General features: G+C 37.2%; 8 protein-coding genes and 1 long non-coding RNA gene across 15 annotated transcripts; 5 read left to right on the forward strand and 4 right to left on the reverse strand.

Moving 5' to 3' along the window:
- The first annotated feature begins 11,407 nt into the window (after positions 1–11,407).
- On the forward strand, positions 11,408–30,577 carry LOC119779590 (adhesion G protein-coupled receptor B1-like). Of its 3 annotated transcripts, none has more exons than XM_038279263.1 (32): positions 11,408–11,943; positions 14,394–15,271; positions 16,012–16,161; positions 16,258–16,356; positions 16,444–16,605; positions 16,783–16,947; positions 17,928–18,092; positions 18,190–18,354; positions 18,455–18,556; positions 18,644–18,750; positions 18,836–19,030; positions 19,131–19,199; positions 20,153–20,261; positions 20,559–20,702; positions 20,794–20,863; positions 20,978–21,080; positions 21,493–21,536; positions 22,804–22,930; positions 25,284–25,387; positions 25,485–25,587; positions 25,689–25,839; positions 25,948–26,017; positions 26,111–26,177; positions 26,289–26,374; positions 26,492–26,663; positions 26,794–26,889; positions 27,001–27,040; positions 27,160–27,776; positions 27,874–27,909; positions 28,040–28,144; positions 28,360–28,410; positions 28,622–30,577. In XM_038279263.1, exons 2-32 carry the CDS (start codon positions 14,572–14,574, stop codon positions 28,817–28,819), a joined length of 4,572 nt encoding a protein of 1,523 aa, XP_038135191.1. In that variant the 5' UTR covers positions 11,408–11,943; positions 14,394–14,571; the 3' UTR covers positions 28,820–30,577. The 3 variants fall into 3 exon arrangements, with proteins under 3 accessions (XP_038135191.1, XP_038135192.1, XP_038135193.1); XM_038279264.1 differs by having other exon boundaries at positions 27,004–27,040; XM_038279265.1 differs by lacking the exon at positions 28,360–28,410.
- A 19,023-nt stretch (positions 30,578–49,600) lies between these two features.
- Positions 49,601–52,421, forward strand: LOC119779671 (ATPase inhibitor A, mitochondrial-like). Its single transcript, XM_038279425.1, has 3 exons — positions 49,601–49,771; positions 51,941–52,053; positions 52,140–52,421. The coding sequence occupies exons 1-3, from the start codon at positions 49,700–49,702 to the stop codon at positions 52,279–52,281; spliced, it is 327 nt and encodes a 108-aa protein (XP_038135353.1). The 5' UTR covers positions 49,601–49,699; the 3' UTR covers positions 52,282–52,421.
- A 1,546-nt stretch (positions 52,422–53,967) lies between these two features.
- On the forward strand, positions 53,968–58,854 carry LOC119779591 (heterogeneous nuclear ribonucleoprotein R). Of its 2 annotated transcripts, none has more exons than XM_038279268.1 (11): positions 53,968–54,209; positions 55,019–55,179; positions 55,292–55,410; positions 55,493–55,600; positions 55,708–55,821; positions 56,086–56,262; positions 56,458–56,593; positions 56,694–56,899; positions 56,976–57,125; positions 57,207–57,328; positions 57,415–58,854. In XM_038279268.1, exons 2-11 carry the CDS (start codon positions 55,023–55,025, stop codon positions 58,019–58,021), a joined length of 1,896 nt encoding a protein of 631 aa, XP_038135196.1. In that variant the 5' UTR covers positions 53,968–54,209; positions 55,019–55,022; the 3' UTR covers positions 58,022–58,854. The 2 variants fall into 2 exon arrangements, with proteins under 2 accessions (XP_038135196.1, XP_038135194.1); XM_038279266.1 differs by having other exon boundaries at positions 53,968–54,139.
- Positions 58,855–60,809: 1,955 nt separating this feature from the next.
- Positions 60,810–62,861, forward strand: LOC119779592. The gene is made up of 3 exons (XR_005280255.1): positions 60,810–61,626; positions 61,793–61,910; positions 62,052–62,861. It is a non-coding gene; the product is annotated as an uncharacterized LOC119779592 (long non-coding RNA).
- A 1,513-nt stretch (positions 62,862–64,374) lies between these two features.
- dnajc8 (DnaJ (Hsp40) homolog, subfamily C, member 8) lies at positions 64,375–67,128 on the forward strand. Its single transcript, XM_038279271.1, has 9 exons — positions 64,375–64,509; positions 64,866–64,967; positions 65,157–65,213; positions 65,686–65,752; positions 65,899–65,993; positions 66,084–66,155; positions 66,257–66,348; positions 66,452–66,527; positions 66,605–67,128. Exons 1-9 carry the CDS (start codon positions 64,438–64,440, stop codon positions 66,722–66,724), a joined length of 753 nt encoding a protein of 250 aa, XP_038135199.1. The 5' UTR covers positions 64,375–64,437; the 3' UTR covers positions 66,725–67,128.
- A 2,600-nt stretch (positions 67,129–69,728) lies between these two features.
- Positions 69,729–72,566, reverse strand: si:ch211-81a5.8 (uncharacterized protein LOC560648 homolog). Of its 3 annotated transcripts, none has more exons than XM_038279274.1 (5): positions 72,481–72,566; positions 70,993–71,155; positions 70,590–70,894; positions 70,260–70,347; positions 69,729–70,180 (listed from the first exon to the last, which is right to left on the reverse strand). In XM_038279274.1, exons 3-5 carry the CDS (start codon positions 70,811–70,813, stop codon positions 70,037–70,039), a joined length of 456 nt encoding a protein of 151 aa, XP_038135202.1. In that variant the 5' UTR covers positions 70,814–70,894; positions 70,993–71,155; positions 72,481–72,566; the 3' UTR covers positions 69,729–70,036. The 3 variants fall into 3 exon arrangements, with proteins under 3 accessions (XP_038135202.1, XP_038135200.1, XP_038135201.1); XM_038279272.1 differs by having other exon boundaries at positions 72,477–72,566; XM_038279273.1 differs by lacking the exon at positions 72,481–72,566 and having other exon boundaries at positions 70,993–71,659.
- A 95-nt stretch (positions 72,567–72,661) lies between these two features.
- Positions 72,662–82,259, reverse strand: clk2a (CDC-like kinase 2a). 2 transcript variants are annotated; one of them, XM_038279269.1, is made up of 13 exons: positions 82,106–82,259; positions 80,295–80,482; positions 79,837–80,116; positions 78,658–78,748; positions 77,835–77,901; positions 76,715–76,831; positions 76,414–76,580; positions 75,850–75,944; positions 75,366–75,495; positions 74,679–74,761; positions 74,429–74,508; positions 74,263–74,353; positions 72,662–74,150 (listed from the first exon to the last, which is right to left on the reverse strand). In XM_038279269.1, the coding sequence occupies exons 2-13, from the start codon at positions 80,480–80,482 to the stop codon at positions 73,962–73,964; spliced, it is 1,578 nt and encodes a 525-aa protein (XP_038135197.1). In that variant the 5' UTR covers positions 82,106–82,259; the 3' UTR covers positions 72,662–73,961. The 2 variants fall into 2 exon arrangements, with proteins under 2 accessions (XP_038135197.1, XP_038135198.1); XM_038279270.1 differs by lacking the exons at positions 78,658–78,748; positions 80,295–80,482; positions 82,106–82,259 and having other exon boundaries at positions 79,837–79,971.
- Positions 82,260–85,214: 2,955 nt separating this feature from the next.
- LOC119779596 (histone-lysine N-methyltransferase SETDB1-A-like) lies at positions 85,215–96,021 on the reverse strand. Its single transcript, XM_038279276.1, has 9 exons — positions 95,850–96,021; positions 92,557–92,666; positions 91,621–92,373; positions 91,124–91,273; positions 89,821–90,016; positions 89,643–89,716; positions 87,395–87,585; positions 85,752–85,862; positions 85,215–85,674 (listed from the first exon to the last, which is right to left on the reverse strand). The coding sequence occupies exons 1-8, from the start codon at positions 96,017–96,019 to the stop codon at positions 85,767–85,769; spliced, it is 1,740 nt and encodes a 579-aa protein (XP_038135204.1). The 5' UTR covers positions 96,020–96,021; the 3' UTR covers positions 85,215–85,674; positions 85,752–85,766.
- A 6,529-nt stretch (positions 96,022–102,550) lies between these two features.
- Positions 102,551–111,458, reverse strand: LOC119779597 (histone-lysine N-methyltransferase SETDB1-B-like). The gene is made up of 8 exons (XM_038279277.1): positions 111,206–111,458; positions 109,713–109,814; positions 109,194–109,538; positions 108,950–109,084; positions 106,595–106,796; positions 106,410–106,483; positions 104,422–104,612; positions 102,551–103,744 (listed from the first exon to the last, which is right to left on the reverse strand). Exons 2-8 carry the CDS (start codon positions 109,807–109,809, stop codon positions 103,631–103,633), a joined length of 1,158 nt encoding a protein of 385 aa, XP_038135205.1. The 5' UTR covers positions 109,810–109,814; positions 111,206–111,458; the 3' UTR covers positions 102,551–103,630.
- Between the last annotated feature and the right edge of the window lie 8,894 nt (positions 111,459–120,352).

The following is a 120,352-nucleotide window of genomic DNA, read 5'->3' on the forward strand; positions in this document are numbered from 1 at the left end:
TGGGGCTCTCTGAAACCTGGTTATCAGACAACTCTCCAGATTCAGTGGTAACTATGCCAGAGTATAATGTTTATAGGAATGACAGGGCACATGGGAGGGGTGGAGGTGTTCTTCTCTATGTTAAAAGCGCTTTAAAATGTAGACGGATATACTGGCCAGAAGAAATCCAACTCGAGTATGTTGGTGTAGAAATTTCACTCTCACCTGCAATGTCTTTTATTGTAATTTGCTTGTATCGTAAACCATCTGCTAGATTGGATTTTTATGACAACTTAAAACTTCTTCTTAATCATTGTGATTTAAATAAAGAAATTATAATTATTGGAGATTTTAATGTAAACTGGAATGATAAGAAAGCTAGAAAGAACCTGAAACAAGTCACTGAACATTTTAATTTTAAACAGTTAATAGAACAACCTACTCGAATAACTTCACACTCCAAAACTTTGATAGACTTGCTTCTTGTAAATAAACCTGGAAGAATTATCAAAACCTTTAATTATGTAACTGGGTTGTCTGACCATAATGCCATCTTCTTCTCAAGAAAACTTACAAAAAAACGTTTTAATGATTCATATAGGCCAAATGCAAAAGTCTCACCCAAAACAATCATTCCCAAAAAATGACTACCAAATCTAGTGGAAGCTCTGCAAAGCTGTGATTGGAACGAAATCACTCAAAGTAAAGATGTTGAAAATAGCAGCTGTCTATTTCAAAAGAAAATTAACGAAGTAATGTTAAACTTTACCAAAAGGGGAAGCCACAACAAAAGAAAGAGAAATCTATTACCATGGATTAATGAAGAATGTAAGAAATGGATGAGAGACAGAGACGAGCAACTAAAAAAATATATGAAATCCCATCTCATCACAGACAGGCATAAATTTACCTCACTAAGAAATAAGGTTACTCAAATTATGCGAAAGGCTAAAGCAACATTTTTCATTAACATAATTTCTGAAGCAAATGGAAATTCCAAAAAGATCTGGCAAAGTTTAAATAAATTAACAGGGAAGGATAAAAAAGCAAAACAAGAAATTGAGTTGAAAATTAACAATATTGCTGTGACTGGTCCAGATCTATTGACAAATGAATTTAATAATAATTTTATAAATTCTGTGAGAGAAATAAGCAAATTATTTCCATCTCCTGATCTTAAACCAATGTCCATTGATCTCACACAGCCTGTTTTTAATTTACGCGAAATAACAGGGCCGGAAGTTTCCAAAATTATTAGTTCACTAAAAAATTCGAAAGCTAAAGACATTCATGGACTAGACACTCATCTCCTAAAATTATGCAAAGAGTCCCTTATTGCTCCAATAACTCACATGGTTAATTTATCACTTAAACAGAGAATTGTCCCATCATCCTGGAAACTGGCCACAGTCACCCCAATCTTTAAATCTGGTGACAGTTCAAATGTATCCAATTATCGACCAATCTGTATACATTTAAATAATGAACATTTAAATAATAGTCCCTTTAACCTACATGCAATGCAATTTGGCTTCAGAGCAAACCACTCCACTGAATCAGCAAACAGCTTTTTTATAGAAAAGGTGAAAAGTCAATTGGATATATACCCCTGTGTTGGTGCAGTGTTCCTTGACCTTAAAAAGGCTTTCGACACTGTCAACCATGAACTTCTTCTAACAAAATTGTCAGACTTCAATTTCTCACCAGAGGCAATTCAGTGGCTTAAATCATACCTATCCTCAAGAAAACAATGTGTAAAAATTGACAGTATAAAATCCTCTGTCTTGGATGTCTCTGTCGGTGTGCCGCAAGGATCAATACTAGGTCCCCTGTTATTCTCCCTGTACATAAATGATCTTCCCAAAACATGTAATAGTGTGAATTTTCAAATGTATGCAGATGACGCTGTAATTTATACTCATGCAAGAAGTGTTAAAGAGGCAGCTTCTATTCTGACCTCAGCCATGGAGCAAGTAAATGACTGGCTTTTTAAATCATGTTTGCTTCTCAATTTCAAAAAAACGGTCTGTTTGATGTTCTCAAAGCAATCAAAAGAAATAAAAAGCTCCGGAGTATTCTTGAGAGGAGAAGAATTACAACTTGTCACAGAATTCAAGTACCTTGGTGTGATACTTGATTCCACTTTGTCCTTTAAAAATCATATCAAAAAACTTGCCAATACTGTCAAATTTAACCTTAAAAATTTTAAACAAATCAGGTCTTTTTTAACACTTGGTGCTGCTAGAATTGTTCTCCACTCAATGATTTTATCTCACATTGAATACTGCATCACAAGTTGGTCTCTCACCACAGTTACCAATTTAAAATTAATTGAATCACTGTACAAAAAATCTCTAAAAGTGTTTGACCAAAAACCTAATTCTTTCCGTCTATGTAATATTTTAAACAAGTACAATCTTTTAAATTTTGAAAATTTTATAAATTTGAAGTATGTATGCTTCATTTATAAAGCTCTACATGGACTAGCCCCACCTCCTGTGTCTACTCTGTTCAAACACAAGACTTCGAGTGGCCTGAGAACCAGGGCCTCCTCCAGAGGAGACTGTGAGGTCCCTCACAGAAGAACAACTTTTGGTCAGAACACTCTCTCTGTGAGAGCCACTAACATCTGGAACAGTCTTCCTCTACACATACGGGAGAGCCCTACACTGATCAGCTTCAAAGCCCAACTCAAACTACAGATGAGAACAAACCAGTCATGTAACCACTAAACTCTTAACATTTCCTTGTGATGCTTGTATTGTATGTTATGTTCTTTCTTATGTATTTGCCTGCCTAGGGACTACGGATGGAAACTAGCTTTGTAGCTATAATCCGGCATATTTACATTTGTTTTTATACTGATGTTCATTAATGTGCATTGTCCCTATTCAAATAAATAAATAAATAAATAAAATTAAAAAAAAAGCCAATAATATGGGCCAAGATCGTCCGATAGGTAGTAGTTTGAAGACCTAACAGACCAACAACTTACCCAAATAATAATCACATAATAAAAAAACAGTCTTTGACAATCCTGGTCTTGTATTTTAGCAGTGATGAATGATCAGATGTGACCAAAGCTTTTATTCGAAACATGAACATTGTGGCAGCATTTAAGTAGACATATAAATTATTCAGTTCTGACCATAATGGTTGTGCTCAAGTTAAAAACCAAATTTCTCCCATCTGTTGCGATCAGAATTAAGAAGCATGCTATGGTTGTTTTAAAGCAGCAGTGACCGAAAGCCCTCAATGGTCTAACTTTTCTAAACATAATGGGCTCTTATTTTATCCGCGATGGTTGCCTGCAGTACATTATTGTAGCTCCCAAAAACATTATTAATAGCCCTCCCTTTGTCTCTCTCTGCTATATATGCTCTCCCTCTGCTCTCACTCTTTGTTGGTTCCTTGTCTTTGCTGTCCTCCCATGCTGTTGTCCACGTTCCTTGTCTCTCCCTGTCTCCTCGTGTTTGGTTTCCCCAGATGTCTCCATAGTTCTGGTTTGCTTTATATTTTTCATGTTTGATTTTGGATTTTTGGATTCCCGCCTCTGTTACCTCTGTTTATTTTCATTAAAGCTGCAAGAAATCTGCTCAGCCTCTGCCTCTGCATTTGGGTCCTCCAAACCACAACCAAACCCTGACATCAATATGCAGACTGTAATTCATTTGGTTTAAGCTCTGAGGAGAAATGCACAATACAGCTGCATTGAAATATTCTGGAAAAAGTACTGAAAAAAGAGGTTGGATTTTCAATGATTTAATCAACAGAAAACAAATTTGTCCTGATAATGAGAAAAATAAAAGAATGTGTAATAAATCATATCTGGTATGCAAGCAACCTACACTCATGACCAGGCTGCAGAGCCATATGGGTACAGAAAATAAACGAACAAAGCTCAAGCAACAATTCAGACAGGAAAACTCTTACCAGCCTCACCTGGACCACCTGCTGCCCCACATTGGGACCACACCCCCTCCAAAACCAATACTTTTTCAAGAGCTATTACATTTAGCTTCTAGACAGACTTCCTTCCTGCATGTCAGCTGTTCTTTCACCCTCCTCTGCCCCATATCATTTCTCACTCCCAGGCTTCCACTTATCCTCCGGCTTATTCCACCATAGTTGCCTTGGTCCCGAGGGAAAAGACTCCCCTAATCCTTTTTCTATTTTTTATTTTTTCAAGAGAAGAGAATGTCAATTCAATCAAAGTGTTCTGCCGGGGCCTGCGCGCCAAATAACTTATTTCATTTATGTCAATAAAACTTTTCAAATTGCAGCTTTTCTCTGTGTGAGTCTCTCCAAGTTCAAATGGCAGTTCCTCTCTGCCAATATTGATTTAGGGTTTTTATATCCATTAGAAACTTTCCTTTGAGGATAGTTTCTTTTCTTTTAATAGAATTTTAACATAATATTTCTCTGAACCTAATGCCCTATCATAATATGCACATGCATTCATTTGGCAAATATGGGCTTGTTTGCGTAATGTGTTTTCATGTACTGACTTCAGGGAACATCGAAGGTAACCGAGTCAAAATAATGCTTGCAAAATATTATGCAACTGAGCTGAAAACATAAACATAGACCTGAAGCATTTCCATTATTTCAACAGCAGCAAAATATTTGTCTGTCAGTGCAACAGTAAAAATGACTGGTATGTAAAGATAAGGGAGTGTGGCTGGGAGTTGTTCTTCTGTTAAAAAAAGGATTGAATATTATGGATGAGTTTAAGCAAAATGGGGAGAATTGTTCTGAAACGACTCAATTTACTGTCAGTGGGTTGTCTCCTTGTCTTAGAGGTATAAACAAGAAAAGAGCTGGGAGTAAAGACAACAGTCAAGGAGGAATGAAAAGCGAAAAAAAGAGGTTGGCAGGTCTAAGAGAAGCTCTTGTTTTTTTCTACTTTAAAATATTTCTTGATTTTTTTTTTTATGATTAAATACCTTGCTGCTATCATATTGTTCCCCTATTCTTCCTTGTTCAACATTATTATATTCATGTCAGAGCAGATGACCTGTCCTGATGCTCTGCTCTGTTCTCCATTTTCAGAAGGGCTCTTATCATGGAGTGGAGGGACAGGGCAGCCTGTACTCCCACCAAAGCTAAACCTATTACTGTGTCTTCAACCACACACGAAGAGTGGTGGCTTTTAGTCAACACACAGAGAGGAGACAGGAAGCACAAAAAGAGACTCTTTTTATCATAGAATAAGTTTTGCCTCAGTCTTCAGATGATTTTTGTTCTTTTTTAAATTTGAAGTTGTTTAGGAGCTTCAAACACACTGTTTGGCGTGCCTGGCAAGACAAATCTAAATATGCCAAAGTCATTCTGCCAGGAATTTTCTGCAAAAAGCACCATCATTGAAACTTTTCCTATTCTATTTTAAATTCATGCAATGCATTTGGAAGACTTAGGCATTACCCACAGTTGCAAACACCCACTATGGTTTCTGTTTCTGACTTTTCTTTCATGGCAGCTTGAATAACAGATAACATTTAAGTACATGGGATATCTTAATGCATCCAATCTGCAATAAACCAGCATATAAATATGTTCAGACAATAACATATATACATCACATTTTTATGCTGAAAATATATAAATTGACTTTCCCTTTACTCTGATACCCCTAAATAAAATGCATTACAACCAAATGTGATCAAAAATTAAATTGAGTAGTAAAGTTTATGTTTGCATTTTGATAGAAGTCATATGGAAAACACTGCAAATATTAAAGAAAGTGGTCCGGTCAGTGAAACCCAAAATGTTTGGGGTTTTTTAGGCTCCAATACAAAATGCTACCTGTGGCAACAAACTAACCCAGCACATGACCCAGAGAACAGTATCCTCCATTAAGAATAGCTCTGGCAGCAAAATGCTGAGTAGTCTAGTTGTAAAAAAATAAGATTAAAAAAAAGAAGGGGGATGCTGGAAATTTTTTTGGAAGCATATATGGCCTAATTAATATAGTATATTAACCTAAAGCAATATGCATGGTATGGTTGTTAAATGTCAGGTACGCCGGTCATTGACTTTGAACAAGGAACCTTAGAGAAGAACTGCAGTCAGTCCCTGAACTGGCATGGCTATCACTGCCCCTACATAGTTAGGGACAAATGCAAAGGACAAATTTCCCACTGGGATCAGCTTCATAGTCATGGTAGGCCACTTCTTTGATTTTATTTATTTTGCTCAGGCTACTCATAAGCCCACGGCCCGCCAAATGTTGAAAGGGCAATATTGCTGTCATTACTGTTAATTTATAGCAGAAATTTTACACACTCCGTAATTAAATGTAACAGGGGGTCATATGGGGTGATGGTTATTTAAGAAGGGGGATGATTTTTAAGATTTTTTTTAAGAAGGGTGATGCAATCCTCCCTCTTGCCCCCTCAACTCGAGAACTGGGGATACTTATCTTTGGGTAAGGCAGGAGAGGTGGTCACAGTTGATTGGAAGATGGAAGTTGTCCTCAGACTATGATACAGATCCTAAATGTTGGTCACAGCGGAATTTAAATTTATGTCAGGTTTATCAAACTCTGGTCTTCTTCTGCAATGTTATAAATTGTCTCTTCTTAATAACACAACCACATTTTAATGATCTACTTTATTGTATTCTATTTATCTATTACATTCAGTAGTGGCACCCTAGATTGAAAACCTGCACATTAGTGTTTTAGAGCAGTCCAGTCAAAGTCCAGACCAAAATCAAATTTAGAATATGGGACGAGACCTGATGTTATTTAAGTCTAATAAAGCTAAGGAGGATATTTTTGTTTCTGTATGTGTAAAGTTTATAAAGATACCCTGAAACACTTGGAGCTGTACATGCAACCAATGATGAGTCTACAAAATAGGCACTGAATTCAAAACTTTTTAAATTACAAACTAATTCAGCTTTATCATTTTTCAGTCATTTTAAGTTCTATAAAAGATAATGTAATACATTTTTTTGTCATGTTCCAGGAGAAAACACTAAAACTTCAAGGGGCATGAACATGTTTCCAAGGAGCTGTAGACCACGTGATCAAAGATTGATTTTTCTTAAAGAAAAACAAAATCCTGTTGAGAGGCTTTTTAATCTGGGGGTTATTGAACAATGGTTTTTTATTACAGCTAAAACTATCTGCCATCTGCAGCCATCCTTTTATCCCCACAAAGGTGTTCATTTCGATGGTTTCACAAACCACGTGTTGCCTGCTAAACTGCCCTACAGTTTGCTTCACTACAAGCCTTAAAAGCCCCAACTAGCACCATTTTATTTTCCACCTTTCAGCGTGGGGCTGCTGGTCTTTCTCTGAAAGAAAAAGAAACTGCTGCAGTTTATCTGTGCTGTGCAGTTAGAAGGACTCAGACCCTTTTCAGCTGAGTGACATATTGCTTCTTTTGTTAGAAGGGATTTACAGGCACGGGAGTTTGTAATTTGTTTTGGAGAAGGTTTGTCTTTCTTATTTTTTTCCCTCCATGTATCCATGTATGTTCTACTTCTGCCTCTTACTGTTGAACAAAGGAAAATAATCATTGTTGAAAAGATTGAATCTATGTTAAAAGTATTTATATATTTTTTTCTTCCTTAGCCTTTGTCAGTTCAATAAAAAATAAAAACAAATGACATTGCAACATACAGCAATATGAGCACCATTGAAAAATGCATTCTAACTGGATAAACTTCTGCATTTTTACATCTGTAACAATGAATGCAGGATAATTTTCTAAGTATTAAACATCATATTAATGCAAACATGATTGCAGAAGTAAACATACATGCTTTATAGATCAGAAATCAGACTCTTTCGCTCTGGTATGTGTATGTTAGGCATCAAAAGCCTGCAGCAAAACAAACTCCAAAAGGCTTAAATAAAAGCAGACATCAGAGTGAAAGTTTGTTGGATCAAAATCAAGCAATCAGCAGTCCCATTTCATTTATGTAAATTACAGCCACTATTTTCTGAAAGCACACACAAAAAGGAGATCAACAGTGAAGTAAAACTATCCCTTATTGTTAAACAATAAGGGAACTAAATATCTTTTCTTATTTTGGGAGGCATCTGCAGCTTAAAATCAAGATATAATTTTTCCCCCTGACATGACTTTCAAATGAATATGGTACCAGCACAGCCTCAGATAGCTCCATCTAAGAACAGCTCCATCTAGAGTTGAGATAACAACATAACTACTATCTAAAGTGTCAGGCAAAGTCTCTGACCATATCTAAAGATCTACATTTAGTGATATTTGTTTAATCTTATTGGGGTTTGATTTAAAGGGGTACCCATAAGTGAACACGTGCTAAATCACATCCCTCCTCCGTCCTTAAAGGTTGTCACAAGTTATTCATGTTGCAACTTTTAGAGCAACATCAAAGCAGTAGTAAAGAGAAAGCACACCCACTTTAGAGAGAAAACTCCATCCTGTGAGTAGGCCATACGTGGGGCTTTTCTGGCCTCTGAGTGTTTCACTGTGCCTCCGAAATACCTGTGCTTCAAGAGGGCTGTCCTAGAAAAAAGTGCGGAGGCATGAGGTCCTGCAGGTTCAGTAGTGATTCCTCGAACTGTTTCTTTTATCATACTGTTTTATATGGGCATTTGTTTATATAACTATGCCCACAGCGGCCCACGCCTCCTTTGCAAATAAGCACAGGCACAAACTATGAGGCCTTATAAGGTTTGTATACATATCAGCACCAGAACGACAGTGCATTTGTGTAATAATTACTCCCACATTAGCTGCATGCATGAGCACAAGTCAATACGGTTATATTCATTGGTGATTAGGAGCTCTTGTCTGCAGCTGGAGGTTAAACAACATTATGTAAGGTCAGTTTAGCAGTAAACAGTAAACAAGCACTCCTTCTGTGTGCTTTTGTAGTTACTCTGTGACAGCACAGTGTTTTTACACTGGAATTACCACTGTGTGTTTTCTGTCACTTTAGACCAACAGTCCATCATTACAGGTCATTATTTCTCCTGGTCTCTGTGTGGCTGCCGGAACCTGCAGAACATTTGGTCAAACTATTCACAGCTTCTAACATGCTGGTTGTTTAATTGATTACTGGGTTACACAGCAAGTAGTAATTGGTTAAAAAGTGCTGTATAAAACAGGGAAAGCACAAGGAGTGCTGTGCAGGGCAAGATTAACTTAAAATAGCTTTCCACAGGGGCTATTACAAACCTTTAAATGTCTCTAAAAATATCTATATTTAAAAGGTTGTTTATCATATTCTTGCATGCTGACTAAATTAGTGTAATGTGATGGAGTATTTTGTCAAATCCATGATAAAAAGTAAAAAGATGCTGGTAGTGAACATGTTAAATAATAGCTAAGAAAATTTGAAAAAATGTTGATGTCCCCGCACTACATGGTTTTCCATCAAATAAAGATTTTGTTGACTGTTTGGTTAAAAAAGCATTTAACAGGAATCTGGTATAAACCTTTGTTTTTAGAATTAAATCATGAGAAGTAAAAAGAGTCTCTTTAGAGTCTCTTTAGAGTTACTAAAGAGACTTTTTTGAGACTTTTTTTGACAATAAACTTTTTTGTAGGTTTTGATGGGTTACACACATCTACCAAATTTTATAATTCTCAGTCAAAGCATGGTATGGGGCGTACCTTTTGCTCAATGACAAAAAGTCTTGTTTTGGCACAATGCCTTGCCCACATGTTTTGATTAAAAAATGTAGTCTGATAACTTCTAACGACTGAATTACTACAAGACACTGGATCAAACTCTCCCACTGATTTATTGTGGATCAAAAAGGAAATTACATGTTTTTCATGTGTAGTTTTAAAGTAGCATATATGATGATTTCCCCATAAAAGTGACTCCTCACTCCTACATTTTTTGAGTAAACTGTTGACAAAAGGACAGGATTTATAATCACTGCTTTATTGCTGTCCATGTTTTACACTCCCTGACTCATGCATGCTTCTTGGCTTGGACTGACTTTTTTTTTTTTTTTTCTCATTATAATTTCAATTTCACACGTGGAGCTTGAGCTAGAGGAATGAAGCCAACATTACACAGGCAGACACCCACGTCAGGTTATCCCTTTCACACTTCGAGAACTACCCAGATCCGCCCACCATACCGGGGAGAGAGAGAGAGAGAGACCAGAAAGGCAACAAGGGAGGAGTGCTTGTTCCTGTGTGCACAAGCCTTGGTGTGTGTGTAAGTGTGTGTTTTAGGAAGGAAAAAACGAGTGTGGGCCAGACAGGCTTGCATCAAATCATGGTCTGCAAGGTTTTGACTGCCAATAATAAAATAAATTACATCATGTCATGTCTTGTCATGTAAATATACATATATATATATAATTATTTTAAAAACTGAAATAAAAATTGTATAAAAGTGCTAGTAATTAATAGATTAGTCCAAATGAAACTAATAAAGATGCAATTCTTGTGATGTTTGTAAATAATTGAAGCATTACTACAATATTTTGATTATTTTACATAATTAATTATTACATTTTATGTACTTATGTTTATTTAGATATTATTAAACTATATTTTCTATTTTTTTTTTTTTGCGTGACACTTCTACATATGCAAAGTATTTACAAAAATTATTAAGTTAGAATTATCAAATAAATTAGTAATACTTTTTTATCAATAGTTTGGCATTTATACAACAGTTACAGTGCATAAACAAACTGAGAATCCATCTTTTAATTGATAGATTTACACAAAAGTTTAATTTTGTATATATTTGATATCAAATGCATGCGTATTTATTGCATTTTTAATTGATTAATAAATATCTCTGTTTATTGGACTGTAGCACTTTCAACTGAAGCTCGCCTCAACTTTTAATTGGTTGACGTATCTCTCTAGGTATGTTCTGGATGAACAGAAACATGATGAGTGTGTATTGGCATTTCCACGTCTCTAATGAGGGTATACAACTTTAATGTCAAAAGATCATGAATGTATGTTTTTGAACTCTAAAACACAAACATATCATATATCTTCGCGCAAATGTTTATGATGACATTCAGATATGTCGCATTGCCTTTCATCTGTAAAACAATTGATCTCTCCTCATTGCGTCCCCTGCTGCCTGCACACCTATTCCGATGAACCTCTTTCCGGTACCTTTGGCTGTGCGTTCATATCTGCGTAGTTTGCTCTTCATTATCGTTTGTCTCCCTGCAGAGATCCCTCCTCCCTCCCTCTCTAGGTTCAGCTCCCTCCCTCCTCCTTGCGCTGACACACTCCCTCTCTCACACTTCCACGCGCACGCGTGCGCACGCGCTCGCACACATAGCCGCGTCTCCTCCGCATACTGGCCACACACTGCCCTCCCCCCTCCCCTCCCTCTGCTGTGATGCTGTCTCATTCAGCTCGCTACTCCATCCACGCACTGACTCCAATTTCAAGCCATGGGAGGGGCGGGGTGGGATATATAGCTCCGAGTGGAGGCCACAAGCTACACTGAGACTGGACCCACTTGCAGTGCAAAGACCACAAGCAAGAAGACTCCGAAGCCGGGAGTAGAAGTACCAACATTTTTTATTCTGGAGCTTAGAGAGAAACAAAGACAAACGAGAACGGACTTTCTGCTGGAGCTCCGACGAAAACCAATTTGTCCCTTCGCTATACGCCGTTTCCTTTCCTGTGAATAGGCTATAGCAACTAAACAAAGTTGGTAGTAAACTCTTTGGAGTTTGGTTAGAGTCGCTTTAAAATTTCTTTGCTTGTGAGAGTGGACTGCACTGAAACTTGGGATCGATCCCCGCTCTGGGGTTCGAGGGGTTTGTACCTGGCGCATCCTTTCGGCGGTCTTCAAACAACTGCGAAAGTTTTTGGCCAGGAACGCAGATCTGAAGTCTTTGAGGTCTAGTCAGACTTTTTTTTTCCCGAGAGACGAACTCAGCAGCTGCTACCAGATCCGATCCAAGACGCCTGGACCGGAGCGGTTAGAGAGCCGCTGAAAAGGCTTCAAAGAAGAGTTTTCGAGGTAAGAAACAAGTGGAAAATGGATGTGTCTGAATGTGATTTGTTCCTGGTGAAGTTCTGATGGGAGAATGTGTGATGACAATCTGCTGCAGATGAGTTTAAAACTTCTGTGTCGCTGTCCGTGGTCCTGAAACTGGGAAACTGTCTATTCCGCTTATGTTGAATGTGCAAGCTTTTGTATTCATCTATGTTACAAATAGTTTAAAATAGTTTAAAACTTATACCGAGACTATATGAGCATTGGGATTGTCTTTGTGTAGACAAGGGTGGATGGAGAAAGTTATACCGAGACAATAGGCTGCTTCATAGAACTTTCTAGTTTGCCTTTAATGCTTGAATTATTCTGAAAGATTTATGTGTGGCTGCAAAAGGCTGATACGGATTATTGATAATGCAACAATACTACTTCTGCAGCTTAAAGGAATAGCCTTATGAGTAATCTGGATTGTTAATTTATTTAGCTCCATTCATATCAATGCAACAAAGCAGTTTAGGTACAGAAGTCTGCTTCAAACATACAAGTCGATGTTCTGTCTGCTATACGCAATGATTTATTTGCCTTTGTTGAAAATGTTTTATGTCCTGTAAAGTCTGGTGCACATTTACCTGCAACTGCCAGAACAAAGAAGAAATTTAGTTTTTATAAGTTAGAACTTATTAAGGTGTGCAAGTCTGTAAATTTTCTATCTCCAAAAGAAGTTGAGCTTTATCCAGACATTGTTATTCTTTCTGCAATATTCTATCAAATCACATCAAATGAACAATCAATACAGAAAGTAAGACACATTGACACTTAAAGCAGAATTCTAGAAAATAACTTATATCGACTTTGAAGGTATATTGATAGTTTGACTAGGAGAAATCAGGCTGAAATGTTTCACCTGTTATTTCACTGCTTTCTGGCTCTCCAAGCTTACAGACTTCTGTTTACCAGTTTATCTCTGACAGCAAATATGACAGATCCAAGCAAGTGCCTGGACATTCTTTATTCTTATAAAGTCATTTATCCTTTTAGCTATCCATTCCAACTTCTAAAACATGCCCATGTCAGGATGAACAGAAAGAATTTCACAGATGGCAAATGTGGAGGTTTTTCACACTATCCTGCACAAAATAAGCTGTCTCCATAACAACAAACTCCCTGTTTTTTTTAAACAGCCAGTTATGCACAAAATTTGTTGTTGACGACAGCAAATGGACAAGCAATAGAAAGGGGCAGATAGGTTTAGGGAGGGTGAAAATAGTTGGGGAGGGGAGGGAGAGTTCTCCCGCCACAGCTGGACTTTTCTTTTCAAACTCGTTCTCATCAGATGCCCATTCATGGTGCTTCCGTTGTTCAAAAGGGCGGGGGGAGAGAAAGAGGCTGACACAAGACAGAGGTCTCTGCTGCATCGCTCACAGAAATTAGACAAACAGAGAAGGGGTGAGGAGGGAGAGAGGCATCGATGGTGGGAGAGATGTGATCGTTGTAATTATGAGTACTTCACTTGAGAAGTGCAGGTGCTTCTCACAGTCATTACATTTGCTTTTGTTGTGCTGATGTTACATTGCCTTCATCTATATGATGAGCCCCACATTTAAATACAGGTTTCTGCTACAGACTTAGAATTACATATTAATTTGTCATTAATAATACAATTTCTGATGCATGATATGCAGAAAATATATCATAATGAAAATGACGAACTAAATTATTAAGTCTTAACTGGTAAACATGATAAAGCACAAAACCAGCTCCAACTGCATGTAAAACGTGTTGCTGAGCAACAGCTTTTGTGAGCTATCTTTCTTTTATCCTGCTTTACTTTAGTAATGCTGCGATTTAGAAATTGACCCTGCAGAGCAACTGTGTGCACACATTCATTCTGCAAGATGACAGAAAATGCATGCATTAAACATGTTTTCTTTAAATGCATTCACCATTTTGTACATAACATATGTTAAATAACATCATTTCACTTAATGCTCTGCAAAGTAATGCTGGAAACATTGCTGGTGCACTTTGTGAGATGCCTGTGCAGGGTATTTTACCACCCCTCACCATGGCTGCAGAACATTTTTTTTGCCTGTTTACCACTTATCAAAGGGAGTGAATTTCACAAATAACGGCAGAACTAAGCGTCTGCAGTCGCCAGTGGCGAAGCGTGTATGGACGTCAGACTGACGCACACAGTTAGGTGTGTGGGAGGAAAGAGCAAGAGCTTGGAGATACCAGCTTGCTGTGAAGGACTGTAATTGCTCTGCCACAGCAATTCTTTTCCAAAGAACAGGGCATTTCAGATCATTCAGCGTAGCCTGAAACACTGCGATACAGATCAGACAACAACTCCTGCTGCATAAATATCAGCTTAACAATAGGTTTAATTAAAATGCATTGTATTCTGCAATGCATACTAATAGCTTTCAATCAGAAAGTACACTAACCAAGTTTTCTATGTTTTTTTTCAACAGATCCCTTTCTGAGATAACAAATAGTCTGATGCATTAAAACAAACTAATCTTCAGAGGGGTTTGCGAAGACAATCAAGAGATCTGTATCAAGTGCAGTAACTTGCAACAAAGAAATCCAAGAAACAACAAAGTTAAAACGCAGATTTCACCAACATCATCCTCAACTTAAGCCGACCCAATGGCGTGGTCAGCTCTTACCGGCCCTTGTCTGGCCCTTATCCTGCTTTTCGGTTTGACCTGCTGCACTCCCTCAGGACCGGCCTCTGCAACCTGTGCCACTTTGGAGCAGAGCCGCTTCTTTGGTGTGTTCTCCTCCACGACCACCCTGCCCTCCGCTCCATGTTCCTGGACCCTGCAGAACCCTGATCCACGTCGCTACAATGTCTATATGAAAATTACCAAACCCACCGAATCCTGTGTGCCCCGCCAGATCAGAACCTTCCAGTTTGACTCCTTCATCGAGACCTCTCGCACCTACCTGGGTATGGAGAGCTTCGACGAGGTAGTTCGGTTGTGCGACGCTTCCACTACAGTCACCTACCTGGAGTCAAGCAAGCAGTTCCTGCAGATCCGCAAGATGGCCCCAAGGAATGCCGTAGCAGTCGTTGGAGAAGAGCATGGTGTTAGCGAGTTTAAAGCTGAGTTTCTTGTCGTGGGGAAGAGGAACCCAAGCATGCCTGCCTGCCAGATGTTGTGCCAGTGGTTGGAGAAATGCCTGAACAGCAGTACCCACGATTATCCCTGTGGCATCATGAACACCCCCTGCCAATGCTGGGAGGCCCCAAAAAGGAAGCCAGGAAGTTGCTACAGGGGCGGTGTCTATGTTGAAAAATGCACCACTGTTCCCAAAGACAACGTACAGGATGCTGAGATTACAAGTAAGTGTGGTTTGTCTTATAAACGTAAAAAGAATAAAGAAAAAAAAAAACAAAAAAAAAACAATATGTCGCACAAACAAACTGATTTACCAAAGCAAAGGGCAAGTTCTTCAAAACTAAACAACTCCATAGGCTGTGATTACCCATCAATTGAGGAGTGCCTAAAGAGCTGCTGGGGTAATGATCCATGTCTGCTAAGTCAGAGTTCCTGCTCTGAAACCCTATAAAATAATGAGAATTAAATTAAAGCTGTTAGGTTTTTTGCCATTGCTTCTTTAGAGTTAAGTAACATCACCTCCTGCACCTCACACATTGCTCAGTTTTGCACCGAGACATGCACAGAGAGCCTGTTTGTCTGTCCGCCTGGAGAGGAACACAAAGACCTCACAGTCGGCTGGCAGCAGAAATCGAAGAGCTGCACTTGCTGTAACCATAGCAACATGCACTCTCACACCATCCCGACCAGGTTCCCGCCAAGTGGATAAAAGCAATCAGTTGCATTTTTAAATTAAATGTCTATCCAATAGAGTGCACAGTTCTGCACACAAAGAAAAGTCCTTGCTCATTTTCCACACATAAAGAAAATATTACTCACTTCCTGCTCTTAAACATAAAGTAAGAAAACTGAATGGTACTTTTACACAAAGGTAGTAACACGGTTTCATTGGCTGTATTTTTTCGCTCAACAATTCCCAACTCTTCTAAACATTTCTTTCCCTTTTTTCTATTCCTCCCTACAGCGAGCTGGGCAGGTTGGGGCCACTGGTCCGTCTGCAGCCAGGAGTGTGGCGGCGGAGTCCAGGTGCGCAGCCGAACCTGCCAGCCACAAGATGGAGTTTGTGAGGGAACAGTGGAGGAAGGCCGTGCCTGCAACATTAATTCGTGCATTAGTAAGCTATAATCTTGTCATTAAATCAGAAACACTGATGCAGGTGTTTGGGCTGTAAATCTATAATTCTTCTTTTTGTTTTTTTTTCCTCTCATAGGCAAAGAGAGGAACAGGAGCCAAGGACTTCGTGCCATTATTGGACTGAAAAGAGACAACATTGATGAGTCCCACCCAGGAGTTGTTGCAACTCAGACTGGTGAGTTGACAAAAAGGTCCTCCCACAAATAGATGACTAAAGTAGAGCAACACAACCCTCTAACCTTAGGTGTTAATCTCATAACAGATGCAAAGACAGATGAGTGGACCTCATGGAGTGCATGTTCAGTCACTTGCGGAGAGGGCTGGCAGAGCCGCTCCCGCCTCTGTGCCACTTCTTCCTTCACCACCCAGTGCACCGGATCCCTGCGTGAGAACCGACCATGCAACAGCACAGTTGCCTGTCCTGGTGAGTGTATGAATCCTAACATGAGCATGAGAGAAAGCTACCTTGACAAGGAAGAACATTTAAGCCTTAACTAACAAGTTCCCCAGTAAGCATTATAAAAAAGAGGAGCTCTCAGAAAGTTGTCAAGAGTCTCTTAGAGTCTAAACTATTTTCTGCATTTTCTTCACTTGTTTGCAGTGGATGGTACTTGGTATGAGTGGACCCCCTGGAGCCTGTGCTCCTCCACATGTGGCCGCGGTTACCGTGACCGTACTCGCACCTGCAAACAGCCCAAGAATGGAGGACAGACTTGCCGTGGCCCCACAAGACAAACCAAGTTCTGCAACATTGCTGTCTGCCCAGGTGAATAGCATATCTTTTACTATGACTTCGGGGGGGAAAAAAGTCTAAATATTTCCTTTAGAGCCCAGATCGTTTTGTTAAAATTCCAGGGTAACAAGCTCAGGATGTGATGATTAACCCTTCATCTGACTTATTCAGTTATGAGAGCCTAATTAAGTCACCTAATTGTAGCAGCATCACCAAAACTGCAGTGGCAGGTTGCAATTTCATCTGAGTCACCAGAATAAAAGCGTCTGTGGATGTTAGTCAGTGGCCTCATAACAGCTGCCTGTGACTCACTCCTCCATCATGGTCATTCGGCCCTTAGAAGTCACTATTCTATCGCAGCGCCTACTCATGTGCACAAAAGTTTTATCACTGAAGTTACTGCAGCACTGTTTTCTTTTAGACAAACATGCAAAATAGATTTTCATTGTAATTACACCTTATTACCAACAGGAGTCTCTGTTTAAGAAAACTGAGTCATTACTTCAAGATAATTTAGTTTTTTGTTTTTTTTACCTCACAGGAAATTTGGTTTAAGATTAGTGCCATTTGATTAGTGGATGTAATAGGAATGTTATTTACAAATTGATTTTTGCAGTAGAAACACATTTCATTTGCAATTATTATTTCTATGTGAGCCCTCTTTCAAGGCTTAAATTGCCAGTCTGCCAGTCTAAGTTTTCCAATTTCATCATTCAATTAGTATTCTTTTTATTATATGTCCCTGAATTGTATTACAAGCACAAAATCATAATTGCATCCATAAACTGGCTAGAATTATTAAGCTTTAAAATTGCAGGTCAGAGTTTGAACTTGACAGTTGAAATGCTGTTAACTTTGATCTGTCTTTCTGTTGAGATTAAGCTCAGAGTAATTAGGTCATGTTAGCTGTTAATATTGCCAGTGAGTTTGTCATGATGTCTGTTGAGCCCAGAGGGTCTGTCTTGTCCCTGCTATGCGCATAACTCTGTACACACTCCTCTGCTTCCCTCTAGTGGACGGATCCTGGAATGATTGGTCCGCCTGGACTACCTGCTCTGCCTCTTGCTCCAATGGCACAATGCAGAGAACCAGGGAGTGCAACGGACCATCTTATGGTGGCTCAGAATGCCATGGTGGCTGGAAAGAGACAGCAAACTGCTTCCTGAAAGAATGCCCTGGTTTGTTATTAAAATAAATCCTAGATCCAAGTTTTGCTTTTTATTTATCAGGGAAGAAAAAATGATACTTAAATGTGTAATATCTTAATGTCTGCAGTTAATGGAACCTGGCATCCATGGAGCTTATGGGGAAGCTGCAGCAAGACCTGTGGTGGAGGCATCCAGCAGAGACAAAGGGTCTGTGAGGGGCCTTTCTTCGGAGGAGAACCTTGCCCCGGTGAAACCAGAGAGCAGAAGCGCTGCAATGAGAAGAGATGCCCTGGTTAGTGTCTCCAGCTCAATCAATAAATAAAATCTTTTTTTTTCAATCCAAAAGCAAACAGAAAAGTTATCATGCAAACACCTTTGTTTTAATGTTTTAGAGCCCCATGAGATCTGTCCTGAGCAGAACACCGGAGACATTGTTTGGAAGAAAACCCCTGCTGGAGATGTTGCTGCTGTTTCCTGCCCTGTTGATGCCTCTGGTACTTTAAAAATCTGGTTGCATACTTTTCATATTTATTCCCTAGCTACATTAAAACTAAACCAAGGATTTTTCATTTTATTAACAGGTCTGATTCTGCGTCGCTGCACCCTCGACGCTGTGGGTCTTGCTTCTTGGGAGAACCCCACCTACATCCAATGTGTTTCCAAAAACTATGAAAATATTCAGATGCTGGTAGGCCTCCTCACGATTAAAGTGCTAAAGATTCATTGATTGGTGTGTAAAAAAAAAAGATATAAATCCTTATTACTCTCCACAGTCAAGGGACTACATCTCCAAAGCACAGATAGGACAAAGTGTCGATGGTGTCGCTGAGGTGATTTCCCGCTTGAGATTCTCGTCTGATGAAAAAGCCAAGTACAGCGGTGACCTTTTGGCTATCATGGAAATCCTGAAGAACACCACAGAGGTGTACAAAGGAACAAGGCTGAGGCTGAGCAATGCTGATGTTGAGGTACGAGATCCTTAAACTTAAAGTTAATAAAAAGAAAATAAATAATTTCTAATCAAGATGGACTTGTTGCCTTCTCACACCTCTACTTTTGTATTTGCAGAACTACGTCCAGACCATCAGCAACCTTTTGAAGGAGGAACATCGTGACAAATGGGAAGAGGCACAACTGGTGAGTGATAAGAAGGTGTGACTGTGTGTGGATTTATAAGAGCAAAGGGGGAAAAAAGATAAGTCTATTTTGCTAAGGTTACCTAAATGGGATGAGTGTGTGAAGAAGGGAACCAAGAAAATACTAGCAAGAGAGTACATGAAAATAAGGGAACATAGACTACATCTCTAATAAAATAATAATGTATTCACCCAAACCATTAAGTTTAAACAGAAGTTGCCAAAAAAAAAGCTCTAAATGAAATGTGCAGACATTTAGTCATCATATTTGTTAAACTCATATTAGCTCGAACAGAACTTTGTCACGTTTGACCAACTGTTGTCAAACCTCCTCCGCAGTTCCATGACGCTTGTAATGTTCCTGCAAGTTTCCCAAGAAAGACCCACCTCCCCCCAAAAAAGAAGTTGTAATAGACACACACTTTCATGGACAAACTGATCTGAGACCAGGAGGTCCAGTTACCGCGGCTACTGTCTCTCTCTCTGAATCAGGGAAAATCACTACTCCCACTCTGCAATCTGCGCATCTCCATGCCATCCCACATACTGACAGCTACTGCTGTATAGAAACAGAGACAGAACACGACATGCAAAAGCACACACCTCGCGCCCACGTCGCTGTTCTTCTGCGTCAGAGACACGCAAGTCAGGTGGCCCTCCCTTTTCACTGAGAGAAAAAGAGACAGGACAGAAAAAAAATACAGAGTATGAATCAACAGCCTCCCCATTTATGGCCATGCGGAAGTTCTGTGGTTGCATAGCAGCAAGAATTGTGCGTTTTTTCCTCTCTTTTCAGTCAGCTGCTGAGCGCTCTGAGAAAATATGTACTGGCTGGAACCTGTGCATCCATAAATAATCACTAAAGTGTGGCCATGCTTAACTAAGAAAATAAAAAAGATTCATATTCTGCTATTTCTGAATGTTCTTTTTTTTCCCATCTTCTCTCACTTGTAGATGGGTGCCAACATCAAGGGGTTCCTTCGCCTTGTCGAGGACTTTGTGAACATGATCGGCACACAAATGAGCGGCTTTCAGGACATTTATGAGGTCACAGAGAATTTAGGTGAGCCTCGTTTCGCAGTTTGAATAATTTGTCCTTCGTTATAAGGGAAAATCCTCACTCCAGATGCTTTTTATCAATTTGATAGACAATCAAGTCCTTCAGCTGCAATCTGCAAAATGTTAAATTTGGAAATAGGAGCAGATTTGACAAAAATTTACGAATCTGAGAGATTCTGTAAAACTAATTACAAATGCACAGAGCAGAGAAGATTACATTCTTTCGATTTAAGAACTTAAAATATTATGAGGGTACCTACTCATAATTAACCCTTTGAATTAAATTATTTTCTCCCTTTAGTGCTGAGTATCCACAAACGGCCAACATCCACAAGCTCTAACTTCACCTTCCCAGTAAAGGGCTGGAGAGGGATGCTGGATTGGGTTAGGAACTCTGAGGAGAAGATCTCTGTGGCCCGTGATGCTTTGTCACTCAAATCAACTGGTAAGAACATATAAATGAAATAAATTAGTGTTAAAAAAACTGCATGTTAGGTTCATATTTTAGACTGAATGGAATTTTGCTTCATTTTCAGACGGCAATGATGCCTTTGTGACTGGCATTGTCCTCTACAGAAACCTTGCTTCAATTATGTCCTTCCAGAGGTAACTTTACTGTTTTATAACTTATATTAACACTCCATCTCACTACATTTTTATTTCCCTGTCTTACACATCTGAGATCAAGCTTTGACAGTGAAATATGCTCTTCCCTTACAGTAACACCACCCTGCTCAACTCCAAGGTGGTAACTGTGATTGTTAAACCCGACCCGACTCTCCTGTCCACCCCTGTCGAGATCGAGTTCCCCCACCTGTACAATGTGAGTCCCTAATGATCAGCCTAATGGAAAAACATCAGCCTCCCTGTGGGTGTTTGTGCAGCAAAGTGCACAGAGAGACTGACATTTTCCTGACATTTGATGCAACACTTAGACTTTAGCATCAGCTTGTGGCAGCTGAAACCTGGAAAACATTTCAGAAGCAACCAAATGGTCACTTGATGATGAGAAATCATGCGCAATAATTAGAGTCTGCAGCTGATAGGCGGCTGTTTTTAGTTTAGTTAATGCATCAAAAGGATTGGGAGAGGGGAAAAAAAGAACATGTGAGCATGTTGCTGCCAGCAAGCTGTTGCATTTCACACATTTGTAGCAAGGTGTCCCCAGCCTACATGGTTCCCTCTTTACAGAGAGATTCCTCACACTAACCTTCTCCATCTGCCTCTTCTTGCAGGACACTGTGAATGAAACATGTCTGTCATGGGATGAGAGCGAAAGGTAAGTGTTAGCTGATGTTTTTGAACATGCATCCAATCATCTCTCTCATCTGTTTTCCTAAGTAAAAAAGATGGTTTTCTTTTTCGTTTTTGAGTTACAATTGCCCTGCTTGACTGGTTCCTTTCAGGCAAGAATCTGCCACCATTTGAAACCTATTTGAAAGACAGAAATTGTCATTCCACCTCTTACTCATGTTAGTCACTATTGACTAAGAGTACCAAGAAAAACAGCAACACATGCAAGCTGACCCTTAGACTTAATCGACTGTCTGGCACAGTTACAGGTAGTCAGACAATAAGAAATCAAAATAAAGGTTTTCAGAGCAGCTGGTTTGCAGCCAATTTCAATCTTTAAAGTTTTCTGAACTTAAAATCTAATTTCACTTTTCAGTTATAGACCCTTACAGTGTGGAAAGATTTTCAGCAGGAACAATGAGAAATTAAAATTCACAACTACCACACACCCAGAGCTGAGGTATGCAAGATTAGGAAAGAAAATGTAATTACCTCATAAACCTTTAGAGGGGGGCATATGCCTCTAGTCAAATTAGATTCAGTTTAAACAGCAAATGTGATTAATGCACCAACACAGGCAGGGTAGAGCCCTGGCTAACAACAGCTTTACTACAGCTCTACAGATTTTAATGATAATAAAGCAGGTACGCAGAATGCAGCTTTGCTCAGATGCCACTGTAGAAAAGCTTCTCAATGTTTCAACCATAGCCTGAACCTTCTGGCTATATGATACCAATCAAAAGCTGGGGGTTCTTCTTGTATTTGGACCTGCAACAAACAAATACATTCAGTGTTGCATAGTATAATCCCTCAAATAAAAATGCCAACAATGTATGCTGCATGTTATCCTCTTATAATGGGACACTTTGTTCCTGGTTCAACAAGAAGTGAATACTGTAGTTGATTATAATGAGAAAACATTGGATAATAGTCATGAATTGTGCCTCTATTAATCATTATGCAAATTTCAATTAATCACATGCACATGTATCCTAAAATGCATTTTTGTATCTCAAGTGACAAGAACACATCTTTTCTTTCTATTAGAAGTCAAATGTTGGCGGCATTTTAATTAAATGTTAATGGGCCACAAAAAAATCAGCTTGTTAAAATTTTGTTTATTCTTATCAATCCTTTTTTTTTCTATATTTCCCCATTTCATATTGATTTAAAAATACATTCTAAATAAAAAACGTTGAGATCAGAGATTTGTCAGATCTCTCCTAACTCCCCCTCTCCTCTCTCTTGTGCAGCTCCTCTCTCCTTGGCTCTTGGTCTGCTCGGAGCTGCAGAGCGGTGCCCGTTCATTCACACAGAACCAAATGCGTGTGTGACAGCCTCTCCACCTTCGCCATTTTAGCGCGCGTCAACTTCGACTCGGTAAGTCTCCTCTCTGTTCCCTAGAACAGCTTATTTTTTCTCCCTATTTCCCCTCTCCATCACACGATGTGCATGCTAAATGTCTCCCGCAGTGTGAATGTGGTGCAGAATGAATAGGGACTTGTTGTTTGCCAGTGAGGGGCTTTGCAGCAGCGCTCCTTTGTCTCCGTACAGGTGCCGCGGCTCAGACAACCTGCGCGTTTCTCCACTGAAAAAAGGGATAATTGAGCAACATGTTGCGGTTTTATTTTCTACTAGAAAAAAAAAACATTTATTTTTTATAGAAAAATATTTAAATTGCGATTACAGTAATCAGTCTGTAATCAGCACAGAAGCCAAAAGTCATCATATAAAAAGAAAACAAATATCCATTGCATGCGTACTTAAAGAGTAACCATTATGCATGGCTTTATTCCATGCGCAAAATCAATCTAGATTGTGCAGCTTCTATACAATTGTTATATTGGACGTTGAAACCTGTCAAGAAATGAGAAATTGTTATTGGAAAATCTAATTAATATACATATTTTTAATCCCACCGCTTTGTTTTTTGCATGGTTTGCAGATAACATGCAATCTAATACTGCATTTGTTGCATTATTTGTGTTCTTTTACTCTCCAACTTGTTTACATCTCAGATTTGACTTGAGTTGCTGCTAAACAGCACCCCCCCTCCTCTCAACATCCCCACCAGCGTAGAAATACAAATAATTAAAAGAAAGGCAGCACAGCCAATCAATCCCTAAGCCAATATCTATGAATTTTCAATCACATGCACCCCCACCCTCCTCCTGCTTAGACTTCTCCTTCTCCGTTGGTCTCAGCAGCAAGATTTAAAATGCCAGAGATGCAGACCAATGAGAGACAGACGTCTGGTCATGCATGGATGGCAATGCACTCCCCCCCCACCTCCCAGCATAACCTCCACCACATCATGCCTTTTCATCTTTTCTTCCTTTGATGTGAGCTGTGGACATATTTAATAACAGCTTCTTCCACGAAGAACACCAGAGAGATTTGAGGGGTAGAAAAGGGAAAAATGAGGGCGTGAGCTTTGAAAGAAAACAGCCAGATGTTGCAGGGTGTTAGTTAGCTCTTATTTCATTTTCTTGAAACGAAAATATCCACACAAAAGCACTCAATATATTACTTATTGCTGCAGATGCTCTTGACCGCTCCTGATATAAAGTTTTAAAGAGTGGTGGTCTTTTAGCACCTTTCTCAAAATGAGAGCACACGATCCAGTCAAGGACATGCTTCATATGTAGGTCCAACTGGCTGTCTGGAGCTCACTTAGCTGAGGGAGCAAGATTCGACCCAGATAGAGAGAGGAAAGGAAATAGGACACAGTGTCTTAACTGTATTACACCCCAGATTCCCTGCCAGTATAGGGAAAATCATCCAGTTTTAAATTCTTCCCAACTGGTACTAATGTTACCAAAGCTAAAGTTTATTTAATTTATGTCTTCTTTGTTGAAGGATATTCAGTTTCTTACCTCTTAAAAACATGTCAGAGGTTTCCCCTCTTTTTGCTCTCTTAGAACATTAATAGTACTATAATGACAACACTACAACAAGGAGGGAGCCTTAATAATTCTCATCCTGCTCACTCTTTGAGGTGATGACAACTGGATTAGAGGTGTGAGAGTAGCTGGAAGCCTCATCAAAAGCCTGGAGAGTAAGTGTGAGATAGATGAGCGGGGGGGACCAGCAATTATCAGCCAGGGGGGCTTTGTGAAGCTGAGATTTGTGCATCCAGGAGTGACCCGCTGACATGTGCCGCAAGTTAGACAGGCGGTAAAACAACCCCTACCTCTGTCTTATCTAACATAAGCTTGGCGCCAGCAGCCATGTTGCAGCACACAATGGTCAGCGCTGTTGGCAGCAACAATGGGTGCTAAGTTGCTTTTAGAGATCAGAAGGGGCTGGCGGTAGCACATTAACGTACATGTGATAATGGTCCACCTGTTCTCCTGCAGCCTCCCAGGTGTAAAAGAGAATCTGCAAATTGGCATCACAATATTGAGAACATGCCGAACAGGAACCACACAACAGCAACGTATTTGAACTTGCTCCCCCACTAAAGGCAAAGCGAACCATTTGTTAGTTCAGCCCTCCTTCTTTTACACACATTCACCTTGGGGTCACCTTGCCTGAGCCGCGGCCTGATTTTGCCATTCATCTGTTTGCCTTGAGGGAGCCGTCTGCTCTTCCAGATAGTGCTCAACCAGAGGCTTTCTCTTCTGTCCAGTGTGTGTGTGAGCAAAACTGGTTTGCCTGGTGCATGACTGCTTATGTGTGTTAGTAATCACTGCTAACAGGTATGTTTTTGCTCTTGTCTTCCCCTCTACAGATCATGGACAAGGCAAACCTCCCGTCTGTTACCCTCATCGTCGGCTGTGGGGTCTCTTCCCTTACCCTGCTGCTCCTCATCATCATTTATGTCTCTGTTTGGAAGTAAGTACGCATACTAGCAAACCAGCTTAAAATTTTAGAGGATATGTTGTGATATATCATCCAACCCCTAAACTTGTTTTATATCTTTTACCTTCAGGTACATTCGCTCAGAGCGTTCCGTTATCCTCATCAACTTCTGCCTCTCCATTATATGCTCAAACGCCCTCATTCTTGTTGGACAAACCCAGGCTCGCAACAAGGTAAGCTGTGCCCCAAATCGGATCCACGCCATCTTCATTATCTCTCAGACTCAGATTTCTCACTGTACCTCTCTCTCTCTGATTCACACTTGTCCCCACAGGTCGTATGCACTCTTGTAGCTGCCCTGCTCCACTTCTTTTTCCTCTCCTCTTTCTGCTGGGTCTTGACAGAAGCTTGGCAGTCCTACATGGCTGTCACTGGTCGTCTGCGCAACCGCATCATCCGCAAGCGCTTCCTGTGCTTGGGCTGGGGTACGAGGACATGTCTTTTTATGCATTGCATTTCTTGTCACTCCCGTAGAAGTTTTCCTTTATTCTTTATCCTGCTCTAATTGAAATGCATATTTTGTTTATTTGCAGGACTTCCTGCTCTGGTGGTAGCTGTGTCTGTGGGCTTCACTAAAGCTAAGGGATATGGCACTGTCAACTAGTAAGCTCATAGTCTATTCTTACTTCTTATTTTTATTCTTCCTTCTATTTGACAGAAACAATGATTAATAACGTTTTTCTTTCCCTTTTTTAGCTGCTGGCTGTCCCTTGAAGGTGGACTCCTTTACTCTTTCGTTGGACCCGCTGCTGCTGTTGTTTTGGTACGTGTTCTAAACTTTGATCCCCAAGTTCTAGAGATTTCACATGCTGTATCTTAAATCCTTTACCTATCAATGCATATACTTACTGATACATGCTTTTTTCCCTAACAGGTGAATATGGTCATCGGTATTCTAGTCTTCAACAAGCTCGTATCCAAGGATGGGATCACTGATGTGAAACTGAAGGAGAGAGCTGGGTAGGTCTCATCATGCTAATCATACAACAATTTTCATTAATCTACTGAAGCATGCAAATAAGTATGAGAGTCCAAAGCACTAATCCAATCATTTGTTCTCTTCTCTTCCCTCTGCAGGGCATCACTGTGGAGCTCCTGTGTGGTTCTCCCTCTCCTTGCCCTCACCTGGATGTCAGCCGTCTTGGCCATCACTGACCGGCGCTCCGCTCTTTTCCAGATCCTCTTTGCTGTTTTCGACTCTCTGGAGGGTTTCATCATTGTCATGGTGCACTGCATCCTGCGTAGAGAGGTAAGAAGGCAATAATACAAAACAACTTAAAAGGAATGAAGATAAAAAATGAAAGTCTGTATTTTTGCTTTTTTTATCAGGTATCATGAATGTTTTTAACAATTTCTTGAATATTCGGTGTCTCCATTAGGTTCAGGAGGCTGTAAAGTGCAGAGTAGTTGATCGCAAAGATGATGGGAATGGAGACTCTGGAAGTTCTCATCACAATGGCCACCCTCAGCACATGGTGAATAATTTGGCCGATTGCCTTTTTAATATCTTGAGTGCTTTTGAAATGTATTCCTAAATGAATATCTGCATGCATAAAGCACTAATAGTGTTTTTTTCCTTTTATCAGCAGTCTGATAATGAAAAAGATGGAGACTCAAACAGACAAGGTAAGGCCAGCACTTAAAACACCCTTGCTTGAATCTAAAGTTCGAAAATATATTGATTTAATTTTCATTTAAGGCATTGTTTCCTATCAATAAATCTTCTATTCTTTTTTTCCTTAAAGGAATGAAGAGCTCTTCTGAAGAAAAGATGCCCCCTCCTCAGATGCCACTCCCAATGGGCTCCAACTTCCACACCCTACCATCCAAGGGCAGCCACATGCAGGCTGTTCCCGAGTACGCCAGTCACACTCTCACCCTGAAGAGAGAGAAAAGCCGCCTGGCCGGAGGAGTGGACCCCTCCTGCGGTAACCCCGTCTATGTCTGCGAGGGGGAGCTCTTTAAGCAACTGGATGCGGACCTTGTTCTTGCTCAGGCCGAGGGTAGCATCTCTGATGTCAGCGGATATGTCCTCATGCCCAACACCACATCCACTCTGAGGGCCAAACCCAAAGACGACCCCACAAAGTATAACATCAGCGTAGACCAGCTGCCACAGGCCAGGCTTATGCACCTTGGTGGACCCTTTGCAGAGCCCCAGGCTGCCTTCGGGATCGGCTCAATCCCAGCTGACCAGGTCAGCGTGTCATACTCAGAGAGGGACTCGCCAATCCAGAACATCCACAACATGTCCAGCGAGTCACACATCACCCACAGCAGCTTGGAGAACACCTTTGAGTCCATGAACTCAATGATGTCAAAGAGCGAGACCATCTCCACTCTGTCAATGAGCTCCTTGGAGGTAGGAGGAAATGAGGTTACCGCTTTATTCATTTTCTAAAAATGTTTAACATGTTTCGAAGTCTAAACTCCAATCTTTCTCTACTGTTACTTTGTAGCGACAGAAATCCCGTTATGCAGAGCTGGACTTTGAGGTAAATATATTTATTTTTTTAATTGTCAATAAAAGTACTAATTATAAGTTTAAAAACCTTTTCCCAAAATGTGCAGACATACATGTTGTATACACTGCTAATATTGTAAACGTTTTTTCTGCCTCTCTAGAAAATCATGCACACCAAGAAGCGCCATCAGAACATGTTCCAGGACCTGAACAGGAAAATGCATCACACTGAGAAAGACAGGGAGTCTCCTGCATCTGATAGCAAGGTAAGACTTCGTCCTATTATGCTCATCATCTACTTCCACAGTCATTTTCAAGAAATAATGGACACATAGTTAAAACAAGAGGCAATAATACCTAAAAACAAAGATAATTGAAAGAAAAATGACCTTTAAATTGAGGTGCAACATGGTGTCTTGAACTAATGTTGTTGTTACCTGGAGGTCATTTGAATAAGGATGTATTTTCTTCCTTCTTACAGTCTGTGAGATGGAGTGTGTCTTCTGGAGGAAGTGACAAAACAAACCACAGCGTGAGTGTTTATATACAACCTCACACTCTCTAAATGTCTTCCCCGTACATGAGACACAACTTCCTATAGTTCAAAGCCTCAAAGAAGGAGTTATTTCTCTGACTTTCCATCATTAGAAGCTCATTTCACTTTTTCAAATGATATAACTGAATTGCTATTCTATAGTGAAGTGACACCAGTTCTAAACGCTCCTCCTTTTCTGCCTTAACAGGACAAACAGCAGGCTCAGATGGACAGGTCGTGGGAAGCGGTCCGGGGGATACCTCAGTCGCCCCCTGCATGGGTACGCAAAGACATGGAGCCTCTCGCCGCCTCACCTCTGGAGATTCACTCTGTAGAGTGGGAGAAGACAAGCACCACCATCCCTCTGGTGGGGCAGGACATTATTGACCTGCAAACAGAGGTCTGAGATGGAGTAGGGGGGCCTAGCGAAGCCGCCTTGTTTCACCTCAGTCACCTTTTTTGGTTTTGGGATGGAATCCTTTCATGGATGAAGGTAGAGCAACCAAAAAAAGGGAAGAAGTAGCTTGCAGAATCATTGTCTTCAAACCCTCAGCCAGAGCTGGAAGGAAGAAGGGATGGAGTGTTGGGGTGGCGGAAACGGGAATGTTTAATGTAGCTTCTCAGTGTGGACTCTCACCAGAGCTCAAAGAAGGGGTAAGCGGAGCGATCAGTGGCGTCCACGGACTGGGACTGTCTGTGGCTCCATAGACGCTTCCCTCCGGAGTTTTCCTGGACCCCCACTATCCGGGGTTTTAGAAGATATGCTTGACATGTCTGTGCTTCTCTTTTTTTTCCTTCAAATCAACTTTGGAGTGAAAAATCAATTAACATTGAAATAAAAAAAAAACGGTGCGTGTCCTCCCTGCTTCTCGGGAGACACAGCCAGAACTCTCTTCCAAAATGAGACAAAGGCAAAAGAAGAAAAAAAAGGGATTTCATACTCCAATATGTTGGACTTTGGTAAATGGGCACACAATTTATTTTGTTTTGGTGCAGTGTTTCTTTTTTCCTCATTATGAGCTTGTTAGCACCAGAATCCAACAATATCAAGCAGAAAATGAGACTCTTTGCTGAGACTGAAACATTTCTGTGAAACTAGAAGGCAAGTTTAATCATCTTGTTAGTGCTTCTTGCAGTGTTTGTCATTACTATTTTGCATTATTTCCAGTGTGATTTCCCTCTTTTACTTTATTCCCCCTTTAAGTCATTACTATTGATTAATAGTATCTAAAGTAGAAAAGAAACCAGAATTGAATGCATCCATAATGTGTTGTGAGCCCAGACGGACTGCATTGGGACAAACATATTGAGTGGTGATGGAAGCCCTGGTTGGTTGAATTTCCTGGTTTCTAAAGTATTCTGCTTCGGAACCAAAACACCAGCACCAGGACGAACACAGACTCTCACGTGGAAAGAGCAGTGCACTCTTGGGAATTGCTGGATGGATAACTGGCACAAAGATGCAGGCTCTTCCATGTCGTACATGCGGAACTTGAAGGCCCTTTCATCATCGCCCGCTTTTGTTTCTCAGCCTTGCAGGACTCTTGGACTGAGCAGAGACTTTAACACATTTTGTGTTTTCAGCCATCAGTGTGTAACAGTGCAATATGATGGGCGCTTGATGCTCAAGCAATGACTGATATTATGATCTAGGCAGAGTTTTTTCCTACCGATATTTCAAAATTTTTATACCATCTTCCATATATATTTACAGAGCAAATAGATGCTTTATGAAAATATTGTATTAGGAATTTATTCACTAGAGATTTGTTTGCACAATACTCCATATTTGGAGTTCTCTGTGTGAAAGTTAATCATTGCTCTATATTTTAAAAAATGATAATATAGATTGAATGAGCCTCTGATTATCTCCTAACTGTTCTTCAGGATAATTGTTATTGCTCTCAGCTGTAAAGCAGTGGGTAATATAACCTCATGTCTTCTGTAACAGTGTGTTACTATAACTCGACTGTATGTTCTACCAGCCAATCCCTAATGTCTGTTTCTTTTTTTACAGTTTTTCTTGTCCTGCCTAAAACCCAACTTTAGTTATGTTGAGTATTTTTTTGTCAAGATTTCTGTTTTAACCAGTGTAAATGTACAGTTTTCACAGCACAAAAATGAATGTGAATTATTTCTAATAAAAAAAATCTATAACAAATAATCTGAATCTTTTGCTCTCTTTTATTATTGATTCATCACATCTGATTAAGGCCTTAATCCAGAGTTCAAATGCCAATTTAGACTGACTTAAAAGTAGTTTATGTAATTTAAAATCAGAAGTTACACATATGTATTTTGGACAGATAGGATGACACATTTAAGCTATTTAAGTGTTTAAATACTTACGATGAAAGCAGCTACTGACTACTTTTTTTAGCTAACCTTTTAAAATAGAAATGTTATTAAAGGATTACAAAATTAATTGAGATCAACAGTGATTTATCTCTTTAGGATACAGCTATTGACAACCTCCATGAGAAGAGTAAGGCCTTTGTTAAATTCTGGTACAGCGCTGTATCCAGTATCATATCAAATATCATCCATATCAAAGTTTAGTTGAGTGTAATGAAAAAAGGTAGCACAAAAGGGCGCAATAACCATTTTGAAGGATGGTAAATGTATTCAGATCCACTTGTGTTTAATTTTTACAGCCAGCAAAAACCATCGAAATGCGCCTTTTGAATAATTGTGACGTTTTTATTTCATAGAATTTAAAGCTATTCTTAAGAAGACAAAGAAAAAAAGTATAACACATAATTTGTTTAAAAAATAAGATATGAAGAACAAAAGCATACAATTCAGTCAGTATGATTTTGTACTGTTATAGAGGATAATTTAATGTAAATCTTAAAATTTTAATTCATAGCATGAAAATACATAATTTCTTATTGTTGCTCTTCTTTGACAAGCATTAAAGAAAAGAGAAAATGATAGGCTGACATCAACTGCATGACTGATTGATGACTATTTGCGTGTTAATGTGAGAAATAGGAATATCCTTATGGAATGCATTCATTCCAATAGTCCAGTTCAAAACCGAAAATTAATTAATCATATGTTATTAGATAAGTTACAAGGAATTATATATTCCAAGCATTTATTTATTTTTTTATTGCTTAGATTATGGTCAAGTTTCTAAAAAAAAAAAAAAAAAAAAAAACATAAAAAAAATCACAATCATTTGACAATCCGATTTTTAACTCAGGATGTTATGAACATGTTAAGATTAATACAAAACATGAGGTGGACAGCTGACTTGATATTGTCCTGCAAACAGCTACTGATATGCAGTTTTAAGCCATAAAATTGTATTGCTAAGAATTCTGGGTCTCAACAGAGTTATCCATCCAAAGTAAAAGCATAGTTTAGTAAAGGTCATTGGAAGGAAAAAGTCCAATAGAAGGAGATGCCCAAGCAACAGCGATAAGAGTCTTAAGAGGATTGAGAAGCGCGAAATAAAATTTCCTATCATTCCCATTTCCCCGTTTGGGAAATGGTACATTCCTTCACTAAGGGTAGTTCTGATGTATTTTAACTTGGTACTAACCAAAGGTTAAAGGAGTTAGTCTTAAAGACTAACTCCTTTAACCTTTGGTTTTTTTAAACACGCACCCTACTAACTTCCGTTCAAAATATGAGTTTATTATCAAAAATCGTTCAGCTCCAAGTCAAACATATTTGAACTCTTGACAAAAAGCTAGTGAAACTCAACCATGTCTGTTCCGGAAAGTTTGAGTTTCCTCCTGCAGTCAGCAGCTAAGCATGGTAGGCTCACAGCAAAGGGAGGGTTCCTTTGCCCCACCTGGCTCGCACCAAAGGAAAGGCTCCCTTAGGAGGCTTTCCCCTTCAGTCCAGCTCTGCAATTTCTAAAAATCAGAAATAAATGTTGCAAACAGTCTGTTTTGCAGCAAGTTGGTCTGGAGATGTCAACTATCACAACTTACTGTAGGCTTTGTCCTTCTAGATATAATGATGTGGCCCTTCTTCCAATGTCAACCTTTCAAGCTTCACAGAAAGATAAAAAAAAATCCTGTGTGTTGTGGTGTTTTACTGTTCTCAAACTCCGGGGTTTCCTGTGGCATTAGCTTGGCTGAGAAAGGGTTGCAGAGCAGTGAAGAGCCTGTGGGGACAAACTGCACCCTCTGCGAGAGTTAATCATTGGTCCTCTATGCCCACAATTATTATCAAGGTTTATGGTCCAAGACAGCAAAAAGAAGACAACAGATAACCAAAGTAAACATTAAAAAGAGCTTCAAGAGCACCGTATCCTTTAGATATCTATGTTTATTGGAGTCAAAAGTTATGGTGATTATGCAATACTATTCAGGGTGCTATATATCTATAGCTGCACCTTGGTATTTAGTATTTGTGTATCCGCGAACACCTGGAACCAAACTCCCGTAGTGTATATATATTATATATATATATATATATATATATATATATATATATATATATATATATATATATATATATATATATATATATATATATATATATTTATGTACATGCTCGTGTATGAAGGATTTACAAAGCTTAAAAATAAGCAAAAGGATAACTGAACAGGACACAGATCATGAATCATCACAGACATAGAAGTTAAAAAAAAAATTCAAGAACAAAATCAGATCTGATAGAGGGAAACAATGCAACCAGGTGAGTGAAAAAGGAGAACAGATGAGGAGCAGCTAAGACCAAGGATTGGAAGAGATCTATGAAGCTGAGAGAATAATTAGAAGCAGACAAAGAGAAACATAGGGAAAAAACATGTTACAAATAATTGTAATATGTAAGACACAACGTACTCTTCCCAAAATGAACTCAAAATTAATATCCATAAACAAACTAATTACAATGACAGCAGCCAGATAAACAAAAACAGGAAAGAAACAGAGACATAAAAATAAACCAAAAAACTCAAACATCTAAGGAGCATGACTGGTGTACCAGCAGATAGTCCATGCATATGCAATATTCACATAGAGAAGACAAATACATAAAAAAAACACACACAAACTAGTGCCTAAAAACACAACTTCATCCGTGAGTACAACAAGGAAATGCAAAATGCAGCAGTAAGATGTTGAACTCCTGCAGCATTAAAGCCTCAGGCGAACATCTCGCTCTCTAAATATAGGCGTGATTTTCAGGAACATAAAACAGCAATCATTCAAGATGATAAAAGTGTAATTCCCTTCTGTTCTATTTCCATCCTTCGAAGGGCGGCACATCATTACCAAGAGAAAAATGACTTGTGATGTTGAGTGATGGGGGAAAAAAGAAGAATTAGCAGGAGCCAGAGTTGTTTCTAAAATTAGTGATAGGCAAATTTAGATTTTTTCTGCTTCATCTTCAATAATGCCTTTCCTACTCTCGCTCCTCTGTTTAATCACTTCTTGCCCTTTCTTTTAATTCATCCATAATATTGCTTCAAGGCATAAGTCAAAAAGTGATTTACATGATGCATTTGTGCAGCCCTGCTTTATTTCGCGAGGTCAACCAGAGAGCAGAGCAGCCGTATTACAAATGGTGCTTCACCAAATATACAGTAAAGTATGTGTCATTTTCACAGCTACCATATCATTGCATAAAATCCACCATTTTCCTCTGGCTTCATTTGCTTACATTTTTAGCTCCTTAGATTATTTTGTTCTAATTTATTTTCCCACCACAAGTCGTCCCTGTGAGTGTCTGCACAGAGTGCGAATGATGATGATAATTAGCAGAGACCTAATGCTGGAGAGAATTTTACAGCTTCTCTGCATTTTCGCTCCTCTTATTTCTATCTTTTCTTTTTTAATGCGGTGCTTACAGTCTAATGTTTGGTCATTTTTTAATTCAGTGTTCTTATCCTTGGAAATAATAAGAACATGCATGTGGTATATAAAACTTAAGAGCCCCACAAATACAAAGATCTTGCTTGTCAACCCGTTCCAAAAAAGGTTAAAAAACAAACCACAGGACTTTTTTTTCCAAATTTAAAGACATTTCCCTTCCCATCCAGAAAGCTTTCTCAATTCAAAATGTCTGGATTAGCATTAAGTTCCAGACTTTATAGAGTAGCCCAACAAAAGCCTTGTTATGGCTTATAGAACATGCAAATTGCACCGGGAAAAAAAGGTCCACCCTTTATTAATGGGTGAGGTCGTTGTTGGCCTGTAATACTCGATACTGGCCAATACCTCTGAAAAGGGAGTCCTTACGGTCATTGTTGGCCTGGCTGACCAGGCGAAATGTTTTGGTACCCTGCAAATTGATGGGATGATAGCTAAAGGAAACAACTCTATGGCTGTGTTGTCGGTTTTTGAGAGCTGGAACCTGAGACTACCCCTTGTGTTTAAGGTAAGATTTTTTCTCTTAACATAAACGACTCCCTTCACACCCCTTTTAAACCACCTTTTTTTTTTGTCCAAAATGTAAACATTCTGGTCCAGAGTCTTTTACGGAGGAGGTAGCCTGTCTGTGTTGAGCCATGCGTCTGTGGAGAGGTTGCTTGGTTTCTCCAATATAAAGATCAGAGCATTTCTCACTGCATTAAACGGCATACACCACGCCGCTCATCTTATGTCTGTGGGTTTTTTACTTTAGGACGCACTAGCCTTTGTCTAAAGGGCGGATTATACTTCTGCAACCGCACACATCAAATGTCGCTTGCGTCTGGTCGTGAACCAGTTTTGCTGGTATGTTTCTGCAATGTCGGTCTAGAATTTCTAGGGACACACTGCGGTTTCCCGCAAAAGCGCTAGGGGGAGCCTATTCGAGAACTTGCAAGAACTTTGGCGGATGGTTACAAGAACTTCTTCGGCGGCGCCGGCAGGATTGTTTATTTTCCAAAACAACATTTCTGAGGCATCGTACAAGTGGTCGTACTTCCGAAACTCCTTGATCAACCTTTCATCGTGGTTATCCATTGTTGTTATTACTCCTGGGTTTTTAAAAAGCACCGAATCGAGAAGGACAACCACACAGACAGCGGGAAAGGCATACCAAAGACCAATCACAGCTGCTCTTTGTTTGCACACTTCCGTTTGAGGCCTGCGCGGGTTTGCGACCGTCCGACGTGTAGACAGGATTTTTTTGAGGTGAGCGACGATGGTTGCAGAGTCTATGTGCGGGGGTTGTGTTCACGCACAGAGACAGATTTGACAATTGCAGAGGCTATACGTCAGAAGTATAAATTGGCCTTAAAGGGCGGATTATACTTCTGCAACTGCACACATCAAATGTCGCTTGCGTCTGGTCATGAACCAGTGTTAATGGTATGCTTCTGCAACGTCAGTCTGGAATTTATAGGGACGCACAGCAGTTTCCCTCGAAAGCACTAGGGGAGCCTATTCGAGAACTCGCAAGAACTTCGGCGGATGGTCGCAAGAACTTCGGCGGATGGTCACGAGAACTTCTTCGTCGGTGCCGGCAGTGTTTATTTTCCAAAACAATATGTCTGAGACATCGTACAAGTGGTTGTACTTCTGAACCTCTTCGATCAACCTTTCGTTGTGGTTATCCATTGCTGTTAATAATCCTTGGTTTTTAAAAATGGCGCTCCCCGGCACCGAATCGAGAAGGGCGACCACCCTGCTAGCTGGAAAGGCATATCAAGGACCAATCACAGCTGCTTTTTGTCTGCGCACTTCCACTTGAGGTGTGCGCGGGTTTGCGGCCAACTGACGTGTAGTCAGACACATTTTTTTAAGCACAGAGACAGATTTGACAGTTGTAGAGGCTATGCGTCAGAAGTCTAAATTGGCCTTAAGGGTCTTGCTTGGTTTGAAATGTACTGGAATTTTGTGTTCAGAGAAAATCTTCTCGAGTTTTTCAGAGATTAGCAACATATGGGATGGCAATGTTTTTGCGTTTTATCTTGTCACTGTTATGTTCTGCTTCATGTCTTTTGGATTTCCTTGCTGATTTGAAAAAACACCCAGTTTTGGTATCCACAGGTTTGGATAGCATCTATGATGTGTCTCTGTTCTTTGTGTTTCCCTTCTGTTTTAGTAGGGACATGCTCGGCCAAGTGTTATATGGTTCTGATGACAGAAGGTTTGTTTCCAGTGGGTGGTGTGAGTCAAAAAGAAGATATTGGTCTGTGTAGTGGTTTGTTTTAATTTTAATAATTTTGGAATAAATATGACCTGGATGACTGAGAATCTTAACCAGCACTTGTCACCCTGTAAAATAAATTTTTAGAATAAATGTATCAAAATATAATCTGTCATTACAAATTTTAGGATAATTCAATTTCTTTATATTTATTGAGCTAAAAAATAATAATCCCAAGAATTGGTACCCAGACAAATTTTAAACTGCCTCTCTTTGTTCTTTCAAGTTCTTTAAAGTCAGCAGGTCAGCGAATCTTTGTGATGAAATTTCTAAAGCACTCCCTCTAAACTGTGAATTATTAAGGATTCAACTTACTATGTTTCACTCTTTTTCTACTCTCTGGTTGCATTGCTATATGTTGTGGTTAAATGTATTACTATTTCATTAATATTGATGTAGAACCCAACCAGTCAACTTTGTTTTGTCAAGGATCTATAAAGACAACATTTATTTGGGAGTTTATCTTGCATGCAGCTCTCACAGTGAACAGGATAGTAGGAAAGGGAAACATAATCTCCTGAGATCACTGAGCAGGATCTTAGGGTCACCATGCCTCCATGTAAACCTTTAAATGCTATATGTATGCTAACTGGTTGTTTGGAAGCAATGTAAAAAAAAAAAATGTCATATTGCACTTCTCAATACAAACATTTCATGAATTCTTAATAGGGTAGGAATGAATAGAGTAACAAAACACGTGAACCTGGTTAGATAGTATAAAATAATATAAATCAGGATATTTCAAATAAAAGTGTCAGGTTTGGTGGAAGTTAGTTGAGGTCCCAAATACAGAGTTGAGGAGGTAGAGATTATTTCTTGCAGGTTTAATTTAGATGTAGATGGTAACAGAAGAACAAATCCAGGAGTAACAAACAGGTAACCCAAAACTAGGAGATGCTAGGGAAAAACATACAAGAGGAATGAAGTAAAGAAGAGAATCCAGCCATGAGGAACTGCACAGGTGGTATATATAGGAGACAGAACAAAGAATGGGCTAATCAGCTGATAGGGAGCAGGTGTGGATAGAAGTAACTGGAAGGGAGCTGGAGGAAAGGAGACTGGCACCAGGGACTGAGAATAACTCAAAATTACAATACTGCTTAATTATAACTAAAAAACAACTAGAATGACACAAAATGGCACAAGGGGTCAACAGAGAGTAAGTCAAAAAATACAACTCTGCTTAAATATAACACAAAATGGAAAAGAAACCAATGACCAACAAAACACAGAATGACATAAATCAAAGTGTATCTGAAAACATATGACCACAAAGGGCAGAACCATGACAAAAAGTATGGTAAGTTTTACCCAAAAATGGAAAAACAATATTGGTTGTTATAGTTTTTAGGTCAATCTTCAGAATTCCTCTTCAGAAATCCTATACAAAGCTTACAAGAAAATCCGGGGTGGGGGGGAGGGGGAGCCTACAGAGAAGAAGAGAGAAGAAAGCAAGACAAAACAATCCAGATTGTCCAAAAAGTCAAAAATTCCTCACTGTATACTTTAACCTTGTAGAATGAAATTAAAATGTATGTTATTCTCTTTTTTAACAGATTTTTATTGAGAGATTATTTAGGAGAAGGAACTGAGGATGGAGAGTAACATGAAAGGATTTAAAAAGACACAGATAAATTAATCTAAATGTATTAGATCACAGAAGGGTTTACAAAGACTAAAAACCAAACATTAATGCAAAATGTACTCAGATTATAGGTTGACTTTAAAAGCGTAATGAAGATCAGTGCCAGAGAGAGCAAGAAGCATGGGAGTTGCAGTACAAAGTATCACATTTTCAACTTTTTCTAAGTTAACCAAATTAATTCAGGCATAATAACATTAATTCTTAGCTGGTGCCTGCAGTCCGCATCTTTGTATTTATGTTTGTTTCTATTAAAATCTAAATCCCAAAGATCCCATTTCTCAAACACAGGCACACAATTCCCAACTCAGCTCCCCAACAACATGGATTTCAATTTTAATTAGTACCTTGGTGGAAAACAGGGAGGCTGAAGCTGCCTGCTAATTGGATGGTTTAGCCCTGCAACATCAGATCCTAAAGAACATGAAACTGGGAAGAAAAAAAAAACAATCTTGTAATCGTGATCTTCTGCTGTAACTCTGCAGGCATAAAGGGAAAATTACTATCATAACAACTACAAAAGCAGTGCATGATGAAAAATTATGCGTTTTATGTTCAGAACATACAGAGTAGATAAAGGAAAAAAGAGAAGGAAGACAAGCGTGGTAAAAATAATCCAAATATCCACAGATGCTTCACGATTGCCAAGCTGTCAGTCTCGTGACATAAAGAGGTGACACCGAATCTACTTTTGTAAGTATTCCTTTAAAAAAAATATATGCAAAATTAGAGCTTAACATTTTGCAAATTGCGACTTATAAGCTTGCGTTGTTGAAACACACTTTGTAAGGACCACATTTTTCATATTAACATTACACCTAAAAATTGCATGCTCTGTGATTTTTTTCAGATGCAGGGGATGAAGACAGTAGCATAGAATAGTTTTATTGTTTTTAAAAGGTTAGAAGACATCAAAAAATGTATTAAATAATCATGTTTGACTAGTATTGTCATGTAGTTTGTTCAGCATAAATAAATAAACTAGAATGGCTTTATTAATAAATATAGAAACTTGGAAAAAGACAACAACACTCAACATCAATCCTCAAACCATGAGTATTATACGGCTGTGAAGAAGAGAGTCACATCTTAAAAAGGTATTTGCAACCTTATAGATTTCTGCCTTTTTTTGTCTCACTTAGAATTCGCTACAGATCATCAAACAATTGTCAATTTCAGCAGATATAATAAAATAAAGAAACAGTTTCCAAAATATGATTTAATTCTGGGGGGGGGGGGAAGTTTCCCAAAACTGACCTGGCCCTTAAATCATTACTGAATATGGAAGCGTTACACAAAGGACAAGACACAACTGTGATTCTGTGCCTATTAAGGCCTGAACACACCGGCTGTGTACGACTTTTTAATCTCTGATCAGATTATTTTCCATGTCACACTGACTGCACAAAGAGAGACTCCTACTAATAAGCAGGGTGGGCAGATCTGCACAGATTTCCCATATTTGACTTGTACAAATTATGAAAAGTTATTAAAAATAAATAAATAGATTAAAACTGGCGCATTACATAAAAGTCCCACTTAACGACTCTGTACAGCATCTCAAACCAGAACAGATAATGTTCATATGCCAATATTAAGAACATAATGCGATCTATGAGTTTATCTAAGCTTTTCTTTTTTCATAAAGAGGTGAGAGATATGCCACACTCACCTGCTCTGTCTGCGCCTCATCATTTAGTTTTTTTCTGAGGCTCAAAGATGATCACTATTTTACTGTATCAGGTTTTTTCCTCCTGAAGTAATTTTCTTCTCGAGGAGATTGATAAACACTTTTCTCAAAGAGGATCACTACTTTATCCGTTTTCTGTCTTCCTAAATTCCTATCATGGTTAAAGAATTATATTTTTTAATCTTTTATTTATTGTTTTTGCACTTGTCTGTCCCTCTTGCTATATACACGATGTGTGACTCCAAAACTGACTTCTTCCCCATGCGATAAACAGATTTTTTTTGTAATTTCCCCCCAAAGCGGAAGTGTTTCACTTTGTAACTGCATTTCTCTTCCTGTCAGACCCTTGGAATTGCCGCTGGATTGCTGCGTAGTCTAACTAAAATAGACTTGGGGTCTATCACAGTTGGACCTACGCAAGCCTCCTTACGTAAAATCTTGTCGGGTGTGATCATCCTCATTGACTTTCAATAAGCGACACCAAGACCTCATCCATCAAGCTTTTCTGTCAGTTCAGACACAAAATCAGATTCGATGTGTTTTGGCCTTTATCCAGACCTTTAACCCTTGATTTCCAGATAAAATAAAAACTTAACCTATATTTTTAACAGTATTTTTGACTGGAGAGCATCAACCAGTCCTTTTGCTGATTTGGTAAGATGTTTCTGATGTTGTCTCTTTCATGGAATTGGGCTTTGCTTCAATAACCAGTAGTCTGCTTCTTGCCTGTCCACATCTTTTCTTCTACAAAATCTTCCCATTATATGGTTACCTGAAGAATTTGGTGATTTATTTACCGACAGTGAATAGTGACACTGACAGTACATTACCTATTACATTTTCTTAACTCTCTTATCATAATATTCAAGTTTTCTAAGAAATAAAATGTTTGGTTTTCAACAAGTGAGCAAAATAAATTTGTTCAGTGTGCAGTTAAAGAATTAGCCTCTTAATAATCAACCTTGACTTAAACCTACTGCCTTCTTAAGCGTTCAGTGCTTACCAGTGACAAATGATTAATGCTATGTTCAGACCGTAAGTGATAGAAGCAGCAAAAAATCTTCTGCTGCTTCATTTTTGATGCTTGTACACATTAAGGTCCGACACGCCTCAAGTGCATCTTTGATTCTCCTGTGGCACATCCAGTAAAGTGTGAACAGATCCATCTGATGCTTCTGCTTCTCCTGTGTTCAGTGGCAGAGAGCGGCTTTGCTATATTTGCTGTTATAAGTGGTTTAAAAATAGTTTGAATCTGTTTTTAAGTCCACCACAGAACTTCATCTCTGCAGTCAGTTCATCAAGATTATGATTCTGTCTTCAAATATTATATTTGCCGTCAGACCAGCACGAAAACCTCATACACCGGCGATGCTCTGTCACTGGAAATCCTCCTCAACAGCAGCGGCGGCTGGAAGGTGTTTTTCATGTACTAATCCAAACTGCAGGCACCATAATAATAAAAGTGAACATATTTTGCCAACAGGTTTGGACATTTTAAGTTAAATTTGGTTTTAATAAACTATTTCAGAGAAGTGACCGTAGCGACCATAGCACCCCCCTGCCAGCTCCCAGATCAATTTTTTTGATTGGTTGATGTTGTGAATCGAGCAGCAAGAGTTACATTTCTCTAACTGTCCCGCGTGTCCCGTGCCTCAGATACTCAGGAGGCGCTGCTTCAGCTGCTTGGACACGTCAAGCGTTACTCCTGCTACTCAAAATGCTTTGATGCACCTTGATGCTCATCAACCATTGACTTTGCATGTAAGCAAGCTGAATTTTAACTTTTTTTTTTTTACAACATTTGAGTTGATAAAACACTGTCATGATTCTGCCCTTTGTGGACATTTTGGTTTCTTTTTGAGTTTTTAGTTTGCTTTGATTTACGGTATGTCATTCTGTGTTTTCTTGGTCATAGGTTTCTTTTCCATTTTTGCCTCATTCTAGTTTTATCTAGTTATAATTAAACAGTGTTGACATTTTCAGCTATTCTCAGTTTCCCCCTGGTGCCGGTCTCCTTTCCTCCAGCTCCCTTCCAGTTACTTCTATCCACACCTGCTCCCTATCAGCTGATTAGCCCATTCTTTGTTCTGTCTCCTATATATGTCTCCTGTGCAGTTCCTCATGACTGGATTCTCTTCTTTACTTCACTCCTCATGTATGTTTCTCCTTAGCATCTCCTAGTTCTTGGTTACCTTGGTTCCTGGATTTGTCCTTCTGTTACTTCTACGTCTGAATTAAATCTGCAAAAAATCAGCTCTACCTCCTCATTGCTGGATACTCTTCAATCTTTAGGTTTACTCCTGCATTTGGGTCCATTACAACATGCACCAACCCTGACAAACACTCCTCTGGAAGTATTAAATGCTGCACATTAAACAGTTACTTGTGTGGTATCATCGGGTAATCAATATAAATCAGCCAGCAACTCATAAAGGCAATTGCAGACCCCTGGTTTACCCTTGTAAAAAAAATTCTTATTCCTAAAGGTGCCATTTTGAACAAGTTTGAACACTTACAAAAAACTGCGAAGATACAGGCTAAAGCTGGTAAGAGTTTACCATTATCCACAGTTACATGAGTCCTGCACTAATGTGGGCTGAAAGCACTTTAAAGCTTGAAACCAAATGGGTCTTCCAAATTTCTCTAGACTCAATGCATACTATTACATTCTGTTTGCCTAATTATTTCTAGTTGCCATCATAAAGATAAAACTCCCTGAAAAGTATCCCTCAATCAAAAATATTAGTTACTTAACTGTTGTATTTTAGTGACAGCTCTGTAATGTTCAAGCAAACTCTCACTGTTGTTGTAAATGTGTAACTGCCTAAAAAAAAAAAAAAAATTAGCGATCGTTGAATATTGTACATCCTTTCTGAAAATTTCATTGAGTGCTTTAAACTGTTCTTCAAAACTTGATCATAGTCGTTGTAGTTTTATTAAATAATTATCAGCTCTAGCTCAGCTTGTTTTGGATGAAGCTGAACTGTCACAGTGTAACGACTCAAAAAGCAAGACTCTATAATGCTTAAACTGCTGTCACTCGATTTCTAATTCAGGACTTCTTTGTGTTTGACTACTTAAATAATCTTCAAGGAACACTCAAGTACAAACTTGATAACAGGAGATGCAGAGGATAAGAAGTGGTCTCACGTGCACTTTAAAAAGCAACGTATACATAAACCCACATAAAGACTTTCCCTTTTGCCCACACATCCTCTGATTTCCTTGCACTTACTTTCCTGATTGGAAGAAATAAAGCATTTTTGTGTATTGAGAAAATGGACCTCCTTTTAAATGTGGGTCTTTCTGTGAATGGTAAGAAGTCAGCTGTGGAGGTTTACAGCTGTGCTTGTGCGTCACATCGAAATGCCGACATGCTCTTGAGAGCGGAATCCTGGGGTGTAGTACTTCGTTCCCATGGTACACTTGCCCCATGAGTCGACTGCACTGAGGGAAGCCAATGACTGTCTTCATTTTTATTAGCCATGCAAAGGAAAGTGGCATTTTGTACCATAAAATCACCTGGACACCTATAGTTAGGCCATGAAAGTTGAAAATAAAGAAAATCATTCAAGTAATTTAGATGGTGTGAGTTAGTTATACCCACAAGGTTTTTATTATTAGAGGATGTAAGCTTTGTTGTCCCTTTTTTTCATCAAAAACTGAATTGCTTTTCATATAAAAAAAAAGTATTTCATAAAGACTTTGTGCCCTACTGCAGTGAGGTGAAAAAGCATTTAGTCAGCCAATGATTGTGGACGTTCCCAGACTTTGAAAGATGAGAGATTTGTAATTTCCATCATAGATGAGAGACATGAAAAAAAAAAAAAAAAAAAAGATTTTGACGGTTTCTTTTTTATAAAACCACCCTGACTTATACAACAACAAACTGTTTGGGTTGTAGATATAAGAGCATGTTTTTATTAATCTCTATTGCAGCTAAGAGTTCACTATTCTATCTTTCCTTTGCTCCTTTTCTGACCTTTTCTAGCCATTTTTTTTAGCTTGAAAACATGCAGGGAAGCCATGTATCAAGGGGTGTGGTAACAACTAAAATCTTAAAACTCCTACATATCGTTCAAGCATATTAACTTCTTTTTGTCATACCAAATGCTCACTAAACTAATCATTTACTTGAATGCTTACCAAAGGGCAAAAATAAACTGTAAGTAGACCACCAAAGGAGCCTCTGCTTTAACAGCAATGATTCATATAAGTTTCAAACTCCTGCTTTTCTTCCTTCCTACCACAGCTTCTATACAAATAACAGAATACTGAGTTTTAGCTGTTATTCTTAGATTAAAGTTCCACTTGCAAAGGACCTATAATTACTGCTATTAAAGTTAATCTTTACTTGCCTAATCCTTATGTCATCACAAGGTATGATTTAGCATTTTATAACATCTTTTATTATTATTTTTCTTTTAAAATATGTATTTAATTAAAATGCATTTAAAAATGTATGAAATCCTTACAGAAAGGGAGCCCAAAGAAGAAGAATCGTATGTTATGTTAAAGCAATAGATTTACAAAGAACTGCAGTTACAAAGGATAATCAACAAAAACAAAATGCACATCAAAATATACATAACAAAAATAAAAGATAATGAAATTGAGAATATGTCCTCCAACACTGGAGTATTTCTTTTCGGTTTATTTTCTATATATTCTTAAAACATAACATTTGATATAATTCTTCACAATCCATATAAATGATATTTTCACTTAGCATATCAACTTTTATTTTCCTTTTAGATAAAATATTGATTATTTTTTTGCTCATATTGTTCCGTAAGCTGATTCCTTTGACAGAAACACAGCGCTCCATCACTTTTGTTCCAAATACTTTTTTTTTAAGATCTCAGCACCAAATTATAATTGCTTTCACTTTTTCAAAGATTTCTTTGAATGTTCATTGGTAACATGTGTTAATAAGCTTTAAATATTAAACAATTTTAATAGAAGAAGCGTATTTGTTGCCCATCTTGTCAAGATTTGGTTCTGAGGTTTTTGTTTGGACCCAAAAGCAGAAGCTGAGAGGCAGAGGTGAGTTCTTGGAGGGTTTAATGAGAGATCAGGCAACAAAAACAGGTATCCAAAAATCCAACTTAAAAATGTTAAACAAAAACAGGAATCCAAAAAATCCGACATAAAAATCAAACACAAACCAGAACCATGGAGACATCAGGGGGAAAACCATCAAGGAGCCAGGGTGAGAAAAGGTAAGACGAGGAACCAGCAAAGAGGGACTGCAGAGGGAGTGTATTTATGGCTGACTGAACAAAGGTAGAGCTAATGAGCTGATAGGGAACAGGTGTGATTAGAGCTGACGAGGAAGCCAAGGGAAAAGAACACAAGGAGGCAGCAGAAGACAGACAGAAAAACCTAAGCAACTTAAATGAATCCAGACACACCAACAAAGCTAGAAAACAATGAAAAACCTGGCTAAACTTGAAACAGAAAACTTAAAGAAAAACAACAGAACCCAGATCGTTACACGTCTATAGTGTTTTTGGGTCATTAATGTTATGGCTCGTTTTTTTAAACTGAAAACTATTGAATTTGTGTTTTACATTCTACACAATAATTTAGACATGGAACAATCATAGCGATATATGAAGTGTATAATACTTTGCTATCCTTTAAATAATTTACTTTGTGTAATATTGCATTTGTCTTTAAAAGCTTTACCTTGATATAATCTATACGTAATTTCCAACTTCAATTTTCATTAAGCAAGACACCCAATAACGTCCTTTACTCTATTAATTTCAGTACCATCAATATTACTTAGCTACTTCACACTTTATATCGTATAATTCTGATTTTAAATCATTAAGCTGCAATTATTATTTTCAATTTTCTAAATAGTTTGAAACCCAATGATGTGCTACCCCTCTAATACAATACTTCCTGGGTTTGTGTAGAACATTAGTGTTATCTCTAGTTTCAAAAGCCTTGTTATGGTCCACGAATATACCTAAAAAAAACATTTCTATTGTTGATTCCATTGCAAATTTCTTCATTACTTCCATAAGTGCCATTGATGTAGAATGATTGGATCTTAAATAAATTACTATGCAAAATACTAATTAGGCTTCCCTAATACCGCTATTATATTTCATTAAATGTATTTTATGTATAAAATGAGCGATATAAAAGAAGTTTGGTACCTGTAGTATGGCTGCAAGACTCAGTTGTTTTTCAAATAATCTTGACCTGCAGTCCAATCTGATTAGATGCAAGTATTTATTTTTGAAATGATCTTGCTGTTTCAAATGTAATAATATGTATATTACCAATTTTTACAAAATGTGTCTTTTGAAACCTGCTAACAAAGCAAGTGGGATTGATATGTAATATTTGAGCTGCAACTGCATTGAAAGGACCTTGTATGCAGAGAACACAAAGGATCTGGACCCCCTTTATCAGCTCTGGTAGTCACCATGGCAACAGAGGCAGCAAACAGGCAGCTCATGATGGCTATTAACACCAATGTATCTCAGCTCCAGCAGACCCTGAGAAAAGCACAGCTCATAAAACAAACTGTGATGAGAACTGAACAGGGTTTATTCTACGCAACTAAACTCTCACCGAATTATTCAGATTGGTGCAATCATTTGTATTTGATTGAATCGAATAAATGTATTTATGCAAAATAAAAAGTTTTGCAGAAGGTTTAGCTTAAGAGATCTAAAAAAAACCACCATGCTTTGAATCTGACTATTTAAAATAATCAGATTTCTGCATTTGAAATTTTCATTCACATCAATACAACACAACCATCCTTTTATCTTATGTTAAAATCCTTTACAGAAGAGCTCAGTCATAGAAATTGTATGGACTTGTTTTTCCCTGCAGATATGACTACATTTCTGACTGTTGAGGTGTTCCGTGAAATTATTGATGCTGTAGCACAAGGAAGCAGACTACAGGCCTTATCCATGGAAAAACATGTGTACTTGTAGAGCCTATAGCATATAAAATGGACAAGCTTTGTTGGTGGAGTCAATTAAATAAAATGCATAAATCTTAGAATTATTTTTTAAATTATTTAAATGATCATACTGGCGGGCAGAAATTATGAAACACGGCCATTGCATCAAATCCCTCTATTTCATCCGTATGACCTTACTCTGTCTTTGATCAAGTTAGTGCTGCTGACAGCATGCAATTTCCTTTTGCAACACTGAGGTGCGCAGCTCAGACAGCATTTAGGTAACTGGCTACTGCGCACCGGAAGTCCATGTATGGCCATAGATGAAAAAAGATAGCAAAGAAATGCCTGTTAAAAAAGCTGCGAAAAAGCAGAGATGACAGAGATTATTGCAAATTAAAAACTAGTTCACTCACATTCAGTGTGCAATCATAGATTAAATTTTGCATAGATCCTACCTTAACTGACTCTTATTTGTATTATATTCATAATAAAGCCTCATTTTCATGCATATATCAAGCATATATTAGGAGAAATGTATCCTTTTCATCATGACTGCATGAGTAAAATTGGTAAACACTGATTTGCATGTGTGTTTGTGCTATTCTGCTCTCTGATATCCTTTGCAAAACATATCTTGGCTGCAGGATTTAGAGATAATTCAAAGGGTGACTAAACATATTGACAAACAGTCAATATTTAAGTTAATTTTATATGCATTTCCTAGTATAAATTCTCCTTTTGTGTAAGCGCACACTGCCACCAATTGTTGCAGAGCTGCTACTGCCTCTTTCTGGCCATTTCCTGTTACTTCTGAGGAAAAGATGTCATCCAACAGTCAGAAATAAAACCTAGAAGAGCAAATAACAGCTCAAATACTTCTCCAATTCTTGTTTCTTTTTCCCCTTGTGCCTTCAGCCTATTTTCCTTTGTGTTTCTCCTGTTTTTATCAAGAGACCAAGGATGCCACAAAAAACAGTGGGGCAGCAAGGTGCTTCCACATCAATAGGGTCATTGCTGTGTTTAATAGATTGACACAATGAAGCACGTCATCAAAAAAAAAAACACACCAACACTGGCTTGTCGACCTTCACCCCTTGTGGATTCAGATGATAAAATGGGCTCGTCAGGGATGGTGAGCTCATGCAGCTCTGTGCTGGGGTAAGCTTTGTCAGGCATTGGGGTACTCTTCATCAATGGAACTCCAACATGACTCATCTGTACTGAACACCCACCTCCAATGCTTGCATTGCAAAGCCTGCCTTTGTGTTACTGAGAGTGTCTCATCTAGTGCTTGAGAGACAAGCACCCTCCGTATATAATTTCTATTGCTTCAAACGTCAGTGTAATGACATCAGACATAGGTACAAATATGTGAAAAGAAACAGAAGGCTATTTTCCATCTTATCTACGATACATCTCAAGTAATTCTTAATGTTTAAACAGAAAAAAAAAGAATCAACCACATCTTAAAAGATCCGGAAACTAGAATTATTGCTTGAACAGGGGAAAAAAAGACAACATAATTGCAATTCCTATTTTAGATGGTAAAAATTAAACGTCAATAAAGCTTAATTCTAGGTATAAAGAGTGACATGCGATTCTTTAAGCTTTTTGCAAATAGTCAGTTGGTTTTAGATTTGTGCTTAGAATGGGTCTTTCTAAACACATTAAAAAAGCTAAATTATTAGATTAGCTTTGGTTGTATGTTTAGAGTGAAAATTAAATCTCTGCCCCAGTCTAAATCTTTTGCAAGCTGCAACAGGCTTTTCTTTCTCGAACTTTCTTTTATTTAGTCCATCTGTCTTACCCCTAACAATAACCTTCTTCCCCATCCTTGATGGAGAACAAGTTTTCTTTTGGAGAACCTGCAGAAATGCATCTAAGGCAATACACCTTGCTTGGGAGAATCTGACTGCAAAAAAAAGTTGAGCTAAAACTCAAAGTAATATGGACTTCACAAATTAAGTCATTATCAATAAGTGCAGGAGGAAAGCTATAATAAAGCTTTTTTCTTTTCTTTTTTGCAGTTTGCAATCTAACCATGTATACATATGGAGAGGGTTCAGTAGTGTAGTGGAAAAACAGTTTTTACATTCCACTAAAGAATAAGATGAAATTAGAGATTCTCCTAAATGCTTTGAGTTAAACACAGGACAACTCTAGAGGTAAATCTGGTAAAGGCTTCAAAAGACCTGAGACCGAGCAGAGGTTTGTCTTCCAGTGGAGACTGATGCTAAGGCTACAATACAGTTGCCCCAGTTCAAGTCTGGAAATCTAAAAAAAAATCTCTGACATGTCTTAAGAAAGATTTTCCACACTGGCTATCCATCCAACCTGACACAGCTTGGTCTATTTCCAATTATGATTGGCCAAAAAAGCTGCAAAATGCTGCTTTGGACATGCTGCAAAAGAGCTGCGGCTGTCATTAAAGCAAAGGGGTTTCAGACAGCTGACTTCCTTGCCCAACATATATATTCGTAAAAATATATATTTATAGAAAATCAATGAATCTTAGTGGTTCCATTTTACATAGAATACCAATTGTTGTATATACCACATTAAGAAAACAAGTAAAATGAAAATATTTTCTTGCCAAATAATGTACATTTTCTAAATATGTTTACTTAAGAGAACAATTTCTTTTTTTGTTTTTTGGTATCATGTATTTTCTTCCATACATATTAAGTTACATTCAAATATTTGCTATAACATTTTATATTCTGTTGTAGTTCTCCCCCCTGACCATGCGATGGCAGTGTCGAGCACGCACGTTCTCCTCAGTTTGTTTTTCCACGCCCAGTTCGAGACGTTTACTTCAAATTTCCGCTTTTTTGACCAGAAGTTGGTGTTTTCTGAGGGGACGAGGCTTCAGCGTCTTTCTAAGCAGTACTTAAATCGTATCTGACAGGTTATGGCGCGACTGTTTCTGAGGGGAAACTTGCAGAGGTGCATAGCCACCCAGATCAGGCTGTCGTCTGACCAGGTAAACGTGCGGATTGGTGACTTTTTCATGATATTAGCATTAGCTTCCTTAGTTTATCTGCCATTCACACAACAAAGACAGTCACTATGCTGATTGGACATTTATTTTACGCTCCTCTTGTTGCGTTCGGTTTATTAAGTTTGAAATACAAATTTAGTTTTGACTGAGAGATTCAACTTTTGGTTAAAATTAGTTTTTTTTATTAAACTATCGGAGCCTGACGTTTTAATTTAACGTTTTATGCCGTCGTTTAAATATGGGCTAACTGTAGACAAGTTTGACCTTTTAACAAATCTCTTTATAACTTTATAAAAATTCTTTATAACCTGGCACTTTGGTCGTTAAATTTAAACAATATATTTTGTGTATTACCACTAAACACAGTAAAACCTACAACCTTAGAGTAGCTTGCATAGCTTTGGTTTAGCTCCCCACCTCTGACACACATTTCTGCGGCCCCTCCCCCAAACAGTCTGATTCAATTCCAGGCAGGATTGCACGATCAGGTCTTTTGCAGCTAAATCTCCCTTTTTAATATTAAGAATGCATCTTTAAAGGCAAAAGCAAAATGCTAACTAAAATATGCAGCTTTATTTAAAAATAAAAAAACAAATTCCTGTGCAGACAGGACCCCTGCTTAAATGTAGGGGGGGGTCAAAGCATGACCATTGATCAAGGCTGCCATTTTTTTTTTTTCCATCCAGTAGATGTTTCTTTTCTGGCAAAGATATGAGGAACTGGAAATAAGAAGCATGTGGTATTGATCTCCAGAATAAGGTATACATGACTTGAAATTCAAGTTGGACTTTGATCAACAAGTCACTAACACGTGTGCAGATAATATAAGAGGCGTCCACCCAGACATGGAAAAGGTCTGACTGGACTGGGGCACGTTTGAATAAGCATGCACAGAGCAGCTCTCCTGCTGTCTGCATGCTTTCAGCTTGATCGGCTGTAAAAAGGTCCACCTGTCTCGCCTTGACCTCCGTGACTTTGACCCTCGGGAAGGGCAGCATATGTTGCACTCAGTCTGAAAAGCCCTGACTGCTTTGTCCACGATTCATGCATGAATCGGCATGAATTTTAACTTTAAAAATGAAAGATTTTAAAACAAGATTTTTAATTTTTTAGTTCTTAAGATAAGATTTTTCTTCAATGTCTTAACTTTTTATCATGGATCACCAAACTATAATAACACTGCACATACAAAGTGGATCAATTAATTGTTTTATCTGATGTGGGCACAGCAGAATTCCAATTTTTGTAAAGTGCAAAGCAATACTGTTGATCATACATACCCTGCTGCTTATCCTAAGTTTAATCTGCGGGATTATAGGAAAAATCTCTATAAATCCCATCGCACCCACATAAAGTGAAGGCCCCTTTTTAAAACTGCGTGAAAGGCATTAATTGCTTTTGTGGGGGAAAAAAATTATTTTGTTTAGATTTTTTGTCTTTATCAGGACAACTTTTAGTTCCAATTCATAAAAGTATTGTTGCGATTTTTGCATTTTGCTGCTCTCCTGTTGAGAGTATGAGAACCCGCATGAGAATGTTGATCGATATCGATCAATCTGATAATTTGTAGTTTGGAGATTAAAAACTTACCCTTCTATGCATTTGGTGACTAAAAAATTACATGTTTTAGAGTCGTATTTGTTTTTTTGACTCCTTCAAGCTCATACAGTTTTCTAAAAAGGGTTATCTTTATCACAGAAAGCATCAATTAATATTGTGAAAAAGTCCTTGTGAGCCATCCCTACTTGGAGCATGATAGGTTGTTAAGAATCCGTTTTTCAGTTTGTTTGTTTTGAATATTGGCAACAATGAAAGTGTCAGGTTTTTATTTTTGCTTTGATTGGATAGTATTTTAATGGCCATTTTAACATGCAGTTCGACACAAGTTGAAGAAGACAGTTTTAATATCATCTTGCTCGATGGAAATTTTTTAAATGAAGTCAATTGTAATCTAGCATGCTTAAAAAGTTACTGCAAGGTCTGAAAAACTTAACTGTTCACATTTCAACACAATAAAGATCATTACTGTGCTTTAAAAGGCAAAATTGAAAGAGACATCCCTAAAGGAATGGGGACCCTACATATTGTATGATGAGAAATAATTAAGTATGGCATGAAATTATAAATTTTTTTTTTTTCTCTATCTTTCAGCTTGGTGAGCTGGGCAAAGGAGCGGGGAGAGGTGGAGGAGGCGGAGGATATGTGAGGTCAGCAGGGGGTGCGTTTGGAAAGCGGGAAGCAGCAGAAGAGGAGCGATACTTTAGGTGGAACCCTGGAGACTTCAGTAGTAACCTCACAGGCTTCTGTGTCGGATGAGTTTCTGAACCCTCTGCACTTTGTTTGCTTGCAGGGAGAGGGAAAGAGAGCAGTTGGAGGCCCTGAGGAAGCATCATGCAGAGGAGATTGAACATCACAAGAAGGAGATTGAACGCCTACAAAAAGAAATTGACCGCCACAAGGGCAAAATCAGAAAGCTGTCACATGATGATTGAGTCAGAGGGGCCTGCTGTCATTTATTACCTGAATATCACTAGTTTCCTCTGCTGTTGGAGGCAGATCATGTGGTCGTGATGTTATATTGACCTCTTTGTAAGGGCTGAAACAATAAAGTGATTCATCTTCCTGAAATGTACAATTGTCAGCTTTTTTTTTTTTTTTTTTAGAATTAGAAAATAGTTTTATATGTACAAAAATATAAACAAAATAGTCTGCTTTCATCCATGTCTCATCAGCTGGATAACAGATGTTCTTGCGGTTTAAAATAAATTCTTATTTTTACATCCTAATAAAAATGATAATAGAACTTTATTGATCTCATTTTAGAGCAAATTTACCTCTGCATTTAACCCATCCCCTTTAGGGAGCAGTGGGCTGCCATCAGAGTTATCGGGGGGTCTGCTCAGAGACCCAGAGTGGCAGGTCTTCGAGGGGGTTTTGAACTCACAACCTCAGGATTCCAAGATCTATGCTCTAACCACTATGCCACCACTCCACTTAATGGGTTAGAGCAGTGCGCTTTTTCTCTGAGAAGGTTGCAAGTAGCTGGTTTGATCCCCACAGCCTCCACTCTGGGTTCCTGAGCAAAACCCTTAACCCCACACTGCCCCCCTGTGCACTGTACAATGGCAGCCCATTGCTACCCAAGGAGATGGGTTAAATACAGACAGGGAATTTCCCCATTGTGGGACAATAAAGGGATTTACAATAAATTGCCCCAGTATAAGTTGATCCATTCCTTAATATGTTCCCTTTTTATGCTGTAATTTCAAATTGAAAGCACACCCATGTGGGCACACAGATGGAACAGCGGTTAGTGTGCACGACCCATATATGGAGGCCTTAGTCCTCGATGTGGCTGACCCAGGTTTTAATCAGGCCTGTGGTCCTTTGCTGCATATTCTCCCCCTCTCTCATACCTCCTTTCCTGTCAGAAAAACGAGCCACTAGTGCTGTAAAAACTCAACAACAAAAAGCCCACCCTTTCTTTTCCATATAACTGCACAGCTTTGTATAAATAAACACAAGAAGGGAGTCTAAATGTTTACCAGTCTGACAAGATTTTTAATTCATTAACAAACCATGGTACAAATGTGGTATACTTTACAATACATTATAAAAAAATATTTATGTTGGTAATGTTAGAGCTTAGTTATGCAATCCATATTTAAATATCACTTTGATTTTAGCTAAACAATGTTTTTATCAGTCTGTAAAATGTTTGCATACTTGCAAACATCAGTATACAAAACAATATTCAGGCTTTGCAGAAAAGTTTAATTCCTTAAATGAAGACTCTTATAAACGGTTTATAAAAGGCTTTCCTAGAATAGAAATGTCAAACACTCAGATCTGACAAGTAAACACTGTCAGTTTTTTCAAATATTAAAATACATTTGAGCAGACACACTTTATTTGTTATAAAATCTACATTCCCATGTATATAATGTAGAGTTCTTCCACCCTAAAGTATGTACTGAAGAGGTTTTAAGCTTTAAACCCGTGTATTATTGTTAGTTTTTACGTGTAGGCTTTTTGACAGCTGCCTGGTTTGATGGTTACACTGTAATATATTTTACTGACCACATGAGGGCGCCTGTATTGTTCCAAAAAAAAAAAAAAAATCAATCCCCACCCCACCCGTTGCCCTTCATGAATTCTCGTTCCAAATCTCGCGATAGTAGTGATCGGTTGCGTTGTTCGGGCGAGCCGACGACGAGACCGTTGGTGTCTGGAAAATTGTCTCGTGGGTTCGGAACAAACGCTAGTCCTTCTGTTGATTTGGTTCGTACGAAATATATTAAAAAAATTACGTCCCGAACTACGTTGCGGTTGACTGTCCGAAATTAGCCGGTGAGTTCTGTTAACTAGCTGTTTTTGCGCCCTTTGTGTGTCTGGCGTGTGGAGGGAGTCTTTCGGCACGGTGAGGCCTGTTAGCTTCCATAGCTAGCCAAAGAGCAAGCTACTGATTCTGTTTTCAGAAGAAGGAGAAATAGACGTAAATGTTACTTATGTTTTGAAAAAGGGTTGGAAAATGTTTTGCAGGTGATAATTATGCACTGTAGCTAGCAAATCCCTATAATGGGTTGTTATAAGGTAGCTCTTCATTTAGCTTTGGCGCTGACTGCATGTGAAGGGGGCGGGACTGTAGTTGCCGGAGATTTGTGTGAGCCCGGGCTATTTTAACCCGAAACAGAAACCATACCACGTTGTTTAACCTTCTTAAACCCTTTTTGGTACAATTTCCCGAAAATCCCAGACTTGTTGAGTAATATAAAAACGAAATACTATTGGACACTGCTTATGGTGTTTAACTATAAAGGCATAGTATTTTTTATTTTATTTTTTACCCTAATTTTTTTCTAAGAATCTGAACCATAAATATTTAAAATACTGTAGGTGTGTTAAGATCCTATATTGTTTTGGATTTCTTTTTGTTAAACTCAGATCTATTTCAAGTTCAGTGACGGATATTTTACTTTTTTCAGTAGTTTTGTGGGATATTAATAAGGTTAATTGTTTGAGTTTGTGAGCAGCATGCAACCATTTGATGAGATATGAATTCTAAGTATTAAATGTATATATCAAGCTAGATATAATTAGACCACAATTTTAAACTGAAACATTGCTGTCTTAGTTGTATCTGCATGAATTTCTGATAATATCCCATTATAATATATATTATATTATAATGGGAGCCAACCTCTCAGTTTTTTTCTTTGTTTTTTACAGAAGAATGGCCGCCGCTGAGGTGAATGGCAGCTCTGCTGTTACAAAGGAGGAAGAAGAACCCATGGATGTGACGACAACACATACGGAAAACTACCAAACTCTCCTTGATGCTGGGCTCCCCCAGAAAGTGGCTGAAAGTTTAGATAATATCTTCCAGACAGGTGGATGATTTCAGCCATGGCATATAAATCTCAAACAAAAATAGCTGCCCTTCAAGTGTATGTTTTTATATGCTCCACTGATTATGGTAGCTAATATGCAGTTTCATTACAGGGTTGGTGGCATATGCTGACCTGGATGAAAGGGCTATTGATGCGCTACGAGAATTCAACGAAGAGGGAGCACTTACTGTGCTGCAGCAGTTTAAAGAAAGCGACTTATCCCATGTTCAGGTACCTGTTTGGTTGGTGCAGCAATTATTTTGCTTTTGTGAGTGCTGTCAATACTAATCAGTCTTTTTTTATTCCTCTGTAGAATAAAAGTGCTTTCCTTTGTGGAGTCATGAAGACATATAGGCAGCGTGAAAAACAAGGAAGCAAGGTCCAAGAGTCAACTAAGGGTCCAGATGAATCTAAAATCAAGGTAATTGGCAGTTTTGTTGGATTTCTAATGTAGAAGCCCAAGAGTATATTGAATATACATTTCTTGAAGATATGGTTTATTGTTTATAATTTTTTGCGTGTTTTAAGGCTTTGTTGGAGCGGACAGGCTACACCCTGGATGTTACTACGGGACAGAGGAAGTACGGAGGTCCTCCCCCTGAGAGTGTGTTCACAGGATCGCAACCGGGGATTGGAACTGAGGTAAGTAGCATGAATAAAAAAAAAAGATTTAATACAATAGTCAGTCTTGTTGTATTTGTCTAGTGCAAGTACTGCTCAGCATCAGATCGAAAAAGGATAAACTGAGCAATCAAAATTTAGATGTATTTATTTTTTTTATATATATATATATATATATATATATATGTATATATATATAAAATGCTTTCAGTGTCGTATTACGCATTATAAACAAAGCTTTAAATCTGTCTCTCTTTTTCTTTTCTGTTTTTTTTCCTGTTTCAGGTGTTTGTTGGAAAAATCCCCAGGGATTTATATGAAGATGAGCTTGTGCCACTCTTTGAGTCTGCTGGTCCCATCTGGGACCTGAGGTTAATGATGGACCCTCTGTCTGGTCAGAACAGGGGTTATGCTTTCATAACTTACTGCAACAAGGATGATGCACAAAAGGCTGTGAAGCTTGTAAGTATTCACAATCAAAGCAAGTAATATTGTCATCTAAAAATGCAAATTTTTCTCATATCAATAACCTTACTAATAATTACACCACATTCTGCGTGGTTCTGTTCTGGTACTTTGGTCTTTTATTAAAAATGTACTTTAGGTAGGATTTTCTACCAACGTTGAAGACATGTGTTTTCTTGGATTCTTTAACAGTGCGATAATCATGAAATCCGCCCTGGAAAGTACTTGGGAGTGTGTATATCTGTTGCAAACAATCGCCTGTTTGTTGGATCGATTCCAAAGAATAAGACCAGAGACAGTATATTAGAAGACTTTGGCAAAGTTACAGGTTTGTTTCACTTGTAAAGAAAGCTCTTTTATTGCTATCTAATTAGGAGCTATAAAATGTATTTTTTCTTAACAAGAGATTTTGTAAAATTATCTTGCAGAGGGACTGCAGGATGTGATCTTGTATCACCAGCCAGATGACAAGAAGAAAAACCGTGGCTTCTGTTTCCTTGAGTATGAGGATCACAAGTCTGCAGCTCAGGCCCGCCGCCGCCTAATGAGTGGCAAGGTCAAAGTTTGGGGAAACCCAGTTACAGTGGAGTGGGCTGACCCCGTCGCAGAGCCTGACCCAGAGGTCATGGCAAAGGTGAGCAGTCCACATTTTAATCTCCATTCCCAGCCTTTTGTTCATCATGATCTGACAAGCTGTACCTTATTCACAGGTTAAAGTGCTCTTTGTGAGAAAGTTGGCCACGTCTGTGACTGAGGAGCTGCTTGAGAAAACGTTTTCTCAGTTTGGGAAATTAGAACGAGTGAAAAAGCTGAAAGATTACGCATTTGTCCATTTTGAAGATAGGGATGCTGCTGTAAAGGTGGGTGGTTTTATTTTTAAGTATAAATGATGCAAATATAATGATTCTCAGTTATTTATAGTTAACTTTTCTCAACATCAGGCTATGGAAGAGATGAACGGTAAGGAACTTGGAGGAGAGGAAATCGAGATAGTCTTGGCAAAGCCACCAGATAAGAAGAGAAAAGAACGTCAGGCAGCTCGCCAGACTCCCAGGGGTGGCGGGTGAGTAAGAAGGTCACATAATTGGTCAGCTGTGTTACCGTTTGTGTGACTAATCAAATATATATATTTATTTATTTTTTCTACAGGTATGATGATTACTACTACTACCCACCTCCTCGCATGCCACCACCTGGCCGAGGAAGGGGTCGTGGTGGCAGGGGGGGCTATGCTTATCCTCCTGATTACTATGGCTATGAGGACTACTATGATGACTACTATGGCTATGACTATCATGACTATCGTGGTGGCTATGAGGACCCTTACTATGGCTACGAAGATATGTACAGCATGAGAAGCCGTGGTACCCGCCCCAGTAGGGGTGGGCCTCCACCACCAAGGGCTCGTGGGGCTCCTCCAACACGAGGTCGTGGAGGTTTCGCTCAAAGAGGGCCACCTATCGGTGGTCCTCGTGGGGCACGAGGAGGACGGGGAGTACCTTTCCAGCCTCAGAGGGGCCGTGGTCCTCGCGGTGCCAGAGGTAATCGCGGGGGCAACGTTGGCGGAAAGAGGAAGGCCGACGTATTTAACCAGCCTGACTCCAAGCGCCGCCAGACCAACAACCAACAGAACTGGGGGTCCCAGCCCATCGCCCAGCAGCCCCTGCAGCAAGGGGCCGACTATTCCGGTAACTATGGTTACAGTAATGACACCCTGGAGTTTTCACAGGATTCTTATGGGCAACAGTGGAAGTAGATGCACCTAAAGGTATTTGGCAACAACACAAAAAAAAGAGGAAAACAACAAAAGAAAAAAAAAAGGAGATTGGCCACGATTTTTGATTGACTTTTTATTCTTCTTATTCTTCATCCCTCATGAAAAATATCTGTATATACATATATCACAGAAAAATGGACAGACTGCAGAATTGGCTCAAGACGATTGGCTGGAAATCCTTTTGGCTGAAGAAATGAACGTAACCGTTGTGGTCATTTCTCACTCCTGCGGTTACATTGGGACACATCTTTAAAAAAATCAGTACAATTTTATTGTAAATTTTTGTTCCTGGTTGTTTTAAAGCCAACAATGAACACTGACAAAAAAAAAAGGACATTCATTCTCCAAATTTTGGGTGGACATTAATACAACATATGATCTTGCAGGAAGTTTCTTGTCCATGCTCCCATTTTCCCTTCCCCTTCTTGTACTCCTTTTTAATTTGTGGTTTATTATAGTAGTTTAGGATCATGCTTGTAAATAAATGCATATGGTTAGAGCTTCGTATTCTTTTTTTTTTTTTTTTTTTGCAATGGTGGAGAAAAGAATCTGCCCGAAGGAGAAAAGAATAAAAGTTTTGTAACGTCCGAAGTGTACGCCTAGCATTTCTAGAAATAGTTAAATTGTGTTTTCTTTTTTAAAACTGATAACATAACTTCCATGTTTTCTTTCAACTTGCCCAGTAGAAATTGGTTTGGCTTACCTTAAGAGCCATAGCAGTTTGTTCTGATGTTATTTGTATTTATAACTTTTACGTTTGTTCCGTTTCAATAAAACTCAGATGAGCATCAGTCCATTGTCAGAAACTCAAACTCAGTGTTGTGATTTGATCTATAACCTTTGATTTATAAGATTTTATTTCAAAGTCAATTTTTCCCCCTCCAGGGAGAACTGTAAATTAATATAAATCGCAGAGTTTAACAAGGCAAAACCACAGCATTTCCTGCATACACAGATGAAGTTAACACATTTTTCCCATTTCTTAGTGATCCCCAAAGCTTTTTCTACCATCTCTTTGTTTCCTTCTGCAATTCATATGTCAGCAAAAGCAGTATACATCACTCTGGAAAAACTGCATTTCAGTTTTTATTTTTTATTTTTTTTTTACCTTGGGCATTTTGCAGCTGCAATGATAAAACTATTTGGTGAATAATGACTTTTCCAGAACGTTTATATTTCTTTGAACGCCCTTATTTTGTTTCAAAGATGAAGTTAGTTGTAGAGTCTTTATTCCTTGCATCTTAAAATAGATTGAAAGGTGAGAACAAGTTTGACTAATGAAGAACCATATAATACCTAAATTTAAAAATGTTATGCACACTAAAAGTCACACCTTTGATTTGAATCTTCTTTTTTGAGTTGATTAAACTGGATCTTGCTTCCAGAATCATCCCCTTTCCCTTACAATCTATTTTTTTCCCTCTTAAAGACGTCAAGGATCTTGGTTTTTTAAGGGTTAACATTCTTTAAACATACTCTCACCCAGAGAAAGAGGCTGAGAGAATGTGCTTACCAGGACAAATGACGTACCTCTAGTCTATACCTGTTGGTGTCATTGTTTTGTATTTTGTTTCATGTGTCTGTCCTCTTATTCCAACCTGCCTAGGTGGAGAAGCAAAGTGAGCGGCACCACTAGAATGAGGAACTCACCTGAACAGTACTTGAGGGTGAGCCAGCCTTGCACAGAGTACTGCCTCCTCTCCTGTAGTTAACTTGAGAAGCTTAAGCTTGATTTTTGTAATTATAAGAAAGAGTCTTGATGCCAATTATAGATATTAATTTCTTTCAACTTGTAATGGGCCAAACGTTCTTGCAGCCTAAGTTGTATTGATCAACAGTTCTCCAGATCTTCTTAAGGATCCTGAATATGCTCCTCACACCCGCACTCATTTTTTGGCTAGTAATTTTATAACCAGAGTAAATGGAATAAAAATGAAAAGAACAGTATAATTGTTAGGTATTCTAGCAGATCTTCAGCAAATAAACGGCATCTGAAAATCTGTTATGGACAATCTGAAAGACAAAGACCAAAAGGATCAAGCAGGCATGTAATCTTAATATTTTATTTTGTAACATTCAGCTTTATGTACAGTACATCTAGAGATAATTGAAGAAAAAAATGGTTTGGAGACTTATAACAAAGTGTATGGTTCTCTTTTTAAATTGGATTTTTGAAAAATGCTTGTAGAAGAGATTTCTTTTCAGTTTAGGCACCTTTTCTGTGAGGGATTGAGAAGTCATTGCTCAAAAATTAGCTCAGTTACCCTTAAACCTTAACCAGTAAATTGTCTTCTTTTCTTTTTTATTTGAATTGCTTCATTTTCAGTCTAATTTAAGACTGGTAAACTTGCTTTTGTTGAAAAATGCTTATGAAGTTGGCCTCCAACAGAAAATCTGAATGAAATGGAAAAACGTGGGTGTCGGCCAGGTATGATGTGCTCTAATGTCCAAATGATTTACATACATGTTGAATCGGTCTCCGCCAAGTGACGTCAATTGTTTACCTCGGGCGCGGTACACTATGCCTTTTACGCCTAAAATGGCGTCTTAGCAACAAATGTCACGTGACTGGCGGAGACCGATTTTCCTAAATCCGCCCCTGTTTTCAGGCTTATGTTAACTGTAATGACTTATCTTGGACAGGCTGCTATGTAAACAGGCCTTTAGTCCTTCGTTTAGCTATGCTGCGGTTGTTTACACTACACCTTTTACACCTAAAATGGCGTCTTAGCAACAAAAGTCACGTGACTGGCGGAGACCGATTAGGTCTGAGATCAAACAAAATAAACATCACACGATTGAAGAACCATCTAAAGACCAGTTCAAATAAAATCCAGCTTTTTGGAAATCAAACAAAAATGATGGATTAAGACTTCTGTCCAGTAAAATTCTAGGGATCAAAACATTTTTTATTTTTTTTTTTATCTCTGGTATTGGGTGGAATATTTAGGCTGTTTAGAACATGGCTCTCTGAAGGAACTTTAATAAAAAGCAAGAGTGCAGAAAGATTTTGTAGACATAGTGCGAGTGAATCCGTGCTCGTATTTGTTGCAAATCTTGGCTCACTGCACCAAAACCACTGCAGCTGTCTGCAGAGGCATTCTGCAAGTAGGAGGAGCTGGGCATTTACCCTCCTAGGCCACTAGAGGTAGCGGCTTAAATGCAAAGTGAGCAGTGATTATTTGCTTTATCCGACGCTGAATTACAAAAGACTAAATTAGAAATGTATTTGGTATATAAGAAGCTAAGAACCTCCTCACCAAGTTGTTCTGCATATCAGAGGAGAGCATGCTTTGAAAACATCAGAGACTGGCTGGTTATGGAACAATGGCTGGACACAAAAAAATAGGTGTCTTTAGCTTTGACCACCACCAGATGGCAGTATGGAGGCTGCATTCATTCCCTGGTAAAAGTAGGGTGCGGGAAGTGTGGGCAGATGCAACAAAAGGGTAGTTGTTAATGCCTGAGTGTCCTTTAAGCACATTTTCATATCAGATCTGTGTGTTTATGTTGCCTCTTGTCACTAGGCAGTAAAGGAGCTGCCCACATCCGTGTGAGTTCACAGATTTGGAAATAAATAATTGGTAAGGCACTGTTATGAACTAAAAAATTGTTTGGAATTAAAATGTTTTTATTATGCTCCTGTTATTTTGCTGGGTATATCTTGGGGAGATTTTTTTTTCTTTTTTGATGGTCAAGTTGTTTGTAATGATTCATCAGCATCTTTTTGTCTATTTGAACATGTTTTAGTTTCTGGACAGAGTGCTGATTTCCACCTGGTCATTGACTGATCCATTGCAGGTGTTCACTCGCTTGGGGTTGGATCTAACGGCTCCATAGCTTTCCAACAGAAGAGAGGGGGGGAAAGGTGAAGACCCTTGTTTCAGCTATTGAGTGCAAGATATATATATTTAGCTTATTTAAATAGAGCATTTTTTAAGCTTCAGTTTTAAAGGTAATTGTAGAACAGATTGGAGTAACTTCAATGCTCTTCTCTCTTTGTATTTAGGGGAGACGAGACATCTGGCAGCCTGCTTCTCCACATCGTTATCCAGTTTCAAGATTTGTTTTAAAAGGAAAACGATCCATGCTAGTATTTGTACAGATATGATTCAAAATGTGTTTAAACATTTTAATCAAGATTTTTATTTCTTCTAGCATGACATGTACATTGTTTGTTTTAAAGAAATAATTTTCACCACATAAATAAAATGTGTTGAATCTGCATTGTTTATTTTATTGACAAACATGATATATTGGATATAAGAGCTAGTGTCTCAAGAAGGATCTTGATTAACTGATCCGTGTGTTTATATATAATCAGTTGATTACTGCAGCAGTGTCTAAATAAGTTTGTCTAAAAAGTCTGACCACTTTTGACCTGGATTGCTGCTACCCCTGCCCTCATTTAAGTTAGAAATACAGAGCAATACCCACATTCTAAAGTTTGTTAAACGAGTTACACGTATCATGGGGAATAGACTTAAACTACTGAGTGGCTTTGCATTAAATACAATACAGATGTATTATTTCTAAACCACCAGGCTACCTATGACCTCTGGTTTAAGTCTACTTTACATCCACACAATCAGGACCAATTATGGAGATGCAGAAAAGCTTGTAAATTAAAGTTAAAAAAAAAAAAATCAAGATGCATTTTACTGTTCTATTTAAACTAAATTGAAATGACTAGATTTGGTCTGCAGACGTTTAATTAAGCAGTGAAATGTACTTGTTTTCATCATGTAAAGTACTTTGATTTGTATTAAAGTTTGACTGTTTTGTTACAACTCAAATCTGAATAAAATCTATTTTCTTACTTCTGCCTTACTTATTTTCTTATTTATTCTCTTAAAATGATGTGTCTGGCTTTTCTCGATAGAAATTGACTAATTTGATTTGTTCAGATGTTTGGATAAATTGGTGACATTGTGAGGATTTGACGTGTGTAATTTTTTTTTTATATATATATAATTCAAGCTATAAATATTAATCAAAATATTAATTTCGAACCACCACAGTAAAATTACAGGTTTATTCAAATTCATATCTCGCGTTGCTTGTTGATACGTACGGTAAATGTTTATGGACCGTTTTCAGGCATTAAACTTACGCATTTTTTCCTCTTCTGTAAAAATATATAAATAACGCTTGACGTTTTTTCCCCCTCAAACTAATTGAATCCAATACAAGACTCGTCCTCTAGATCGGATGAAAAAGACAAATCACGCCTCCATCCTCCGTTTAATCTAACGTCATCGGACAATAGGGCTTGGTCGTCGTGACGTAGGCACTTCGCGTCGCCGCCATGTTGAATGCGTCTTTTACCGCGGCTCAGACTACTGCCTATGACTACCGGGTACTGTACTCCCTCTCAGCCGTGTTTTAATTTGATTAATTTCACCTTAACTTGATTTCAACCATGGTAAACCGTTGCTGTATTGTGGGCTGTAACAGCTCAACGCATGATCGCCATGGAAACATAGAAAATGGGTTAACTTTCCACCGCTTTCCTGACTGGACGCGTAACCATGGAGACCAAGCGTCAGAGATATAGAGTCGTCGGCTTGCTTGGATCGCGGCTGTAAGACGACCGAACATAACTTTCCACAGTATTCCAATGTCATTGAGAGTGTGTTCCCTGCATTTTCATTCTGGTAAATTAAAGATGCACAGTTTTATTTTATAGCCTGCTTTGTTTCTTTCCTTCAAAGTTGGGATATTTTACGGGAAAATAATAAAAACGGCAGCGGGAAAAGGCTCAAATACGTGAGAAACCCGGAGGGTTGGCAGTTAACGTTACTAACTACACCTTTGAAACACATAGCAGCTAGTTAAAAGTACATTACATGCGTGAGTGGTTGTTAGCATTAGCGGTTAGCAGTTGCTAAACTAGCAGGTTCCAGAGCCCGTCTGATCACAGCTTACCTTCGTACGAATTACTCTGTTCCCACTGCCTGCTGGCTTTATGATCTGCAGCTCCTGAACCCATCCATTCATGAACTGCATATGAGACTCCAAGGACTTGTAGCTTCGGAACTGTTTTGAAGTATAGGCGCTCGCTCATCGGTGCTCCACTCATTGTTTGGAACTTTATATGGATCCAAATGATTAATAATGCTGATTTTGTCACCATACCGGTCCCTGGCTTCTCTATTTAATGTGTCCTGGTAAATTCCAGATCCTTTTCGGGATTTTAACATCTTTTTTCTCTCTACTTCTGTCTCTTCTTTCAACAACAACGTTGTGTCAGAGCTATGTTTACGTTTGCGTAGCCGTCAATATGACCGCGACGTCCCACAATGCAACGTGGATCCCGAGCCCTGTTGACGCCTTACGTCTGGAATCCTCTGGATGACACGTGACCCAAAACGTCACATGTAAACCTGAGCAAAATGGCGGCCGCTGGAGGAGAATCTTCCTCTCAGACTGTTTCGGATGAATTATTCCAAAGCTTTTACACCGAGGTAATGAAATACTGCTATAAATGTGAGAATTTCCTAATATCTACAGTATTAAATGATTTCTATTAAAGTCTGCATGTCGGTGGCTCAATGGTTCAGGTCAGACCAGGCCTGGTGTATGGAAGCATTGGCTAACGACTAAAGCTAGCATCTGCTGATGGGGGGGATTTATGTCTAAGTTAGTTATTATTAGATGCATTCATATTCATTTAAATATTTTAAATGGGGCGTTTAATGCGTCTCTTGAGTTGAGCTTTACATAAATAATTTCCTTCTTTGATAAGCATATTGATCATTAATTCACACGGACAAAAGACAAAAATGAAACCTTTTTAATAAACCATGATCTGTTTTTGCAGGTGAAGCAGATTGAGAAGAGGGATTCTGTGTTAACATCCAAGCAGCAGATTGACAGGTTGCTTAGACCTGGCTCGTCGTACTTTAATCTCAACCCTTTTGAGGTAAATTATTATTATATCTATTCAATGTTTGTTTTTTTTTTAACCACTTTACACCATTTCTCTCAAGTCAGAACCTCTAAAGAGTTTGGATATTTTGGAAACATCACATCCTTATTAGCTCACATTCAGAATGTCTGAGATTTGCTGTTGTTTTGCATTAAATGTGATTAGATATTTACTTTATTTCAGGTGTTGCAGATTGATCCAGAAGCAACAGATGAGGAGCTGAAGAAAAGATTTAGAGCTGTAAGGACACATAATTCTTTTTCATTTGTTTACAGTTTTTGGTTGTTTACTTGTTGCTGTTATTTCAAAGCTTCACCATTTCACATTTTCTTCTGTACATGATATTTTGGCTGCAAAGCATTTCAAAACAAACTTCCATTTCATACAACTCCATTTAAATGATCTACTTTAGGCATTTGTGGTTGTGTGACTCCTTTAAATAATCGCTCATAGATCAACTGGCCCAAACTGATTATATTTGCGTTTAGTAATTAGTGTCATTGTAAATATTGAGAAACTATGTATAGTTTCGATGAACATTTATTTAAAAAATACATTGATAATTATGGCTTAGCTAGATAAGGAGAACGATATGAAATGGTGAAATGGTTAATATATGGATATGAAACTGATGTACAAATTGGGTAAGGTGCAAATTAGCTTCAATGTAATTTTTTCCCACCCTAATCTTTTTTTTTTTTTTTTTGCCTAGTTATCGATTTTGGTCCATCCAGACAAAAACCAGGATGATCCTGACAGAGCACAGAGAGCCTTTGAAGGTATGATTATTTCTGTCCAGATATCTCGCGTGTATTTTAAAATTATTGTAATATACTTTTAAGGTAATTGTTAGAGCTAAATTGGTAACTATGTGTACAAATGTATACATTTTGGCTAGCTGCTATTTGTTGTGATCTGTTTTCAGTTGTTGACAAGGCCTACAAACTCTTACTGGAGCCCGAGCAGAAGAAGAGGGCAGTAGATGTGATCCAAGCTGGAAAGGAATATGTGGAACACATGGTGAGTGGCATCTGTCTCGGCTGAACTGCAGACAGATTTCATGAGTTTGTGGTTTCCATCCGTTTGCACGATATTATCCGTCCTGAGCAGGTAAAGCAGAAAAAGAAGCAACTAAAAAAAGATGGAAAACCTCAGGATGTGGAGGAGGATGACCCTGATATGGTAAGTCGGATTTTGAGAGGGACTATTTGGTCAACTGATCTTTTTTTTTTTTCCTGTAATAAATGTAATGGTTAATTTGGTTGTGTCCTTTTTGCTTTTAGTTCAGACAAGCAGTATACAAACAAACTATGAAGCTTTTTGCAGAGCTTGAAATCAAAAGGAAGGAAAGAGAAGCAAAGGAAATGCATGAAAGGTAAGAGAAACATTTTCTTACAACTTGGATGTCGTAGTCAGACTGCCCAAAGTTTGTGTTCTCACAGTGATTTTTTTATACCCCTGATAAATTGTCTGACCAGGAAAAGAGCAAGAGAAGAAGAAATTGAGGCAGCAGAGAAGGCAAAACGGGAAAGAGAATGGCAGAAGAACTTCGAGGTGAGTCTTGGTGCAATTTTCACTAGCCACATTTGAATGGCTTTTTTATTTTTAATCCTTATTGTAAACTTATGCAGGAATCAAGAGATGGACGGGTGGACAGTTGGCGGACCTTCCAAACAAAAGGAAAAAAAAAAGAGAAAAAGAACAGGTCCTTCCTTAAACCACCAAAAGTTAAGATGGAACAGAGGGAGTGATGCTGTCAGACTGTCATCTTCTGTGAATGCCCTACCTTGTCTGCAGTCAGCACAGTCATAACCTGATTTGTCAAATGACAAGTTCCTTACCCTTACAAATGTTAGTTTTGTACTTCATTTTCTATTGTACATACTTGTGATCTAGATCTAGACGATACATCTTCCCCTAATGTAACTCAAGCATAATGTCTTTTGTTTTTCACACACCAATAAAGCTTGATCTCCAGTGTCTTTACTGTGATCTAAAGGGTTAGAACTTTGTGCCATTAGCTAGGTGCCCATTTTATGGAGAGAAGTGGCGATTTTTTTCATTGAATACTTGGGAGGCTAAACCTCCCCTGTAAATTCCATAAAATATGCATTGTCAAACGTCAAATGTACTCATTAAACTATATCGAATATGAGCTAAAATGCGCTTGATTTCATGAGTATTATGCGCATCATTCAGCTGTTGAGCCCGCTCTCAGACACCATCTCCTCTCTGGAGCAGCAGGATGCTGCCTGTCAACCTCTATTAGAACCCCCTATTGAGGTATTGGCCTCGGTCTATTGAGCAAAGCAGCAAGAAAGGAGACTCGAGATTGGATAATACGCTAAAATACATCACTGCCAGTGAAGCTCAGCCTATAAGTGGGTCTGTGAAGCTGGCTGCTTGAAGCTGGTTGGAAAACATATTTGAGGGTTTTTGACCTGCAGTAGCCAGATAGCGAAGAGGTTTTCCCTATGATTAGGAGAGAAAAAAATTGATCAGTCAGAAGTCATTGTGTGCTGAACGCTTGCCGTGGTTTCTGGAGTTTATTTCAGAGAGATTCACAACAGCTGTTTTCACCCATTTTAGTGATGTTTCATGTGTTTCAACATTTTCTAATGAAATATTCGACATTTGAATTTAACACCATCGAACCGCCCCTGTTTTAGAGAGCAACAGCCGCTGCTGGTGGAGAGTGCATGTCTGAAATATGACACCAATCCAACCTTTAAATTATTTACAATAAGATCTAAACAGCACTGTAAAATGCTGCATTTACTGTTAAAGAACTCATGCCCAGGGGTCTGTTTCAATAAAGCAGGTTTAACAAACTCAAATCCTCAGCTCTGAAATAATGTAGCCTAAGGTTGGAAACGGTATTTTTCAGTTTCACAAAGACTGCGGTGATTTAGTTTAACTCTTAATTAGGTCCCCTCAGGGATGAACACATGCTGGATTCGACGAGTTACCATGAAGACAGGAAGTGCCTATTTTTCTCATCACTGGAACTAAAAAAATTTATGCAGAAATGAAAGAAATAATTGGAGAATGTTTAAACAGCGCTATGGCAACAAAGAAATAGCGCTGTTCAAGTTAATTCATAGGTTTATATAAATTTTGGCAGCAAAAACTGAATCTAAGAAAGTAAAAACAAAATATTAGTAAAAATTATACTTATATTTACATATTTTAAGTGGCTGTTTGGACATTTATCAGTTTGACTGAATACGTATTTATGTTCATAGTCAAAATAATACAAATACCGGTACTGACCAGTAATAATAGGAATATGGAGTTCTTTAATTAATTTCTAGATACCCACAATGTTTATTCTAGATGTAAAGAATGTCATTTTGTTTGAAATGGTCATTTTGACAAGGAAAAAATGCTTTTTCTGATATGTGAAATAAATATTCAGTTAAACTAATATATATTAAAAACGACCAGCTATAGGCTGTTGTGACCACCATCACATTACAGGGAAAATTTATTGCTTGAACGGTATTGGATCTATGTGGTTATTTAGGAGCCATCACTTGTCAGCAGGGGAAGTTGAAGAATAAAACCTGTTCCAACAGGTGTGACCTGTGCATCTTCTCACGGGGTTCCTCGTCATTTTGATTCTATCTTCCATTAGTGTCTGTTTGCAGCCACTTCAGACGTTATCATCACAATACATGGCCATTATTAAAGGTTATCAGTCCCACAGAATGGTGTGTGGAATGGTATTTTTCTTTAACCTGTTTGTCAGTGATGTTAAAGTCTGTTTTTTCTCTTTTCCTCAATAAAAATGATTACTTAGAAGCCTTGCTGAGATGAAAGGAAAGGAAGGACTTTTGAAAGGAAGTTTCCCCCTACTGTAGGTTAGATAAGGGGGGAACAAGTCAAGATTCTCACATCCTGGTGTGAACAGAAAACAATTGTCATCTCTGTCCTTTGATGAGCTAAAGTGTTTTCTCTTGGGAAATGTTAATGTGTGGGTAGTCCCCTTTTTATGCAGGGGTTGGCATGCTGCAGCCTCAGAACATCACTGAGCTGCATTTAGGCTGGTTGTATGTTCTCCTTTGCAAAGTGAAATTAAAGCCTTTTCTTCCTATAATATCAACTCTCAGCGCTCATATTTTTTTTAACTCGACAGGTGTCAGATTGTCCCATTGGGCTCAGTAGGTTGCTATCCCTGAATTAATCCTAACCCTGGAGTAGTTAATTTTTCCCCATAGAATTAATTTATGTGTAATCCAAAAATAATTTCAGTAGTTCTTCATGTACTATAAAAAAATAAATGATCCACATATGTTGCAGAATCCTCTCCCTATTAATAAATAAATTGTGGAAAAAATGCTGATCATTCTTTGATAAGATCCTCATCAACAGGACATGCAATATTTGCTTTTAAAACCTAATGTGTCTAACGGACAAAGGTAAAGATTTTTTTGTTATTTTTTGCACAAAACTATGACAAAAATCTGACTAAATCAAGAAATAATACATGATTAGCTCTAAGGAGAGCAGAGACAGAGGACACCGAGTTGCTGACTGAGTGCTCCTGACCACGTTAACCAGAGGAAAATGTTACCACGGTAACAGAAAAAGAGGTTGAGTAAACTTGTGAAATGGAAAACTATTTCCCTGATTTCAGGTTTAGAAAACCTACTAGTTTTCAGTAAACCTGCTTTAAAACTGACCTGAGATCATCAGAATATTAAACCTGAAGATGTGTTGTTCAAATAAAGATACCAAACATTTTTGAAGGTGTATTGTTTACAATTTATGTAGCATGAGAAATACAAAACATATTCATTCCTTTGGATTTCAAGCTGTAAATCTAAGTTAATTAAAAAAAAAGATTTTTGCTAAAATGATTACAAAGATGTGCTGGATTGGCAAATGCATGAATACAGTCCACAGACTTTTCAAGTGTACAAACATGGCATAAGCTGAATGCTACACAAATAAAGCATTCCTGCTTTTATCACAAAACAGAAATCGGTCACTTTAAACGGATATATCCGCAGCAGTTCTCCTGTTGTAGATCCTTCCCCCGAACCTTCAACTGTCGCACCTCACATAACCTTGCACTGATCTCCTCCACCTCCTGTAGGAGGTCCAGCAGCGCCTCCTGTCAGACCGTCCAGACTGAGGCCCTGGAAGGCTCCAAAGATGGAGTCTTCCTTTCTGGGTGGAGGTTTTCTGGCAGCAGTGGTTTGCTATAAACAGAAGACACCATCAGAAACAAAACGTAACAAAATCAACAGCAAAATAAATTCCTCTTGGAACTCTGTTTACCCTTGGAAGGCAGTGGTGACTCCTGAAGTGAGTTTTCCGCACATTTCTTTCAGCGTTTTTCTTAGCCAGCATGGCCTGCTGACGTTTCCTTTGGCAAACAGCACAGAGCAGCATTAGCAGTGGCACATGGGCAAGTAGCTTATTCATGTAACACACAGCCTTATCCCTACTAAGCTCAGTCTGCCTGGCCAAGAGTCTTAACAGGAAAGTAATGTGTGGATAAATCTTACTGGCTTATTCATACTGATTTTTTAACATAAAAAATTGCCTCTCTTGGAGTTAATGAAACTAGTTCATCCTCTTCACATAGATCAGACTTTTTTTCTATACCTCTCCTTCTTCAGTTCTTCTTGGTACACCCTGAGCCAGGAGTCTGGGACCTTCTGGCTGTTGCATGGAAGGCTTCTCCTCCTGCTGACGCTCTTCCTGCGAGTGATGCTCAACCTTCGGACGGACTGACTCCCCTTGCCCCCTCTCTTTTTGGTGTTTTTTGTGCCAGACACATAGCTGGTAAACTGCTTCAGAGGAGCACCAAGCGACATGAGGGAATCCATTTCTAGAGTATGTGTGTTGGACGTTAGAGGGTGTGTAGATTTTTACAGGAGTTCTCTGTCTGGCTTTAAGGCAAAGTCAGCCTGGAGGGGGGGGAAATACAAATTGTAAAACATCGAGAAAGTATTTCAATATAATCTATTATTATTATTCGGTTATTTATATAAGAAGCTTTACTGACCTGTGATAAGTTTTGACCTGTTCAGTTCCGATGTTGGTTATATCTGTAGATGCACCATGTCCAGCTGACGAATCGCTGTCTGCTCTCTTTGTCTACACTCCTCCTCTGTCTGGACTTAGTGACGGTTCAACTGGTGACTTTGCTGGTCTTGAAATAGGATTACCTGCAAATGCATAAGACGTTTATCTCATTAACAAGAGTTGAAGACAAATCTGGGCCGGAAAAAGACCTGTCTGTTTACAGTTGGCTGGTAAGAAAAAAAAACGCCGTAAATCAATATGAAGCATTAAAAGGGCTTTTCAAAACCACATAGCATTTTATTTAATAATCATAGTTTGGTTGTGAAAACGTCATAGAACAATTGATGAAACTGTGTCATTTGAGGCCAGACAGAGCTTTGAGAAACTCAAGGATGGAAGGCAACCTTTGGATGACGTCTTTTTCTCCGGATGTGTCTTTTCATTGACGTGAAGCATTAGGCTCCCACATAGCAACGTTGAATGACTCATTTCATTCACTAGTTCGTTGACTGAAGGAACTCTGTTGAATCATAGGTCCAGGAAGAAATTACTTGATCCTCACTTCAAAAAATAATCCTGCGCAAAGGCCTTACTATTCTTATGGAGAGAAATCTAACTAAATACATGTATCTTTCAAACTGCCAAAAAAAAAAAAAGGAAAACATTTTTTGTATCTGTAGATTTTAATCTAATAAGATTTCTGCAAAAGTATAACAACCTGTGATCATTTGACTTTATATTTTTATAACATTTATGCAGCAAACCACACATTTCCCAATGATAGAAACAAGTAGAGCATAAGTGTGACATGTTTTGTGCTTAGACCCCGCTCCACTAATATAAGCTAAATAAAAATGTCTGCAGATAGCACTCTGCTCAGATGACTGAAAAAACATGCTTTTACCAAACGCCCCACACACTATCTGAAGTAAGATTACAATGGATGTTATATATTATGACAGTGTGGTAAATAGTTTTAGCAATGATAGAATTAGTCGAGTGATAGGTAGATGGAGCCAAATAGGCCAAAACACTGTTGAGACCTTCAGCAGATGATGACGCTTAGCTTGAGCCAGTTACTATAAATGGTTTGGATCAAAGGATGGTCATCTGTTAAAACACAAAGCATAGACCTAAATCCAAACAGGAATCTGGATAAAGACTCAACATCCTCAGATCCTCATTCCTATCTGATTGATCCTGAAATATTTAGCAAAAACTGTATAAATGTTTAAAGCTGGTATGCATACCACCTAAGACTGGAAGGTGGGATCCTAGATGGTTCTACAACTTTTAAGGGCATGAATACTTTAAAATGCAGTGTATCTTTAATGCAAAGGTGATTTCATAGTAGATATAACATCAATTTTATTATAAAGGTCCCTAAACCTGAGCTACACATTGCTTAAATATTGAGACATGAATCATGAGAATGTGAGCTTAATCGAGCAACATAAAGATTACCAACAGATGGACATGGTGCGCTGCGTCCTCCACTTCTCTCGGTGCAGATCGTCCGCGTTTCTTAGTCCCTGGATCATGACAAGGCTGCTGAGTTTATTTAGGGGAAGGAATAAAGTCAAAATTATTTTCTGAAATAATTAAATAGACACCACCACTTAAATAAGCCTCTCGTTTGCCAAAATATCTACTAGCTTAAACATATTTATTATGAGTGTTATTGAATCAAATGTTAAGTTCAAAATAACTATTTATTGTTTTTTTAAGAGAATTAGAAGTAATTAAAATGAGATTGTTTTCCCACCACATTTAAGATCAGCCAGCTGTGAATGCAGGAACAGATGGACTTTAACACAGTAAGGATTGAACACCCCCATGTCTGCTATCACACGGCTGAACTCGTTAGTAACCTTTGGCAAAGAAGACTTTAATTCTACACAATAATACATATATACAGCATTATACGCTTTCATTTCATACAAAAAACAAAAAAAAGTCACATTCAGGAGGATAATGTGGACTACGACCTACAGAAACTGGAAAATAAATACCATCAACAGGATCTCTGTGCTTAACTGTAACATAACTTCTTCTGTGAAACGTGGAAAAGGCAGTTTTGTTTAAAACGAGAATGATCCCATTAATAATGAGCAACTAAACTACAGAGCAGAGAGAGAACTCATCACCCATCCCATTCACAGCCGTATGGCCACGCGCACACACACAGAAACACACTCACACTTAGAAAACAATGAAAAACAAAACAAACGGGCGTCATATATATCAGGCCAGAGAGGCTAATGGAAGGGGAGTGTCCAACATCATTGTCTCACTGTATGGAGGGGACAACTCTTTTAGATATAAAACACTAAAGTAAGCAAAAGCAATGGCTCATTAACAATATTAACAAAAACATGACATACATGCCTATGCTGTGGACTGAAGTGTAGATGAAGTTTAAGGTATTTGCTCTTCTTAGAGAACAAAGTTTATGGGGCAAAACTTTTACTGGATATACAGCTCTATCTCCTCTTTACCCTTTTCCTGGACTTGAGATCTGGGAGAGATCTCTGCTTTCAAACTGATTCCTATTTTATTCACTGCATGTGGAAAAGGTTCATTTCCATCATTTTTCTTCTGATGGTAGTGAGGAAGGTGTCCCCAAGTCGTTAGGAAGACAGAAGCTGCATAGAGGGCTACTTTGGATTAAAATCTGTAATCACTGGAAATGATTAAACTCTCTTCCAGTCTTATTTCTAAGTCTGATCTCTCTGCTTAAAAAAAACACAGAAGAAAAAGACATGCCATTTGTGCCGGCAGAGATGAACAAGAGGGGTTGAGCTGGAGATGCAGGAAGTTCAGGGGTCCATGCTTTAGAACTTCCAACAAAAAAACAAAATAAACCTCCAGTCCAGGTTTAGGAGTTCAGCTGCTCCAAATAGAGAGGAACTGGACCTCCCCTCTGGATCAGTCTCTGAAGTGCAGGGGTCACCGGCTGATGTCCCTGTTCCCCTCCCAGTTCTTGCTGCCTGATGCGTCGCTGGTGCCACTGTTCTCGAAGAATGGGTGTTTGAGAGAATCTGACAGCGTCAACCTCTTGGAGGGCTCATACTCCAGCATGCTTTCAATGAGGTCAAACAACTGGTGGTGCTCCTCTGCTTCCGACAGCAGATACCGCTGATTAAAACAAAACAAAAAGCAGTAAGTAAAAGCAGTACAATTCAACAAAACCATCCCCGTTTCTTGAGAACCGTTACTGTACCTATTTCTTCTAACTAGGCAGACTTACCCTTAATGGTTTGCAGTTTTCTCTGACATACTTTCCAGCTGACGAGGCCTCATCCCAATCTAGACGTCCACGATAGAAATACTTCTGTTTCCTAATGATTAGATAGAAGAGAAACATTCAACATTTGAAAATATTAGTGTCTCAAACTGACTTTCCATTTTCTTACCTGGTCTTACGAATCATCCTAGAGGGAACTGGACCCAGGATTCTTTCCATCATGGCCAAATGCTCTCTGTTGTCATGAGTCTAAAAGAAAGAAGAATGACAATTTATAAAATAAAATACATTTTTTTAGATAGTTCTTTTCCCCAGCTGTCCATACAACATCCAAGCCATTGAAATATATCATACACATTCAAATGAATACTTAGTTTAAAAATTTGATTAAATTCTGGCCGAAGAGCCGTTTTGTTTACCTGAAATAAGGTGAAACCCAAGTAGTACTCAAACAGGATGCAGCCAATACTCCAGACGTCACAGGGATGACTCCAACCAAGTTCTAAAAGTAGACAAAAAAATTACACAGAACGCATTTAATAAATAAATAAAAAATTAAACAAAATAAAATAGAACATGAGCCATACTGTCCCACCATTTTTCAAGTATATATCAAATGATATTCATTTTAAGCTCTGAAATACAATGCTTTATGCAGAAATCAACTGTTATAGTTCTGTTGTCTGTTTGAGAAATAAAACTCTTAAAGGCAGCATTGTGTGTCTTGTTGCTGTATAATTTTTACCGTATTAAATAGAAGGAGATGTGCTTTAATGAATGCTTATACTGGTCAAATTATGTCTTTCAAGGAAGTTGCATTAAATATTAGGAGTTTCAGAAAAAGGTAAATTTTGCCTTTCAACCAATCTGAAGGTTGAATAACCTAAATAATTGATAAAAATAAATAAATTTATGTTTTCTTGTGCTCCTATTTATTTATTCTACAAAATAGGAGCAAAAGGAATTCTGCATTGAAAAGGCTGTTTATTTATTCAACACTTTTCAATTAAAATATGATTAATACAATTAAATCATTACAGATGCTTAGCATTTTAATCTAATTCCATCACTAATAGATATATTGATCACATCTTAAATGGACTCACCTAATATAACTTCAGGAGCACGGTAATGCCTTGTTGATACAATGGTGCTGTGGTGCTCGTGATCAAAAGTTGCACTGCCAAAGTCCACCACTCGTACTGCTGTGCTTTTCACAGTTCGCTCTTCTCGCTTCTGCAATACAGAAAAAATAAACATTTAATAAATAAACAAGATCACTGAATAATGCAAAGGCCTGGAAAGTATATCCTTAAATGAATCCAACAAAAACTTGTGTAGTTTTACTTTTTATTGCAGTTGTATATACAAAAAGCCAACTTCGAGACATAATCTTATTACTTTTTAAATTACAGAACACAAAACAAAAAGTCCCAGAATATGACCTATATATATATATATATATATATATATATATATATATATATATATATATATATATATATATATGGAACTATAAATTAGTGAAAGATATAGTATTAGCAGGACTGAGAGATCTTAGAGTGCTCTATCGAGTTGGTGCTCACTTACCTTCTCTACATTATAGGTCATTGTAAAATCGGAGTTGACAAACAGGATGTTTTCTGGCTTCAGATCTGTATGGGTGAGCTTATTGTCATGAAGAACTAGAGAAAAGAGAAAAAAGAAAGCTGATTTAGTCACAAAAATATAAAGGAATCACGACATTTAAGCTTGTAATACAAACGCTTTTCTCATGAGTAATTCGATTGGTACACTTTAATTCAGTAACTTTTACAAAGTAAAAGTAAAAACATATGGTAAAAAGAATGCTTAAATAGAATAAAAACAAAGAATAAAATATGATAGTAAAACATACATGTTAAAAAAAATAGTCCTGTTATCTGATACAAAATCAGATAATTAAAAAATCCAACATATAACCCAGGGATGCCATTTTCTTCCACCAAAAATGACCAATTTATTCTTGTTTAACCACTTTAAATGTGAAAAACAGACATTTCTGAACGTTTTTATAATCATTTACTGCAACAATAAATTAAGATGCATGATAAAGGCACTGGTTTAATCATAATTAAGTGCTGATCTTTCTCAAACAAAAGTTAGAACACTTACATTTCACAGCAAGGCAGAGCTGGTAGGCCATGTGCCTGACTTGACCAATTGAATAGGGTAGATAGTTGTTTTCCTTCAGAAAGTCAAAAGTACTCAGAGCTAGCAGCTCAAAAGAGATGCACATATGACCGTGGTAGTCGAACCAGTCATACATCTGTACACACAAGCTGGAAGACAAAACAAAGCAAAGGAAATATGGGCTAGTTAATCCAACACACACCAAATAAAAGCCACAAGCCAAATAAAACAAGCGTTAAAAATGGGAGAAATAGACACCACTAAGGTAGGTACCAAAACTTACTATCTGTTATCAGGATCTTTTTCATTGATCTTTTCTAGAACATTTATCTCTAGTCGAGCTGCTTCCTTGTATTTCTCTACATTCTTGATAATTTTTAAAGCAATATGGGCTCCTCCCCTGTAGAAAAGAAGACAGTAAATCACATTAGTTGATAATATACCTTATCAAATTATTCTTAGGCTTCAAGCGTTTTTCAATGTTTTATGATTTTTTTTTTTTTTTTTACAGTAAATCATTTTAATAGAGCTTAATTGAACAGGTGTAAAAAGAATAAGATTTATCTTTTTAACAAATGGAAATTAGAGAAAGAAAAAAAAACTTGACCAAAGTAAAAGCAATATTTCATTCAACCTGAATGAAAAGTACTTTAATTTGGGTTCAGGTAAATATTAATGAATAATTGAAATTATTTCATTCAGTTCATTTTTTGTTTGAAAGCATCTTTAGGGTGTTATTAATCCCTTTCTGTCTTGACAATTTTGATATTCCGCTCTTCTTCAATGATATCGAACTTTATTCATGATAGTGTTCTAGCCTTTAATTGTCTTTATAAAGTTCTTTAAAATTGTGCTTTTATTGTTCTGTTTATATATGATGTTATAAGTGCTTTTTTTTTTATGTTTAAAACAAATAACTATTCATTATGACTCTTTATAACCTTTTGGCTGATTTAAAAAAAAGTATCTTTAGGAGTATTACTATCCATAGATCCTTTAGGACATCCATTACTATGGCATAGGGAGTTCAAACTAAAGGGGCTGAACAAAAATGCATGCCATACTATTCAGGTTGGATATAAAATGACATATAAAGAAAATTCCTAATTTTTTTAATCGTAGTTTATAATTATGTCAGTGAATCCAATCATACACTGGTTGCAGCATTAAAATGTGAAAACAAAAATTCAATGGGTGTAATTCACTTAATTAATCAGAGTACAAATATTGAGACTGAATAATAAGAGATCCTTAATTGTACTCAAAACAAGCATCAAAACAGTATTTTTTTTTTCCATAAATAACAAATCAAAGAAAGGAGAGTTAGAAATGATGCCCAGCTGGGTTAACTGTAAACTAAACCCCAAATAGGCTAAGAGCTGCTGTTCCTCCTAAAAACTCACCTTCGATGGTCGATGCATCGCATCACCCTCCCAAAAGTACCTTCCCCCAAAGTGCTGACAACCTCATCTGCAACACAATACAGACAGAAAAGGAGAAGACACAGGGAAGTGGAAAAAGAGAGAGCGGCAGTGTTAAAGATGTGGACACTGGGAGAAAAACATTTTAAAATGCAGAAAGGCGAATCTGTGCTAACGCCCATCCCCTTCTTAAAAAAGCTGCTTGTTTATTTTAGTAAAAATACGCAACAGGTACTGAAAAAAACTATTTGCAGCTACTTAAAGTTAACAGAAAACATTTTATCTTCAGCAACAAGCAAAAAAAAGGTTCATTTTTTTTCCAAACATGTAAATTAAGTTTTAAATACTAAAGTCAGCTGAAAGCATTTCTAAAACATTACTGCTACAAAAGCTTATTTTTTTTAAAGATAATTCTGTCCAAAAAGGCTAAATGGGTGAGGTGCGTTTAGTTTTTCTAATATGAAAAATAACTGAAACCTTGGCAGTGAGAAAAGGCTGGCTGAAGTTACAGATGTAAACCCTGTAACCAAGTTAAAAGCTACAGCAGAACAGAAACCAACAGCTACTAATTGGATTCTATATTTAGGGAAATCAACCTGTGAAACACAAAAAAATGCTCCACAGTTTAAAATCTTGAATAATCCCCCTAAAAACTCATCAACAATTTGCAATCCACCCTGCTACTTCAGCTAGAGCAAAGAGCATTCTAGCAAGGCATCATCATCAGGCACTTCCATGTCATGTAAATGCTCTATGATAATACTCATATGCAGAAGGGTTACGATAGAGTAGTGGCAGTGAGTACATCTCTCTTGCAGGACGTCCCCATTCCGACAGATCAGGTGCCCTTCCTCGTCGTCTCTCACACTCAGAGCCCGTGTCCGACTGGCGCTCCGCTGTTTTCACACCCGAGCCGCCATCAACGGGTCGTAGCACGACCGATGGGGGATTTCAGAGGCAGCCGTGGCATCAGGCGGCACAGGTGGATGAGGAAGGAGAAGGAGGGTGGTAGATGATGTAGTTGTGGTTGTAGGTGGGTTTCGTGGTCATTGGGCGATTCACGTATGACACCACGTGTAGGAATAATATAAAACGATAGGGATATAGTGCAAGGGAACAAGTCAAAGATCACATGTTGTCCTCTGCTCCTCCTCCCCCCTCTAATTTTAAACCAGAGCTGCTTACAAACAAGGAAGCAACCTTCAAATCCATTCATCAACTCAAAACACCAATATATGACAGTGATAAAGACCAATGCATTAACATTTTGGGAAATTTCATACTAAACAACATGAAAATACAGAAGAAATTTGAATGAACCATAATTTTACAAAACCAAATTCTGACAGTAACTCAAACTATCATTCCTATCAGCTGTGATTTAACACACAAAGCAAAAAAATATTGAAAAAACTATAGTCAAATGAGTTATAAAATGTCTTTAAAATCTAAATAAATTGGCAGAACATTTTCATTTTTTAAGTTAACTACAGTAAACTGTATAAAAAAAAAAAAAAAAAAAAAGGTAAAAAAATGTTATTCTGGTATTTCCAGGAAGCAATTAGAATCAAAAAAGACAAAAAAAAGGCTTAATGAAGTTTTTTAAAAGAAAAATAAACCATGGAAGTAGTAAGGGATTTAAATCTGGGGAATTTCCAAGAGTATGCATGTGAAGGAGGGGAAATAGAACAGCTACTTTTCTTGAGGGTTTAAAAAAAAAAAAAAAAAAAAATGAAAATGCTCTTCCAAAAAACAAACAAGAAAAACAAATAGGGTAAACTGTTTTAGCAAAAAAAAGAAGTAAACAAAAGGAGCGAAATGCTGACAGATCAAAACAAATCATAAGGAACGTAATACTTACCCAGTCCATGTGCTGAAAAGGAAAAATGGTTAAAGAAAGACAGAAAGAGACCGCTAAAAGAAGAAAGAGACGAGAGGAAAGGATGAGGGGTTAAAGAACAATCTCGGACGTAGTTGTACTCACCGAAGAGGAAGCGCTATAGGACCTGGTTCTACGCCGCCTTCGTTTGTGCTTACGCCTGCTGCCTTTTCGCCGGTACGAGCCATCCCTTTCGCGCTCTCTCTCGCGGCCGTGTCGGTAGTCGTACATGTTTGGGGAGAAATCTCTAGGGTAATAGCTTTCCGCTGCTCCGTGCGGCTCCCTGTCCCTGTCTCGTTCACGGCTTTGATCCAGTCGTCTGTATCCCTCATAGTATCTTCTGTCAAACGGCCGGTGTTCTGTTGAGCGATTGTCATAGCTGCGGCTACACAAAGAAACACCAATATCAATATCTTTTGATATATATATGACAAATGTTTCTCGAGTTTTATCAGCAGGAAATGATACTCCCTGGTTGGAAACAATTTGAGGTGTATATTCACGATCATATATGTCTGAATATGCAACACTTATGAACAGATTTCCCACTATGCACTGCATACCTCCTTGAGCGTAGATAACTTGCTTCTTGTCGGTGCCCCCGTCCCCTTCTGTCACGCTCTCTTTCAGTACTGGAGGAGTGCGTCGGTGATCTTCTGTGGCGGTATCTTCGTCCTCGGTCTCTGTATCTGTCTTGATAGCTTGTGCGGCTATCTCTATCTGAAGAGCCGTATCTTCTATTGTGAGGCATCTAGTGAGTGGATAGAAAGGGAAAAAAATTGTAAAAAAGTCCAACAAAATAATTAACTGTATCAAACAAATGTTTCCATTTAATATACTCATTAACGTGTTGTATAATAGATTAAATCCTGAGCATATAACCTGACCTCTGACCAGACTCAAATCACACAGAATCAAAAGTGAGAAATTTCCAACTTTTTACAACTCATACTTTTGCATTTTTGGTCTTTTCATACTTGAAATTTCATAAAATAGGAGGTGATGTATAAAACAGGACATTATGTACTAAAAAAAGAGATGATTTGCATTTGTCCAGGGCAACATTATCCCACCTTTTGGAAAACTTTGAAAGTTGGTTTGAAATGTGAAATATAATCAAAATTCTTAACAGTCATCTGTTTAGTCAATAACTATGTATTCCTTTAAAATGCTTTAATTCGTTTCCCTAAAATAATAGTGAGCTACTCCTTTCCACCCTTATCACCTATTTATGGTGACAGTTAATGTGCATGACATGTTCAGCTGCAAACTGTCACTGCAATATCAAAACAATATTAAAATCGCAAAGAAAATATTAGATTCCAATAATTAGCATAGAGAAATATTTCAAATGCAATGCAATAAAACTCTCCCTGCCAATGATATGATTGGCCGTTTAGAACAACTTTCAAAGTGCTTGATTCCAAAAAATTATGTAAAGCTCTAGAAAAGTTAAAGACATTGAGGGGAAAAAGGATTTTGATTTGGATAAAGGCTGATTTAATTATCACAATGTGCAATAATGATAAAAATAAGGAAATACCACACTTTCCTAAAATTTTGAAACTTTCGATGACTGATCACTTATTTCAGAACTTTCAGTATGAGCCTCAAGAGGTTATTAGGCATCCTACTACATAAAAATAATAATAAATCACTAACCAAATAGAAACTGTAATTTCTATCTATGCTAGATGGGGGTGTTCATTTTAGAGAAATGTTATTCTACAAGCTGAGCGTGTAGTACGTATATTAAAAAGGATAGCTAAGGTATAGCTAAAAAAAAACTCATTAAACTGGATCTAACTGCAACCTGTAGAAAGTTGAACCAGAGCCTTGAGGCAAAAATAGCTGCTGCAGGAGAGGCATGTTGGAACTAGACTCCCGCAAATATGTGGACACGGGAAAAGGTGTCCGTGTTTTTAAACACTTATTGAAGAGTCTTCTTAGAGTATACATTTTATTACATTAGATAATTGTACAGAAGGAACATGTATCCGACTAAGCCTGGGGATATGTGAAAGCTTCATATTCTGATTCCAAGCTCATGAAATAACGTTAGCCACCAGCTGAATTTACAATATCAAAACCGGACATTAAACTATCGTTTGCTTTCATAAAATGTCAAATAATACTAATATTTTCAACCAGCACCATAACTTAAATCAATAACACAAAACATTAGGAGGACCATCGAGAGAATAACCAGCGCATATTTCCTATGCTAACCACTAGCTATTAGCTAATGTAAATAATTTCACCGCCATCTTAGCTGCACAGCAAGTAATGCTAGCGGTTGAGCTAGCGGCTGAGCTAACGGTGGTTTAACTTTGTTAAAATGTAGAGAATATAAATAAACAATTCAGTTATTAACCGTTTTCGCAGCGAGGCCTGTGCGTTTGTCCCATAAAAAATCCGTGGTGGCGTTTGTGTTTCTCTATGATGTCGTAGCTAAGCCGATATTAATCGCTTCGTTGCTATCACGTAGCCGACGTTTTTTTTTTTTTTTCTCGGTCAGTCCAGCAAAGCGAGTTCTGGTTCAAACTGGTAACGCTGTAACGCCTCCCCGCGGTCACACGCAGTACTGTTACTGTGCTGGGTTTGCTGAAAATTAAATACTCAAAAAACATGAGTAAAACTTCCTTCATAATATATATTTATAGTTAATTCTATAGCAAGCAAGAATATTAAATCAGACCGTTAATACTTTTTAGTACATAACTGTTAATGGCTGTGTGTTATTATTGAATGCTCATTAATTACCCTAAAACCCCTTGCAAAAAAAGGTCAGTGTTAAAAAAGCAAGAGGCCTTAGTACGGAAGAGGATTAGGGCCACTGAAAAAATGTAACTTATTTTTAAATTTCATTTCAGTATAATATGAGGAAAAAGTTAGAATTCTGACTTTAATCTCAGAATTCTGTTTTTAACCTCATTCTGACTTTAATCTCAGAATTTTGTCTTTAATCTCAGAATTCTGGCTTTTTTTCTCAGAATTCTGACTTTAACCTCATTCTAACTTTAATCTCAGAATTCTGATTTTAACCTCATTCTGACTTTAATCTCAGAATTTTGTCTTTAATCTCAGAATTCTGACTTTTTTTCTCAGAATTCTGACTTTAACCTCATTTTGACTTTAATCTCAGAATTATGACTTTAATCCCAGAATTATGACTTAAACCTCAGAATTCTGACTTTACCTCATTCTGACTTTAATCTCAGAATTATGTCTTAAACCTCATTCTGAATTTAACCTCAGAATTCTGACTTTAATCTCAAAATTCTGACTTTACCTCATTCTGACTTTAATCTCAGAATTCTGGAACTTAATGTAGATGGGCACCATGAAGGAAGAGATGTGGGAGCACTCAGCTTCACTGACAAAGATGTGAGTTGTTTGGGAGGGTCAGTAACACATTGGTGGAAAATGATGGAATTTGGTGACTTTTTACGTGCCCGAGGGGTCCCTCGTGATGCTATTTCATTAATGGAGGAACAGAAGGTGATTAAAATAAGAGATCTAGTTTAGTCTTTAAAACAGACATGGCTATGGCTTGATGCTAACATGTTTCTTAGCTGTCAGAATTCAGTCAGACTTCTGAGAATAAAGTCAGAATTCTGAGGTTGAAGTCAGAATGAGGTTAAAGTCAGAATTCTGAGATTTTTCTCATATTATACTGAAATAAAATGTAAAAATCAGTTAAATTTCGTAAAAAAAATTCAGTGGCCTTAATCGTCTTCCGTAGTAGTGTTTTGGTTAAAAAGCTGTGGGTGGAAGCGTTAGCTGCATTCATTTGATTAGGAATCAATGTGCATTCAAGGGTTTAAATAAATTCACGGGCTGCAGCCATGCTTTGTCTTTTTTCAAATTAAGTATATTTTCCATTTAATCAATAATCTGAAACAGTGGATTTCATTTGCTTAAAACCAAGAGTGAGATTTCCATTTCACCTGCTGCTGTTAGTAACTTGTTACGGAGGCTATTGGTGAACTCAGCCATCTACCAGCAAATATTAGGCCCATTTGGCTTGTTTGATTTTCTAGCAGGAATGAGCTCCTGGCCATCTGTACAAAACTTCCATGGATTAATGATCATGGTATTATGATGCTTAATTACCCAGATAAGATGTGACCGACTAGAATAAAAATGCATTTGAGTAAACTACAGAACTTAGTGATCACTGCACATTTTTGCAGAGTTCAGGAACATTATTAACATGAATTTGAATTAGCAAAAAGCAAATGATGCAAATAATTGATACAGTATTTATATATCTGAAACCCTAAGCATTTTATACAGAAATGTCCATTTAGGTTGGCGTTTTATTAACACTAGAATATGACCAAAACTTTTGCACCTCCTTTACCTTTTTTACCCAGCCATGTAAACTATCTTACTTCCCATAACGAAGACATTGGTAGATAACTAAAAAAAAAAAAATTAAAACAACCAATGTTTGTGCTCTTGGAGGGGGGGGGGGGCTTTAGGATGTGTCTTTAATTTTCCACAATAAAACTACTGATCAAGGTTGTTTTGCATCATAACTAGCATAGTAAACCAGCCCCACCCGCCAGCTGCCAAAATCATTTTTGCATGCGAGTTTTTAAATTAGGCCTACACATTAAATCTCACATTTAGTCTGGTTTATCTGGCTACCTCATAACATCTGTTCCTTAGAATCACAGCACACAGCATCAACAAAAAGACATTTCATGGAAAAAAAAAAAATCAATCAAAATACAAATTTATAATAAAATCAATGTAATCTTTTTTCCTAATTTTTTTAAATGAAAGCCATTATTAACTTAATACCTCATCATATATAACCAAATAACATACAAATTCTACCAAATGTTAAACCATTTACGTCAAAATGGACATAATAATTTACCACTTAAAATATAACAGGTTTTAAAATACAATATGGAAAACTGGGGCCTATTTAAAGACAAACTGATTTAAAAGTTGTTTTGGACCTGGAAGAAAGACTGTTATCCCTAAACGTTTATATAAACTTGAGCCGCTCTTCTTCCCCATGAGATCAATATAATATATATATACCAGTATACATGAGATGTGGTAGATATGTTATTAATCACTCTGTTATAATAACAATCATCTGTATATTATGCTATTGTACATATCTGTAAAAACCCTATTTATAGTAATATCCACCTATATATTATATTCGGTACATATCCAGCTGTAAATTTAGTTCATAACACTAGTTATCTATATACTATATTCATAGGACAAATCTATTACGGTAGTAAAATTCTGTTTATAATGGTATTCATCTCTATATTTATTCAGTAGAAACCCATGTCCTGTACTTATGGAACCATTATTTATCCTGCACTTGCTGCTATGGCACTTCTGGTTAGACCTAAACTGCATTTCGTTGCCTTGAACCTGTAACTGTGTAATGACAAAATAAAGTTGAATCAAATCTAATCTAATTTAATCTAATGTGTTCTTAATTACAGTAACTAATGCATACATGATGAAGATGTGATAAATTTTATTTTAAATACAGAGTATTTGGAAAGTAATACTCCCAAAAAAACATATTTTAAACATACTATAAAAACGTAGCAACAATTCAACATATTTGGAAAATTAAGAGTTCTCAGGAACTTCATTGAGGTATAACCTTAAGTGGCTCAAAAATCATTGGCTCTTTCCCAGCATGCAGGCACCGTTTTGTCTTTTTTTTTTTGGAGACAGGCCCGTCACTTCTAGAACTCAATATTAACATGGGCTTTTGGACAACCCGCAGAAAGCTTTCAACTTAGATACCGCTGCAGGCCGAGCATTGCAGTGTGACTTAAGAAAAGCTGTACATGAGTTCCTAATGGCAGAGGAATTTGGAAAACCTCTGGAATATGTGCACCAGGAGATGGTCATCTTCCTCCTTTACGCAATACGTTGGCTTCAATGATCCTAGTGAGCAAAAAAAAAAACAGTCAAAATTAATATTATGATGACAAATCGGTCAAATTATTTCATTTAACACGTACCTCTTTCCAATTAAGCTACTTTGTTGAATTCTGCTGCGACTTTTGATTCATATGGAGCATATGCTCCAGACGTAACGAGCCTCGGTAGAGCCACTCCTTATGTTGATCACTCTAAAGTCAAAAATAAACAGAAATTTATTTTTCATTCAAAGTTATATAAATTACATTATTTAATGTACTCAAGGGCGTAGGTTTGATTTGAACTTTGGTAGGGACACTATTGGTCGGGTGTCATTGGTGCTATGCAATATTCATGCCCTTTTTTATGCTCGATGTGAGCATCCGTACTGATAAGAGGAATTCATTGTTAAAAGAGAAAAGCATAATTTTGCTACATTAATAACATTTTTAAAAGCACTACACTCATTAGATGCTGTTTATCAATGTTTGAAGTATCACCAGCTCTGATGAATGTGGAATTAGGACTGTTTTCCACTTTGAAAATCTTTTCATTTGAACGACTAAGAGAGAAAGTAAATACAGGATTTTCCTTTGAAGATATAGAATTGTGCAGAGTTAAACCCCACTCTTATATTTTACCTACTATGCTCTCTCTGTATCAAGCAAAAATAATACATTCATTAAAATATTAACTTCACTATAAAAGTTGAACATCTGGGCTGTAGTTACTCTGTGTAGCCCATTTCATGTATTTTATCCTGGGCTGAAAAAAATTAAATATATTAATTGATTATTTCAATAATCGTCAACTAATTTAGTATGTAATTTATTTCATTAACTGGAGTATAGAGACTTTAAAACATACAGTAATATAAATGTAAAATGTGCCTTTCCCCGACAGAATAACCCACTTAGATCAGTAATTATACCAAAATTGTAAAAATACAATATATATATATGTATGTATATATATATACACACATATATATACATATATATGTATATATGTGTATGTATATGATTTAAAGCCGTAGAATGAGTGTATTCAAATATAAAATCACGTTTAACAATTATAAAAGACAATATAACACTATCTTATCTGTAATTTAATAATATACAAAATAAACAGCCAGATTCAAGCATTTTTACCAGACATTAATGTTTGTACTAATTTACTTATAGAATGTGTGGAAATCTATGTAAGATGAAATCCATATTAATATTCTTCCTCAAGTTTGTTCTTGTCTTTACTCCTGGCTGACTCAGAATATTTCGCTTTATAACAGGAAAAAAAAAGGTTTTTGTTTTTTAGTGTACATGATATTCATTTTTTTTTAATTGGGACTAGTTTTGTAGCCTAATATTAATTGTAGTAACCGCAGCATTCTAGTGTGAATACATTTTCAATGTTGTGCTCCAAGCACACGCAGACTAGAAAACAGCCAATCAGAGAGAGGGAAGGCGGAACTTAAGGCAGAACAACCAATGAGAGTTGAGTTAAACAGCACAGCACAGTTCCATGCGCTGCTGCGTGAAAGGGACAGGAGAGACCAGGCAGAGGAGCTGCGAGAGGAAAAGAAGCCACTGCTGCAACAACTACTGCTGTAAATTATAAACATGTTGCTCCAATTATTGGTAGGGACAATTAGGTCGGTTCAAAATTTTGGTAGGGACATGTCCCTATGGTCCCTATGCAAACCTACGCCCATGAATGTACTAAATACACATTCATAGACACATACCTCAAAAATGACCTCAATTAAGCTGCAATCAGCTGTGATGATCTTACATGTCTGCATCACGCCTTTATATTCAGCCTTTAAAGTCTCTCCAACTTTTATCTGGAGCTGATGCGGGTAAGGCCAGAGTTTTAAATAATTTTGCATGAATACTCTGTGGTTGTCATCAGGAATTTCTTCTAAAGGATCTGCCACTGTCAAAAAGAAAAAGATTTTCCTTTGTGATGGCAGAACAGATCTGTGCTCTGTACAATTGATTTAAAAATTCAATTCTACCTTAGGAACAGTACACATTTGTAAGACAAACTGATATTTCACATTAACGTAATGGGTTGGTTTTTGGTATTTCTCTCTAAAAGTTTTATTCCTCATTTTATCACCTTACAAACACATCTCCAAATGAATGTTGTGTGTGTGAAAATGTCATCAGTTTATTCATGTTCTTTTATTTAGCAGATCACATTGAGTGCTCCTTGTTCCTAATTATGCAGTTATATCACAAACAATCATGTGAGGCCTGTTCAGGACAGCTGGATTTATATTTAATCAGGTCACTCGTTGAAAACATCTTTATATGGGGGTACAAACACATTTTCCCCTGTTGTTTTCCTTCCAATAAATAACTATGAAAAGCAAAGCTGCACAGGAAAATAAGGTTTGTGACTGCAACATTACAAAATGTTTCAAAATTAAAGACTTCTGAAAGTCAATAAGTTTTGACAAGATGTGGAGTCATTGCTTAAATTTCACCTCCACACTTTCTGAATTGGCTTTTTGGTGTTTACTTGCAAGAAATTCCAAAACGCATCAAAAATGCCTCAAACATTCTGCCTCCTTGTGCAACATCATTAGGGCTGCAACTAATGATTATTTCGCAAATCGATTAATCTGTTAATTATTTTTTCAATTAATCGATTAATAATCGGATCACCAAAGGTTCCTTAGAGAAGACTTTTTGCAAAATTAAACCAGGTGCAACTTAGACTTTTCCACTTGAAGAGTTCTGGATAGAGCATATTGACAGAGGAAAAAGTTGTTGTTTTTTTATCTTAAATGCAAAAGTTTTTTTTTTTTTTTTTTTTACAATTTTGGTATAATTAATGCTCTAAGTGGGTTGCTCTGTTGTGTTTTATAGTCTTTATATTCCAGTCAGTTAACGATTAATCGGTTACTAAATTAGTTGACTGCTACTTCAATAATCGATTAATAAAGATAAATCGTTTCAGCCCTTAGATACGTTTTCAGATGTCTCAAATACGGCTGAAACAATTAATAGTGATTAATCGATTATTGAAATAATTGTCAACCAATTTAGTAATCGATTGTTAACTGGAGTAGAGACTCTAAAACATGCCTTAAGCTGACAGAGTGAATCACGTAGAAAAGTTTAAGTTTAAGTTTCACCTGGTTTAATTTTATTTTAAAAATCTTCTTTAAGAAACCTTTGGCTATCCGATTATTAATTGATTAATAGAAAAAACGCTGGATAGATTAATCAATTTGCAAAAATAATCCTTAGTTTCAGCACTAGTCTCAAAATGTTCCCTTAGATACACAAGTACATACAGTTCTATGTGAGAATGAAGCCTCTACTCTAAAAGCTACCAGAAAGAAAAAAAAAATCCCATAGGGGCCAAAATCCAATCGTTACAATAAAGTTTAAGTGTTCAAACAAAATGACCTTAAGGAGTTTAAGCAGTATTTCAGAGACATAAACTACTAAGTTTAATCGTGGGCAGAAGTAGGACTTAGAAGGACTTAGTTATAGCGATTCTGTCTGGAGAAATATGTCAAAACGCCTGCAAACTAAATTCAAAACATTGTAGCCAAGGAATACAGTTTAACAGGCACGGCTACCAACTACTGAAACATTTGATTTAAAGAAAGTAAAATGTTCTTTTGGCCATTAGCAAAAATAAATTATCTAGGCAAACATGGACAGTAAAAATTTAGTCTGGTTATGTTCTTTTTCTTATGTCGGTAAACTGCTGTAGATCTCCAATTGCATGGTTTCTACTGATTTTACATCATAACACTAACTGCTATTTTTTCCCCAAATCTGGACATAATTAGGAATTTTCATTATTTAAAAGATTTACATAACAATTGTGAAATATTTTATTCAAACTGAGTTGTATAAGGAGCGTTCATACAATATTTCTGCCGGACTATTAACACCACCATTTCAAATCAATCAGTAATTAATCTATTACCATAAACAATATGATCAACTGATGGAATCTGGACTTACATGGTCTGCACACCAGAAAAAGTTCTCGTAAGCTAACATAAATGGGCGTGTGGTCATCAATATACACCAGGAATCTAGAAACCAAGACACATTTTCATTCAACTGTACAGTTTAAGTTCATTTGAATCAATTTAAATGTAAATTAATGGGTTTTCTGTATTCAGTAACACATCCAGACCTCATGCGGTTTTTTCGGCTGGGAAGCTCGCACAGTATACCGGGCTGGAAGGTCTCATTCGGACACTTGACCACCACACGACAACCTAAAGACAGATCCTCCAACCTTGGCAACCCATCAAAGGCAATGTGGTGACCGGAAACAAGGACTTTTCCCTTTTCCGCAAAAGTGATCTTGTATTTCACCTTACCACTTTCTGCAATGAGGAGAAAAATACCATTAGTGAGCTACATTTCTTAAAAGAGGAATTATTGTCTTAAATTCTTCATTTAGGGCTGATAACCAGGGTTATAGGAACAATTCCACCTTAAACATTTCTCCATTTACAGACTGTTTTTTATAGAATGGCTGCAAACTTCCAGAAAGTTAAAGTCTTAAAAAAGGTTTACAGAGTGGTTCTCTAGCTGTTTAGGACAACTCGTGTTTTTGTCTAAGAAATAAGACAACAAAAGAATAGAACATAATCAGTCAACACTGAAGTGGTCAGTCAAATGTAGCAGATCCTACAGAGTTGTTGGCCAGAAGAGAAATAGTCCATAATGTATTTGTCAAAAGCAAACAAACATTAAACAAATAATTAAAGGTTTAAGAGCTTTAGTCACTGGATTTGATTTTGCTTTCCCCAAATTATAGCCTCCAACTTTGATTTATGTTAATGCGATTTTGATACTTAACCAACAGAAAGGACAAATAAATTATCTAAGAATAAGTAAACATTTCTAAAAATAACTTAAATTTGAGCAGGTTAATTAAATAATATGTCAATGGAATGAATATCATTCCCTTGAAATGTGATACTAAGATATCATGCACTTAATATAAGATAATGTTTTTGTAATGTTTTTTCTTATTTTAATTATAGATCATCTTATTCCACTGACAATTTGTCCTATTATCTTAAATCAAAGAAAAAACACACATTTAAAAAGAATTATTTGTATATATATATTTTTTTCTGGCAATCATTGGTTATCTTTATTTTGTAATTAAAAATCTAATTAAAAAATTACTTTTATTCAAATTGATGGAACTACGTGAAGCAGAAATATCAACTTCAATACACCATGTGCAAGCTGAAACAAAGTGGTGTAACCATCATGCTGGGGGATGATTTTAATCAGCAGGAACAGGAATCCTGGTTAAAGGTGAGGAGTTAGCTAAGAACAGAGAAGTCCTAAAAGAACATCTATCACACCAGAGCAACAGGGATGTGATTAAACAGATGTTTTTGTTTTTCATTTTACAGTTTCAAATTACTTTGTGATGTTTGAAAGGGACATAAATGAAAACTATGAAGCCTTACCTCTTGTAATTATTTCTGAAACTTTCCCTCGCTCCCAGCACATAGATTTCTTTCTCGCCAAGACATTCATGTTCACCTTAATTTCTCCTTTTGGCACAATTCGAGTTATTTTGACCGTTTTAGACGTCCCTTCGCTCGCAGGGGTCCCTACTGTCAAAACAAAAAGCATACAATAATTATTGTATGTTGAATTATAAAAAAGAAACCTTTATATGTCTTCAAGGATAAGCATTCTACATTCTATTAACACTGGATGTTAGGATGCTATAGCCCATAACTTTATAAAACTTAAAGAGTTCTACTATATATTGGTTAGTGCACTAAAAATTAAACTCTAATGTACCTTTCTGTGCAGCTGATTCCTCTGCATTTTCACAATAAATACCCATGTAATTTTCATTAGAGACAAAATTTATTGTAAATATCATTAGAAACCAAAAACGACCGTTTTTGTACCGAAAACATTCCAGAACTTGTGTTTTTTTTTTTTTTTTTACCTTTAGTCGTGAATGTTTTAATCACTTTGCCTGCAGAGCCGTCTGTAAGGGACTGCGGTGTTTTGGTAGCTTGGGCTGTCGTGTTTGCTGTGTTGGATTTGGTCGTCGTTTTTAAAACCACAGCTTTGGGTGCTGATTGGTCTTGAGTTTTTGTTGCTGGTTTTGCATGGTTTTGGGATGTCTCTGTTTTCTTAGTGGAGAGACGCGCTGCGGTTTTCGTAGAGTTGGACCGCCATGCTGTTGCTTCTTGTTGGCAGACTTCATGATCTGTATCTGAGGTTTCTGGTGAGCTTGACGATTTGTTATCACTAACAATGTAAGAAACTGTATTGGATGTAGACACTGGAGTGTTTTCCTTCCTTGCCTTAGGAGCAGACTGCCGCCTTCTTTTGGAAGATGGGTTTACCTTCTTATCTTTTCTTCTTTTTGCTTTAATTTTCCTCTTTTTTTTCATAACAAAGTCTGGGTCAGAAGACTCAGATTCACTCCTCTCTCCATCTGGTTTCCATTCGACTAACGACTCATCAGAGATAATCTCAACATCTTCCTCGTTGTGGGCATCGGGTGAAGCCGGGCAATTAGTAGCAGCAACCGCTGAACTTTCAAGGCGTCTCAAAACCACCTTCACGTTTTTGTTTAAAATGTCAGGGGAGCTTGTCTGAGGATTCATTTTCTCTTGATTTTCTTCATTTTCGGGAGATGATGCCTGAGGAGTTGTAACTGAGGAGGATGGAGGTCTGGAGATGCTACCTCCTGAAGAAAAAGAAGAAAGAAGATTTTAAACCGGTTTTAGTGAAACATAAAGGTGTAATCAGGAGAAGTAAAAAAAAAAAATTTGTTTGCAGATTTGTTTTCAGACCACTGCAGATTGAGAAAGCCAAAGTTAAAGAGAAGTTCGGTTGAACAATAATTCATGAGGGGGATTTCCTCACTTACTGAAGCGTGTGGTTCTAGTGCCGTGGTTACTGTCTGAATCCAGTTCGGTGTACTCCCATTCCAAATGAGAGTACAGCTCTTTCACCGTGTTCTCAAATACCAACGCAGACCTACAACACATTAAATTAAAAAAAGCCAGTAAATCTGACTAACTCCTATATAGAGTTTTCAGACGGTGAGAAATGACTAAAAACACTACTGTTAAAGTTTAAATTTTCTTGCATTTAAAGTCCATAATCTCAAATCTTCCAGCAGCAGAGGAGAGGAACGCAGTGTGGGCGTGGCCAACGACATGAATCTGTTTTTCAACAGATTCGACCATGACCCCTGCTCACCTGCAGCCAGCCCCCACTCCATGCTCTCACTCTCTCCCTCCCTCATCACACAGCCCTTCATCTTCCTGCAATGGCCCCCCTTCACACCTCCTCCCCCAGCTCCCAGGCTGAATGCACTCTCAGACCTACAGACATAAGGTCGGCCTGACGGACACTTAGATTCAACTATATTTATCACTTGGGATTACTCCTTCAGGAAAATTCTTATTCCAGTAGCTAATATAGAGTGCAAAGGGTTAAAGCAAGGTGCCATTAAAGTTAGAAATACAACATACAATATAAAAAGAGTGTATATAGTACAAAGAGCTTAAAAAAGTTGTAATGTCCTGGAATGTTTCCCTTAGATATAAAAATATCTGCACAGTAGAGAGCTCAGGAAAGACTACATAGTAGTTGACTTGGATTGTTGAACTTGCACTGCAGAAATGCGCTGACCTAATAAAAAATTACACAGGCTACACAGTAGTTGACATGTGCTTATTGCACAGTGAGAGTAGGGCTGCAACTAACGATTATTTTAAAAATCGATGAATCAGCCGATTATTTTTTCGATTAATCGATCAAAAAATATTTTTTTATATTAACCTCTTTATTCCAAAATAAACATTTTAGACAGAGCAAACAAGCACACAAGTACAGGTTGCTCATTAACTGTACTGGTGCAATATGAAAAATAAATGTTTGTGTTAAAACTACGCAAACTTACATGAGAAATGTAGCTGTACATCCACAAAATACAGGGTACTTTGTTTCATAAAGTGCAAAAAAAAGAAATTTTTGTTTTTAAAAGCCCCTAAGGGGTTCAAACAATAGGTCCCCCCATTTCAACAAATGAGTTTTTTTAGACTAGAAGAGTTCTGCCTTTTAAGACAGGAAAGTATAGCAGTTAAAGTTGCTACTTGAGAAAATACTGAACCACAGAGATAAAAATGGCCCTGTGATTCAAATTATAAATTGTATTTGGAATAAAAATGAGAGAACTAGGGGTGCTAAAAAACACATCCTCCAAAGACAGATATTTACATGGGAATGTGGCATATAATTAATTGACATATTACTGATCTTGCTGGATTTTATTCTGCTTTACTTCCATAAATTGCAGGATCTTCTTTACTTTATCTTTGCCAGAAGATTTAAACTTTAAAAGCCTTGCCCTCATAATGTGCAAGTTAATTTATTTATAAAGAAAATATAAACGCTGCTTAAGCTAATTCAAATGAAATTAAAAGTAAAATAAGTAGCCAACCTTATCACTGTCTGTAACCTACTAACACGGTAAGGAAAGCATCAGATGAGCTACCCGAGAAACTAACGTTACGTTTCCCCACTTTAAAACGAAACAAACATGGTGGTTCCGTGCCATGTTAATTTGTTTTGACAAAAGTTGCATGTTACGAATTTTTTCACTTTACAAAGCGCAGGCTATTTTAATTATTGTGATCAATTTGCGCCGTCAATCCCGGCGCATGCGCGCTTCATTTGCAGTCTGGACGCTGAGGGTAAACATCCTGCGGCTCTGATTGCAGTGCTGAGAGGGACTCCTGCGATAGCGGGAGAACGGGGTTGGGATGGGGGAGGCGCCCCACTGCAGAGTAGGAACGATACATGCTTTCACGTAGGAGTCTCCAAAAGCCGCCAGTGACACCGTAAAAAGTCGCCAGATTTGTCGCTAGTCGCTTTTTCGAAAAATAGTCGTTGGAGGGGTCTGAAAAGCCGCTGAGTTGGCAACATTGCACCTGCGGCGCTAACTCGCTCTGCCGTATTTTTTTTTCTTCCTACATTTCAGTCAAGTTGATGTGATGACGGCGACGGCGGATGACGCATTAATCGCCCGACACAACTAATCGCCAACGCTTTTAAAAGTCGATTTTTATCGATTCGTTGTTGCAGCCCTAAGTGAGAGAGAAGAATATTGCAAGATGTCAAAGGAGGGGGGTGCTGACCCTAGTCCCTCTTCTCATCCGCATTTATTCCTATATCTTATATTACACTGTTTATATGGGAAGGGTGTCGTTTTACTGTGTGCGTTGTAATTTTACTTATATTACTTACTAATTTTATTCTGTCTTATTATATTTTGTTTTAGTTTATTGTACTTGCAAGGGATTAATAAAGTGATTCTGATTCTGAAATCAGATTACATTTTCCATCATCAGGCTTTTTTTCCCCCTAAAGTTAAACAAATACTCCATATTTGATTCCTGTAGATACAATTCCAGGACACAGCAACTTATAGGAGAAGTTATGGTACTCAGATGAGACTAAAACTGTAAAAAAAAAATAGCATTTCCTGAAGAAAAAATGTATAGCCTGAACACAACAAAGTGCAGAGTGAGCTATGTCAGATCTGCATTATGGCTTAATGCTTACGCTTTTATTTGCTAATGACATTTTTATTATTTTAAAAAGTGTAATAGAAATATTCTAGCTGATCTAACATCACAGGGTGGCCTGTTAGTCAAAGCTGTTTAGAAACATTTTGCCTTTTTTCAGTCAAATGGAGAGGAGGAGAGGAGAATGGAGAGGAGAGAGTCATAACTTCAGCATCAGTTTTATTCTCCAAGTTTTTTGCCTAAAAAAATAACTGGACTTTATCTCCCTTTTCCTCTTGATGTAAACACTAAATACAAATATTTAAACAGAGATAAAAATGCAGGCCATGTTCATAAATCTGAGCATATATAGTGTTAACTAGGGAAAAAGACCACAGAGGTCTGTTGCAACAGAAGCTACACTATATGACAAGTTAGTAAACGCAGTAGATGATGCTGCGTCCCTTTGAAACATTCTTACAACCAAAGAGTTCTTTATATTTTTTTCATAAATAATGAGTTTGTTTAAGTCAAACAGTGATCACAGCTGGTTTTAAAAATATTAAGAGTTTAATTTCATCAAAATGCCAATGTCAGGTTAAAAAACAGTAGAGATGCAAGTAACAGAAACAGTGACAATACTTACTCGCAAAGCTCCAAAAATCTGGTAGCCTGTCTCTGCCTCCTTTCAAGTAGAGCCTTCAGCAGACTGTATTTCTTCAGTATACCTGGAGAAGTCAGAATGGCCTTATGAACTCCATCTGCGATCAAGCTTTGGAGCTGTTCACTGCTTTTCTCCACCTCTTTCTCTTCCATCATCACTGCAACAAACAAGAGGGTAAGATAATAGAGGCAAGTTCATCAGGTGTTGTTAAGCTTGCACATATGAGACTCAATCCTAAATTCACTGAGAATCTGAGCTACCAATTTGTCCCCTAAATGTCTGCAAAAGCAATTTGCTTTGAGCAATATTGGACTCTTTGGAAAGATGCCATGTTTCAAGAGCAATGCCTTCATGTTCTGCATACCTGTGATCAGAGGAGGATATAGAACCAGAAGGTAAAAACTCTGCATAGTTTTCCATCACTTTTTTTCATTTAACCAGGTGATCAGCTCCTAGTCTGTGTTATGAAGCTAGAAATGGTTGGAACTAATCTCTATACAGGCCTTTTTATTTTCTGGAACTGAATTATTCACCGCTGCCTTTGATATTTGAGACCAGCTGAATGTTGTTGGGTTTAAACACCCAAACACTTATCAAATAACCTGGGAGAGAAGGAAAAGAGACATTAGATTATTTTTACTCGCAGGGAGAGCAGCAGAGAGGACATCAGTTACAATCTCCCACTGCTCAAAAGCACCTCTGCTGTCTTCCTCACTCTTTATTGGAAAAAGGGAGTCCCTAGTTACAATAGATCACGCCTACTCTAAAGAAATGTGTAGGGAGTAAGTTGCAGCATGATACACACATATTTCTTCATGCAGGCAGTGACCTTGAGTTATGCACATGAAAAACATTCACCTCCTGGCACCTGCAAAGGGATACTTTCACAAGAGTCTACTGGCGAGTGTTGGCCTACTGGTTAGAGGTTGCAAGTACCCGGTCCATCCCCACAGCCTCCACCCTGGGTCCCTGAGCAAAAACTTAACCCCAAACTGCTCCCCGGGCGCCACAAAATGGCAGCCCTCTGCTCCCCAAGGGGATGGGTTAAATGCAGAGAGTGAATGTCCCCAATGTGGGACAATAAAGGAATTTACATTACAAGATAATACACAAATTTAATACAGGATAAGCTAAAATAAAATAGAAAAGTCCCAACAAATGTTATGTTGCAGGATTTTTTTTTTTTAACATAGCAGTTGTTATATTGTTACAATATATATACAATATTGTTATACATTCATACAAGCAACTGTTATTCTTGGTAGTTTATCTGAGGATTTCAATTTGTTTACACCGATATTGAAATTATACCTTTTTGACTATAATGAAGGTATATTGTGTTATAATTTCTCTGGCCTGGACGGTCTTGGTTTGGTCAAGTCCTTCAGAACTTAACAAAAACAACCAATGTGCCCAAGGACTCTGTCCAGGAACCCTCACCTTTTATCATCCATATTATTCCTATCTTCAGTTTCTTTTTTAAATATAATATCTAGTTCTATTGTTTTACTGATGATACCCGGCTCTCTCTGTGTTGTGCGCTAAATTCCACCCTTCCTCCAACATCCTGTTTAGTTTAATTAAAATCGTGGTTCACCACAGACTTCCTCAAACCTAACAGTAAAAAAACAAACAAAATAAAAAATCTCCTTCTCATAGAAACTAAATCGGTACGATGAAAAGCTAAGAGTTTTTCCCTTTTACTTGAAAACTACACCCTTCCCCCATCAGTCCATCCCTCATCTCTCACATCTATGTAACTTTGAAAGTCTTTGTCCCTCTTCCTGCATCTATTCTTATCCATAATCTTGGTTCCTCCCGCTTTGACCATTGTAACTCTTCCTTGTTTGGTCTTCATTAAAAATCCCTTCCTAAAGCAGCTCAGAATTGATCTTCTTCATCACCTTAACCCAGTCCTACAGCTCCTCACATTTGGGGTGAAGAAAGTCCTCAGAAAGATGCTTTTAAATGAAATTTATTGTTGATTTTTAGTTGATAGCAATTCAATCTGAAAAACTGACACGATGAGAAAAGACAATTAGGAGAAATGTATTGATACAATTACTTTGTTTTTGGCGCTCAGACCTCAGCAGGAAACTTAGAGCTGAATTTTGATAGATATGCATGAAAAGGGGCAAAGAATAGGGCTGTTTCCCCCAGGCCTGAAACTGGTGGTGGAGTGGAGATAGATGAATTTAGTCAGTCTGTAGACTGCTGGTTAGTGAGATGGTATGCTCAGCTTTATGGGGAGATCCAGTGGACTGAGTGAGCTGATACTAGAGCTTCACTCAGGGACTTGGAAGATGGAAGTCCAGTTGGATAATACAGGTAGAGAGAACCTGTCCATGATGAGCAAGCATGAAGCAACAGTGGAGAGAAAAAACTCCCTGTTGGGAAGAAACCTCTGGCAGAACCAGGCTCAACATAGCGGTGTTCTGCCAGAGCGGTTAAGATGAGACAGAGAACGCAGTAAGAGTCCGGGAGGAATGACACCCTAATTAAGCTCTAGCTACGAAGGATGTATTTTAGACGGAAAACAAAAGGAATCCTAACATAAAGGTGTCAAACTCCTCATTTAATTTACTTAGATAACGCTACTCATATAACACTCACTACATTGCATTCTTCATATAATATTGCATTTCAATTAGGGGGGTTTGTGTCCATGAACAACACAAAGTATGGCATAGTTATTCAATTCATTTCTAATTTGCATTGTTTATCATTTCACGAATAAAATGTGTAAAGCATGCCATACACTTGCATTCATCCCCAGATAAATAGAGGACAGCTCAGGGAGATATCCTGGATCCAGCAGAGATGGACACACAACATCTGCACTTAAAAACCAGTCTGAGCTGCTATGAGAGGAATTTGCTAGAGATGTTCAAAAAGGAACATCTTTCAACTTACTTTGTTGTTGTTGTTTTTTTTACTGACAACAAAAAAAAAAGAAACATTTTCTCATCGGAGCCACTATAAAACCAGTATTTACCGATAATTATACTTAGACTAATGTCAAAGTTGTTGGATTTCTAAGTGTTACTTCATGCTTTCAGGGGATCCGTTTCAAAAGAGTAGCTAAAGCAAATTTGTTAGCAATGTTTATAATAACTGTAAGTGTCAGTAAAATAATTTATTTCTTGGAAAAATTTCTGTTTATTTCTAATAGTTAAGAAAATGTATTTCATGTTTGGTTCACGTTTTGGGAAAGTGTAAAATGATTGCATTATTTTTTGTGTTGAGCTATTTTTTGTTGAAAGTTATCGCGAGATTTGTATGTGAAAAGCAACGCAATTTGAATTAACACAGAAGGAGCAGAAGCTTGGATCAGAGCTATGCGGAGCAGCCTTGTGTTTACTGTAGCTGTTAAGGTATTTTTAGTTATGTTTGTAATATTTTGCAATGTTATTGGTTATGGTGTTTTAATTACTTAATATTTTTATTTAGAGTGGACAAGGAAGAATTTAACTGTTAAAGACCTCCGAAGTGGCAGGCGGTCACGAGGTAACTTCTGTTAAAGCCAGTGTTACCTGATTTTCTGTAAATGTATCGATATCTAAAACTTTGTCTTCTATTTCTGTATTTTTCACGGCGTTTAATAAAGAGCCCGTCTAAAGGAAGCCGTGCCAGTGTTGTCACATTGGAGTTACAATAACATTCAGTTTCCATCTTGTAATCACATTTGATCTGAAAATACTTCGATCAACGTTTCACTTGTTTTCCTAAAAACAGCATCACTGCTACGGCATCTTATTTTTTTGTCAACAAAAACCAACATGGTTAGCATTTTACCTGTAGAGAAGCCTTTCCTTTCCTGGGTGCACCATTCGTTGTTCTTCTAAGCTAAACGGTCGCTCGGGAAGTGAGGAATTGGTGCATTACCGCCACCACCTGGCGTGGAGGAATACACACAAGTTAAAGTACAGTAATTTTGATTACTTTTTTTATTAAACTGTTGGGATAATATGGAAGAGTATAGGGCCATTGAAAAAATAAAAACAAGTTAATTGATTTTTTAAAATTGTATTTCATTTTAATATGGGGAAAAGGTCAGAATTCGGACTTTTTTCTCAGAATCCTGACTTTATTCTCAGAATTATTACTTTTTTTGCTCAGAATTCTGCCTTTTTTTGTCCGAATTCTGACTTTAATATCAGAATTTGGGATATTAAATGTAGATGGTCACCCTAAAGGAAGAGATGTGGGAGCACTCAGCTTCACTGAAAAAGATGTGAGTTGTTTAGGAGTAACAAGTTGGCGGAAGGTTACGGAATTAGGTGACTTTTTAAGTGCCCGAGGGGTCCCTGGTGGTTTCTATTTTATTAATGGAGAAGCAGAAGGTGGTTAAAACAAGAGAGCTGGGTTAGTCTTTAAAACAGACATGGCTACGGCTTGATGCTAACATGTTTCTTAGCTGTCAAAATTCTGAGATTAAAGTCAGAATTCTGAGGTTTGTCATATTATACTGAAATAAAATAAAAAAAACAGTTAACTTTTTTTATTTTTTCAGTGGCCCTAATCCTCTTCCGTAGGATAATTATCATTGATGATGTGAGTTTATTATACTTAATATTAGCTGCCCGTTGCATGTCAGAACTATCTAATTAAGTATATATACAGTTATATTCTTCCATTTTGTATGTAATATTTGGGAATGGAATCAGAGCGGTGTCCTTCAGCTAAGAACAGAGTGTAATATTTTGATAAGGCTGGAGGCATGGATGTCTCCTCATCTGCTAACGTGTATGATGTAAAATGTGTTGGTGAAGATTCTCAGTCATCCAGATCATAGTCATTCCAAAAAAAGAAAATTAAAAACTACTTGACTTTGTTTCCAAGTTTGAAGATGTTTTTTTTCTCCAAACACAAAATCCCAGTACATTTGAAACCAAACAAGACCCTTAGTCAGAGACTAGTGCATCCTAAATACAAAACCCCCAGACCTAAGATGAGCATAGTGGTGTCTGCAGTTCAATGCAGTGAGGAATGCTCTGATGATATATGATATATAATATATGATTTATATTAGAGAAACCAAACAACCTCTCTACAGACGCATTGCCCAACACAGAAGAGCGACCTCCTCGGAAAAAGACTGCAGTACATCTACACCTTATGGACGAAGGACATTCTTTTGAGGACCAGAATGTTCACATTTTGGAAAAAGAAAATAGGTGGTTTGAGAGGGGGTTGAAGGAAGTTATCTATGTTAAGAAATTAAAACCAACCTTAAAGAGAGGGGGTGAACTCGGGTTTCAAAAACCTACAATGCAGCAATCGAGTTAATCCCTTCGCACTATCATCGCAACCCCAACCCCTGTACAGCAGAGCGGAGGATGTTGCCTATTCAGCCAGGTCAAGAATTCCCTTTAACGACCGACCTTTCAGATACTTAACTGTTAATCGGGGCTGCTTCGCGAAAAGTAAGCCCAGGGGTATGCAGCTGCTTCTATAACTCTAAGCAACTTCAACTAAGATTACAATTTCTATCAAAATCTGTTGTCATGTCTCATGGTTATTTAATAAATGTTATGAGGTGTTATTTAAAGAGTTTGTTCTGATCCTCCATCCCTTACATCATATAGTTTAAAATAGACTTTAAACTAAGTGCATGATCCTCTTTTTATTAACTTTAGCAAATCAAAATCACAAGAACGGGATAAAACTGATATTAACCTGTTATATTATCTAGCATTAATTATATACTGTATTGCCATCCTTTATTGGTATTTTTGGCTTTATTTTATGGCTGGCTAAAGCATGAATCAACTACTGTCCATATAATGACTCCTACATGTTGCAAATAAATGTACACCTGGCTATTCTTAGCGTTAGATTACATCTAGTAAACATGTTAAAATAAAAACATAAGCAAAGTAAGATGCTGTGTTTCTTGCTAAACTTAAACCTCGTTTTTACTTACCACTACTTGCTTAGATAAGTTTGTTGCCGAGTTTATAATTGTGGACAATTCATCATCTTCATGCAAATTAAGTTTACACTGAATAACAATTACAAGAAAGTCATTTTATAGCTCTAATTGAGACCAAGGTTTGTGTCTCCATGCAAGTCACCTTTCCTTTTTTATTCCAGCATCATTTTAAGTTACACATCTGCTGTGATGTATTACATTAATTAAATCAAAACCTACTCAAATAAAAGGCCAGCATTTGAAAACTAGCCAATACAAACTGTGTAATACAAAGATTTTCAATCCATCCAACTGAAGTACAAACTTTATTGTAGATAAATTTGAGCAGAATCTGCAATCAAACCCAAATAGATTGTTTTTTAATAAGACAAAAAAGCAGGAGAAAGACCTGGAAGCAGCAAATATAAGGAAAAAAAATAGTAAGATTTAGATATAAAATGCAAAGTTATAAACTTAAAAAATAAAAGCCTAATACAGTCTTGAGAGGGAGGAGTTGTTTGCTTTACATTGTTGAACAATTGCAGTTTACGTATAGAAATCTTATTTCACTTAGCATGTACTTAATGTTTAGAAACTTATTGCAACTATACGTATGTGAAAGGTCAGCAGCCTCCAGCAGATTTTAGTTTGATTTAAAATAAAGTCGTTTTAGATCTTTCAGGTGAGGACATCATCTTATAGAGATTAGAATAGCTTGAGGTGCGAAGACAGAATGAAAATAGCAAAGTAAGCAAAACATGAAGCAGAGTTGTTAGAAGCTAGTTTTATTACCAGGCTTTGGAAATTAGGGTATGAGTGGATACAAAATATATAGTTCAAGTCATAGAACTGATTGTTGGTGCTGTGATACCAAAGGAAAGGTTTTGTAATGTGCTAAACAGAAAACCAAGGAAGTGTGATTTTGGAAAAACCGGTCTTTATATTCACTCCAGAACATGAACACTTGTTTTACTGCCAAAAAAAAAGTCTCATAACTGCTATGAGATTTTAAATCATTGCATATATACAGTTTAAAGTCCTAAAGGCCAGTGGCAGCCTAGTGGTTAGGGCATAGAGCTTGGAATCCTTAGATTCTGAGTCCGAGTTCCACTCCCACAGACTAAATGCAGAGTGAATTTCTCCAATGCAAGATCAATAAAGTTCAATTATAAAGAAAAAAGGTTGAAAATAGGGAGAAAAGGCTTGTTTGACTGCATTTTTCTTCAAATAATTAGAACAGAGTAGTTCATACCACCTGCTGCTGCACAGCAACCATCTGCTGTCTCTGAGATTATGACACTTTTGGCTCACTTATTTGAAGAAAAAAACACAACAAAAACTTTTAGCTTTTCTGAAATATTTACACTATGTTTTTAATTCATGCTGCCATGATCAGTGTTTAATAACATATTCAGATGACAAACTTTATAATTATTAACATTAAAAATGACTACAACAGCACAACTGGTACTAGGTTTCAGCTTTGCAATCTGTGATACTGTTTAACAGTTCGGTTTAATTGGGTACAACATAATTAAAAATAGACGTAGGAAGAGGAAAGGAAAGATACTTTAAATCATAAAGACTATAAGGAAAGATTTGGATGGGTAGCTACTTTTAAAGCCTTAAATTCAATTATTTTGCACCTGTATGTTTTCTGACCTTCCTACAAAGAAAAGACAAGAGGGAGCACCTCTTTAAAGAAAGTTAATCTTTATCATACATGATTTCTATTTTATTGTATATACAGTGAGGAAAATAAGTTTGAACACCCTGCTATTTTGCAAGTATTTTCTTCATTACTCACTATTATTCACCATTTTCCTCTCTGTATAACTGCACATATGAATTAATCAGAGTCAGAGTCATTCTTGGCCAGAAGCTTGTTCCTCTCTTCCCACAATCTGGCGATGTGCTCCAGTCGCATGGAGCCTCTGAAGATCCACTCCCGCCGCTGATTTTCCTGAAATACAGAAATGGGTTTGGAAAGAACACCTTATTAATTAAGAAAATATAAATGCAGTTACACAGCCTCATTTTTAATATACTTAAGAAGTTAATCTGAGTTTCTAGAAAGTTTTACTAGTTTATTTCCTTTTTACATAAATTAGTTTTACATCACGTCAGTCTTTTTAAGAAACTCTTCGAAATTGGAATGACACAGGAACATGCCACTAAGCAAAATGGATGTGCTAATCATTAAGGTTAGGAAATGGAAACCAAGATAAAAAAAAAAGCACACTTAAAAAAAAACAATTTCTATATATTTTACCAGGAAGTGTCATCAATGTTCAAGTATAGCCTTTGACTGAGGAATTTATCATCATACAATAGAGAAATGTTACTTTCTGAAGTTTTGTCTTTACAAAAAACAAAACATGAAAAAATTTAAATGTATTCAAGCCACACAGATTAAAATAAACCAAAACACTACCATAGCTTTTTACTCTGCATTAGATATTCAGCAATATCAATGACTGACCATGTAATAAACAGTCTAGTTTTAGCTGCTGATCCTATTCTGTTTAAAATTACTACATTTCATGAATGGCAAAACTTTAGTAAAGTCAGTTATGCCAATTTTATGTTTTTATTTGAAGTTATGTACACAACTTTTGAACATAGAAAAAAAATACTGACCTGAAAAACTACTTGCATTAAGCTGCAGTCAATAGCAACAACATCACACATCTGCATGACTCCATTTAACTCCACTTTAAAGCTCTGTCCAGCTCTGTACTTGTTTAAATGGGGGTACGGCCAGTCCTTAAGGTACTGTCTCACAAAACACTTGTGCGGCCCGTCTGGAACGTCATCCAAAACATCCTCCACTGTTGGAAGAAGGGAAAAAATTCAATTATATCATCAAGTTTTAAATATATAAAGTAGTAAAGACTAGGACTGGGCAATTAATTGCACTCCAGCCCTGTAGGTGGCAGCTAAATGCTTGAAGTGGGTTTGTCACCACACAGAAATGTAGAGAGAGTTGTAGCTAGTATGCAGATCTATGCATGCAAGTAGAAGTAAACACAATTTCCTGCAAAGGTTAAAGTAAATTCCTGCAACAATGGACTCTGGGGAAGGACGCTTTTAAAAATTAAAAGCTTTAGGTGAAACATCTAAAATCTTGGGGTTACTGCAAATTAAAATCTAAGTAAAATCAATCGCATTACTGGTTAAAAATAATCGCAATTTAGATTTTTTTGGGGGGAAAATTGTTCAGCCCTAGTAAACACAATCTCAGCACAATCTGCAAGGCTTTGATTGAAGGACCTCTCCAGTTTATTCACAACAAACGTCATCTCAAGGCACCTTACAGAGAAAATACAGTCAGACTCGCAAGATATTCTACTAATACGGTACTTTTGTTTGTATATTGATTCAATGAATTAATGCCAGTTCCCACTCCAGCTAACTCTCTATCCTGCACCATCCTCATCATGTAATCATTGGCCCAATTGACTCCCATCCTAAAGGAATCCCACAGTTACCACATGACCCGTGGGAATCCCGAAAAATGTAACTCTCTTTTTTGGTGGGATCATTCACTGATTCAGTCACCCATAATTAAAAGAAATACTGAAAAATGCGTATTATTTTACATCACTTCTATTTGAAGAAGTGTCCTGTTAAGGAGTTTAGATTAATATTGGAGAAAATGTCAAAATCTTTCTCTGAACTTTCGATTCTACGGTTCTTTATCTGGATTTCTACTCTCAACAGAGACATCTGCACAAAGTCTCTATTCAACAGGATGGTCTTCTTATTGGGATGTGATGACACTCTGGTGTGACTGCATTCAAAACAATACTTTTTGGAATTAGTAATATGTGCAGCAATATTGATATGTGCAATATGTTAAACATGCATAAAACAAAGCTTAAGCTACATTTGATAAAATGTATTCAGTCTTTGAGTTCCATTATAGGATCAGTTCTCAAACTTAGGAACCAAATTATTACAAAAAGAAGTACAACTTTAGAGTAACAAATCCATGTTTCAGCTGTAACAAGCGTTACATGCAATTTATATTACTTGAAAATATTTTTACTGAGAGCCATAAGCTTTATTATCGTTAGAGGAACTGAAGTGATGCTGGACAGTTAACTACACTGCAAAAACAATCCAGAAATAAGTAAAAAATGGCTTAAATTAAGTATATTTAGCCTTAATTTGAGCAGGTAAATAAGATGATTTGCCAATGGAATGAGTATTTTCACTCTTAAAATAAGATAGTTAGATAATATTTACTTGAAATAAGACGATAAAATAGTTTTTTCTTATTTTAAAAGGAAATTGTCTTGTTCCATTGGCAAAGTGTCTTACTTATCTCCTCAAATCAAGGAAAAACACACTTATTTTAAGAAAAAATAACTTATTGAGATTTATATTTTTTGCAGTGTACATTTGCTATATAATCACAAAAACTTACACATTCAATTTCCAAAACACAGAGGCACACAAATTTTGCTCATGAAACACATTACAAAATTAAGACCCCAACTTTCCCACTCTAGCTTCGAATGCGTTTAAATTTACACTCCCATATAACAGAAATGCTGATAGTGGATAACATGACAAACATTTTGTTTCTGCAGAGTCCTGAATATCCATTTCTGTTAACTTACATGGTCTGCAAACCAGGTGGAATAAAGGGAGCCCGACGTACACTGGTGTGTGATCATCCATAAACATCAAAAACCTGAATTAAAGAAATCAGAGTAAAACAAAGCCATTCATTTCAATTGTAGGTGAGAAAAAATTTTTTTTTAATATTTTTTCCTTCAAAGAAAAAGAGGGAAAACTGACCCACCTGAACTGGTTTTTCCTGCTGGGCAGCTCAGCCAGTATTCCGGGTCGGAAGCGATACTTGTTATTTTGACAGCGGACCACCACACGGGCACCGATATACAGTTGCTCCACCTTGGGCCTGGTGTTAAAAGAGATATGGTGTCCGGATACAAGACATGTTCCCTTATCTTCAAAACTAACTTTGTACTTTAACCGCCCATCATCTGTACAGAGAGAACAAAACAAATCTCATACATTCATCAACATTATTCTTAGAATACGACGTATAAGTAGCTGGAACTAACGTTGCTAAAAAAATTAAATATAAACATGGAAACTAATCTTAGATTAAAAAAAACTGGGAGAATAAACCTTAAAGAAACAAACCTTAAGTGAATAAGTGACATAACTTATCAAGTAAAAAAAAAAGGGTAGAACTGGAAATTTACAGTCATTTTTACTATTTTTCAAGGCTGCACTTTTAAAAAGATGAAATTGTCCAGTGAGCTGTTCCAAAATAATTTTCTTTTTGTTTTACACTTTTATAAACAAAATGACAAGTAAAATCTGTCTAAAGTCTAAGTAGTACTCTGATTTAATATGTACTAATCAGAGATTAATGAAGAGATTTGATTTGTCTGTCAAAGAAAATGAGCCATCAGGGATTACAAAAACGAATAATCTAAAAATGCAGTTCATCAGATTAACTGGGATCAGATATAACAGGAATCTGATTGTAAAACAGACCAATCCATAACATTGATGCAGAGCATTTCAACAATCTTAGCTATGAAATCAAATACAGACATAAGAAAAACATTCAGCCTCTAATAAATTCAGATGAGACTGAATTAATAAAATGCACTAAAAAGTAAGTTGGCTGGCACCAAGAAACTTTACAACATTAGGGAATAGTACCGTAGTAAAAATGAATATATATGTGGAGAAAAGGCTGATTTCTTCAGAACTATAACAGAGAAAGGCAAGCTTGATCCTAAATGAACCTGGAATTAACTGGGAAAAACTAAATAAATGGAAAAATCGAAAATAATCACAAAGTTGCAGATGATTTTTCCCCTTAAATCAACATCAACTATAGCACAGAGTTTCTTATTTCACAATTAATATATCTATTGGATAAATGGGTTAGGGCCAACTTTTAGCATAGCTTGTGGGGAAAAAAAGAAACCCTGTCTTACAGATAAGATCACTCAACTCTTCCAGAACAAGAGATATCTATGCATGATACGTGTATGTTAAAAGACCTTACTTCTACAATAATGACTCCAACAAACAAACTCCAATAAACCAATATAATCATTCTCTGAGGGAAGTCTTCAGCAGTCACTCCAGTCTAAAATAATGGAGACTGGACATCTACGACCTCAGCTGAACTGGGCACCAAACTCAGAATAATCCTGCTACCAACTAGAGTTGGTTCTAAGAGTAACTGATTGGGAATCGGCCTTTCTAAAACTAAAAATCCAGGAAATGCAGGGATTTACCCCAGAACTTTCTCTAATGTTCTCGCCTATCCAACTTTCTGAAACAGAGCCTGGTCACAAGTAAGCAAAACTTCATAGAAATTATACAAACAATAAAAATACTGAATAATAAAAACAAGATGTCATCATTACACTTCTAACATGAACATAAATTTTCAAGTTGGGAGGGGAATCAAATATTCTAATATTTGACATTTAAAAATTGTGAGAGGCCCATCAGATAACCATTTAGTTTTTAAGAGAAAAGGAACAATATGTAATGATCAACAACCTGTGAAGACTTTATTTTTCCTCTCCAGAAAAGTGCTTTTAGTCAGTCCAAAAAAGTAAAAAGACACTCGAGTTTGTTTCAATGTTTGAAGACATTTCGCTTCCCATCTAGGAAGCTTTTTTAATTCAAAATATTAGAATTAGCAGCGAGTCTGAGGCTTCATAGAGTGGACCAAAAAATTTGTTTTGGCTTAGAAAGCATGCAAATTGAACCAGCTTTTAGAGTGAATTCTCAGTTACAGCTATAAGAGACTGGAATTCAGCCCCTGGACAATCAGAGCTTGTACCTCTTACAGTCTTAAGTAGTTAAACTGCTTTGAGCAGACCAGATATGTAATCATTTTGAATAAGATTTGGTGCATCACAGACTGCTACAGAAGATATTTCTTGCCTACCATTATTAACATCTAGAAAAAAATAAATCTCATTCCCTATGGGATCAATAAAGTACTTTGTATTAAATTTACAAGGATTGCAAACAACTTTATCAGCATGTGATATAAAAAAAAACATCTACTTTTTGTATATTTTAGCTGCAGAGCAACAAACTTCACTTTATCTTGCAGTAAAACAAATAAATAAACTTTCAATTTAAACCTTACCTTTTCTAATGATTTCCACTATTTTACCACGCTGCCACCTCATGGGTCTTCTTCGAGCAATGACCACCATGTCAACTTTAATTTCTTCTTCCGGTAAGTCAGGCCGGATCTTATCACGTGAGCAAAGGGAAAAAACTGCAGACACGCTTGGGTTATTTTAATAAATGCTGTTTTAGCATTTTGCTGTATTTTCTTTAAACTGCGCTAATATGATGTGATTTTGCAGTTTAATTAGTGATCTTACCATTACAGTTGTGACTGGTTGTAGGCATCCTGATCAGGTCACAATTAGAGGAGTTTGAATACTTCAGTTTGCTATTTATGACCCAGAAATCTGAATCGCTGGAATCCTCCTCTGATTCCCACTGCGTGTCCGAATCAGAGCTGCTGAAGGATTCATCTTCGCTGTAGAACTGCGGAGGGGTTGGGGGTCTCAAAGCGCCAATTTTATATTCAGGCAGTTTGGTCAAAACCACAACGGCTTCTTTTACAAGACTGAGGGAGTCACAACCGTTTTCAAACTTGGTGGCCTTCCTGGGAGTTTCATGTGTGGAGGGAGCCGAGTCCCACGGAGAATTAGGTGAATTTTCTACAAAGAACACAACAGGATTTTTTTTTTCAAAAGTCAGGCCCACAGTTGATGCCTACAAAATGTTTGAAAACCTAAAATGTTTAAAAAATAATAATCTGACATGGTTAACTGCTCCTTGTCAATTTCAAAGCATGTAATACATGCACACCAAAGTTAATAAACAGTGATCACCTCTTTCTTTGTCAGGATTAGTTTTCCTCTTGTTTTGCTTCCTCCCCCTGGAGGCAGAAGTCTTTTTAGTTCTCGTCTTGGGCTTATCCACCTCCATCGCAACTGCAAACACACACATTTTTAAACATGGCAGATGACAACAATGGAAAGGTCTGTTTGTAACAGAACACATTCTTAAGCGCCTTCCTAAAAGGTTATTTTTTTTTATAAAAATGTGCATCTCCTCTCATACAATAAATTCTAATATCAGGGGAGAACTAGGAGGCAATCATACAATAAAGAAGATATATACCGTTCAGTCTTGAACTAATGAATACAAAATAATCTTAAAGTTGGTGAATCTGGTATTTTGTTTTTAAACAAGAAAACAATATGAAGAATAATTAACATTTTGCTCCAACAAATTGAGAAAAAACACACGGTAAAAAAAATTCAAATTCAAAGACCTAATATTATGTGTTTTGTTGAAATTGTGGCAAAACGTCACCGTTCCACTACAGCGCTTATAAACTGGTTGGATATGTTTGTGCTGATATCCTGTGCTCAATGGCAAAATATCTCTATGGGTTTCTCTTATCGTAAAGCATCCTTGTGATGCTTTAAGAAAAAAACAACAACAACAACAACAACAGAAAAACAATGAAATACAGTTTTTTTTCTGGTATAAACTTTAAAAGTTGGACCTTGGGATGTGCATTTCTAGGAAGGCTGGAGATGCGTAAATTCTGATACTGATATTTCAGCTTTAAGTATTGCTGGATATTGATTTTGTAAGGAAGTGACCTGATACAATATCAGCATGAGTCAAACTTTTTATCAACAATATTGCTGGAAACAAACAGAACAGAATAAGACATACATTTGTAAACAATCTCAGTTTAACAGAAACTAATGTTTGCTTCTCTAGATCATAAACAATTAATTTAAAACCTAAATGCTCCAGACAAGTAAACTGACAAATGCTGCCCTTACAGATGTGATCACACCAGCTGAATTAATCAAATAGATCTCATTACTTGCACCTGGTTACTGATTCTACTTAAAACAAAAAACTATAGTGTTTTGTTCCGTTTTTACCCACATTTGGCATCAAAAAGTTTTGTGTAAGTAATAACCTTCTTTTCAAATAAGCTTACATGTTTTAATACTTTGAAACCAGCTTAAGGAAAGAGCTTTTAAAGTGTCACAAAACGCATTTAGTTTGTTTAGGGTGTGCTTGAGGTCAGTCCAGCATTTTAACAACGTTCCTGCCAGCTAAATCCGTATAAGTCACTCGTCAACAACCATAAAAATCCAACTAAAAAGTTTGGATTCGGTTAATCTGTGCGGAGATGGTGAATTTAGACAATTTTAGACCGAAATTTCACCGTAAGCCCATGAGTCGCTTCAGAGTTAGCTTTAGCTTATTTGCAAACGAAGCGACTCGTTTTAAACCTACACTATTATACATTGACAAATTGTAGAAAAGCTAAAAGGCATAAAGAAAAACTTACCTTTAACGTCTTTAAGTGCTCACCGTAATAACAAAGGTCTTGGGCGACTACCAATGCGTTTTTTTCCTTCTTTTTTTTCACCCTTTTTTCTTTAGTCGTCACAATTACTTTATGAACTAAATCACGGACTGATAATAACTTAGAAGCTAATACTACCGAAACTAGCCGGCATTAATCAAATTGTTGGAAAAAAGCAACCAGTTGTGTGGATTTTACACAACAAATTAACAAAGCCTCTACTTCGGCTTTATATCTTCTTCTTCTTCTTCTTCTTATGAGATTTTATGGCGGTTGGCAAACTTGTGAAATGTGCATTACCGCCACCAACTGATATGGAGTAAAGCAAGGAAACAGGAAACGATTCACCCCCCCCAAAAAAAAAAAAAAAAAAAAAAAAAAAAAAATACAATAAAATAACCTGTGTAACTTAAACCCACATAATACTAAATTATACTAAATTACATTTGCCCGTATAATTTAATTTACTCTAGGTCATCGTACCTCTGCCAGTTTCTGATGGTCCCATTGGTCTTTCCATCATGCTTCCAACCATCTCCCAGTTCATATCTTTAACATCCAGATATTTTTCTGCAGCCTTCACTATTATTTTGATTTTTTCTGTTTTTTTTGTCGTCTGAGCAGTACAATTAATCACTTCCACCATGAAAAGAACAAAATTTGTCTTTTTAACAATTAGTGAGTCTTCATCAATTTTTGGAGATTTCTCTAGAGGTTTGAAATTTGCCGTGTGTTGAACTGTAGGTTTGGGTTTTTCTGACTGAGATGGGATCCTTTTTGCAGCTTCAGCATAAGTTATTCCAAGCTCAAATTTCATTTTTTTTATTTCTTCAGACCTTTTGCTTGCTTCACAGCCGCGATAAGCAGCAGTATGTTCTCCACCACAATTACAGCATTTTATTTTAGCTTCTTTTCCACATTTACCATATTCATGTTCTCCTGCACACCTTCCACACCTCTGTTTCCCTTTACAAACTGCTGCAATGTGTCCGAATTTTTGACATTTGAAACATCTCAATGGTGGTGGATTGTAGATTTTGACATTGTAACTGATGTAACCGATGAATACTTTGCTTGGTAATTGCTCTTCCTCGAATTTAATTAGTACAGATAAACTGTCAGATCTTTCTCCGTTTCTTGTTGTTTTTAACCGTTTTACTTCTTTTACTTTTGCACCGCTTATGTTTTCCAGAATCTCTTTTTCAGAAATTTTCAGAGGAACTCCTCCAATGACTCCCCTGCTGATCTTTTTGTTCTCCATTAGGCTGCACTGAACTCTTATCCCGTCAATTTTGTTAATACGTATTGCTTTGCCTTGCTGGGCGCTGTCTCTGCAGTTAATTAGCAGGTCTCCACTGTACAGAATTCTGGCACCTCTGACTTCTCCAACAAGTTTATTGATGGTTTTTGTTAAGTGAACCGGATTCCAGTTTGTAAAAGAGTCTGCCTGATTAACGACTTTGAATATGACTTTGAATTCATTTTGTTGTGCTGTGGAATGTATGGATTGATCATCACTGGATTGTTCTGAACTAGATTCCCCTTTAACTGATCTCTGTTTTTTCCGCTTTTTCTCATTTTTTGATGCTGCTATCTTCCAACCTTCATTGTCACTATTTCCCTCTTCCATCCCACAAGAATCGCTTCCTGTTTCCTCACTACTCACGGCCCAGGACATTTCTCCACAAGCAGAGCAGCTTCAAAACACGCGCCATGCACCAAACGCGGCGTTCATCCTTGTCCCTCCACCACTCGGAGCAGCCCCCTTATATCTTCTTTGTGGGTTCAATGTGTTTTAGTCGTGGAGAGTAGAAGAAACCGGAGCAGCTCTGCCACCTGTTGGTAGAGGGTGCAAATAGCATTGCTGACAAAAGGAACGACTCCCACATTTACAGTATTACTTAGACCATCAAGAGTACAAAACGAGCTGTAATATTTTTTATAGCTTTTATATTTCATATTCAATCATGTTGAAAATTCCAAAAAACATTAAATAGAAACGTCCAGCTATCTTAGTAATCTTAGAATATCCTTTAATGTCTAAATTATGTATGTGACTCAGAAGTTGAAAATACCTTCATCTAAAGGAACGTATTGAATCCCAAGATTATGGATTATGTACCTTCATCTAAAGGAACGTATTAAATTGCAAGATTATGGACAACAAGGATAAATGAAAGCAGTTAAAAGTTGCTATATTTTGTACAATTATTTGGTACAGAAAAATTAAGTTTGATGTGCATGTGTGTGTATCAAACGAGCATTTGAAATCCTCTTGATGAAAAAGACAAATGAGATTTAATATGAGGGAGTATTTGATTTAGTTTCCTAATGTTTCGATGAATATTAGAAATAATAATAATAAATTGCATCTACCTTCCATTTCAAAAATCTCCAACATAGTTAAATCATCCATCGTGAAGCATCAGCCACAGTGGTTCGTTATATTTAAATGTTTACAACAATTCATGTGGAGTCCTCAACCTTTATGACATTTATGTATTGATCTCTGGTATGATTCACTCCCCCTTGATCCCCCTTGATCACTGGAGTGATGATGTAATGATGAAGAAACATTTCAGAATCAGAAATACTTTAATAATCCCAGAGGGAAATTACTTCTGTCACATAATCCAGTTACAGTTATATATATATATATATATATATATATATATATATATATATATATATATTGTATATATGCATATATATTTACTGCAAATTTTAATTTTATGATTATTTGCGACAGGACTTGTCCTTGCCAGCATATACTGCATATATTTTGGATCTGATAAAGTCAATGTATAATGATTAAAATTTTGCACTTGAAATTAAATATCTGAGAGAAATTATGGTGCAATCTGACTTAGGTTCCCCTCATCAGTCACTATCTGTGTCGCCAATTTCCCCCCTCTCCAAAATCTGCATATCAGTACGGATGGGCCAGAGTTTGTGTGACGGACCGATCATTTTCACAACAACTTTGTTTTTTATATATCACAACCTTTGCATGGAAGTGGACTTATGCAAATTTAAAGCCCAGTTTTGTGCCTACTAGAGCTTTATAAATGAGAACCCAGAATTTTTAAGTCACATAGGGTGTCTTTGTTATACTGTATGATATCAGTAAACAGTTGACACTAAACCACAGCTAAAAATTATTTTACAACTTCAACCAAAACTCAAAAACAATAGAATGTAGGCAAGGCAAGTTTATTTGTATAGCACGAATCAGTACAAAGAAAATTTAAAGTGCTTCACGTGAATTATATAATAAGGAAATTAAAAGCCAAATTAAGACAAGTAGAGGTAAAAAAAAACAAAAAAACAAATAGAACAAACAAAACAGACAAACTTAAGTTAATTATACCACAGTTTAAAGTGTAATTTCAACACTCAAAAGCAGTTCTAAACAAACAGGTTTTTAACTTCACTTTAGAAGCACCAGGCTTTCAGCACATTTACACTCTGGATGTTTGTTTCAGATAAGCGGATCATAGGTCTAAATGCTGCTTCTCCATGTTTGGTTCTAGTTCTGGGTGTGCCGAGTAGGCTGGAACTAGAAGGCCTGAGTGGTCTGGGAGGTTGATACACTGACAACAAATCTGTTATGTATTGAGGTGCTGATCCATTCAGTGATTTATAGACTAACACGATTTTAAAGTTTATTTTCAGAACTACAGGTAGCCAGTATAAGGGCTTCAGGACCGGGATGATGTGCTCTACTTTCATAGTTCTAGTGAGAACACGGGCAGCAGTGTTTTGGATCAGCTCCAGCTGTCTGATGGACTTTTTAGGCAAACCTATGAAGACACTGTTGCATTACTTAATTCTACTAATGAGAAATTTCTTAACTAGTTTTTCTAGATCCATTTTGGACACTAGTCCTTTAATCCTGGAGATGTTCTTCAGGTGATAAAAGGTTGATTTATTGACTGCCTTTATTTGCCTCTGACGGTTCAGGTCTCAGTCCTTCATGACACCAAGATTTTGGCCATAATCCATGGCTTGTTAAAAGTCTTTAAATGGCCTTGCCCCACCATATATCGCTTATCTCCTACATGCTTGTATCGCTTTGTTCTCTTAGATCAGCAGATTAGTTACTCTTGTCAGTACCTAGAACGAGGCGTAAACTCAAAGGGGTCTGGCCTTCTCTGTAGCCAGTCCCAAACTTTGGAAGGATTTGTTACTGTATATCAGGTAGCCTCCTCTTTTACCATTTTTTAAATCGTTTTTAAAATCTCATCTTTTCTTTCTGGCATTTAATACTCAAAAGGATGCTGGTATTGGTTGGTTTTATGTTTTATTTCTTTTATTTTCTATATTGTTATTATCATTTTTTGATGTGTATTTCTGCTTTTGTGCAGCACTTTGGTCCTATTTTTTTTAAGTGCTATATAAATAGAGTGGGATGGGATTGGCTTCTAGCTGTAAGAGCTGAAGCTGCAAACTAACTCTGGATATCTCCTCCATTGGTCTGAAGATTATTACCTCAGTTTTGTTTTTATTCAGGTGGAAAAAATATGGCACATCCACATATTGATCTGTTCTAAGGGTGGCAAGGTATACAGCAGAGGGCCCATGCAGGATCAGATGCCCAGACTCCCGGGTGAAAGTCCTGCCTGTTGACAGGTCAGCCAAAGGAATATCCAATGGCCAAGTAGCCAAGGTGCATCATCAGTTGTATATGGGGTTCAGTTATATGGGGTTCCGTTAGTGCCAAAAATATGTTTATGTGTCTTCTGGTGTGTCCATAATGGAACCCCATATAGTGACAGCACCCCACACTGTCACATAGGCATTTAACCAACGCTCTGATGGGTTTATAGTCACCTGGTGACATTGTAATGTCAAGCTGTGTGCCATTTGCATCATTATGGTAGATGATATTGTTGTTTGCTATAATCTGAGCTAAAGGGAGCATGTAAATCTTGAACAGGAGGGCCCCAGTATGGAGCCCTGAGGAACCCTGTATATACCTGTATATGATTTTTTCTGGTCTCTGTTAAAAAATAAAAATGTCAAAATGCTTCAGCAAAAATAATTAAAGACCAAACTTGAATGCATGCTTAGAATCCTTAATTCCTATGTTACATAGATTCCCTGTAAAATGGGTAACTGTAAATGGGTCAGAGTAAGCTCCTGGTTTGCATTGATCAGTATCCATTAAAACACCTTGACATGCACATCTACAACATTGTTTCAGATCATGTATCAACATTTAATTAAAAAAACGGTATTTCGTCATACATATAACCTTTTTTTTCTACTGTTTATAATTCCCAGCAAAGCAAAAATTATACAAGAATAACCTAAAATGGCAACAGGAGGTGTTGACTTGGCCTCCAAGTCCCCAAGACCTCAGTCCAATCAAGCATCTGTGGGATCAATATAGACCACATCTCAAAAAGTACTATTAAGGATCTGCTGCTCGTGGCACCAAATGCTAAAGCAGACATTCAATTGTCTAATGGAGACCACGGTTCAGGGTTGTTAAAAAAACTTCGACATAACATATCTGGTATTTCATCAATTCTCAAAATCCGGTCTTAACTATCTACCTTTCAGAGATACCAGTGACCTGTATTATCCTGGCCAAACGTTACTTTGTCAGTTGTCGAAGTATGAAAACATCCTCCTGAGAGAGTCCTAAAATGTTCTGAAAAAATTAAGAATTGGCCTCTGTCTGCCTCAGGTTATCTGCTCCTCCTGGTAGGTAGAGGTGGAGATGGAGCCATAAGGGTCCACCACTGTCTGAGCGCAACGCACCACAGTCACCAGAAGAAAGAAGCACAGCAGGAAGAGGAAGAAGAGGGCAAAGCCGAGGTCCACATCCACCTCAAAGGGTGGCGGTGGGTTTGAAGATTGGTCCATGTAGGCTACGCTGACTCCTGTTAATGCTCCTCCTTTTGTCAGAGAGGTCCTCTCGCCTCAGGTCAGAGGTGACATCCAGCTGAGATGGTTGGAAACACTTGAGAAGCGAAAAAACAACAAAAAAGAGAGAGTTAGGTGGTCTCTGGATGCTAACATATATATTGTATTCCGTTTTCCACCTTCTTTTTTTTTAATATAAAGAATACAGTAAGAATAAGCGATAGATTTTTTTTTTTTATATATAAACTTGTTTATTGAATTCAAATATTATTGAAAAGTTCCTTGCTTTTCCAACAAAGAAATGCAGATTAGTGGCATACAGATTCTTATACGATGTTCTGCTTACAGCTAATGAATTCACAACAAAAATAAAATATAGAAATAAGGGTTTCATGAGAAGTACATTTATATTAATACCTTCTTGAACATGTTCCTTTCAAATAAATCTTTTATTCAGAACACCAAGCCTCCTACTCTAATTTACTAACCAGGATATGGCTTGAACTATTGAGATTTAAAGCTTTTTTTTTTTAACATACTATCTTTTTTCTGTTCCCTTAGACACATCTCCCTGTTCAGTAGCTCCTGTGTTTAGCCATTTCTCTTACCAGGACAGAGCCACTGCTTTCATTAGCCAGGTGGGTTTTTTCCTCTGCTTTTCAGTGACTCCATGTCATCTGCTTTTCCTCCTTATTCAAGCCCCTGCATTTTTATTCTGCCTTTGGCTTTTTGTCCCACTCTTATTTCCGTTCATCAAACACATTTTAATATCTGAAAAAGACCCATCCATAACTTGTTAAGTAATTTCCCTCTTAAGTAATTTCCCTCTGGGATTATTAAAGTATTTCTGATTCTGATTGTTTGTCACATTCACTGAGGGGATGGTATCTAAATTCAGAAGTCTACAGGCAAAAGCCCTGGAAAGTCACCAAATAACCTAACAGTCATGTTATTGGCTAATTTACAATCAAGCTGATTTTGCACAGTTTCTATCTTAGTTTAATAACATGCTGCTGTCATTTTGCACATCTCTGAAGTTGGTGCTATTTTCAAATATCCATTACTGTCAAAATGTCCATAGCTGCAAATTGGTTATTTATTTTCCAGGTGCACAATATTTATATGGTTAAAAACACTTTACAGTACAGCATTTTATATTTATCTTTGATCTTCACTATTATGTCATTGGTATAGATTTTTCTAAGGTCCACATCTGTGTGACCATTTTTTTCTATTAATCTTTTTGCTGCTGTAAACACCAGAATTTCCCCATTGTGGGACAATAAAGGAGTTTTCTATTCTATTCTATTCTATTCTATTCTATTCTATTGTAGGACAATACTTCTCTTAAATCTAGTATCTGGTTGTGACATCCTGTCAGCAATAACAACAATAGCTGAGAGGACTTGTTTTATTTAATTTTATTTAAACGACCTGCTTAAAGTTTTGCCAAAACATTTCTAGCAGGGTCAAGTGCACACTAGGTCACTCCAAATGATTTAGTTGGCCTTTTCTCAGAAGCATGTGAGGGATACGTCATACAAAGCATTTGCATATAAAAGATTTAAGCAATTGAAAAAAAAACATGATAAAATGAAGGACTCTTTGACCTTTTCCTTAACTAAAGATTAGGCTCTTGGACTCTTGCAGTTGGAGTCAAAATTTTTGTTAGAACCACCAATCAGGGCTCGCCATAGCTTTCTTACAACAGTTGTTTTATCAGGGAATTTTTTCAATGCAAGGCCACATTTATGGAGCGCAAATTTTAAGAGTTGTTATGTGGACAGACTCTCCGTTTGGAGCAGTTATCTCCCTTCCCAGCCTGTCAGCTAAAGTGGACGACCTTGTTTTCGCAGCTTTGTTTTCATGAACTCCATCTTCCAGATAACAGATTGAACAGTATTATTTAGTCTTAGATGTTCTACTCAATGCTTTGTGTGGGTCTGTCAAAAAAAAACCCATTAATTTAGATAAAGTCACATTAAAATACCTTTGAGTTTGATTATCAACAAAAATCTGGAAATGGAACTAAAATGGAAAAAAGTAAATAATCATGCAGCAGTTCATTTTTTTTTTATTTAACACGGTTAAATTTCATATAAAGTTGAAAAATATAGGCTACAGGTTTTAAAATAAAATACTGTAGTAAAACGCAGATAACTTTTCAGAGAAAACATTTCTAGCCATACAGAACAACACCCAGGAGAAGATTCTCTGTCATCCAGGATGTGATGCATCCAAACAAGTGTCTGTGGTTGAACAAAGATTTTAAATATTAATGCCTTGCCTGTGACTTAACATCACATTCGGGAAATAGGAAATGTTTCCAACCAGACAAAACATTTTCAATTAATATAAAAACAATTCAGAAATTTTTTTTTTATTTATTTATTTATTTTTTTTAAAGTTCAGAGATTTTGGAGTTTGGAGTGTTTAACAAAATGAAATCAGAAAGAGAGAAACAGCAAAGCGAACCTACAACAGATATTTACCTTAAATTCCAGAGAAGAATGGACAAATGTCTCCTCAGTTACAAGAAATTGAAGGAATAATATGGATCGAATTGGCCCCCATGTTATCTTTAATAAATATGAACTAGTGGTTATCTTTTCAAAATAAATAACTTTTTTATTCAAAATCATGATATACAACTAGGGTGGAAACAATTAATTGGATTGTTCGTTATGAATCGATTATATAAATAATTGTCAACTAATTTAGTAATTAATCGTAAACTGGAGTATAGAGACTATAGAACCTGCTTTTAGCTGACATAGCAAAAAACAGAGAAGTAATTCTACCAAAAGTGTAAAAAAAAAATATACAAAAACTTTGCATTTATGATGTTAATTAAATATTTTTCGTCTGTCAATACGCTCTATCCAGAACCACGGATAAGTTTAGTTTCACTTGATTTAATTTCATAAAGTCTTCCTTAAGGAAGCTTTTGCTATCCAATTATTAATTGTTTAATAGGAAAAATAATCAACAGACTAATTGATTTGCAAAATAATCGCTAGTTATTAATTGCTATGCAGCCCTACGTAAGACAGTGTTACTCTTTGAACATTTGCTAAGTTTGAACATTTAAAGACTTTATGTAAGAAAAACAGCAATTTTATTCTCTTTGTACACAAGTTTTAAACTTTTCCAGATAGAAGTTAGAATACCCAGACACACACACACATATATATAGATAGATAGATATCAGAAGCAAGTGAATTTAAATATTTAGCTGCATCCATAAACCTATTT

This window comes from Cyprinodon tularosa, unplaced genomic scaffold (assembly GCF_016077235.1).
Source record: "Cyprinodon tularosa strain WSP-4 unplaced genomic scaffold, ASM1607723v1 ctg15, whole genome shotgun sequence".
NCBI classification, from domain to species: Eukaryota; Metazoa; Chordata; class Actinopteri; order Cyprinodontiformes; family Cyprinodontidae; genus Cyprinodon; species Cyprinodon tularosa.

Bases quoted from the DNA above. Each gene is read 5' to 3' on its own strand.
- LOC119779590 (XM_038279263.1), top strand. From the start codon at position 14,572: ATGGCGTGGTCAGCTCTTACCGGCCCTTGTCTGGCCCTTATCCTGCTT. The intron at 16,948-17,927 runs GTGAATAGCATA...GCTTCCCTCTAG, and splicing joins CAACATTGCTGTCTGCCCAG to TGGACGGATCCTGGAATGAT. The intron at 18,093-18,189 runs GTTTGTTATTAA...TAATGTCTGCAG, and splicing joins CTTCCTGAAAGAATGCCCTG to TTAATGGAACCTGGCATCCA.
- LOC119779671 (XM_038279425.1), top strand. From the start codon at position 49,700: ATGGCGCGACTGTTTCTGAGGGGAAACTTGCAGAGGTGCATAGCCACC. The intron at 49,772-51,940 runs GTAAACGTGCGG...TCTATCTTTCAG, and splicing joins TCAGGCTGTCGTCTGACCAG to CTTGGTGAGCTGGGCAAAGG. The intron at 52,054-52,139 runs GTGGAACCCTGG...GTTTGCTTGCAG, and splicing joins GAAGAGGAGCGATACTTTAG to GGAGAGGGAAAGAGAGCAGT.
- LOC119779591 (XM_038279268.1), top strand. From the start codon at position 55,023: ATGGCCGCCGCTGAGGTGAATGGCAGCTCTGCTGTTACAAAGGAGGAA. The intron at 56,900-56,975 runs GTGAGCAGTCCA...CCTTATTCACAG, and splicing joins ACCCAGAGGTCATGGCAAAG to GTTAAAGTGCTCTTTGTGAG. The intron at 57,329-57,414 runs GTGAGTAAGAAG...TTTTTTCTACAG, and splicing joins CAGACTCCCAGGGGTGGCGG to GTATGATGATTACTACTACT.
- dnajc8 (XM_038279271.1), top strand. From the start codon at position 64,438: ATGGCGGCCGCTGGAGGAGAATCTTCCTCTCAGACTGTTTCGGATGAA. The intron at 65,753-65,898 runs GTATGATTATTT...ATCTGTTTTCAG, and splicing joins AGCACAGAGAGCCTTTGAAG to TTGTTGACAAGGCCTACAAA. The intron at 66,156-66,256 runs GTAAGTCGGATT...TTTTGCTTTTAG, and splicing joins AGGAGGATGACCCTGATATG to TTCAGACAAGCAGTATACAA.
- si:ch211-81a5.8 (XM_038279274.1), bottom strand. From the start codon at position 70,813: ATGGATTCCCTCATGTCGCTTGGTGCTCCTCTGAAGCAGTTTACCAGC. The intron at 70,348-70,589 runs GTATAGAAAAAA...TGTTTGCCAAAG, and splicing joins GAAGAACTGAAGAAGGAGAG to GAAACGTCAGCAGGCCATGC. The intron at 70,181-70,259 runs GTAAACAGAGTT...TTCTGTTTATAG, and splicing joins GTCACCACTGCCTTCCAAGG to CAAACCACTGCTGCCAGAAA.
- clk2a (XM_038279269.1), bottom strand. From the start codon at position 80,482: ATGCCTCACAATAGAAGATACGGCTCTTCAGATAGAGATAGCCGCACA. The intron at 78,749-79,836 runs GTGAGTACAACT...GTGTGAAAACAG, and splicing joins CCTATAGCGCTTCCTCTTCG to CGGAGCGCCAGTCGGACACG. The intron at 76,581-76,714 runs GTAAGTTTTGGT...TTTGTCTTCCAG, and splicing joins AAAGATCCTGATAACAGATA to CTTGTGTGTACAGATGTATG.
- LOC119779596 (XM_038279276.1), bottom strand. From the start codon at position 96,019: ATGGAAGAGAAAGAGGTGGAGAAAAGCAGTGAACAGCTCCAAAGCTTG. The intron at 91,274-91,620 runs GTAAAAAAAAAA...TTGTTTTGACAG, and splicing joins TAAAACATTCACGACTAAAG to TAGGGACCCCTGCGAGCGAA. The intron at 87,586-89,642 runs GTAAGTCCAGAT...TCTTTTTGACAG, and splicing joins TTTTCTGGTGTGCAGACCAT to TGGCAGATCCTTTAGAAGAA.
- LOC119779597 (XM_038279277.1), bottom strand. From the start codon at position 109,809: ATGGAGGTGGATAAGCCCAAGACGAGAACTAAAAAGACTTCTGCCTCC. The intron at 109,085-109,193 runs GTAAGATCACTA...GCGTGTCTGCAG, and splicing joins AACCAGTCACAACTGTAATG to TTTTTTCCCTTTGCTCACGT. The intron at 106,797-108,949 runs GTAAGGTTTAAA...CTCTCTGTACAG, and splicing joins AGTGGAAATCATTAGAAAAG to ATGATGGGCGGTTAAAGTAC.